Source organism: Neovison vison, chromosome 1, assembly GCF_020171115.1.
Source record: "Neovison vison isolate M4711 chromosome 1, ASM_NN_V1, whole genome shotgun sequence".
Classification (NCBI taxonomy): Eukaryota; Metazoa; Chordata; class Mammalia; order Carnivora; family Mustelidae; genus Neogale; species Neogale vison.
The window spans coordinates 43,541,177-43,685,355 of NC_058091.1; the positions used below are offsets into that span (position 1 = coordinate 43,541,177).

Here is a 144,179-nt window from a genome sequence, read left to right on the forward strand (position 1 = left end):
GATGAGAATGCGGCTGTTGAAGTAGTCTCCTCTTGCCTCTTATTTTCCTCTCTTAGATCAATTCTCCACTTTTTCCAGGGGTGTCTTCTAGATCCATGGTGCTGCCTGCCCATATACCTTCAGTGGCTCCCTACAGTTCACAATGTCAAGTGTCCAGTCTGGTGGCCACAGTACTTCTATCGAGGCCCCACCTGCCAGTGGGACCTCATTTCCCTCTCACTGCTCCTGAACTCCATGTGTTCTCAGCCTCAGTTCTCCTGCAAACCTGCTCAGCCCTACAAGGCCACTCTTACTTTGCTGCTATTGCTCCCAAAGGTGGCCTCTCTTGCACATGGGGCAGCACAGTGGACAAAGAGACTGGGCCTCACACAGGTGCAGGGTGAATCTCAAACTCATGTAATCTTGGACAAGGTATTAAAGCAATCTGTCCTTCAATGTCCTCATAAAAAATGAAGTTCACGACAGCTTCTTTGTAGCACTAGGAAGATTAAAGGAAATATACACAATGAAGTCCAGTGAAATCTTTCCAAAATAGCCCCAACTGAGTGCTATTCTTCTTCCCTATGAACTGAGTGGACTCACTTCTTCAGTCAGTAGATACTGAGTGAGCACTAGACTAGAGGTGTTCACTTCACCATGGGATGGCACCCTGTTGATCCTTCACATGGTTCCAAAAAGCTCTGATACTTTACGTTGCACAAGTGCAATTCTTAAATAAAATCTTGTGCAAGTTTAAAAAAAAAATCTCATGCTACACTGGAGATCAAGGCACATCTGTTCTTTCTTAGTCATCGCTGACCTTCAGCTCAACTCTAAGTTCTTTGAGGACAGGGGCTATGTCTTACCCATCTTTGTATTCTTCTAGAATACTGATGATAGTATCAAGAACTCCAGAACTACTGCTGAAACTTAATCTTGTTTACTTAAATTTTAATGGCTATAAACTATTAGTGGAGAATTTTTTTTAAAGTGAAATAAGTTGATCAAATTATTCCAGCCTCAAAGAACCATAACATTAGAATCAGGATTAAGAATAGTCTTTGGGGCCTGGCTGTCTGATTAAAAATCTTAGCTCCAGGGGCACCTGAGTGGCTCAGTGGGTTAAAGCCTCTGCCTTCAGCTCAGGTCATGATCCCAGCGTCCTGGGATTGAGCCCCGCATCGGACTCTCTGCTCAGCGAGGAGCCTGCTTCCCCCCTCTCTCTCTGCCTGCCTCTCTGCCTACTTGTGATCTCTATCTGTCAAATAAATAAAATCTTTTTTTTGAAATTTATTATTATTATTTTATAAACATATAATATATTTTTATCCCCAGGGGTACAGGTCTGTGAATCACCAGGTTTACATACTTCACAGCACTCACCATAGCACAGACCCTCCCCAATGTCCATATCAAATAAATAAAATCTTAAAAAAAAATCTTAGCTCCAACATTTGCTTGGCAGATAACCTAATGTAGATTGCTTGCCATCTCTGTGATTCAGCTGAGATAACAATGCCCGCGTCATAGGGTTGCCTGAGGGTTGAATGAGTTGATACATGTAAATTCACTTAAAGAAATGCCTGTCACATAACAAAAACTATGTTAGTTATGATGATTATCAACATTTGGGTTACTTCTATTTTGCTAGTTAAAACACAGAAGACTTTGTCTTGAGCTTGGCTGTGAACAATTGAAATGCTTTGAGAGTATAATTATTTCTTCAGTTTTCCCTCCTCTGCTGTTTGTTTCCATGAATCTGGATCTCTCCATAGACTTTCCATTTCTTTTTGGATAAGGCACATCCCTACAACTTGTTCTGATGAAAGGATAATTGTCTAGGCTTCTTTAGAATTGTGCTACTTATGATTAGGAAATTTGATTCCCTACTTAGGACTAGATCTTAACTTCCTCTTACTTAGTTACTGTGATCCAGATTTCGTACTGTTTGGCAGTTGTGCCCAGTACTCTGTGGTCATGTTTATCTCCTTTTGTAAGAGCGTGCACAAAAAGATCCACTTGAGTCTGGGTTTTGGCCAAGGCCCCAAGGCAAATAATAGCACAATGAAAAGTGAAGTGCCTAGCCACCAGGAGGACTTACAAAGGGGATGTGGTTCAACCCCTAGTTGGACAGCCTTTAAAAAATTATACAGGACAATAAAAAGGATTTAAGCATAGGAGAGAATTTGAGGAGAGAATCGTTAGTGTGCTGTGATCGTAAGTTTTGTCACCTCTCTCCCTAGTAAATATAAGGAAGGGGGACCTATCCCTAACTCTAAGCTTAGAGAAAGGAGATTCAGCAGGTCCTCTGAGACCCTCAGGAGCTTGATCAACGCAGGGACTGTTGTCTGACTCACACACGAAGACAACTAAAGGAAGTGGGACTCTGGCAGGCCACTTGAAGAGCAGGGCACATGAACGAGAGAATTGCACTGGAGCAGCATAAGGTACCAGAGTTTTTTGGAGCCAGAGGTGTATAAGTGCCACCATGGGCCAGACGGAGGCCCATAAATATGAGATAGGGGATGACTTTTCTTAGACCTAGTTCAAGATACCTGCCTATGGGGTGAGAGAGCCTTAGCAGGCAGGTGCTGGAAGGGTACTATAGGAGGCACAGTGCTGAGGAAGGACATTAGCAATTAAAGTAGAGATGCATATATATATATATATATATATATATATATATATTTTAACCGAGAGATCTTCAGAAATATTGTGACCTCAAACTGGATCCCTGAAAGTGCCCTCTAACATTCAGTTGGTTTTAAATAAGGCCCAGAGAACACCTGCCCCAAACAGGACTAATCTACTAATGTCTTCATTGACCAGTTTTTCTCCTCTCTCTCCTTTGTTCCGACTCCTAGAGGCAGAAAACATGGAGAGTGAGAAGAGGAGAGAAGGAGGAAAACCAAAGCAAAGGTGGAGAGAAGAATCTCTTCTTATACTTTCTGGCTGCAGAGGTCTCCCCACACCTAGCTTATGTTTGCCAGAGAGGAAAAAACTTAACTTTGGATGAAGACCAAGGTTTTCACTACACTGAACTAAAAAAATTAATTATGGAAATGAGATAGTTTCTTTTTTTGTTTCATTAAGGGTATCAGAGAACTCCTAATTATCTGAGAATGACCAAAAGACCTATGGGATCTGTCTGCATTCTCATCCGAGGGGGCAGAGAGGAACTTGGCCTTGGGAGTGAACAGCAAAGGCACCAACAGTGACGCTTTCAGATTAAATACTTGAGTTACACTTGTAAAATATTAAGATTACATTTGTTTTATTGAAGATAAATTTTTTCCTCTTTTTTAGTCTATCTTCTTTCTGATGACTGTTAAAAGTAAGGGATTAAAATTAAAATGTCTTTACAAACTTGAAGGAGAGGATTCCTAATTGGTATGTGAATGAATAAGGTGATTAAACATTTCTTTAATTATTTTCAGCAAAGGAGAAAGTATAAAAGAATTTTAATAAAGGATTTTGGTTTTTAGGTTAAGAATGAGAGAGACATAGCTATTCACTATCAGTTGAATTATATAAAGGAATACAAATTAATTTTTTAATTTTTAATTAAAATCTTTTTTAAAGATTTTTATTTATTTATTTGACACAGAGAGAGAGAGAGCAAGAGAAGGAACACAAGTAGGGGGAATGGGAGAGGATAAGCAGGCTTTCTGTTGAGCAGGGAGTGTAGGACCCTGGGATCATGACCGGAGCCAAAGGCAGAGGATTAATGACTGAGCCACCCAAAAGCCCCTAATTTGTTTTTTTTTTTTTTTTAACTTTAAAACAGATTTAGATTTAGAGAAAAGCTCCTAGTTACTGTTTTATCTAGTCTTAATATTTTATGTTGGTATGGAACATTAGCCACAATGAATGAACCACAATCAATGAACACAGTATTATTTTTTTTTTAAAGATTTTATTTATTTATTTGACAGAGAGAGATCACAAGTAGACAGAGAGGCAGGCAGAGAGAGAGGGAAGCAGGCTCCCTGCTGAGCAGAGAGCCCGATGCGGGACTCGATCCCAGGACCCCGAGATCATGACCCGAGCCGAAGGCAGCGGCTTAACCCACTGAGCCCCCCAGGCACCCCGATGAACACAGTATTATTAACTAAAGAACGTATTTTTAAAGAAGTGTTTTTTTTTTTTTAAAGATTTTTATTTTTATTTATTTATTTGACAGAGAGAAATCACAAGTAGATGGAGAGGCAGGCAGAGAGAGAGAGGGAAGCAGGCTCCCTGCTGAGTAGAGAGCCCAATGCGGGTCTCGATCCCAGGACCCTGAGATCATGACCTGAGCCAAAGGCAGCGGCTTAACCCACTGAGCCACCCAGGCGCCCCAATGAACACAGTATTATTAACTAAAGAACGTATTTTTAATATTTTGACTAAAGTCCTCTGTTTTCATCTGACATTCCTGTTTGTTCCAGGTTCCTACCCAGAATATCACATCATATTTGCATTCATATCTACTTAGGCTCCTCTTGGCTTAGACAGTTTCACAGATTCTCCTTGTTTTTGATGACCTAGTCACTTTCAAGGAATACTGGTGGAGTATTTTATACAACATCCCCCAACTGAAATTTTTCTGATTTTTTTTTTATGATTGGATGGGTATTATGAGTTTCTGGGAGGAAAACACAGAGATGTATAATGCAGTTCTCATAGTATCACAGCAAGGATGTCTCAAGGATGTATCTTATCAGTATGACTTATCACTGTTAATGTTAATTTTGATCACCCAGCGGAAGTTGTGCTTTTCAGCTTTCTCCCCTGTAAGTTATTCTTTCCCTTCTCCTTCCATATTGTATTCTTTGGAAGGAAGTCACTACATTTAGACACAGGGGGAGTTATGCTCCACCTCCTTGAGGGCATAGTGGCTACATGAATTCTGCGCTGCTGGTTTTTCAATTCTCTCCATTTATTTCCTTATTAAACCAATAATTTATTTACATTGATATGGACTCGTGGATATTGATTTTGTGTTTTAGGTTATAATCCAATACTATGTTATTTATTTTGCTGTAAATTGTTTCAGCTTTGACCATTAGGAACTTTTTTAGATGATTCCGTGTCCCTTTGAAGTATCTTCATCATTGCAGGGTTTTTATTTTTGAGAAGTTCCTTGCTTTCTGACACTACAGGATGCTCCAGGATTACATTTATATTTCCTGCTCCAATCCTAGAATTATCCATTTCTCCAAGAAGCTCTGGATCCTTTAATTGGAGAATGGTATTAGAAACCAGAATCCAGGTGCTAGGTATGCTTGTTGCGACCTAGATAATTCAGTTCTTAAAAAAATTTTTTTTTATTTATTTGAGAGAGAGCATATTAAGGGGGAGGAGAAGAGGGAGAAGCAGACTCCCCACTGAGCAGGGAGCCCTCGTGGCACTTGATCCCAGGACTCTGGGATCATGACCTGAGTGGAAGGCAGACGATTAACTGACTGAGCCACCCAGGTGCCCTACTGTGGTACTTTTTAAAAATATATATTTGACATTAATTCAAAAAATATTTTTTGAATACCTACAACAGTATTACACATTTGGGGAAGTAAACTACTGCCTACACAATTGGAGCAGAAATCAGCAAAACCTACCCATTTAACCCATTCTCATTCTCCAGGGAAATATGCGCTAAGTGAGAGGAGAGAGGTTGAAAGAGAAAAGTCAACAAATTTTTGTAAACTCTTTTCCTGTAACATATACATGTGGCTTATCATTTACTTTACAAGGAAATAATGTGCAATTACACATACAGTCTTTGTTATAAAACTTAACTATTAACTTAAAAACAACCAAGCAATTTTATTAACATATGTGGATGTTGTATATTAACATATGTATGAGCATAGCGTGTTGTGAGTTATTGTAACGGTTTGTGTCACAAGCAGCAAATCAATATACAAAGCACATGATGTGGGAGGGAAGGGCGTCACCTGAACGTTGGGCTCTACCTGCGTGGGTCTGCCGTGAATAGGAGGGCTGTACTTCAGTGACACCTGGACTTTCTAGAAGAATGCTGAACTGGAGTCTTAGGTAAACTCTGATAAGTTCCAGTTGTTTATAGGCATTGTGATAACCCTTGAAAACTTAGTACATTCATAATGTGACAACAAAAAATTCTGTTCCTCTAAACCAGGGTGCAGTTCTCCACAATACTCTGGGCTTCGGTGGAGTGATACAAGCTATGAACATTTGTTGAGCACTTTATATGCCAGGCTTTTTTTTTTTTTTCTAAGATTTTATTTATTTATTTGACAGAGAGAGAGAGATCACAAGTAGGCAGAGAGGCAGGCAGAGAGAGAGGGGGAAGCAGGCTCCCTGCTGAGCAGAGAGCCTGATGCGGGCCTCGATCCCAGGACCCTGGGATCATGACCTGAGCTGAAGGCGGAGGCTTAACCCACTGAGCCACCCAGGTGCCCCAAACCAGGCCTATTTTAAGAACTTCATATCTATTAACTTATTTAATGTCACTGTAACAGTTTTAGAGAGTAAATACTCTTATTTCTATTTTACCACTGAGGAATCCAAGTAATAATGTAGTGAAGGTCATTTGCCCAAGGTCACAGAGATGTAAGTGGCCCTGCCAGCCTCTATGACCCACCCTTGTCTGCCTCTGCTTGCAGGTAAATGAATCGACATGCATATGTGGGGAAAGTATGCAGGGAACGTGGCAGCTCTATGGGCAAAGGGGCAGACAGAAGCCATCCACACTGGCTTGTGTTAGAAAGGGAATTTGATACTATGTCTGCAGTATAAACTCTCCTCTAATTCTGATACAAAATCATCTCTCAAGTGCACATCATTCACTAAAGTTTGCATATAAAGAGCATTTTCGTGTGGGATTCAAAGATGCGTTAAGTTTCATATCTAGGTCAATGCAGCGAAGCCCAGATATATTGTATAAGGATGCAGGAGCTCAGAGGACAAGGAAGTCAGAAATGTCATCATCAACAAAATGCTCAGATTTGGGGGAGTCCTAGAAATCCTCCAGGCTCTAAACTTGGGACTTGGACACAATTCAATCTGGATCTCAAGATTCATAGTAGATCTGTTTAGCTTTTAGTCTAGGGGTGCACACACCATGTGCACACACACACCAAATAAAAGGCTTGTTAGTGCGGGTGAGTTTATGCCCTTCAAGCAGACATTTTCATAATATGGGCCTCAGACTTTATTTCATAATTCCTGATATTACCAATTTAGGGCCAAGAGGTGGTGAAGAAGACTTTGTTCCATCTTTCAAAGAACTTACAATCCAGAGATGGACCAGCAATAAGCAATGGTTCTCCAGTGTGATAAGTACTGATTGTCCTAAGCAGAAGGGTGCTGGGAATACTAAGAGAGACACCTATCTCAGTCCCGAGGAAATAAGAAAGACTTCCCAGTGGAAAAGGTGCTGAATGAGGATGAAAAGCTCAGAAGGAGCTGGGCAAAGGGAGAGTGTGTGACAAAAAAGGGGAAAGCAGCTGGGAGAAGAAGAGATGAGGGGTAACTCCCTGAAAAGAAGTAACAGCACATGCAAAGGCCCGGAGAGGAGGCAGGCCATGGGGCAGTCAAGGAACTAGCAACAGTTTGCTGTGGCTAGAATATGAAGGAGAGTGATGATCACAAAGCTGCAGAGGTCAGACCTTGTGGGACCTTACCTGACTTGAGACATTTGAAATTTGTTCCAACCCCAAAGCCGAGATATTGATTTGTTGAAAAGGACAAGGACATGATCTGAATTGCAGTCCAGAGGTCTCTCTGGCTGCAGTGCTGCGTTAAGACGAGAGGCAAGGAAGAACGTGGGGGCCTGGTACAGCAATTGCAGGTGGGCGTTAAGACGAGAGGCAAGGAAGAACGTGGGGGCCTGGTACAGCAATTGGAGCCTAGACTACAGCAACCACCATGGGAAGAGGGGAAAAGTGGTGGACTGGGGAGATATTTTGGATATACTGACAGAGCTTCATCATGGCTGGGATTCTAAGGAAGAGAAGAATCAAGGATGACCCTAAGTTTCTGACTTGTTTTACTGCTGAAATAGAAAAGACAATATTGTTTATCACTTAACATAGAATCACTGTCTATTTTTGCTTTGGAGCAGGTACATTTCTTCTGTTACTTTATCTGCTCTATTTATGTCAAAGAGTAATTGATCATGATTAAGATACTTTGTAAAAAAAAATCTTATATTCACATAATGTCTTGACTCAATGAAAACTAATTTTTTGGGGGGTGGGGGCATGGGATGAATGGGAAGAAAGACCAAAAAATAATATTCTCTATGAAAGAATAACAAAACAATCATAAACAAAGGTAATCATCATGTTAATGTTACATTTGAATATTGGGTTTTTTAAGATTTTATTTATTTATTTGACAGACAGAGATCACAAGTAGGCAGAGAAGCAGGCGGGGGTGGGGGGGAAAGCAGGCTCCCCCACTGAGCAGAAAGCCTGATTTGGGACTTGATCCCAGGACCCTGGGATCATGACCTGAGCTGAAGGCAGAGGCTTTAACCCATTGAGCCACCCAGGTTCCCCTGAATATTGTTATATTTCAAACATATATCCATAGAACGCAAAATGACTTTTAGAGAAAGCAACAGTCAAGGGAGAGAAGTATTTTCCAACATCTTTGTCCCAAAGAAAAATGATAACATTAAATGCACATAATGAACAAACTGGAGGGCAAGATGTGAGTGGACTAGCCCTCTCTACTGGCCTCTTGAAATGCTGTGGAGTCCCCAGGGATGCTGGGCCCTATTACTAGCATTTCTAGGAGGTTGTTGATTGTGCTATTAGAACCCATGCACTCTGGGAGAAAGAGTGCTCATAATAACTAAATCAATTTGTGTGAAAATGAGAGGAAAACATCTGAAGGAAATTATGATGAACATATTGATTGATCAGTGTTTCCAGGATTGTTTTCCAATTCATCCTCCTGAGAACAGAAGACAAAGAATGTCAAGGGAGACAGCCCAGAGAGAACTTGCAAGGAGATGGGGTGAGGTGGTTACTGAAGCGAGCAACAGAGAGAAGCACCGGAATGATCTGGATAGAAACTGTTCATTGGATTGAATCGTGGAATTTTAAATTGAGCTAAATTTAGTGTGTGAAAATCATTGAATTTGAAACACTGCCAAGTGTTGATTAATTCTAGTCAAAGTGTTTAAAATTTTCTCTTCGGAATTAAATGAAAAGCACTCACGTGTTCAGGTTGAGGGCTGAGCATATCCAAAACATCAAAAAGTTTTAAGTGTCTTAAAAGTTCATGGTAGACTTATTTAGGTCATCTCATTTAGTTAAGTATTTTCCCAGTTAGCAAGATGGTGTCCCAGAAAAGGTCCCTGCTTAGGACTCAGGGTCTCTGAGTTGTGTTGCTTCTACTGCCACCATCTTGATAATTCACTCACCTCCCTGGGTTTCCATGTCCTTGTCTAGTTTGGATGGGGCCATCTGTAAGGTTTCCTGAAGCTCCAAAAATCTGAGGCTACCATGAGCCTGAATAAATGACTTACTGTGTGGAGTTCACCCATGAAGGACAAGGGTATACATAGGTATGGAGTTGGGCAGACCCAAATCCCAGATTTGCCAGATACCAGCTGGTGAGCTTGAGAAAGTTATTTAACCTCTTTTAGCTTCAGTGATTACCTTTTAAAAATAGATGCAGAAGTGCCTGGGTGGCTCAGTTGGTTAAGCATCTGCCTTTGGCTCAGGTCATGATCTTGGGGTCCCGGGATCAAGCCCTGGGCTCCCTGATCATGGGGAGTCTGCTTGTCTCTCTCCCTCTGCCCCTCCTTCCACTCATGTTCTCTTTCTCTCTCAAATAAATAAAAATGTTTTAAAAATAGGCACAGTGCTTTTCATAGGGTTGTTAATAAAAACTAAATGAGGTAATGTTTATAAATTTAACATAGTGCTTCACAAATATTTGACCTTTCTAAATGGAAACGTCATTCTTACTCTTTCATGTGACAGTAACAAATGTGGTGGCATGGCAGAAAAAGACAGTCATAGGTGGGTTTAACAGATTAAATTTCCAAAGTTGGAAGCCATCACCATGTGATTCCTCAGTAATCTAAACATGTTAAAGCACCTTGAGCCATGGGGTTCTGAATTGGGCTTTGCAGGAATTCTCTTTTTTTCTCTGGATTTGATGGCTTAACTCTGAACCCCAGTATACTGCGCTAAATGGCACAGAAAAGGGGAGTCTATCTTTGCTCAGTTGAATTCATCCCTTCTAACTCAGCAACTCCGTATTTGGGACTTTTTCATTTCTCTCATTGGTAAGCTGGGGAAACAGTTAAGAGAATCATCACTAATTCTAGATCACTCTCATCTGCAAAGTTTCTTCCCTGGGTAAAGAGTGATTCATAAGACGGGAGCACTGAGGTTCTGTTCTGATTTTCAGCCTGCTCACTAGAATGGAGCCTGACTTAGTGGCTCTTTCCTGATCACAGACTGAGCCCCACTAATGGGTTTTCCTCTGCCCAATTACCTCAGGCAGGAGACTGCTGAACTGCTGAAAGGATTTTCGATAAAACTGATGTTAAAATCTCTTGACAGAGAAAACCTATTCGACATGTGTTCTGCATGTGCACATGTGCACACATTTGTGTGTGTGTGTGTGTGTCCACATGTACCCACAATGCTCAAGCTCCAGGTGATGCTCAGTATGGACAGGGCATGCGCAGCTCCCTTCTCCTTTGCTGGCTATTGTCCTCTTGCCCAGAGATCTTTCATCAGTGCTGGGAAGTGACTACCTCTGTGGTGCTTCACTGTGCGATCAAATGTAGAAGTTCCCTTAGGGGTGTTAGAGAGGAGAAGGGAGTTGGGGTAAATTGGAAGGGGAGATGAATCACGAGAGACTATGGACTCTGAAAAACAATCTGAGGGGTTTGAAGCGGTGGGGGGGGGTGTGGGAGGTTGGGGTACCAGGTGGTGGGTATTATAGAGGGCACGGATTGCATGGAGCACTGGGTGTGGTGCAAAATAATGAATACTGTTTTTCTGAAAATAAATAAATTGAAAAAATTTAAAAAAAAAGAAAAAAGAAATTAGGTGATTTACAAATTTCATATTGCTGAAAATGAATCTTTGATAAAGTTGAAAAAAAAAAAAGAAAAGAAGTTCCCTTAGTGCAGTCTTCTGTGTAATTCCCACACTTCTCTCTCCCAAAACTCTCCTCTCTTTCAGAGCCTGAGGCCTAAACTTATTACATTGTTTTCATGGCTTCACAGCTTTATGGAAGCTGTGCCTTTCATAGTATTCTGCATTTTAATAAAGAATCAACCCCACCCACACACACAAATGTAAATTCGTTAGGAAGATTGGGTCCTTGAGCATAGGACTAAGGTTAATTAATTTTTTCAATATAGAAATGATACACAGAGCCAATTATTGGACGCTGACTGCAATCAGAAGCTTTACAAGAGTAAACATTCCCTCTTGTAAAAAGAAACAGGATACAGAAAATGTCTGGTGTGGTGACCTAATTAAGGAAGATATTAGGATCCTAATAAACAGCACCGATCATATTGTCATTCAGGGAGTAGTTTTTCTTTGCATTTTGATTTGTGTGAAAAGCTCTTCTTTAGAAGGTGCTACTATAATCTGAGCCAAAAAAGTTACATGTCAGATGTAACTTAGGAGGGGAAGAGTAGAAGTAAATTGTCATGAAAGTTTTTATCATCTTTATTGCTTTTAATCTGCTTTCCAACACTCAAATATTAATTCATAAATGGCTGTTGGAAATGTGCCACATTCATTATATTTGTTAAAAATTTTTCTTTCTCATGCTCTTTGGAGGGAAAGTGGGACTTTGGAAAAGCCCACATTTGAGTGAAAACTAAAGATATTTTGTGAACTGAAGATATATATTTACATTAATACAAAATGGTACAAACTTCTAAATGGTGTACAGGCTCCCTGCTCAAAATAGCAGTTTGAGCACATGGATCTGTACTCCTCTCCCACCTCCCATCCCCACTCCAAATTCCATTGAAATGACAGGAGGATTTTGGGGTTTTTTTAACTTAAATTTTGTTAGTTAACATACAGTGCAATATTGGTTCCTGGAGTAGAATTCAGTAGAATTCGTCACCTACATACAACAACCAGTGCTCATCACAGCAAGTACCCTTTTTTTTTTTCAATTTATTTATTTTCAGAAAAACAGTATTCATTATTTTTTCACCACACCCAGTGCTCCATGCAATCCGTGCCCTCTATAATACCCACCACCTGGTACCCCAACCTCCCACACCCCGCCACTTCAAACTCACTCTTCGCAGATGATATGATACTCTATGTGGAAAACCCAAAAGACTCCACTCCAAAACTGCTAGAACTTGTACAGGAATTCAGTAAAGTGTCAGGATATAAGATCAGTGCACAGAAATCAGTTGCATTTCTCTACACCAACAACAAGACAGAAGAAAGAGAAAGCAAGTACCCTTTTTAATACCCACCACCCATCTAGCCCACCCCCCACCACCCTCCCTCCATCAACCCTCAGTTTGTTCTTTAGCATTAAGAGTCACTTATGGCTTGTTTCCCTCTCTCCTTTTTTTCTTTTCCTTCTTCTGATATGTTCATCTAGTTTTCTTTCTTAAATTTCACATACAAGTGAGATTATATGATATTTGTCTTTCTCTGACTGACTTACTGCCCTTAGCATAATACACTCTAGCTCTGTCAATGTTGTCATGATGGCTGAATAATGTTCCAGTGTATGTATAGACCACATCTTTATCCATTCATCGGTCTGTGGACATTTAGGCTCTTTCCATTGTCGATAGTGCTTCTATAAACATCAGAATGCATGTGCCCCATCAAATCAGTACTTTTTGTATCCTTTGGGTAAATACCTACTAGTACAACCGCTGGATTATAGGGTAGCCCTATCTAAACATTTTCAGAAACCTCTAATCTGTTCTCCAGAGTGGCTACACCAGTTTGCATTCCCACCAATAGCGTAAGAGGGTTCCCCTTTCTCTGCATCCTGACCAACACCTGTAAACACGTTCCTTGTGTTGTTAATTTTAACCATTCTGACTGGTGTGAGGTGGTATCTCAGTGAGGTTTTGACATTTCCCTGGTGATGAATGATGGTGATTTTTTCATGTGTCTGTTGGCCATATGTATGTCTTTTTTGGAAAACTATTCATGTCTTCTGCCCATTTCTTAACTGGATTATGGGGTTTTGGGTGTCGTGTTTCAATAAGTGCTTTATAGATTTTGGATACTAACCTGTTATCAGATAGGTCATTTGTAAATACCTTCTCCCAATCCATAGGCTGTGTTTTAGTTTTGTTGGTTGTTTCCTTCACTGTGAAAAATCTTTCCATCTTGATGAAGTCCCAATAGTTTATTTTTGCTTTTGTATGAGAATATATTTCTAAAAGTATAAATCCAAAATAACTCTGTAAAACAGAAGACGTGCCATCAATGGACTGGACATTTTGACACATTTCAGCTGGTATAAGATTGATGGAGGAATCACAGTAGAGAAAATTATAGCACAAGACATCAGAGGTTTTGTGGCAAGCAAAAAAGCATAGCAGTGCCTGAATTAAGTCCAGACTTCAAAAAGAGAGAAAAAATAAAGAAGGGGGAAAAAAGGAGGGAGGAAAGAAAGGAATAAGTAACAGCACTCAAGACCGAAATAGTAATGCACTCCACTACTAGAGTTAGGTGCAACCCCACCCCAACTTTGGCAATTGTGGAGATCCTAGCCTGCCTTTCTGTTTTCCACGATTTGCTCATTAAAATGCCCGTGCCGGGGAACCTGGGTGTCTCAGTGGGTTGAAGCCTCTGCCTTTGGCTCGGGTCGTGGTCCCAGGGTCCTGGGATCGAGCCCTGTGTTGGGCTCTCTGCTCCATGGGAAGCCTGCTTCCTCCTCTCTCTCTGCCTGCCTCTCTGACTACTTGTGATCTCTGTCTGTCAAATAAATAAATAAAATCTTAAAAAAATAAAAATAAAATAAAATGCCTGTGCCTTCACACAAAGTCTATGGTAAGCCACCTAGTCCAAAGAAGGATCCATTAAGAAAATGGATTCACCAGTATCTGAAAAAGATCCTTTCCAGCCATTCATATTAAGGAACAAAGTTTCTTTATTTAACATGATTTAATTACCAAGGATCTCCAGACTTTTAAAGAAAATTATTAGCATGAAAAAGAAGCTCCAAGGTAAACAAAAAGAACAACTGTCCTTGGAGAAAATGAAGATAATTCAGGTACCAGATGTGGACTTCTTAAAAAGTCTATTATCTGGAAAATTCAAAAGACTGTTATATTTATTTAAAAAAAAGTGCTATATAAAAAGTATATGTGGGAGGGCAATGAAGAAAAAAGAAAAGAATCTCAAAAAATATGTATATGATGATTAAATTAAGACATACTCATTGGATAGAATAAATTATTAAATGCACACACCTGATCACTTATCTGGTAAACTGTGACCTAGTAATATGGATAATAGAACAATCTAGAACTAAAATTCTGAGAAATAGGATTACTGAGTGACAATGGATAAAGGGACATAGTCAAAGAGTTAAAAGAACATGTCTCTGTCTTCAGTTTTCAGTCTCCAGTCTACCAAACACCAAATAACATTGAAAAATATTTCTTTATACGCATATGCATCCACTGATTATTTATAACTCCAAGGATAAGGAAAAAATCCTTAAAGTAGAGAGAGAAAATCAGATTACCTATAAGAGAATAGTATCAGATCAACTTGAGATTTCTTATCACTACCAGTGAATTCCAAGGAAAATTCAGCAATGTTTTTGAAGTTCTTAACATAAAGTATTTTGAATCCAAAATTTTACACCACAGATTTTCAAACATTTCCAGACAAGTAAGAATTTAGGAAGTTACTATGCATACATCTTATACATTCAAAATTAATTTGTCAAAAGGAGCACAATCAAACAAAACAAGAACCCCAGGATGAAGGTAGTGTGAGATATAAGAAATACTGATATGTGATCCAGAATAGAGAAGATGGCAGTGAATTTAAAGAATATTCATTAGGCCTTAATTCTTGGAGGATTCTCCTATGAGTGGCAAAGTTTTACTGTTACAGAATTCTCATTTAAGGTTTCTGCCATAATATCTAATTCTGCAGGGAATAATGTTTCCATGTTCATATTCAATGAGCTATTTGGGATTTCATTTTTAAAATTATCTTATTAGCAAAGCACAGAAGTCTTAGGTTTATGTAAGAGAATATAAAGATAGACAGAAAGACAAATAGGTGAAAGATATAGAGATGGCTTTCTGGGTTATTATGAACCCTAGAAATGTAAAGATAAGGTATAACTAAAAATATTTGAGTAGTTGACTGAGAAAGAGAGGTGGAATGAAAATTAATGTGATAACTTCTTCAAGTTTCATTGCAGAAAAATAGACAATGTCTAAATTTTATAAATACAGAAATAGAAGTATAGTGACAGCAATAAGAAGAGCCAAATCAAGTTGGTGCAGCCTCTTTGGAGAACAGTGTGGAGATTCCTCAAGAAATTAAAAATAGAGCTTCCCTACGACCCTGCAATTGCACTCCTGGGTATTTACCCCAAAGATACAGATGTCGTGAAAAGAAGGGCCATCTGTACCCCAATGTTTATAGCAGCAATGGCCACAGTCGCCAAACTATGGAAAGAACCAAGATGCCCTTCAACGGATGAATGGATAAGGAAGATGTGGTCCATATACACTATGGAGTATTATGCCTCCATCAGAAAGGACGAATATCCAACTTTTGTAGCAACATGGACGGGACTGGAAGAGATTATGCTGAGTGAAATCAGTCAAGCAGAGAGAGTCAATTATCATATGGTTTCACTCATTTGTGGAGCATAACCAATAGCATGGAGGACAAGGGGCGTTAGAGAGTAGTAGGGAATTTGGGTAAATTGGAAGGGGAGGTGAACCATGAGAGACTATGGACTCTGAAAAACAGTCTGAGGGGTTTGAAGTGGCGGGGGGGTGGGAGGTTGGGGTACCAGGTGGTGGGTATTATAGAGGGCACAGCTTGCATGGAGCACTGGGTGTGGTGAAAAAATAATGAATACTGTTTTTCTGAAAATAAATAAATTGGGGAAAAAAAAAAAAAAAAAAAAAAAAAAAAAAAAAAAAGAAGAGCCAAATCAGAAGAAAAGGTTAATGAAGATTCTACCTGTGGGGATGGAGCAGAGGGGCTGCCTCAGAGAATTAGTAAAAGGAAGAATCTTATATTTTATATTTCATGCCTTCTTTACTGTTTGAAATTTGTTACTGTACCCTTGGGTTACTTTTGTGATTAAAAATTTGTTTATGAAAACAGAAGAAAGCATAAAAAATTAAATTACAGTTGACACTTCTTTTAGTCATGGAGTTCAGTTGAGGAAAAAGGAAAACTCAATTGGTCACATCTGCATGTATTTTTTAGTGCATTCAAAAACACGAAAGAACATCAAAAATATTCCGGGTGTTCATAAAAGATCTAAAATCTTAGTTTTTACTTTAAATTTGATGTTGAGTTATTTAGCAATATAAGTAAGCTAATATAGTCCACTACTTGTCAAAAATATAAGAGAAAAAAGTCTAATCATTTGTGATTTAACTCTACTGAAAATAAAGCTGTTTGATTAATTTGTAAGCATTTATTGGATTCTGTGTTAGAGTTGTGCACTAACTCTTGTGTGAAGTATTTTGGGAAAACATGAAAGTACAAGACAAAGATATTTTCTTGTGAGAAGCACATGAACATGTGGAAATCTACACATCATCAACTAAAATGCTTATCATTATATCACATGTATCCCAGGGAATAAAACCAATATTGACCCTTTCCTAAATTCTTAGGTTTAATAAACAAACTATTGGTTATTGCCTATGACCTTTATGAGAAATATTTATATCCTCTACAAAAGAAACTGCTAACATCCTGAGGCACTATATTTGGAAAGAGGGACAGATAAACAGCTTTTTCAAAAAGAACTACCGTTCAAAGAGACAAAACAAATAGTCCTTTGAGAACTGTATCATGTGAAAGTGTGGCCCCTGGGATGGTACTTTACAAAATCTTCCCAGCTTCCATGGAGGTGGTTGCTCAAACCAACTGCATAAAAGACCAAAAGAATTTTTGCTTTTTGAACAAGAAACATAGAAGTATCAGGTAGAGGAGAAAGGCCTCATTGAGAAATAAGTGGTGTTAAGAAGACAATATTTATCTAAGTCAAGAATAAAGGCATATTCTTTAACATCACTCATAACCAAATTTTTCAAAATGCCTGAATGATTTACGAGCAAGTGACCAGTTGGAAACTGTGAATAGGCAAAGTCCAAGGTAAAAATGGTAAATGTATATTCATATGTGGACAGATATAGAATAAAACGATTTAGAAACCTCAACAGTGGATAACGTTGGAGTCCAGTGAGAAAAAACGTTTTTTATTAAGTTTTTCATTTAAATTCCAATATTGTTGGGGCGCCTGGGTGGCTCAGTGGTTAAGCCGCTGCCTTCGGCTCAGGTCATGATCTCAGGGTCCTGGGATCGAGCCCCGCATCAGGCTCTCTGCTCAGCAGGGAGCCTGCTTCCTCCTCTCTCTCTGCCTGCCTCTCTGCCTGCTTGTGCTCTCTCTGTCAAATAAATAAATAAAAATCTTTTTAAAAAAAATTAAAAAAAAATAAATTCCAATATTGTTAACATACAGTGTAGCATTAGTTTCAGGTGTACAATACAGTGATTCAACAATTCCATATAATACCCGGTATTCATCACAGTAAGTGTGCTCTTTATCCCCATAACCCATTTCATCCACCCCCCCACCTCCACTCTGGTAACCACCAGTTTGTTCTCTATGGCTAAGAGTCTACTTTTTGTTTTCTCTTTGTTTTACCTTTGTTCATTTGTTTTGTTTCTTAAATTCCACATATGAAGGAAGTCATATAGTATTTGTCTTTCTCTGATTGACTTATTTCATTTAGCATTATACTCTTTAGGTTGATCCACATTTTTGCAAATGGCAAGATTTCATTCTTTTTATGGCTCAATAATATTCCATTGTATATATATACCACACCTTCTTTATCCATTCATCTATCAATGGACATGGGCTGCTACCATAATTTGGTTATTGTAAATAATGCTGCTATAAACAAAAGGGTACAGGTATCCCTTTGAATTAGTTTTTTTGTATTCTTTGGGTAAATACCAGGTAGTGTGATTACAGAGTCACAAGGTAGTTCTATTTTTAACTTTTTGAGGAGCCTCCACTCTGTTTTCCATAGTAGCTGCTCCAGTTTGCATTCCCACCAACAGAGAGTGAGGGTTTCTTTTCAACAAGAGAGTATTTAAACCATGCCCTAGAGGTTGCATTTGAAATTTACTCTGTCCGTATTTTGGCATTCATTTAAAAAATATTGGGTCACCTGGGTGACTCAGGTCATGATCCCAGGATGCTAGGATTAAGCCCCACATCATGCTCCCTGATCAGTGGGGTGTCTCTTTCTCCCTCTCCATCTGCCCGCTGCTCTCCCTACCTGTGCTCTTTCGTTTTCTCTCTCTGTCAAATAACTAAATAAAATATTAAATATGTGTGTGTGTCTGTGTGTGTGTGTGTGTGTATATATATATATATATATATATATATATATATATAAAATCAGATAAAGGGCTAGTATCCAAAAATCTATGAAAAACTTATCAAACTCAACAGCACAGAACAAAAATCCAATCAAGAAATGGGCAGAAGACATGAACAGACATTTCTGCAAAGAAGTCATCCAAATGGCCAACAGACACATGAAAAATTGCTCAACATCACTCAGCATCACGGACATACAAATCAAAACCACAGTGATATACCACCTCACACCAGTCAGAATGGCTAAAATTAACAAGTCAGGAAATGACAGATGTTGATGGGGATTCAGAAAAAGGGGAACCCTCCTACACTGTTGGTGGGAATGCAAGCTGGTGCAGCCACTCAGGAAAACATTATGGAGGTTCCTCAAAAAGTTGAAAATAGAGCTACCCTACAACCCCGCAATTGCACTACTGGGTATTTACCCTGAAGATACAAATGTAGTGATCTGAAGGGGCATGTGCATGCAAATGTTTATAGCAGTAATGTCCACAATAGCCAAACTATGGAAAGAACCTAGATGTCCATCAACAGATGAATGGATACTGGAATGCTACAATGGATTGCTACGAGCCATCAAAAAACCCCGGAATCCTGCCATTTGCAACAATGCAGATGGAAGTAGAGGGTATTATGCTAAGCAAAACAAGTCATTCAGAGGAAGACAATTATTATATGATCTCACTGATATGAAGAATTTGAGAAACAAGACAGAGGATCATAGGGGAAGGTAGGGAAAATGAAACAAGATGAAACCACAGAGGGAGATAAACCATAAGAGACTCTTAATCTCAGGAAACAAACTGAGGGTTGCTGGGGGGTGGGGTGATAGGGATAGGGTGATTGGGTGATGGACATTGGGGAAGGTATATGCTATGGTGACTTCTGTGAATTACGTAAGACTGATGAATCACAGACCTGTACCCCTGAAACAAATAATAGATTGCATGTTAATAAATATAAATGAATAAATAAATAAATAAGTAAATAATATTTATTGGATGCAATCGCATATCAGGCACAGTTTTTATTTAAATCTATGATGAAGGTGCAACTAATAAGTATTTTGGCTACTAACATTACCTCTTTACTTAACAGAGACATCTACCTTTATTGAGAACAAACAACACAATTCCTTCAGTGTCAGATCCAAATGTTATCTCCTAGGGAAATTTTTCTGTAGTTGAAAATGACTGATTGTCATAACTTAATGACAGCATCCTTCACCTGTTGGCACTTACCAGAATTTCAAGCACTGTGCCTCCACTGTATCATAAACCTGCTTTATATGAAGCTTGCCTTGTAAGGCTAAACTGGCAAGTGGACATGAATATTTTTAGAAGATAATTCCTGAAGAAGCAGTATAGCATTGTTGTTAAAGGCAAAGACTTTGACACCAGACTCTGGCACTAAAGTGCTAGGTTAGAACCCTAACTTCTCGGGACGCCTGGGTGGCTCAGTTGGTTGGACGACTGCCTTCGGCTCAGGTCATGATCCTGAAGTCCCGGGATCAAGTCCCGCATCGGGTTCCCAGCTCCACGGGGAGCCTGCTTCTCTCTCTGACCTTCTCCTCGTTCATGCTCTCTCTCACTGTCTCTCTCTCAAATAAATAAATAAAATCTTTAAAAAAAAAAAAAAGAACCCTAACTTCTCTCTTCCTCAGTTTTTTCATATACAAAATGGGGTAGAGACATTTCCTACTTTGTAGGGTGACAGTAGAAATCATAATAATTAAATTATAATAGTGGGCACCTGGGTGGCTCAGTGGGTTAAAGCCTCTGCCTTCGGCTCAGGTCATTATCCCAGGGTCCTGGGATTGAGCCCTGCATCGGGCTCTCTGCTCAGCGGGGAGCCTGCTTCCTCCTCTCTCTCTCTCTCTGTCTGTCTCTGCCTACTTGTGATCTTTGTCTGTCAAATAAATAACTAAACTCTTGAAAAAATTATAATAGTGCCTGCCACATAGTACTCAATAAATGTTAGCCATTTAATGAGACAACTGGAAAGAAATAAGCTCCATAACATAAAGAGAATAAAGGACACAGAAGATCACATGGAAAACCATCAGTAATGATCAGGAAGGTCTTAAAGAATAGTTTGTTAGAGAATAGTTCTAATGGTGACAATGGAGAGAGTGTGTACTAGGCACAGTGAGGATCATGTCTGGTGATACCTCAGGGCTCGTCTGCAGTTGAAACAGAGGGTGATGGCTGCATAGGCACAGGACAAAGACAGGTGTTTTCTACTCTCAATTCATAATGGTAACAAAGTTGCCTTCTGGAGAATATCCAAAAAATTACTGGAAACTGAAAAACCATTATAAAACTTTTTAAACTCTGCCTTGTAAATTGAGAGTTAGTGCAAGTCATGTGATATAAAATAACCATCTCGGGGTGCCTGGGTGGCTCAGTGGGTTAAGGCTCTGCCTTCAGCTCAGGTCATGATGTCAGGGTCCTGGGATCAAGCCCTACATCGGGCTCTCTGCTCAGTGGAGGGCCTGCCTCCCCCTCTCTCTCTGGATGCCTCTCTGCCTACTTGTGCTCTCTCTTTCTGTCAAATAAATAAATAAAAATCTTTAAAATAAAATAAAATAACCATCTCCTTGGGTCTTCAGAAGTGTTATTAATTTCATACATGCTTTCTGGCTACTTGCTGTAACATGTCTGTAAACTGGGGGAAAAGGGAATACTGACATTTTCATCTTGGTATCTAGAACCCTCAGAATCTCCAATGCTATGTACAAATGTAGAGTCCATGAAGATAATCTACTTAGAAGACCACCAAGCTTACAATAATACAGTGAGATGACTAAGTGGAATAGAAAAAATACTATCTAGTGTTCTATATCAGTGAAGATACTAGAAAATAAACCCCAAAACTTCTGCTTGAGTTCCATTACAATCTATTTTTGTATGGTGACATTTAGGCAGACAGGACATTTTTCCATGATGGCAATCAGGTACATGTCCTGAGTTGTGTTTTCTACTGACCACACATGGAGACATCAAGGCAATGAATTGCCCATATATTTTGTACCCACTTATTCTGCAGAGTTACTGAGACATGATATATGTGTTTAACTACGTAGAGATGGAAGTCAAAGGAATGTGTCTTTCTACATATTCCGAAGAATGACAAGTTTAGGAAAAGACAAAAGATCCTACAATCTAAAAAAAAAAAAAAGTGAAGATCAAAGGAAGAAGAAGAAAATGTAGGCTGATATTAAAGGAAACATCCTTCACAAAAAATTCAGGTCTTTCTAGGGCGTGAGGTGGCAGGAGAGAAAGGAAGACGAAACCTTGAGAATTCAGATCTCAAATATGGACATGTGAACCTTTCTATGTCTCATCTGCTCAGGATCCCCCCCAGGCTGGATGCTAGGCACTATGCCAGGCCATTACCACCAGAAACACACTGTGAACAATCCTTTCTTGTTCTCAGAGGCCCATGACTAAAATTTGTAATATTTTTTACAGTATGCTATTGTATTTTTGAAATATGGATAAAGTATGAAAATTTATTCAAGCATTTTCTCAAATTGACCCAAATGGAGATGTTTGTGATTTTTAGGTCCCAAGACAAGGTATAAAACTAGTTATTTAAAATGTGACTAAGTAACAGCTGCAATTCACTCATTGTAACCCTATGTAAAACATAACCACATATTCCTTAAATCCCTCCCCTTGCCCCAAATCCCTGTTGCTATATCAGCTTAAACACAAATAAATACTCTAAGGAATTTCTCTGGAGAGAAGCTGAAAATGGCCCCCAAGGATATCAGTTAGCAGTTTGCAAGGAATATTTTGTTAGGTAATAACTCAAGTCCAAGGAACTAATTCATTTTCATAGATACATACTTCTATACCACATATGAATATCATTTATAAACAGACTACACCTATTCAGAGCTAAAATATTTGAAGTTTTTTTAAAAAGATTATTTATTCACTTATTTGACACAGAGAGACAGGCAGTGAGAGAGAGAACACAAGCAGGGGGAGTGGGAGAGGGAGAAGCAGACTTCCTGCTAAGCGGGGGGCTTGATGCAGGGCTCGATCCTGGGCTCTGGGATCATGACCTGAACCAGAGGCAGAGGCTTAAAGACTGAGCCACCCACGCACTCCAAAATTTTGAAATTTGAAAGAATTTTTGAAATGATTAGGATGAAAGAAGAATGTTATTCTTGAATAATTTGTTGAAAAATTGGAATACAATTCTCTAAATGTCTATTGATCAGTATGTTCTCACTGATGTGCTCTAAATTTTTAAGTAGTTGCATTAATGGATATTTCGGCAACATCATTGCCTTTTTATTATTTTGAATGTATCTCTGGTAGCTATTTTTTTCCCAATTTATTTATTTTCAGAAAAACATTATTCATTATTTTTTCACCACACCCAGTGCTCCATGCAAGCCGTGCCCTCTATAATACCCACCACCTGGTAGCTATTTTAATAGTGCTAAATCATTTAGTCATGAGTTTATTTTTAGTTGGATCCTTAAGTCAAGTGCAACAGATTGAAGGAGAACACAAATAAAATTTTTAAGTTATGATTTATTTAACTTAATTCAGATTTAGATTATATATAAATATAAATCATTCATCTACATGTGTTCCCTGAGCCTTAAAATGTGGGCTATATGGTCCAAAGGAAGCAATGTGCCATTTGAAATTCCTATGAAGGGAGAATTTTCTGACATTGGGAGCTCTTTTTCAAACCACAATTTTTACCTTCTACTATGTTTTAGCCACACCTACTCGCATTTTTTGATTTGTCTCCTGAGGCTACATCAGATGGGCACCAAGTTCTAGTGACTTTGAATTTTTTCTTTCCAAATTCCTTTGATTTCATAAGAGGCAAGATTTGGTTCTGAGAGGCAGGGATTCATCCCAGCTGGTATGACAATCAGTCATGTGAGGTTGACAGCTTTGGAGGTGAGTCCCTCATAGAGGGGAGAGACTGAGAGAACAGGGATGAACTGGGTTGGACTCCTCACTGGCATATGCCCTTCTTCTCTAGATGATGTCATGTTCATCGGGCTGAACTCACTCTTCTGCTATCTTATATCCTCACAAGACTGGTGCAAGGGCACACAGAATGTCCTTCAGGAGTCACCATGCACACATAAATTCAAGCACATATTCCTACCCCCACATTCAGTTTGAACATCCCAAACCTTTATACGAATATCCCTGCACAAAGCTGTATAATTGCAGCTCACCACTCTCTGAGTGTAGGCATACATTTATTCTACAATCTAACAGCTGTTCACAAAATAGAGCCCAGAAGGAAACTCAAATAAATATTAGAATTTAATATGTGATACAGGTGACATCTTGAATCAAGGAAGACAAGATAGTTTATCAATAAATGAAGCAAAAATAAGTGGTTCTTCATTTGGAAGAAAACAGGGTTATATTCAAATCTCAAATCATACAGACAAATAAATTCCAGATAGACTACTTGTCAAAACATATACATATATATATATATATACAAAACATATACATATATATATAACATATACATATAAAACATATACATATATACATATATATATATATATAATGTTTTGAGACATATATATATATGGCATGGGTAGCTCAGTTGGTTAAGTGACGGCCTTTGGCCCAGGTCAGATCCCAGGACCCTAGGATCAAGTCCCACATCGGGCTCCCCCTGCTCTGCGGGAATCCTGCTTCTCCTCTCCCTCTGCTGTTTCTCCTACTTCTGTGCGCTTTCTCTCTCTCTCTTTTTCTGTCAAATAAATAAATACATAAAAATATTTTAAAAAACATATGAAAATAGTGTAAATATTAGTACAGACAAACTTTAACAATAGACAAAATATTTTGTTAATCCTGGGTTGGGGAAGGGTACTGTAAATGATATAAAGTTCTTAAAATGATGTAAAAAATGTTTAACAGAAGTGGCTGCAAGAATATTGAAAGTATGTGGATGGCAAGAAATACTATAAATAAAATTGAAGATAAGTGACACACTGAGAGGAAATACTTGTAGTTTATAGAAAGCATAATATATTTTTTAAGGTTCTACTAAAAAAGAAAAAGGATTTATCCTAATTGAAAGAATAATCAAATATGTAAATTGTTCACTGAAGAAGAAATGCAAATAACTAATACACAAATTCCACTCTTGTTCACTAATAATTCAAATAGTCTAAAAAAACAGTAAGACATTTTGGGCCCCACATACAGGCCAGACTGTTAACATAGTGAAAGCAGCCACTGATCCTGAGAGTGTGGGGACAATGGACATTATCAGTGGATTCTCTGTCAGTGGGAACACAAACCAGCACTTTATAAAGGGAAATTTGATATCTAGGAAATTTGTTAAATGTTTATAAGTATTTTACCAACTACCTCAATATCAAGAAATTTCACCTATTGAAACATGTTCAAATATATTTGTAAAGATGTCCACTCCAACATTTTGTAATAGCATTAAGTCAGAAATAACCTAAATTTCTATGTATGAGAGCTAGGGGTTCAGGGAGAGACAGAGAGATCCATACAATTGAATACTATTCAGTCATTAAAGAAAATGGATTAGCTGTGAGAATGTATAAAGGAAAAGATGTAATTTGCTGAATCTTATTTGTACCATGATTTCATTTCATAAAAGTGTGTGTGTCTGTAATTATATAGTTTTTGAATTGTGTATATGTCTATATTAGAAATGAGATCATGGTGTTAGAAGACTCTGCAAATTACGTTTTAGAAAATTTCAGAATGTTTGCGTATCAAACTTCACTAAGGTTTACCTCTGAATAGTTGGATTGTTGAATCTCTTTAAATAACAGTTATTTGATTCAAAAAAGAAAAGAAAGGGAAAAAAGTAAACTTCTTAGAATAAAAGCTTGGAGTTGAAAAGAATATTAGGGAATAATTTAATCTGTCTCATTTGAGAGCTAAGATACCGGAATTTTAGAGTTTTCCTAAGATCATACACTGAGGTAATGGCAGGACCAGGGTTGGAAGCCGAGCTTGTTTATCAGTGCTAAGTATTGCTCGAGATCCTGGGATGGCCTGGTGAGAAGAGGAGCTATGGGGCTTTCTGTCTTTTCACATTTCATGCAACTACATCAGTCACTTTTTATCAGAATACTTTTTATCAAGTCTTTAATATGTGGTAAGCATCAGTCAAGGCACTTTTCTTTTTTTGCAGGGGGAGGTGGTAGGAGCAGAGGGAGAAGGAGAGAGAGAATCTTCTTTTTTTAAAATTTTTTATTTTTTATAAAAATAAACATATAATATATTTTTAAACCCCAGGGGTACAGGTCTGTGAATCGCCAGGTTTACACACTTCACAGCACTCACCATAGCATATACCCTCCCCAATGTCCATAACCCCAACCTCCTCTCCCAATCCCCGTCCCCCTAGCAACCCTCAGTTTGTTTTGTGAGATTAAGAGTCACTTATGGTTTGTCTCCCTTCCAATCCCATCTTGTTTCATTTATTCTTCTCCTACCCCCTTAACCCCGCATGTTGCATCTCCACTTCCTCATATCAGGGAGATCATATGATAGTTGTCTTTCTCCAATTGACTTATTCGCTAAGCATAATACCCTCTAGTTCCATCCATGTCGTCGCAAATGGCAAGATTTCATTTCTTTTGACAGCTGCATAGTATTCCATTGTGTATATATACCACATCTTCTTTATCCATTCATCTGTTGATGGGCATCTAGGTTCTTTCCATAGTTTGGCTATTGTGGACATTGCTGCTATAAACATTCTGGTGCACGTACCCCTTCGGATCACTACGTTTGTATCTTTAGGGTAAATAGCCAGTAGTTCAATTGTTGGGTCATAGGGTAGCTCTATTTTCAACATTTCAAGGAACCTCCATGCTGTTTTCCAGAGTGGTTGCACCAGCTTGCATTCCCACCAGCAGTGTAGGAGGGTTCCCCTTTCTCCGCATCCTCGCCAGCATCTGTCATTTCCTGACTTGTTAATTTTAGCCATTCTGACTGGTGTGAGGTGATATCTCATTGTGGTTCTGATTTGTATTTCCCTGATGCCGAGTGATGTGGAGCACTTTTTCATGTGTCTGTTGGCCATCTGGATGTCTTCTTTGCAGAAATGTCTGTTCATGTCTTCTGCCCATTTCTTGATTGGATTATTTGTTCTTTGGGTGTTGAGTTTGCTAAGTTTTTTATAGACTTTGGACACTAGCCCTTTATCTGATATGTCATTTGCAAATATCTTCTCCCATTCTGTCAGTTGTCTTTTGGTTTGGTTAACTGTTTCCTTTGCTGTGCAAAAGTTTTGAACTTGATGAAATCCCAATAGTTCATTTTTGCCCTTGCTTCCCTTGCCTTTGGCAATGTTCCTAGGAAGATGTTGCTGCGGCTAAGGTCGAAGTGGTTGCTGCCTGTGTTCTCCTCAAGGATATTGATGGATTCCTTTCTTACATTGAGGTCCTTCATCCATTTTGAGTCTTTTTTCGTGTGTGGTGTAAGGAAATGGTCCAATTTCATTTTTCTGCATGTGGCTGTCCAATTTTCCCAACACCATTTATTGAAGAGGCTGTCTTTTTTCCATTGGACATTCTTTCCTGCTTTGTCGAAGATTAGTTGACCATAGAGTTCAGGGTCTATTTCTGGGCTCTCTATTCTATTCCATTGATCTATTTGTCTGTTTTTGTGCCAGTCTTGATGATGACAGCTTTGTAATAGAGCTTGAAGTCCGGAATTGTGATGCCACCAACTTTGGCTTTCTTTTTCAATATTCCTTTGGCTATTCGTGGCCTTTTCTGGTTCCATATAAATTTTAGGATTATTTGTCCCATTTCTTTGAAAAAAATGGATGGTATTTTGATAAGAATTGCATTAAATGTGTAGATTGCTTTAGGTAGCATAGACATTTTCACAATATTTGTTCTTCCAATCCAGGAGCATGGAACATTTTTCCACTTCTTTGTGTCTTCCTCAATTTCTTTCATGAGTACTTTATAGTTTTCTGAGAATAGATTCTTAGCCTCTTTGGTTAGGTTTATTCCTAGGTATTTTATGGTTTTGGGTGCAATTGTAAATGGGATTGAGTCCTTAATTTCTCTTTCTTCTGTCTTGTTGTTGGTGTAGAGAAATGCAACTGATTTCTGTGCATTGATTTTATATCCTGACACTTTACTGAACTCTTGTACAAGTTCTAGCAATTTTGGAGTGGAGGCTTTTGGGTTTTCCACCTATAGTATCATATCATCTGTGAAGAGTGATAGTTTGGCTTCTTCTTTGCCAATTTGGATGCCTTTAATTTCCTTTTGTTGTCTGATTGCTGAGGCTAGGACTTCTAGTACTGTGTTGAATAGCAGTGGTGATAATGGACATCCCTGCCGTGTTCCTGACCTTAGCAGAAAAGCTTTCAGTTTTTCTCCATTGAGAATGATATTTGTGGTGGGTTTTTCATAGATGGCTTTGATATTATTGAGGTATGTGCGCTCTATCCCTACACTTTGAAGAGTTTTGATCAGGAAGGGATGCTGTACTTTGTCAAATGTTTTTTCAGCATCTATTGAGAGTATCATATGGTTTTTGTTCTTTCTTTTATTAATGTGTTGTATTACATTGATTGATTTGTGGATGTTGAACCAAACTTGCAGCCCTGGAATAAATCCCACTTGGTCGTGGTGAATGATCCTTTTAATGCACTGTTGGATCCTATTGGCTAGTATTTTGGTGAGAATTTTTGCATCTGTGTTCATCAAGGATATTGATCTGTAGTTCTCTTTTTTTGATGGGATCCTTGTCTGGTTTTGGGATCAAGGTGATGCTGGCCTCATAAAATGAGTTTGGAAGTTTTCCTTCCATTTCTATTTTTTGGAACAGTTTCAGGAGAATAGGAATTAGTTCTTCTTTAAATGTTTGGTAGAATTCCCCTGGGAAGCCGTCTGGCCCTGGGCTTTTGTTTGTTGGGAGATTTTTGATGACTGTTTCAATCTCCTTACTGGTTATGGGTCTGTTCAGGTTTTCTATTTCTTCCTGGTTCAGTTGTGGTAGTTTATATGTCTCTAGGAATGCATCCATTTCTTCCAGATTGTCAAATTTTTTGGCGAAGGGTTGCTCATAATATGTTCTTATAATTGTTTGTATTTCTTTGGTGTTAGTTGTGATCTCTCCTCTTTCATTCATGCTTTATTTATTTGGGTCCTTTCTCTTTTCTTTTTGATAAGTCTGGCCAGGGGTTTATCAATCTTATTAATTCTTTCAAAGAACCAGCTCCTAGTTTTGTTGATTTGCTCTATTGTTTTTTTTGGTTTCTATTTCATTGATTTCTGCTCTGATCTTTATGATTTCTCTTCTTCTGCTGGGTTTAGGGTTTCTTTCTTGTTTTTTTCTCCAGCTCCTTTAGGTGTAGGGTTAGGTTGTGTACCTGAGACCTTTCTTGTTTCTTGAGAAAGGCTTGTACCGCTATATATTTTCCTCTCAGGACTGCCTTTGTTGTGTCCCACAGATTTTGAACTGTTGTGTTTTCATTATCATTTGTTTCCATGAATTTTTTTCAATTCTTCTTTAATTTCCTGGTTGACCCATCCATTCTTTAAAAGGATGCTGTTTAGTATCCATGTATTTGGGTTCTTTCCAAATTTCCTCTTGTGATTAAGTTCTAGCTTCAGAGCATTGTGGTCTGAAAATATGCAGGGAATGATCCCAATCTTTTGATACTGGTTGAGACCTGATTTAGGACCCAGGATGTGATCTATTCTGGAGACTGTTCCATGTGCACTAGAGAAGAATGTGTATTCTGTTGCTTTGGGATGAAATGTTCTGAATATATCTGTGATGTCCATCTGGTCAGTATGTCATTTAAGGCCTTTATTTCCTTGTTGATCTTTTGCTTGGATGATCTGTCCATTTCAGTGAGTGTTAAAGTGAGTGTTAACATGAGTGTTAAAGTCCCCTACTATTATTTTATTATTGTTGATGTGTTTCTTTGATTTTTTTATTAATTGGTTTATATAGTTGGCTGCTCCCACCTTAGGGGCATAGATATTTAAAATTGTTAGATCTTCTTGTTGGACAGATCCTTTGAGTATGATATAGTGTTCTTCCTCATCTCTTATTATAGTATTTGGCTTAAAATCTAATTGATCTGATATAAGGATTGCCACCCCTGTTTTCTTCTGATGTCTATTAGCATGGTAAATTGTTTTCCACCCCCCACTTTAAATCTGGAGGTGTCTTCGGGTCTAAAATGAGTTTCTTATAGGCAAAATAGATGGGTTTTGTTTTTTTATCCATTCTGATACCCTGTGTCTTTTGATGGGGGCATTTAGCCCATTAACATTCAGGGTAACTATTGAGAGATACGCATTTAGTGCCATTGTATTGCCTGTAAGGTGACTGTGACTGTATATTGTCTTTGTTCCTTTCTGATCTACTACTTTTAGTCTCTCTCTTTGATTAGAGGACCCCTTTCAATATTTTCTATAAAGCTGGTTTGGTGTTTACAAATTCTTTCAGTTTTTGTTTGTTCTAGAAGATTTTTATCTCTCCTTCTATTTTCAACGATAGTCTAGCTGGATATAGTATTCTTGGCTGCATGTTTTTCTCATTTAGTGTTCTGAAAATATCCTGCCAGCTCTTTCTGGCCTGCCAGGTCTCTGTGGATAAGTCTGTTGCCAAACTAATATTTTTACCATTGTATGTTACAGACTTCTTTTCCCGGGCTGCTTTCAGGATTTTTTCTTTGTCACTAAGACTTGAAAATTTTATTATTAGGTGATGGGGTGTGGACCTATTCTTGCTGATTTTGAGGGGGGTTCTCTGCACCTCCTGAATTTTGATGCTTGTTTCCTTTGCCATATTAGGGAAAAGGAGAGAGAGAATCTTAACAGGCTATATACCCAACATGTAACCCAACAAAGAGCTCCATCTCACAACTCTGAGATCATGACCTGAACCAAAATCAAGAGTCTGATGTTTAACCAACAGGGCCACCCAGGTGCCCCCAGACAAGGCAATTTTCAAGCATTCTCTCCAGCACCTAAAGCTTGCCCTGTGGAGTAGGTTGCTTCTGTTTTATAACTAAGGAGTGCTCATTTCTTTATCTTTGAGACAGTTTAAAAGTATCTCTTACAAACTATTATGCCACTGTCCTCACTCTGAGTCTGGATTCAGTTGCAATGACCACCTCTCCATCTGCCCAAAATTCCATTCCTTGACCCTTCCCTCATGCCTTTATTTGTGCCACATCTGCCTCCACTCCAGTTTGTGAACTCCTCTGAAAAAAGGTTCTGCCTCTTGCCCTTTTCTGTTTGCCATGGTGCTGCACATGATGCTTTGCATACACTGATTTTAAAAATATCAGGATTCTTAAGAGCAGAATCAGATGACTTGAGTAGGATATTTCAAGAGTTTGTCCTTTGGACTCAGAGTAAAGGCAGATTTCTATTGGTGTTGAAAGGACAGGTGATCAGAAACAAAGAAGTGGAAATGTCCATAATTTCTGGTTTGCAAATGGAATTTCACTGTAGCTACAAGATGTCTGCAAATGAGAAAGCCAATTTCACCCCTTTGTTGGTGGTAGAAAATAAGAACTGTGGGAAAGAGAGATGAGACAACTAAGAAGAAGTCCTAGGAGAACTGAGCTGGGATGAGGACAAGTTATATGATTTGTGGGACACAATACAAGGTGAAAATGCAGGGTTCCCTGGTTCAACAATTACAGAAAATTTCAAGATGGTGACAGCAAAGTGTTAAACCAAACATGGGGTCCTTCTGAGCTGGGGCCTGTGCAACAGCACAGGGCACATGTCCGTGAAGCCAGCTCAACTGGCATACCAATTTAGTACAATTTTCTGTGATAAACCAGATGTTTACTCTTTCACATCTCTGGTCTGTGTGTTTTTCATCTTTTCCTCTCTCCTCAAAGTCTCCTCTCTCCTACCTTTCATCACTCTTTATTCTTCAGCCTGTCATACAACTCATATTTAGAAGTCTGCTTCATTCTGACATCAAATGCTTTCAATCATACAGCAAGTATATACCTCCTGATTAAGTGTCCTTTCTTTCACTCTTTTGATTGCCATCTGTGCAATCAGCTCAGATTTAAGTTTTCTTGGAGGGGTGGAGAAATATTCTTGGACAGACATGTATTTAGCTCACATAAATCAATGGCAGAATGACAAACTGTATATTATTTGAAATTCTCTTAAATCCGATGTGGCATAATGCTTAGAATTGGTTTTTCTTTTTCTTTTTCTTTTTTTTCTCTTTCTTTCTTTTTTTTTTTTTGAGAAGGAGGTCCTTCTTAGAAGAAACTTTTCTTTCAGGGAGAGCCTGAAAATGTAAAACAGGGAGACTGGGAGACTTCCTATAACAAAAGCCAGAAAAGCAAATATTGGATAAAAAGAAATAAGAATGGAGGAGGCTTGGTTTTTCTCTTATAGGTCTTCCTATGACTTGGCTTATTATGAAATGGCTTTTTATTTCAGCAAAAGAAAAAAAAAAAACTTTTTTTTTTTGAAAAAGATATTTTCAAATTTGGAGAGTAGGACAAATAAATAATATAAAGTGTTAAAGTTACTAAAATCAAAAGAATGTATAGTTGTATATCTGCTTTCAGTGTTCAGAAGAATTTTTTAATGTATTGCGTAATACAGGTGCATCTGCTATTCTCACTAGTTATTGGAAAGGACATAGAAATGCTGATTGGTTCTTTAAAGCATCTTTTAAAATGCATGGATTCAAGAAGTTATAGTGATTCTCCTCCAACAAACAGGAATCAAGATTGTTCACCAGAGATGTACCAGAAACAAATTAACTGGGTTGTCTGGGTAAGAGCTGGTGAGCATAGATAAAAATCAATAAAATAGCTTCCTTTCTTTAAAGTGGAGTATATGGTATGCTAAGACTTTATAGATGTAAAAACAAAGTCATCAAGTGAAGTAATAAATCATAAATAAGAACTTATTTTATTGTGTTTTTTTATTCTGTGTTATGTCAGAAATGATTATGTGTTTAGAAATGTATAATGTCTTCTTTTGTGAGTCCTCAACCCATTCCAAGCTATCTATAAATTCTCCACATGCAGTAAAGTGGTAGGTTGATTTAAAATGCAAAGAAGGGGAGGTGAATCATGAGAGACTATGGACTCTGAAAAACAATCTGAGAGGTTTGAAGTGGCGGGGGGGTGGGAGGTTGGGGTACCAGGTGGTGGGTATTATAGAGGGCACAGATTGCATGGAGCACTGGGTGTGGTGAAAAAATAATGAATACTGTTTTTCTGAAAATAAATTGAAAAAATTTAAAAAATAATAAAATAAAATGCAAAATATGAATGGCAGTTTTCCTCTCTCATTAGATTTTTAATTCAAGGCCGGTCATTATTAAGTACACTCTCCAAGGCTCCAAGATACCTTTAGCCATGGAAAGAGAGATGCTCTGCACTGATGTGGTAGAATAGTCATGGTCAACTTCAGAAAGCGAACCACCTAGAATTTGGGATTTGCCAGGAGCCTTGCCTGTAAGTCAGAAACCATCAGAGTGACTGAAGTATAGAATGGAATGTACTGTTGACATGCTGATGAGACAGCCCTGAGGCATTGCTGTAGCCAAGTGCCCACATAATCAATAAGATCCTTTTTTTTTCTTTCTTTCTCTTTGATCTGCTTTCCACTATGTTGTTTTCTATCTCCCGTATGCTTTCTGCATGGAGGTAAAAAGATAAAATCTAGGAGCTTTAGGATTTCATTGTCTTAGTTTATCCTCATCTCAGAAAAACAGAGAGGAAACCCTCACTCTTTAAGCGCATACATAAACCTGCTTTTGAAGGACTGTGATGGACTCTCCTTAAATAATAGATCAGACCTATATCTAGGGGATGAAGTTCTCTGATTGGCTTAACTGGTCCAGATGTACACATCTGCGTAGAGGGGGTCAGGATCTTTGACTGACAGCCTCACAAGACTCACAAGGACTGGGGAAAGGGAAGACCTCTCAAAGAAATGAGGAGAGGTAGAAACAAATATTTATCAACAGAACAACATTCAAAATAGAAAGAGAGAAAAATGAATAAATGTTAAGAGTAGAGATAGATATCTCAGAAGAGGATAGGGAGTGGGTAAAGTGTAGTAAAGAGATAGAACATGTTTTAGGGGGAATGAACACGCTCTCCTTCTGGAATTTAGAAAGTTGTTCCCTTTATACTTAATGTATCCTATAAATCTATATAAAAAAGAGATATTTTCAAAGATAAGTGGACAAATGATTCATAATAGATAATTGACAAGGAGGATTTACAAATGTTAATAAAGAGGAAAGTTTTAAACTTACTAGAAACAAATTAAAAATTATAATAAGATAATGGTTTCCACTTCTAGCCATGATGGAGTAGCAAAAATCTGATTAACCCTCCCATATCAATAAACTAGAGAACTGGACAAAATATGTAATTCTTGGAAGAAGGGAAACAAACAAACAAAGTCTTAGTATTACACCAGATCAGTGGCTAGAGAGTTTCTAGGCTACACTATAGGAAGCAGGGACCCAAACAGATCCCAGGTGTCTTCACCAGGTGAGGAAATAAAACTCAGTATGCATTCTTGATTTTTTTCTTCTTTGAAAATCATCAAACCAGAAATAAAGGGAATTTCTTCGACTTGGTTGTTTAGACCACAATAACAAAATACCATAGACTGAATGGATTAAACAAGAAATAGTTATTTCTCACAGTTCTGGAGGCAATAAATATCCAAGGGTTCATCCAGCTATAAATACATGACTGAACAAATAAATAAATGTGAGAAAAGAAACGAATCTTCTTTATGAAAGACTTTCAAATAATATACAGAGTCTTCCACCTCACTCTTCACCCCCAATACATGGAGTTTAATTTTCCTTACATCGAGAGTGAGCTGGGTTTTGTGATATGCTTCTAAAGAACATATTATTAAAAAGGATAAATTAGTTATATCACAGTGAAGAAACCTGAGAGATGCCACCTAAACTGAGGAATCAAGGTTAACATCATCACTGATAAGTCATGTTGCTCGAATGTATATGAAGAGAAGGGCACCTCACTTTTACGGTGTTTTTCCCAAAAAGTTACAACCCCAGTCTAATAACAAGAAAATACCAGACAAACCCACACGGGGGAACATATCTGATCTTACTGTACTCTTCAAAGCTGTCAAGTTTACAGAAAAATGGCCTACTTGAAAAACTGTCATAGATCAGAGGATACTAGGAAGACATGAGTGCAAACATGTGAACAGTATCTTTTAGTATTCTGGCGGAAGTTCGATTAAATCTTTATAAATAGGAAGGAACTTCCAACAAGTTATCTTCTGGCAATTTAGCGACAAAATCACATTGAACTTCTGACTAGGGAAAATAGGAATTGTCTGCTGTGCTATGTGATGAATAGGAAAAAAATAAAGGTCTATAGAGGTATTTGATGCTTTAATGAAACCAAGGTCTTACATAAGTAGAAGGAAGTTGTAAGTAATCTTTGTGTAACTAATAGATATAATTGACCCTGGTTATGTAATGGTTGGGTTACCCTGGTTGGGTAATGGGACTCCTGGTTAATTAAGTGTCTTTATTAACTGGTTATACACACTTACAAATTATGAATTGTCGACTTTTTAGGGTACTAGGAAATGTCAAATGTCAGTGCCCTGCATCTAGAGGACTCCTTGCAGACCTCCAGCACTGAAGGACAGTGTTCACTGTCGAGGAGCTGGGAGTCCTCTCAGTAAGTGGTGTTACAAAGAAGCCATTATGGGGTCAAGCTTTGGTTGGGTCATTCTAAGGAAGGTCTGAGGAAGTAGTGGCTCAGTCTGCATTGGGTACCATCAGAGAGCAGGGATAATTCTGTAACTGAGTCTCAGAACAAATCTCATCCAGGAGAAGGACAGATTAAAATGAGGATAAAGCTGTACTTAGTAAAGAAGTAGCAGTCACTCATTTAGCCGAGTACAGAGGATGTCTGATATTTTGTGGGCCTCACGGTGATTTTGTTTTGGCTCACTTGATCGTGGTGTCAGAGTGATCTTGTCTGACGTTCTGTGAGTTTATGTCCAACAGGAGAACAGCATGGCCTGGCTGTGAACATCAGCTCGGTTTCCAGGAGCTGGGGCTGCTTTCACTTTCTCAAAAGCAAATGAAGAAAAATATCTCTTCTTAATCTCTAACCTTCAGTTGTACTTGAATGTTCTAGATTTTGAAACTGCTCTCCTTTGCGATACTTTCTTTTGTTTGTTTTTGACAAAAACAAATGTTCACTGTAGTGAACCTGGTGAGCCACTTGTTCTTGAAACACTCTCTTTTGGCTTTGTTGACACTGCATTTCTCTGGTTTTCCTTTTTATCTCTGGCTTTGATTCTCACCATCCTTGTCCCTGAACACTCTCCAACTCTAAATGTTTGAATTTCTCAGGGCTTGTACCTTAACCCCCCTTTTCTGCTTTCACACTCTTCCCAGCTAATCTCGTCCACCCCCATAGCTTTAAATACTACTTCCCTGCCACTAAATTCTAAATTGATGTCCACTGTAGGCTCTCTTCTGACCTCCAGGTTCATTCATCTACCTGCTCATCCTTACTTGAAATGTCACAAAAATCTCAAACTTAAGAGGTCTAAATAGGAATTTATTGGCTTTCTGTCCTAATATCATTCCTTCTCTGGTCTTTGTTATCTCTATAAACAGCTGGACCACCTGTCTAGATTCTCAAACTTGCAGCCTGGGAGTCATACTTGATACGTATGTGTCCTCACACCCTTATGTTGTTCATCAGTAAATTCTGTTTCTTCTACTCCACAATGCATCTCCTATCTGTCCACGCTCACATCCCTCCCAGCCCAGCTCTGGTCTAAGCCACCATCATCTCCCAGAAGCAGTTTCCTTATTCATGTCTCAGCTTCCACCCTGGATCTTTTTCTGTTCTCACAACAGCAAAGTCATCTTTTTTAATTTATTTTTTTAAAAGATTTATTTATTTATTTGAGAGAGAGAGAGTGGGGGGGGGGCAAGGGAGAGGAGGAAAGAGAGTTCATCCTCAAGCTAACTCGCCGCTAAGCACAGAGCCCAAGGTGGGGCTCCATCCCAGCACCCTGAGATCATAACCTGAGTCAAGATCAGGAGTTAGCCACTTAATGGACACTGAGCCACCTTGGTGCCCCATCTTTTAAAAGCATAAATATAATTAGATCACTTTTCTCTCACCTTAATATCTCTCCCAATGCACTTTAAAATAAAATCCAAACTTTTCCCCATTGTCTATGGCCTGTATGACCTATACTCTTTACCTTTATCAGCTCATCTTATCGTAGGCTCCCTTCTCCCTCACACTTTATTCTCCAGGCACTTGAAGTTTTTAAATAATTATCCAAGTTATCAAGCTCTTTCCATCTCAGGGCCTTGGAGTTTGGCCTGCCCATAAAAGGATCCTCCACCCACCCTTACGTAGACAGACCTTTCTCTACCCACACTCCTCCTTCTACAAGGATGGCTTCTGCTCATCTGTCAGTCTGTGCTTCAGTGTTCCCTTCAGAGAAAGTCCTTCCTTAACCTCCCTGTCTAATTGGCTTCCCTAATTATAATCTGTCATCAAACACATTTCATTTCTTTCTTACCACTTACTAGAATGCATAATTATCTACATGTTAGATCGTTTAATATCTATCTTTTCCACCAGACAAAAAGTTCCGACAAGGCAAAGGCAGCACCCGTTTTGTTTTCCACTCTGGTTTTGCATTTAGCACAAAAGCAGTGCTCAGTCAATAGCTGTTGCATGGATGGACACATTAACCAGTTGTTGGTTACTGTTACTTTGAATAAATTAGGTTTGTTTTCACCAGTTTTAAAATACAACTTGAATGAAGGAGGGTAGCTAAAGCTGTAGGAAACATCAAAGTACATCAAAATGGACTCCAATTTCTTTAGCAGGTGGAGAACAGAGGCTGAGGGGATTTAGCTATGGTAAAGGAGAAAGATTAGCACATTTGGATTCAGAAGACTGAAGGTCTGGACAAGATATGGGAAGTTGAACAATTCACTCAAGTCTCTATAGTAGACTGAATAATGACTGTCCAACGATCTCCCTGTCCTAATCCCTGGAGCCTATGAATATGTTATTTGGTAGATGTGATTCATTAAAGGATTTTGAAATAATCCTGTGTTATCCAGGTGGGTCTGTTGAATTCACCAGGGTCTTTGTAAATAGGAAAGCAGGAAGGTCAGAGTCAGAGACAAAGACGTGATGGCAGAAACACAAAATCAGCACCATGAGCTACAGAATGCAGGTGGCCTCTAGAAGCTGGAAAAGACAACAAAAAAGACTTTCCCTTAGAGCTTTCAGAAGGAACACACTCTTGCTAAACCATTTTACATTTCTGAGGTCCACAACTACAACTATAGGTGAATAAATTTGTATTGCTTTTAGTCACTAAATTTGTGGTAATTTATTATAACAGCAATAGGAAATTAATATAAGCTCTGAGATTCATGTCTAAAACTTGTCTTATTTACTTAGCTTCTTAGGCATTTATTGCTGTTGTTGTCTCCCCATACTAAAATAGAAGTTATATAAGAGAAGAGGCTATATCTCTGTTGTCCAGTTTTATTCCCAGGACCTAGAATAAGGCCTGGCACAGAGTAGATTTTAAACAAATATTCTTGATCAGTGAGCAAAGGAACACAGATTCCTACCCAATAGGGTTGTTGAGAAAACTAAATATGCAGCTGTGAATTACAGACTATTTGAAAGAGTTGAGAGGTCATTCTTCCCATTCTCCTCTGCTATGCTTTTCTTTTAACTCCTTCCTTCCCATCTGGTTTCCTTTATTTCTCTCCTCATTTCTCCCTCCTTTATTTGATGCTCTTTTATTCCCCTCTTTCCTTAGGCTTTCACTTTTAATCTATATATTACATTATATTATATTATCTATAATATAATATATCATATTATAGTACACACACAAATCCTTCTTGGGGATACAGGATGACTGGATTTTGCATGTTTGGCCTTCACAACAACCCTGTTGGGTAGGAATTTGCATTCATCTGCTCATTGATCAGGATGGCCACCTCTGATTTAAATATATATCACACATGCAAACTTGTGCTTTTGATTACATTTAATATGTATTCATGATGCATTTATTTAACTTAATTTGATTAGACCATTGTGTGTGACAGAAATCCTTCGTTCTGAAATTGCTCACATTGATCACGAAAATGGACCACAATGTAGTGACTTGGAGCACATTTTCTTTTCAAGGGACAGTCATGTCACATGTGGTTTTAATCAAGTTAGGCAAAGTAACTGCTCTAGGACAAGACTGTTGAAAAGTGAGTTTGTGGCCATTTTTCTTTCCCTCATAGGCCTGCTGGATAACACTGTCATATACTCAGGTTTAGTAGGCACTGTCTGTGGGTATTTCTGGGTTGTTGATTTTAACCAAAATTATGCAAACAGTTTGCAGGCATAGATGTACTATATGAAAGGATCTGACAGCAATCTGGAAGATTCTACCTTTTAAAACTTGCAATTGATAGTTTCAAATATGCAGTATTTGTTAGGTAAGAACATGCAAACTTCTCATGGAAGATATTGATTGAGAAGAGTAGATGGTGTGCCTCTGCAATGTTGGTCCCTCACTTTTTTTTAACCTTGAAATGAAGATGTGGGTGTGGGGGGTTAGGTGAGGGATGCTAAGAGAAGAGGAGGTTGATCATGGTAGCCTTCTACAGGCAAGGGTTCAGGAGGCCTCCTCTGTGTGCTACTGCACATTTCAAACAGACATTTATTTGGGTGAACTAACTACTATATTGATTTCTTGATACTTAAATTTGTGAACATCTCTCATTCTTGAAGGTGACACCCTCACTAATGCATTAGTCCAAACAGGTTTGCTTAGTGTACATGTGTGTGCTTGTGTGTGTACATATATATGTACATAGGTATACATAAATACTTATATATACACATATATATAGCTTATATGTATTAGATATATTATCTACACTAACTTATACACACACACACAAACACATATGTATATATACACATAAACACGTACATACCAAAGAAATCCTATCCTCTGCTGGACAGAGAGAAAACTACATAGTGTAAGAATAAGGGTATTTTTTTTTCCTTTTTTAAAGATTTTATTTATTTATTTTTCAGGAAAAGAGAGTGAGAATGTGTATGCATAAGCAGGGGGAGCAGCAGGCAGAGGGAGAAGCAGGCTCCCCATTGAGCAGGGAGCCCAATCTGGGACTTGATCTCAAGATCCTGAAATCATGACCTGAGCTAAAGGCAAACAATTAACTCACTGAGTCACCCAGGCATCCCAGGATGAGGAGGTTCTCTAAACAACTAAAAGATAAATACCTCTGTCTCCTTACATATAGTCTCCCACATCAGCATTCTGCAAGCTTGCCTGAAAAACTGGGATTGATTTGGGAGTCTCCTCAAGTTAACAGAGCAGAAGTACCAGACCCTGAACAGGAACAGGGACTCCTTTGGCCTCTACATCATCAGTATGCTGATGATTGGCCCTCTACCTTGCGCTGGTGCACAGTTCTACTTTTCTACCTCCACACTGTGAGGATGACCTCAGCTTGGTAACCTAAATTTGATTCCACTCCTGTGACTGCTACGTAACATTTTGAATGGGAATAACAATCCCTGGCCATTAGTTTGTTTGTTTTTAGACTGAGGGGTGAAGGTTCATGTTCTTGCCACTGATATTCAAGAAGTGTCTATATGCACAAAACTACTACATATTTCATCACCATGAGATGATGAAGCCTGCTATTGTTGTACTAAATAAATCTAAATAAATAAATCAACATACAGAAATCAGTTGCTTTCTTATACACTAACAATGAAAATACAGAAAGGGAAATTAGAAAATCGATTCCATTTACTATAGCACCAAGAACCATAAGATACCTGGAAATAAACCTAACCAAAGAGGTAAAGGATCTGTACTCAAGGAACTACAGAACATTCATGAAAGAAACTGAGGAAGACACAAAAAGATGGAAGACCATTCCATGCTCATGGATTGGAAGAATAAACATTGTTAAAATGTCTATACTGCCTAGAGTCATCCATGCTTTCAAAGCCATCATGATCAAAATTCCCAGAATTTTTCAAAGAGCTGGAACAAATAATCCTAAAATTTGTATGAAACTAAAAAAGACCCCAAATTGGTCAGGAAATGTTGAAAAAGAAAAACAAAATGGGGGGGCCTCATGTTGCCTGATTTCAAGTCTTACTACAAAGCTGTGATCACCAAGACACCATGGTACAGGCACAAAAACAGACACATAGATCAGTGGAACAGGGTAGAGTGTCCAGGTATGGATCCTCAACACTATGGTCAACTAATCTTCAACAAAGCAGGAAAAAATATACAGTGGAAAAGAAGTCTCTTCAATAAATGGTGCTGGGAAAATTGGACAGCTCTGTATAGAAGAATTAAACTCAACCATTCTCTTACACCATACACAAAGATAAACTCAAAATGGATAAAAGACCTCAACATGAGGCAGGAATCTACCAAAATCCTAGAGGAGAACATAGGCAAAACCTCTTTGACATTGGCCACAGCAACTTCTTTCAAGACATGTCTCCAAAGGCAAAGGAGACAAAAGCAAAAATGAACTTTTGGGACTTCAAGATCAAAAGCCTCCACACAGCAAAGAAAACAGTCAACAAAACAAAGAGGCAACCCACAGAATGGGAGAAGATATTCGCAAATGACACTACAGACAAAGGGCTATATCCAAGATCCATAAGGAACTCCTCAAACTCATCACACACAAAACAGATAATCATGTCAGAAAATGGGCAGAAGACATGAACAGACACTTCTCCAAAGAAGACATACAAATGGCTATCAGACACATGAAAAAACGTTCATTGTCACTAGCCATCAGGGAGATTCAAATCAAAACCACACTGAGATACCACTTTACACCAGTTAGAACGGCAAAAATTAGCAAGAGAGTAAACAACAAGTGTTGGAGAGGATTTGGAGACAGGGGAGCCCTCTTACACTGTTGGTGGGAATGCAAGTTGGTGCAGCCACTTTGGAGAACAGTGTGGAGATTCATCAAGAAATTAAAAATAGAGCTTCCCTATGACCCTGCAATTGCACTACTGGGTATTAATCCCAAAGATACAGATGTCGTGAACAGAAGGATCATCTGTACCCCAATGTTCATAGCAGCAATGGCTACAGTTGCCAAACTGTGGAAAGAACCAAGATGCCCTTCAATGGATGAATGGATAAAAAAGATATGGTTCATATATATGATGGAGTATTATGCCTCATCAGAAAGGATGAATACCCAACTTTTGTATCAACATGGATGCGACTGGAAGAGATTATGCTGAGTGAAATAAGTCAAGCAGAGAGAGTCAATAATCATATGGTTTCACTTACTTGTAGAGCATAAGGAATAACACGGAAGACATTAGAAAATGGAGAGAAGTGATTTGGGGGAAATTGGAGGGGGAGATGAACCATGAGACACTGAAGACTCTGAGAAACAAACTGGGTTTTAGAGGGTAGGGGTGGGGAGTTAGGTGAGCCCGGTGGTGGGTATTAAGGAGGCATGTATTGCATGGAGCACTGGGTAAGCAATGAGTCTTGGAACACTGCAAAAATAAAATAAAATTTAAAAAATAAATAATGCTTGTATCCCTTCTATCATTAGATTTTAATAATCATTCATTATACAATTAAATTTATCTTCATTTTCTAAGAGAATGGTTCATTGATCTAGAAATTAAGCTATGTAATTACCTTAATGGGTAATTTTTGTTACTAACTTATTTGTGCAGGGATACTTTATCATTTGTAGACATGAGAAGCTATATCTTCCTCCTGGATTACATTTGTATCAATTGTTAAAAATGGAATCAACTGATTATACACACAGGGCCATGGGCTGATTCGATTTTACACATGTTTTGAATTAGGCTAGGACTGTGGACTGAATATGTTTCCCCCACTAAAAGTCATATGTTGAAATCCTAACCTCCAAAGTAAGGGGCCTAGGAAGTGGGGCCTCTGGGAGATGATCAGTCTGTGAGGATGGAGCTCTCACAAAAGAGACCCCGGAGAGATCCTTCCTTCTTCTGTCATGTGAAGTTACAGTGAAAAGAGGGCCATCTATAAACCAGAAAGTAGGCTCTGACTAGATAACAGTTCTACTAGTGCCACGGTTTGAACTTCCAGAACTATGAGAAATAATGTTTAGAAGCCACCCAGTCTATGATATTTTGTTATAACAATCCACACAGACTAAGACAGGTGTCTATTACCAGATTTCATTGCTCTAGAATGTCCTAAGAGAAGAATCATAATGCAGATTCTTGCGACAATAGAGTAGATCTATGCCCTTTTGGCAAATGTGTATTTTCTCTTTTGAGAGAGAATAGACAGATTCTGGCTTGCTGCTGAGTGTCTGATTTCTGAGACAGCAAACAAACCTGAACCTGAACTGCCTTATCACAAGTATGTTATTTCTGATCCACCATTCATAAGGGTTGAGCATGTTCAGAAACACCCCCTCATAAAAAGAAGTAATATATATATGACAGGTCTTATCAGTCCCAAACGTATCGCAAACTTAAGTGATACAAACTTAAAAAAAAGGTGGGGTGGACAAAAGAGGAGGAGGAGGAGAAGGGGAGGAGGAAGAAGAAAACCTTACCACTCTTGAAGGTAAGGTTTCTGTAATGGTTTTGGTTTTGCCAAGCATGGACATCTCTACCTAGACTCAGAAAGAGAAAGCCGCCAATGTGAAGAGGTGTCTATACACAACGCTAGTGGGTCTTTTTGTGTGCAGGGTAGCCAGGGAATTTGGGGCTTGAAGGCAGCAATGGTGGAGGTTTCAATGCCCTGGCTCTATGTCATATATGTTAGGCTATGAGAGAAGACAGCAATGGGGTTTCTACCAGAACTGTTCTGATTTATGTTTCACCATTTCTCTTACCTATTCTTTTTTCCTAATCATATAGCTATGAAATCACTCTTCTGGCCCTTAAGAAAATTCTTTAAGCTGCCTACACTTTTGAATAAGTCCTTTCCCATTTAAACTAGCTGGATCCTATTATCTGCAGGTAGGAGTCCTGACCGAATGCACTATTCTGAGACACTATCTCTACCAGCAATCCAATGACTCACATATTATTTCCCTTATAGGAAAGTCCAAGTACAACAGAATCGATGGTGTACTTCTTGGATTCTGGTTAAGGAAAATTCCACCAACATCCATTATAATCCATTATAATAACCCATTATAATCCATTATATGATTGGAAGACAAGGTAGTGCCACGCTGTTCGGCACAACTCAGAGAGTCAACTACTTGAGAAAAGAGACCAAGCTTTATTCGTCCATTTCAGTGCAGACTCACAACACCAAATACTGCCCTGGGCTGAACCTGAAAGCAGAACTGTTCTGTGGAAGAAGATAGGACAGTTCAGTGCTTATTTCAAAAGCAAGAGAATACAGGGAATTCACATACTGCCTTTAGAAATTATATCCACCCCCATTCATAATACATCAAATAGTCTCTTTTGTTCAAGTGTTTCACCTGTAGAAGTGAAATAACAATACCTGATTATCTCTTTATGGTGCCATAAATAAGTATAATGATCATGAATAAAAATTCCAGGAGTTTAACTCTGTGACAGGTAGTCTTCTAGATGCTTTACTTTCATTAGCCTTTTTTTTCCATTAGCTTTTTAAATTTTTATTTAACTTTTACAACTACCTTAGAACTTATATACATTTGTGCTCATTTTACAGATGAGGAAACTTAGATGAGTCAAAGTCATATGTAAAAGATTCTAAAATTTGAATCCAGACAATATGCCCCTGGATCTCCACTTTTCATCATTCTGCTTTACTGTAAGTAAAATAAATCATTATACAGCGTGCTGAAGATCAAAGGAACAGAGAAATGCATTGAGAGTAACATGGAAAATACAGTTTCTGATGTCCAGAAGCTATGAAAATGGCACCAGGTACTTTTGAGATTTTATAATGGGTACTGTTTTTCCTTTAGACTTTATGTACAATTAGGAAATCTAAGATTTACTGATTACAGCAATATATATGTTTCATCTCTATAGTAAAGTTAGGTTGGATGTAGGGGTCATATTAATAGAATGGACTTAATATTAATATTAGATGTGAATGTGAGCTCTGTGATCCTGTGATCCCAGGACCCTGGGATCATGACCCGAGCCAAAGGCAGAGGCTTTAACCCACTGAGCCACCCAGGTGCCCCCAAGAGTTTACATTTAGATAGGAGAACAAAATATGTATGTTGAGGACAATAGCAAGCTCATAAATAATAACAGTCACACTTTTTTTTTTCTTAAAATCTCCTTATTTCTAACCCACAATGTCTGGAACTTAATAGATAAACATAATAGATAACAATGTTTGTCAACTGGATAAGTATCAGTCATGTTGTAATAATATGCTATAGAGATTTGTAAGTGTAGAATTTAATAGTACTTAGAATAACCAAGATTTCAGGAAGAAGGGGGAACTTGGACCTTAAAGGCTGGCTGAGATTTGGATAAGGAGGAGAGCGAAGGTGGGGGTGTCTCAAGTGAGGAAACAAAAGAAGTGAGCCTGCGGAGGTGGAATGAGAAACATAACCCCATACAGCAGCTACTGGGTGTCCTGTGGGCAGCCATTCATTTGTTCAAAGGCAAGGTGGGCAGCTGGATATTTGGAAGACAATATATTAGGCCATTTTATGGGCACATTGTTTTTTAAATGTTCATTGGAAAAAATCGAGCCAGTTTGAAGCAGTAATTTTCAAGCTTCATTAACTTTTAATGGTCAGTTTTAGATGTATTCTGTGGAAGTGTGAGGATTGTGTGAAGAATTACTTTTAATGCACTGTCAGGAGAAGCACTATTTGCCGCATTATTTTTATTTTATGAAGAGAGAGAGAATATCTGGAATATGCTAATAAAACCCATAATTGCCCTGTAGTTATTTCCCTCCCCCAAAGCAATGATGCTGCCAGGGAAATAAATTCTTCAGGAATCTTGATGATTAAACAGAAAGAAAGTGTCCGTGGTAGACTGATTTTGATGCCTGACTACACAAATATGGGTCAGTTGCATCAGGCACTTCTAAAACAGTGGACTAATTTCAGAAATAATTATGACTTGTCTTCTTAAAATGTCCTCTTCAAATAATCTTGTTAATTGACCTTACTATTTCATTGGTATGTCAGTTTAATCCACTAACAAATACTTGTGATTCCTTTGCAGGACAGAAAATCTAGTCTTAAAGTAAATTTTGGGGGTGAGGGACACCTGGGTGGTGCAGGCCACTAAATGGCTGACTCTTGGTTTCGTCTCAGGTCATGATCTCAGGGTCCTCAGATTGAGCCCCACTTCAGATTCCCCTCTCAGCAGGAACTCTGTTTCAGGATTCTCTCTCCCTTTGCCCCTCCCCATGCTTGCTTGAGCACTCTCTCTCTCTCAAACTAATTAATTAACTAATTTGGGGGTCATTGGGGCTTAGTGTAAAATGAAAATTATGGAGAGACAGAAATCCTACCCCTGGCCCTCCCTGATGCAGCCACTGGTCTTGCAGAAGATGCTTTCCCTTCTCAGGGGAGCCACTTGCATCCATGTCTCTGCAAGCTGCCCTTTGTGCTGTCCTTTCTCCCCTTTCTCTCTGCTCTCCACGATGCAATGTTGGATGAGGTTGTTAAAATATCTGTGATATTGGGATGCAACAAAGAAGAATAATTCTATTACTACAGTACTTTTATTCTAAGGATGCTTCCAGCCTTAGGTTATTTCCATTTCTCCAAATTTTAAAATCAGTAAGCTGTTTTCTGGGAATCTACTCATACCCACCTTACCAAATTTTAAACAGTTCCCTTGATGTTGAACAAAGGCATACTTTTTTAAATGAATTGACATGGTGGAGGTGTTGCCTGCAGCCAAAAGCAGGATATTGTCCAAATTTGGGACAATAATAGCTTTTGGTAAAATAAGGCATTTTCAGAATATGCAATTCTGTCTCTTTATATGTGGAAGCAGACTGTTACTCTTTTAATAATTGCTTTATCTCTGTAATAACACTTGGGTATTGATTCACAGGTAAATAGGGTACATTGAAAGTTCTACCTATTACAAAGGAACTCAATGAAATTAAAAATTCATAAAATAAAAAATGTATTCATCACATTGAGTGTGACATGAAGAAAACTGATCGGTTACTCAACATCTCTATTAATGATAAGTCAAGTGAGAGTGATGGTAAATTAAAGCAAGTTGATCTTAGATTATATATCAAAAATAATTTTCAACAGTGCATATTGTTATGCTTGAGATTACCTGTGGAATATCTTTAGAAGAAACACTTACACATATTTTTATAGTTCAATTACAGTTTTCCATGAAGATTGATGGATTAATATATACCTTGTCTTATTACACACACATACCCCCCCACACACAAAATCGAGGCAGTTTTTAAGAAAAAGTATAATAAAACAAGATATAAAAAGTAAAAACTCAAAATCAAGGAAAGAATATATTATTGCTCCTACACAGACCAAGAATGCTTTTACTAAATTGAAATTTGGTGCAAAGCAGTCTGTTTATACAGAGGGTCATTATTAAAAAAAATTGCTCTATAAAACTCATTATTTGATCAAATTTAAGAATACCATAGAGATGGTTGTTTCTTAAAAGTTCCTCAGAGGATTTTTTTAAAAAGATATTATTTATTAATTTGACAGAGAGAGAGATCACAAGTAGGCAGAGAGGCAGGCAGAGAGAGAAGGGAGCAGGCTCCCTGCTGAGTAGAAAGCCCGATGTGGGACTCGATCCCAGGACCCTGGGACCATCACCTGAGCCAAAGGCAGAGGCTTAAACCACTGAGCCACCCCGGCATCCCAAGATGGTTGTTTCTTATAAATGTAGTTACCTGGTAAGGATGGGAGATCGGACAGGAAGGGATTATTATGTTTGGTATTCTCATAAAATGATATATTTAAGTTAAACATGTTATGTCTATAACAAACATGTCTATAACAAAGTAACAAACCCCAGGTAGTTTATGTTAGTTGCGTTGCTATGGTAGAAGATGCCAGAGACCACCAGCTGACTACAAACTACTGCATAGTGTATTCACCCATCCTGTCAGTCAGGCTGCCACTGCAACTGAGCCTAGCTAGATGGCATTCATTGGAAAGTGACTGAAGACTACAAAGGGCTGACACAATGAATGAAAATCTGGAGAACCAGGGCCTGGATAATGGGTTAGATCATAGGAGCCCTCTGGGAGTTGGGCATCAGAAAGAACTGTAGTGGTCAGCAGCAATTTGATCTGGCTCTGCAAATCCCATTGTGATGAATACAGTATCCCCTTCATCTCTGTCACTTGCTGAGGATTTAGAGTTTTAGGGGTCCCTGGGTGGCTCAGTTGGTTAAGTGTCTGCCTTCAGCTCAGGTCAGGATGATCAAGTAACACATGGGGCTCTCTACTCAGCAGGGAGTGTTCTTGTCTCTTTTCCTCTCCCTCTGCTCTTCCCCCTACTCATGCTCTCTCTCTCTAATACATGAGGAAAGTCTTAACAAAAAAAAAAAAAAAAAAAGATTTAGAGTCCTAGATAGAACCAACTGACTGTCTAGATTAGACCATGAGCTCACAGCAGATTTGCTCTTTCTCTTGAAGTAAATGACACCTTGTTTGGGTCAGGTGAAAACCTTAAAGTCATTCTTGACACTTCCTCTCCCTCACTTCACCAAAGCACCAGCAGATCCTATAGCTCTATTTTCAATATCTATCTTATATACAACCACTGCTCAATAGTTAGGACAGTCAAGGTTCTACCCATGAACTTACTGATCATCTACTCCATTTATAATAGGAGTCCTCCCATCTTGGCCAGTTAGATCATGAGCCCATTAAAAAAGCACTGAGTGGGCACCTGGGTGGTTCAGTGGGTTAAAGCTTCTGTCTTCGACTCAGGTCATGATCTCAGGATCCTGGGATCAAGCCACGCATTGGGCTCTCTGCTCAGTAGGGAGCCTGCTTCCTCCTCTCTCTCTCTGCCTGCCTCTTTGACTACTTGTGATATCTGTCTGTCAAACAAATAAATAAAATCTTTAAAAAAAAAAAAAGCACTGAGGCAAATGAAGAAACTGATTGAGTTTCTTCAGGGTGAGTTATATCCATTGCAGTGAGAGCTTTTGGTCTCAGGATTCACATAGGACTTAACTATTCTTCTGGGGCCATTTTGAAAAAGTTGTCTTCTGTCCTTTGCCAAATCTTGATATAACTAATTCTCCAATCTTATTTCTTTGACCACAGAGCCAAATTATTAGCCATGACAATGAGATGACCTTAATGAGACCATCTCTTCATACAGAAAAAGTATGTAATGGACATGTTCTCCTCAAAATTCTCCTTCCACTGTCTCTGGGTATTATTCCTGAGACAAATTTAACAGCACAATAGGGTCACCATGTTATACAGATCACTCAAATATCTGACTTGAAGTTTTTCCATTTCAATCAACTTCTAGAACATTATCTGTGAGGCTAAAAGAGTGGCAGGAGTTTGTCAAAAGTAGGTGATTTGGGAGATGATGTAAGCCTTCAATGCTAATGTTGGAATGCTTCAGCGCCTATCCAATTCTACAGCTAAATGGACCTGGTAGTGTCCAGTTTATGTTGGGTAACTCAAGTCACATGATCAGATGCTCTTGTTGCCAGCATCCAGTGACAATTGAGAAGCTATGTCTTAAAAGGAGAATAATTTGCTGAAAATCGGATGGCTTTACTCTAAAACTCTATAGAGTTCTCTACTGTGATTTTCTTTTTCAGCTTGTCACATGATCCATGCCACATTCCTAAGTGCCAGACACTGAAATATGAGTTGATCTGCTAGGTCATCTTGTCCAAGCAGAAGGACTGTTGAGAACAACCTGCACTGCTGTTTAGGCCATTTGAGAAATGCCAGAATTTGCTTAAAAAAATTAAAGATTTGGAAATAATGCAGGGTATGGTGGTGTTGACTAAGAGGAAATGGCTTCTTTTGAAAAGCCATCCTCTCTTAGGTAAGGAAATTATAAATCTTCAATCAAAACAGAAACAGCCTCATTGGACAAATAAGTGGGAGTTACTTGGGAAGGAAGTGAAAATTGGTATAGTAAGCTCAGGGTATTCAGAGTTTTATCAGAAGACACTATCTCCTGAAATCTATCCAGAGCCACTCATGAAGTCTTATATTTAAATGTGAAAGAGTAAGACAATTTTGATGTAATATTAGAATTTTTATCACCATGAAATTAGAAGTTGATTTCACTAGTTGTCTTGCCAAGCTTTTGAAGATATTTTACTTTCAAAGTTCTATACCTTAGGTGTGGTAGTGGAACACACAAACCTATACATATAATAAAATTGCAAAGAGTGAAATACCTACACACATACATAAATAAATACAAGTAAAACTGAGCAAATTTGAACAAGACTGGCAGATTATATCAATGCCAATATCCTGATTGTGACACTATACTATAGTTTTATAAGATGTTATTATTGAAGGAAAGTGGATAAATGGCACATGGGATCTCTCTGTATTATTTCTTACCAGTGCATGTGAATCTATATTCACCTCAATAACAGTTTCAGTGAAAAATGCTGTCACAGTAAAATCTTCCATTTCCATTCAAAACCACCTCTTGACACAATATATACATCATCAGTTCTTAAACTTAGGTTTAATCTGGGTTTTTCTTCTGATGTCTAGACTCATTTACCCACTTGCCTATTTTCATTTTATGTGTATGCTTCATAATGATCTCAAAGTTAACATACTTGAAATTGAACACCGATGTTTCCCTCTGAGTCTGTACATTCTCTGAACTTCTCCATTTTAACAATAGCAACACTATCCCATAAATGGCCAAGACAGGAAAAGAATGTACACTAATAAAATTCACTGCACATTCAACTTTTCTAACTTTTTTTAACATCTGAATTTATGATATTTTTAAAAAATACTTTTGAGAATCAAAGATGATTATTGATTAAACTAATATATGATTTTGTTGCACCCAAAAACTCCACTAAAACTATAGTACAGAAAATATTTTTTTTAAAGACACGAGCTCACAAGATTAGAAATAACGAAGAGGAAAAAAGAGCAACACAATCTCTTGAAGCTAAGGTGAGACTCTACCTATGATTGATATAAAAATCATTGCTGTAAATATGAGTTAATATGTTTTTTTACAATGAGTGAAAGAGGACAAAGGGATAAAGGGGGCCCAATGGAAATAGCAGTGATTCTTGCAGGTACCACCCAAGACCCCAACTGAAAGTACAATTACATGCCAAAGTTGAAATTATTATTTGAGGCAAGTGCAAGATTTCAGAAAGAAGTTTTATGACATTAAATCAAGGAAGTCTACAAAGAGAGTTCTTCCCAAATTACCACTTGGGAAGTTCCATTTTAATACAACATTTAATGGACTCAATTGCTTATGAATTTGGAGCCATTTCTGTATGGGGTCAGAGAATAGTGATGGATATGGGGACCAGCTCAACTGTGTATCTTTTCTCAGCCAGGGCACTTGATTCTGGCACTACTGATGTTCTAGAACTGGCAATACTCAGGCATAGTGATCAATTGTCTGACTACTTTCTCCCAGGACCTAGAGATCCATTGAGGCGTAAAAGGACTCTGAGTAATGCTTAGAACATTCTTCAGAGATACTGTAGGGATGGCAAGGTCCAAGGTGGTGATGGAAACCCATGGCAACCAAGGGTTGTTTAGGGATTCGGGTCAGCTGTCTCACTGCTCTAGAATCTGTCAAAGAACAGGAACTGGGGATAGATAACCATGCACCAGAAAGTAGTGAACCTGCAACTTCATATGCTGAGCAAAAAAAATCATTTTATGGCATTTCTTAGGAACACTGGAATGGGACTTGCAAGCTTAGAAGCATAGCTGAACCATATTTGGCAAGGGGAAAAATAGAATTAGAAATTAATAAACAAGAACAGATGCCCTTGTCTCTCTGAGGAGTCACCTAAATATTCTCCTTTGATCATTTCAACAAAACTAGAAAGAATAGGAAACAAAACTTTCAGCCAGAAGGAAGACATGTGAAGATCTTCAGGGCTGAGATGCTGGGTAGAGGTGTGTAGGTAGTTTCACACCTTCAAGATGACTTCAACTGACCACCCAGGCAGTCTCAATTGCTCTTCCTTTCCAGGTGAGGGGACCAGGCTGGGGCCCAGATTGGAGACTCTATCAAGTTTTCAGTGTGCCAGAGGCAGGAAATAAGCAGGACCACAGGAATAATTTAGCTGCTTCCCACAATTTCTTTAGATCCTTCCAATCTGTATGTGGCATAAATCCCAAAGGGTGGAAGCTGTAACTGGTCCTCCCCTGTTTTGAGTTGATTAAAAGCATCTGAGGCTTGTCCACCATTTTTTCTTCCTCATTTGGAAGATGAAGACATGTCCTTCAGGAATTTTCCTAGCCTCCCCCTTTCAATATTTTCTAGAAGAAGCTATTATAAACTTCCCAAGGCTTCATCTGGATGCACCTGCATAGGTACCTGAGAGTTCTCACACTTCAAAAATTGGGTATCTGAAAGCCTTAGTACCAGGGATATTTAGCAGTTTTTGTTTTTGTTTTTGTTTTTTCCCCACCCTGGGAATCACTCGTCTTTCAATTCCCAGTTAGGCACAGATTTCCACAACTGTTTATATGATAAAATATTTCTAATAAAGAAGAAGAAGGCCCAAGAAGAATTATTAGAGGTAATGGCATCTAAACCAGGTCCCTAGATACAAAACACTGGTGAATGTTTGTCTCAAATATACACTAGGACCAGGAGAGTCCTTTTTAAACTGTTCACCTTCTGCAATATTTATAGTCAGGAGCTACCAGACCTCTGTTTCAAAATGAGGGAGGAAATGTAAAGAGATCAACATGAGACAATTGCCAAATAATATATAAATACATATAGTGTTTGTATTTTCACTGTTTAGAAATTTAAAATATATCTTTTTAAGATTATTTATTTATTTATCTACTAAAGAGAGAGAGCACACACAAGTATGGGGAGGGCCATAGGGAGAGGGAGAGAATCTCAAGTAGTCACCGCACTGAGTGTGGAACCCATTTGTGGGTTCAATCTCAGGACCCTGAGATCACAACCTGAGCCAAAACCAAGAGTTGGACACTTAACCCCACTGAGTCACACAGGCACCCCTAGAAATTTCAATTTGTGACTGTAATTCAGATAACAAAAAGATTATAAGTCTCATGCTGAATCATTTCTTCCTTTTCCATTACCTTATGCAAAAGAAATGAACATAGTCTTGATTTTGAACACATACTATGTGCCAAAAACTGTTTTAAAGGCTTTACAAATATTAATTAAGAACTTATGTTTCTGGAGAACAATAAATAACTCTCCGATATAGCATTCACAGCACGGGTTACTGCAACTTTGGATAGAGTTAATTATAGTTTGTGTAAGAATTTCCCTCAGGTGAAGCAACAGGTAGAAAACAACCAAAAAATATCTGTTATCTGAATAAAAAGAATCATTAATAACTTAATGAAAAGGTGTGATTTTTTTCTATTAATAGGATAAATCTATTGGTCCCATTACTCATTTACCCTTTACTAAGTAGCCAAATATGGCTCAGTCATGAAAAAACATTACAAGAACATACCAACGAAAAGTTCTCATTTCAGAGCATGATTATATATTGGCCCATTTCAGAGCACAGTTAAGGATCTTCCAGTAGGAATCAAAATCATGAGGAAATTATTATCAACAATCAAAAATGTGTTGTTTTCATAACTCTTTGACTCAGTGGATAATAATAATATTCATAATAATAATATTCATAATACACTGTAATGTGTTTTCAAAAGCTTGATAGAAAGGGTTAAGCCTACAATTGTTTACTTCTCCTAGACTATAATTGAAGTAGCTGCTATTCATTTTCTTAAAGTATATAATTTCTACTAATTGTTAGATTACCATGTTTGTAGATTATAGCATCATGATGCCAATGGACTTCAGGCAAAATTTCAATGTCAATTGTGGTAAAAAGACATGATTGTCACATTTAAAATGCAAACAGTAAGAAATAAATTAAGATAGCCAAATTTTGTTTGGCCAAGCAAAAGGTTTAGCTAGATCAATAGTTAAAATTTATATTTTGCCTCATTACAAAGTTATACAGGTTTTTTATACAAAATTTGGATAATACAGTTAATCAACAAAAAGGAAAAAAAATACCTTTGGTCTTAGCTTGAAGATAGCCATTATCATGTTTTTAAATTTCCTTCTGGCTTTTTGAAAATAAATATACATACACACATACATAACTTACTTTTACAAAGAAAGGAATATATTATATACTCTTTTTCAAAATCACCTATCTACATATTGTGACTGTCATCTCCTGTCATATTATATGATGTATAATTATATGTTTATCATAAATTATTAACAAATTCCTGATTGTTGGACATTAATTTTGTTTCCTTTATTTTCCTTTGCAAAGATAACCAGAGCAGTGATGAAGGCTATCTAATAATATAATTTCTTGGAATAAATTCTCATAATTTATAAAATTTCATAAATTTAATTTGATGTAAGCTCATGGTATAAGCAAACATTCATGAAATAATAAAAAATTCAAAGTCATACTGCCTTTCATAAAAAGTTGATTTAACAAAAGCTTCTGCACAGCAAAGGAAACAGTCAAAAAAACAAAGAGGCAACCCACGGAATGGGAGAAGATATTTGCAAATGACAGTACAGACAAAAGGTTGATATCCAGGATCTATAATGAACTCCTCAAACTCAACACACATGAAACAGGCAAACATATCAAAAAATGGGCAGAAGATATGAACAGACACTTCTTCAATCAAGACATACAAATGGCTATCAGACACATGAAAAAATGTTCATCATCATTAGTCCTCAGGGAGATTCAAATTAAAACCACACTGAGATATCACCTTACTCCAATTAGAATGGCCAAAATTAACAAGACAGGAAACAACATGTGTTGGAGAGGATGTGGAGAAAGGGGAACCCTCTTACACTGTTGGTGGGAATGCAAGTTGGGTGCAGCCTCTTTGGAGAACAGTATGGAGATTCCTCAAGAAATTAAAAATAGAGCTTCCCTATGACCCTGCAATTGCACTCCTGGGTATTTACCCTAAGGATACAGATGTCGTGAAAAGAAGGGTCATTTGTACCCCAATGTTTATAGCAGCAATGGCCACGGTCGCCAAACTATGGAAAGAACCAAGATGCCCTTCAACGGATGAATGGATAAGGAAGATGTGGTCCATATACACTATGGAGTATTATGCCTCCATCAGAAAGGATGAATACCCAACTTTTGTAGCAACATAGACGGGACTGGAAGAGATGATGCTGAGTGAAATAAGTCAAGCAGAGAGAGTCAATTATCATATGGTTTCACTTATTTGTGGAGCATAACAAATAGCATGGAGGACAAGGGGTGTTAGAGAGGAGAAGGGAGTTGGGGTAAATTGGATAGGGAGGTGAACCACGAGAGACTATGGACTCTGAAAAACAATCTGAGGGGTTTGAAGTGGCGGGGGGGTGGGAGGTTGGGGTACCAGGTGGTGGGTATTATAGAGGGCACGGCTTGCATGGAGCACTGGGTGTGGTGAAAAAATAATGAATACTGTTTTTCTGAAAATAAATAAATTGAAAAAAAAGTTGATTTAAATTCCAAACCACAATTTAAATAACCAATAGACATTTCACAAAAGACTATAAAAATGTCCAAGAAACATTGAAAAAATGCTTAAACTCATTAAATACCCTAAAAATACACAATAAGGCAACTAAAGATATCACTTTACACATTTTAGAATAAAAATTCTAGATAAACATATGTTTATTTTAGATAAATATTTAGAGAGACAAAAATTTAGGGAGAGAAAAATTTTTTAAGTCTGATGATATTAAGTGACGAAGAGGTAAACTGTTTTATTCACCTCTTATGAAAGTGTAAGTCAATATACCCATTTTGGAAGGCAGATATACCCTAAATTGAAAATATGCACATTTTAGAACTCAGTGTTTTTATTTCTGAGCATTTAGGTTGGGAAAATACTGACACATGTACCAGGAATCGGTCTGCATCACATGTCCACCTCTACTGCGAGGCAGACAGACTACCAGCACCACTGGAATGGGTCAATAGCACTTCTCCAGTGGAAGGGAATATAGGCATACCATCAACATTGTGCACTCCAAGAGCCAGATAAATCATTATGCTCTTTTTAATTCCAAAACCAATTATAAATGACCCAATTTTTGTCAATTAACATAAAATTGCAAGTTTTTAAGAGAGACATTTGTTAATGTCGAGTTGACACATCCAGCGCCAAAGTGTCAGCAAGTATAGTCAGGGGCCCTTTGAACAATTCTGGAGTAGAAATACATCTTTAGTACTTTTTAGCACCAGTTCTAACTACATTTCTCCTATTAGCAAACTTCTCTTCCAGAGGAAAATACTCATCAGATATAATCCTGAGTTATCTTGGTCTTGTATTAATTAGTATCTATTAAAGAAGCAATTTGTTGGAAACAAAGATGTTAGCACATTGGTTCTCAACTTCTCTGCACATTAGAATTATTTGAGGAACTTTTAAAAATACTGATACTTGGGGCACCTGGGTGGCTCATTTGTTAAGCGTCTGCCCTCGGCTCAGGTTACGATCCTAGGGTCCTGGGATTGAGCCCTATATGGGGCTTCCTGCTCAGTGGGAAGCCTGCTTCTCCCTCTCCCACTTCCCTGCTTGTGTTCCCTCTCTTGCTATGTCTCTTTCTGTCATATATATATATGTATATATATATATATTCACAATTGCCCCCAACCCTCCACAGACTAATCCAAACTAAATCTCTGATGGTGATGTCTTTGTACTTTTTAATAAGCTCCCCAGGTCTACCTGGAGAATGCTTTCTGTTTAGAAGGTAACCATCATAATCCTCCCATCCAAGTATTAACCAGGCCCAACCCAGCTTAGCTTCCGAGATTAGATGAGATTGGGCATGTTCAGGGTGGTATGGCTGTAGACTGGAAACCATCATAATCCTAAGGAATGATACTATAGGTGCTGTTTTGGAATATGAAGTTCTCTCCAGTGTCTCTACCTTGAGTCACACCTCTTAGGGATCTTTTCTCACTGGGATGGCTTTCCCTGGCCATTAGGGTCATATTATTTCATGGCATGCATAGAAAACTGAGCAAAAATATTACATTTTCTTGGACCCCAAGTGCTAGCAATTATAAGTTATATGACAGATTGGGGGAAGAAAATTCACACTACCATATCAAATCCAGATATCCATTATAAAATACTTCAAAAAATCTGAAATGCTATAAAATTCTGTCTTAAATTTGAGAATATAAAAACTTTTATTATTATTAAGGTATTGAGTTGAATGCAGAACTCAGGTGATTGATAGAAAGTCTTTTTTCAAGGTTGTATTTATTTATTTATTTAGAGATCACACATCTGAACAGAGTGGGGGGAGAGTCAGAAGGAGAGGGAGAGAGAGAATCTCTAGTAGACATCTCACTGAGCACAGAGCCTGAGGAGGGCTTAATCTCACAACTCTGAGATCATGACCTGAGCCAAAATCGGAGTCAGACGCTTAACAAAGTGAGCCACTTAGGCACTCCAGACAGGAAGTAGTTTTATAACTTACTCTTGGGAAAGAAAAAAAGAAGAGACAAGTATGAATGCTTTGAGTAGTCATTCCTTAGGTATGGCTGAGAGTGCCAAGCCACATGGACTTCATGTATCCCACATGTGCTGCGGAGAATTATGTAAAGTGGAATTGAGTTTTATGACTCTGGTGGTTACAGAGTTATCCCCCCAAGTTAGGTTGAGCTAAGAGTATTAATATAATGTTACCCAACGTTCTTCCTAGAGAAGCGTCTAAGAGAGGCCCTAACTTTCTAAAGGTCAATGTTCTTGTTCAAAAACTCAGACAAATCAGCAATAATATTTGTAGCCACAGCTACCCTGGGAAGTAAGAACTTAGAACAGAATCCACTGGCTTCCAATGTACCACTGTCCAGGGGGCATCACACTTCTTCACCACAGGAAACAATACAGAAAGCTCAGGGAATTCCTTGTTTTGCAGGTAAGTTTGAATAATTCTCTCAATTTCTTAGTCTTTTCGGCTCCCTTTTAATGAGCAAGAGGTTAGAAAGAAGGAACTGGGAATAGACGAGAGAAATTTGTGACCTGAAGTCAGAGTACACTCAGTCTAAGAGAAAAAAAGGACAATCTTAACCATCCTTTAAGAATAATGCAATAGGAGATCCCTGTAGAAAGAAAGTTCCACTCTGAAACTTTGTAGAGCAATGACATATGTAAGAAAAGAGAGAGGTCTCTACAGATCCAAGAACAGTAATCTCCCAGTTTGTGACAAATAGAAATAGCCAAAATCAGGCAGTAAAGATACAAGAAGGTTGCTGTTGAAGGAGGGGTGTGAAATAAGGTGGTGGGGTGGCTGGGTGCTGGGGATGGTATTCAAAAAATTAAAATAAAAAAACAAAAAACAAAACCCACCAGAGCTTAGCTCCACATTTAGGACTGTTGAACATTCTTTTGGAAACAGAAAATTAGGAAATATTACAGAATATATCCCACATTCAGGAATCCTGCAACCCATTTGGGAAAGTTATGGTAACTAGACATAAGAATATTCTTGGACCCAGACATAAGTAGATTTTACTTTATCATGCTAAATGATTTTACTCCTTAATTTGTTGAGGATTCTGCTTTCATTTCATTACTCAAGATACAACCTATGAGGGATTTTTTTATCAACCCAGCAATATGTGTCTAATCTCAGTCCACCATGTTACTCTGTTGGGCATTTTCATTTAATGTGACTTGCTGAAGGCCTGTAGCCTACACTACAGATTATTTACCCAGTATCTAGTCTTCTTTTGGAGAAGACCAATTCCTTCCCCATACTAGGGATGGTAGCAGAAAGAGGGGAATCTCTTGATTAGTTGAAGACTACAACGAGGTAACTCCATTCCTTTTGCCAGTTATGGGATTTGGAATGGACTGGTCGTGCAATTCTAGCTCACAAAATAGGAAGGGAAGTCAGCTGAAGGCTAAGGAGAAAATGCCTCTGGAAATTGAAATTGGAGAAGTTAGTAGGGAACCTTCTAAAGCCATTCTGCAATCAAAAGTTGTCACTGCCATTCTAAGATGGCAAGCAAAAGCAACGAACTCAGGTCCTTATGACATCTTTGAACTGACATCATAAACATACTTAATATTTCATTCAGCCTTTGCTACTCAAAGTGTGGTATGTGTGCAAGAATCATCATCATCACTTGAGATATTGTTGGCAATACAGAATTTTAGGCCCCACTCCAGACCTACTGAAGCAGAATCTGCATTTTTTGTTGTTGTTGTTTTTTTCCAATTTATTTATTTTCAGAAAAACAGCATTCATTATTTTTTTCACCACACCCAGTGCTCCATGCAAGCCGTGCCCTCTATAATACCCACCACCTGGTACCCCAACCTCCCACCCCCCCGCCACTTCAAACCCCTCAGATTGTTTTTCAGAGTCCATAGTCTCTCGTGATTCACCTCCCCTTCCAATTTACCCCAACTCGCTTCTCCTCTCTAACACCCCTTGTCCTCCATGATATTTGTTATGCTCCACAAATAAGTGAAACCATATGATAATTGACTCTCTCTGCTTGACTTATTTCACTCAGCATAATCTCTTCCAGTCCCGTCCATGTTGCTACAAAAGTTGGGTATTCATCCTTTCTGATGGAGGCATAATACTCCATAGTGTATATGGACCACATCTTCCTTATCCATTCATCTGTTGAAGGGCATCTTGGTTCTTTCCATAGTTTGGCGACCGTGGCCATTGCTGCTATAAACATTGGGGTACAAATGGCCCTTCTTTTCACGACATCTGTGTCTTTGGGGTAAATAGAGCTTCCCTATGACTCTGCAATTGCACTCCTGGGTATTTACCCCAAAGACAGAATCTGCATTTTAACAAGTCTCTAGGTGATCCATAAGCACACTAATGTTTGAGATGCAATGGTTTAGCACACTATTATTATTTTTTATATTAATTTGTAACTGGAAGCATCCTGGGACAAAGTCACACAATCTAGCAAGTGTTTAAAGTTGGAGTTTTAAAATCTATTTTTCATAAGGTCGCACTGTTTCACAATTTATGCAATTACCATAGATGAAATATAGATAACATTTGTACAGAATACAGACTGTTTTTAAAAGATTTTTTTTGGGGGGGTGAAGGGCGCCTGGATGACTCAGTGGGTTAAAGCCTCTGCCTTCAGCTCAGATCATCGTGTCAGGGTCCTGGGATCAGGTCCTGCATCAGACTCTCTGTTCAGCAGGGAGCCTGCTTCCCCTGCTCTCTCTCTCTCCGCCTACCTCTCTGCCTACTTGTGATCTCTGTCTGTCAAATAAATTAATAAAATCTTTAAAAAAAATTTTTTTAAGATTTTGTTTATTTATTTATTGACTGACTGACTTACTTAATTTGAGAGCAAGAGAGCATGTGAAAGAGAGAGCAAGCGAGGGAGCTCACAGGAACTGGGAGAGGGACAGAGGGAGAAGCAGGTTCCCCAATGAGCAAGGAGCCCAATGTGGGACTCAATCCCAGGACCCTGGGATCATGAACTGAGCTGAAGATAGATGTCCAAACAACTGAGCCACCCAGGTTCCCCTTACTCAGAGTGGTGGAATGACCTTCGTTGCCTAGATAAGTATCATAATCTCTCACTCCACTTTGCCTCTGCAGACAGTACAATCAGTGAAGGTTACATATTTACTTTTAGTTCTCTCTGGTTAAATGACAGAATGTTTATGAACCTGTGGTTCTACACTCTAACCAGTTAGTGGAACAGAGAATAGAGATCATTTCTATTCTTTTCTGTCTTTTAACAAACTTCATTTTCCTGTTGGACAGCACTTCTTTTTCACTTTAACTAAGACATTTCTTTTCTTTTCTTTTCTTTTTAATTTTTTAAAAATTTTTTCCAGTGTTCCAAAATTCTTTGGCCCAGGTCCACATATTGGGTGACTTCAGCCAAAGATTACTGTTGCTTTCTGGGGATGCATTCTTGGCAAGAGGACCAAGATCCCAGCTCTGCAAGGACCCACTGAGACTCAAGGGCTCTGATAGCTGCATAGCTCCTGCTTCACTCTGCACTCTTTTTCGTCTCGGCTAATGGTGTATAAAGCTTCACAAACAGCTGGAAGGAGTGGGTGCACCTTATGTGCCACCTGAGAACTCTTTTCTTTCTTATCACGTACATCAGAGGGCCGATGCCAAACGTCCTCTAAGTTACCTTCTCAGACGCTTTATAATATGGGATATCTATTAAACCACATTGAACCAGAGAACAGGTGGGGCCTCTAGGGAGTACTTAGGTAATGAGGGTGGAGCCTTTATGAACAGTATTAGTGCCTTTGTAAGAAGAGACACAAGAGAGATGGCTTCTTGCCCTGCCATATGAGAATATAGTAGCAGGCCACCATATTCAAACCAGCAGGAAGATTCTCATTAGGAATTAAACTAGCCAACACCCTCATCTCAGAATTGCAGCCTCCAGAACTGTAAGAAATAATATCTATTGTTTAAGCCACCTCATCTTTGGAATTTTTGTTATAGCAGCCCCAAGCAGACTAAGATATATGTTTCTAAAGAATAAAAATACAATACAATACAATACAATATCCATCTACCACCAACCGACTTAAACAAAAACAGAATATATTGGGTCTCCTCGGTGGTTGAGTCAGTTGACTATGCCACTCTCGGTTTTGGCTCAGGTAATGATCTTAGAGCTGTGAGGGTGGAGTTGGGCTCTGCACTCAGTGTGGAGTCCGCTTGAGAGTTTCTCTCTCTCTCAAATAAATAAATAAATAAATAAATAAATTGAATATATCCAGTATCTTTGAAGCCTCATGTGTGTGCTCCCTTCTGATAATGCAATATATATACAATGTATGCTATGTTCTTTTCCCTTTTCTACAGTGCCTGGAATTATCCCACATAGCAGCTGGTTGGTCTGCATGAGTTCCCAAGTAAGGGTGACAATGACATAGAGTCAGGTCTCCATTTAGCCCACAATGACCATGTATCATCAGTGAGACAGGGATCTTTGTTATTTTAAGTCATCTGGGTTTGTTATGCAAAGCATTACCTAGCTTATCCTGATAGACATTGGTAGTAGGAATAGATTTGTTTGGTATGCATCTATTCAATTTCAACAAATTATGCCAAACTGTTTTCTAAAGAGGTTGAGCCAATTTTTATACAACTTATGAAAAGTATAGGGCACCTGGGTGGCTCAGTGGGTTAAAGCCTCTGCTTTCAGCTCAGGTCATGATCCCTGGGTGCTGGGATCGAGCCCCACATCCAGCTCTCTGCTCAGCAGGGAGCCTGCTTCCTCCTCTCTCTCTGCCTGCCTTTCTGCCTACTTGTGATCTCTGTCAAATAAATAAATAAAATCTTTTTTAAAAAAAAGTAGGTAAGAGTTCCTGCTATACCACAGCTTTGCCAAATTTGGTATTCTCAGACTATAATTTGATCTAATGGAATCTTAGGGAATGGTGTCTCATTATTTTGATTTTTATTTTCCTATTAACTATTCATATATATATATATATATATATATATTTTTTTTTAAGAGAGAGATCACAAGTAGGCAGAGAAGCAGGCAGAGAGAGAGGAAGAAGTAGGCTCCCCACTGACAGCCCGATGCGGGGCTCGATCCCAAGCCCCTGAGATCATGACCTGAGCCGAAGGCAGAGGCTTTAACCCACTGAGCCACCCAGGTGCCCCTCATACATTTTTGTATGTTCATTAAGCACTCTTCTTTTTTGGTGAAATGCCTGTTTATAATTTGTGCCTCTATTTCTACTGATACATTTTTTGTATTTATGTAATGTTAAGCTTTTTCTTATTGATTCAATCCACTGTCATTCTCTAAGATCTGTCTGTCTTCTTTACAGGACAAATAGGAAAGTTGAATGGGGATGCGTGGGAATTGCCATCTCCATGTCTTTCAAAGCCTTGATTGTGACATTAATCTCTGAAATCCCTCCAGGAACATGGTACTGCTTTTCATTTGCTATTTTCCCAGGTAAAGTTGGTTCTAATGCCTTCCAATTGGCCATTCCCACTATAATAGCCTTCACTTCTCAGGTTAGAGAACCAATATGGGGATTCTGACTGCTGTATGTCTATTCCAATTATGTATTCTGGAACTGGGGAAATAACCACAGGGTAGATTTGGAGACTCACTGAACCCATTGTGAGAGAGACCTGAACTAAAACCCCATTGATCACCTAACCTCCATAAGCCCTTACTCTGATACTGGAGGGACGCAGTGACATTTAGGTTCTCTTGGAATCGGTATCAGTTTAGAACCAGTATCCAATAGTTCCTGAAAGGTCTGATAATCTCTTTTTCCACAATATTGAGTTGCTCTGATAAAGGCTATACGTCCCTTTGGAGGGGAAGTTCCTTTTGGGAACTTGCTATAGTTTCCTTTGGGAAAATTGGGAGAAAGATGAAAAGTGTACATCTTTCTCAAATGGACTCAGCTTTTTCTTCATTTTTTCTTCATTCTGAGTCTGTAAACTGGATCAAGTTTGAGAATTATTGAGGGAATATGCCTCTGTTTTAATAATTTGAGTTAGATTTTTTTTTCATTTGACCTAGAAATTTTCTGCTCATACAAATTATGTAAGAATTTAGTACACTTAGTATATATTTCACTTCTAGGAATACCTTGAATAGCCAGTATCATGGGTCTTCATGAATTAGGCTATTCTGATTGATTTGACTTTACTATCCATTATGGAAACCAATCCACCTTGCCTTTGGCCATTGAGTGCCACCACTGGCCTCTGCCACCTCAGGATCCAATTACTGCACTGAATCTAGGTTTTCCAATTGAATCACTATGGTTCTCATTGTGAGGTCTGGCCTAGAGAGGAAAGCAAGCACAGAGCACTTCAAGGATTCTGGGGATCCCCTTGTAAATTCATTTGAAGTATGGGTGAAAGATAGGTCTTCTGGACCCTCCCAGGATGGGTGGGCAAGTCTTAAATGAGAAGTCCACTCTAACATTTCAATCTCCCTAAGCTTCTGAATCTCTTCCTTTACATTAAACCAACAGAGGTCAGGCATTTCCAAATTTCTCACAGTGGGCCATCTCTTGGTCCATGTTGCAGCCAACCAACTAAACAATCTGTTACAGCCCTTTATAACTTCTCAAGCTCCAATGTTAAATGCAGAATCTCTGCTTATTGAGCTCATATCAATAAATTCAGCCTGATGCAACTTCATTTTCCTTTCATCATTACTTCACACTCTTGGTATCCATTCCCACATATGTTTCCTAGATTTCTGCTTATATAAGGTAGAAAACTCAGGTAGTTATTTTGGAGTGTACCACAACTTCTCATAGACCACACTCGGCAGTTTACCTTTAGGGTCTGCTAGGACTTCAGTCTAGTTATAGGTATAGATGCAAAGAAGGATGATGGGTGTCCTGAGGGAAATCTGCCTTGTCTTGCATGACAACTGCCTCAGGGGAGGCCATTACTATTTCTTCAGGCAGTACAGGGTTAATTTCCTCAGATGGAGGTAGAAAGGCCAATACCACTCAATACAGGCAGAGATCCCACTGGGTGGAGAAGCCATTATTAATGGAGACAGGGAAACCATTTCCTCTGAGGGTCAGATCTCTTCTACTGACAAAGAAGATTCATCAAAATTTAGGGGCTCAGTGACCCCAGCTTCTCAGGGTCTTCTCATATATTCCCCTCTCAACCTACAGGAGTCCATTCTTGCTTAATCAATGGCCTAAATATTATCACAGAAAGAAAGTCCATCTATGCAGTTGCATATTACTAGAGCCATTCAGGAAACATTATATACCATGATCTAATTCTTAAGTTCACACAGAATCAGCACTTTGGTTTTTTCCAGTTAAAGAATAAAATGAATACAAAAATCTCCTGCTATCATTTCTTTTAGCAAACCATCCACATGACAGGCACGTTTACAGGAGTTTTTTCTTTTCTTTAGCTAATTTCTTACCCAAAGATTAGTAATGGAACCTACAGATTTATTTCTCCCTCAGACTCTGTCCTGCTAATTTAGCTACTATAATAATAGCCGACATTTAGTGAAATTCTCCTAAAGGAGTTAGGTTCAGCAATATAAGGTTTTAAGCCTAGAGTTGCTTAAGAAATTAGTTGCGATCCCAATTACATCCTCTCAGCACAGCCTTTCTGGCATAGGGTACACATTCTGGTAACTATGGCTGAGCATGTGCTTATAAGAGCCATAACCATAAAAGATCAAATGGGGCACAACCTTTAATTCCTAAAGCTAGGAACAGAAGGGAAGGGATCCTCAGGAAGGAGGGTCCCAGGAGCAGACCCTGCTCTCGGTCCCCACAGACGCACCCCAATCTGAAAGCCATGCGTGTCCGTGTATATAGGAACTATGTACAGAGCCCGGAGAAGCCCCCTTCATCCCCTGGGGGGAAAAAAAGAAAACTAGACAGAAACTCATCTATGTATTCTGTATCTGGAGTTCCGTTTTGAATATTTACTGTGTTATTTGTATACACTTTTAAGCCTTAACTTGCCATTGATTTACCACTTTAAAGTTTCCTTCAAATAACCGCTGGAGTCTATAAAGGGATTCAGACCAATAAGGCACTTCAGTGACTCTAAGAGATTCCTCATATAGATGGCCCTCATCTTTTTTATCCTGACCCCAGCCTTAGTTTCTTCACATACTTGGTGAAGGTCCATGATGGGTAGATGGAGGTTGCTCTGTGGCTACAGCTTCTAATCCATAACATGAACCCACATACAAGTTTGTCTGGTTTCTCCTTTGCCTTCTATTGCTGCTATGCTAGGAAAGAAAACATTCATAGGCCTCTTTTTCCCCAGAAAGAGCTTATATCTTGTAAAATTTAGGTCATTCAGGTTTCTCTGAGTCCTTAAATCATTGGAGGAGTTTTTTGTTTTGTTTTGTTTTGTTTAATATTCACTTATTCATTCATTCAGCAATTTTATTGAATGCTACCAATAATATCATCATCATCACCATCATCATCAGAAGTAATAGTAGCTGATCTAGTAGTAGCAGTACTGATTACTCTGTACTGAACATTGTTTTAAATTCTCTAGATATGCTGTCTTTCTTTTCTTTTTAAAAATTTTTAATAGCATATAATGTATTACTTGCTTCAGGGGTACAGGTCTGTGAATCATCAGTCTTACACATTTCACAGCACTCACCATTGCACATATCCTCCCCAATGTCCATAACCAAGCCACCCCATCCCTCCCACCTTCCATCAACCCTCAGGTTGTTTCCTGAGATTAAGAGTCTCTTATGGTTTGTCTCCCTCCCAATCCCATCTTGTTTCATTTTTTCCCTCCCTACCCTCCACGACCTCTGGCTCTGCCTCTCAAATTCCTCATATCAGAGAGATCATATAATAATTGTCTTTCCTGATTGATTTATTTAACTCAGCATAATACCCTTTAGTTCCATCCACGTCATTGCAAATGGCAAGATTTTGGTTTTTTGATGGCTGCAAAGTATTCCACTGTATATAGATACCACATCTTCTATATCCATTCATCTGCTGATGGACTACTAGGTTCTTTCCATAGTTTGGCTGTTGTGGACATTGCTGCCATAAACATTCGGGTGCATGTTTTTTGCAACCATAATTATGTAGTTTAAATTGGTTGTTCTCATTGTTACAGTGGGATGTCCCATCTCCAGTAACTAACTGGAAGCAGAGAGTCTGCAATAAATATATGGACAAACATTGCTTATAAATATTCCATGAAAATGTTATTCCTTCCCTATAAGTATTTTTAAGTGAGAAAAATTAAGCACCAAGCTTTTCTAAGCACTTAGTCAAAGAATAAAAGATGAGAATCAACATCTTTTCAGGTCTCAACTGTTAGATTTGCTCTCTGAAAAGTTCTAATTAACTTCCAAATAAGATAATATATTCATTAATTTCATTTTTAATTTAAAAAATGAAAATAGTCCTTTCAAATACAGTGAAATTTTAATTCTTTACAAAAATGTATGATAGAAATAATGTGCATAATTTTTATTCAATTTATGCAATTAGAAATTTCCTATATGCTGTTATGACATGACATGACAGTAATTTAAAATTTCTTTGATTACAGAAAGAGAGGTAATATTTTTTAATGATATTTTTATAATTGTACTAGAGTAGTTTCTTTAGTTTTTCTAGTAGATTCCAGGTTATTTTGAGCTCTTGCATATTTTCCTCTCTCAGTCATTTCTATATTATGTAATATGAGCAAGGGCAAATAAAAACACCTAAAATTCATTGTCTAATTTTGGTTTATGATACTCTTATTATTCCAACAAAAATCAAATGGAAAATTTTATGTATATAATATAATGTAATATATAATAAAATACATGTGTAATTATAACATAATACAATGAATAATATAAATTGAGATAGACCAATGGAAACTGAAGAGATCTTATAAAACATTGGGGCGCCTGGGTGGCTCAGTGGGTTAAGCCGCTGCCTTCGGCTCAGGTCATGATCTCAGGGTCCTGGGATCGAGTCCCGCGTCAGGCTCTCTGCTCAGCGGGGAGCCTGCATCCCTCTCTCTCTCTCTGCCTGCCTCTCCATCTACTTGTGATTTCTCTCTGTCAAATAAATAAATAAAATCTTAAAAAAAAAAAGAAAACATCTGGTACAAAACATTAATTTACAGAAGGAACTGAGACTCAAAGAGGAAAAGAGACATGTCTGAAATCATACAACTTGTTGGTCGCAAAGCTAAGACTAGAAATCAAGTATTGTGGGTTCTTCTACAAATTTCTGCCCTCTGCAACTGGCTGTCTTTTACAGTGGTAACAAGTAGATTCTTTGATTATTAAAACTTGGTGCCAAAGAATGTTTGACACTCCATAGCTTTAAGCAGGAAGGACCTAAAAAGTGAGTGATCGCCTATTAGAATTATTTTAGGGTTGTCAGCACAACCACAGCCCCTTTTCTCTGAGAAGCTTATTCCACACACTTCAGCAGTCATCACACTATGTGGGTAAATTGGACCTGGATAGACATCTGATACAAGCTTGGGCAAGTGCTGAATTGCCTGTATTGGCAGGGTCCTGAAAGGATATGGCATATTTGAATGGAGCAATTCAGGAAAGTTTAGTGAAGGGACTACTGACACACATGGCCAGAGTGCACACCCCCAAGTTCACAAATGACACAGAGATGAGCACCAATTGGTGTGAAAAGACTAAGAAAAGGGGCAGTTTCCAGGACTCAGAGAAAAATTTGTGGATATAATAAGAGGGCTCCTTACAAGGGCTATGAATTTCAGTATAGAAACACACACATAAGTCAAGCAGAGAGAGTCAATTATCATATGGTTTCACTTATTTGTGGAGCATAACAAATAGCATGGAGGACAAGGGGCGCTAGAGAGGAGTAGGGAATTTGGGTAAATTGGAAGGGGAGGTGAACCATGAGAGACTATGGACTCTGAAAAACAATCTGAGGGGTTTGAAGTGGCAGGGGGGTGGGAGGTTGGGGTACCAGGTGGTGGGTATTATAGAGGGCACGGCTTGCATGGAGCACTGGGTGTGGTGAAAAAATAATGAATAATGTTTTTCTGAAAATAAATAAATTGAGAAAAAAGATTACTTACAGATAAAAAAAAAGAAAAAAAGAAACACACACACACACAATGCCAATTCATGTTCCACCAGGTAGAGAGGGGGGAAATATCTCTCTTTCTCTCTTTCTCTTCAGGTCTCTTCCATCTTTTGCTAGTATTTTCTACGAGCCAAATTCAAGCAGACCAAGAAAACAGGGAGCTTATGTAGCCAGACTACCAAAGGGAGCCTTTGAGGGCATGGAGCAGTGTGGATAAGGGTTGATAATAGATGTGGAAGTGCAAACAGAGAACAACCTTCTTCACATCCTGGTTTTAAAAGGGGAAAACAGAGCTAGGAGTATAGGTCTACATAATTTAGTCACACTCTGCACAATGTTAACTGACCAATATCAAGATTAAATTCATAATACGGGTCTTTTTAACAGTAGTTCTCATTGTTCTTACAGCCATGAAATTTAGTAACAGCTCTAGATAATTTCATATGTAGAGCAAAGAAAGAAGATTACAATGATCTGAAAATGAACTCTGAATATGTCCAGAAATACCAATTGATTGAAACTATCAGCTAATTTATTTACTCAAGAGTCTTTAAAGTAAATCTTATTTTTAAAAAAAATTCACATTATCCTAATAAACACCTTCAGTATTAGCATACAAAGTTTAAATCTATGAATAAATATATTATGAATGAAAACAAATCCTTATATCTGCTCAACTCACTGAAATATGGGTGTGTGAAATATACATGAATGATGGATTTAGATTATTTTCCCTTATTTCTACTAAGTAATAGTGGCTTTCTCAGAATTTCAAGGCCTTTAAAGGCTGAAAACATATATCTACTCTTAAAATGGAGGGAAAGATTCTTGTACTATTCATAGGATTTCCCTAACATCATTTTTTCTAAGTAACATCAAAAATGGCTTTGGAAAAAAAGGTTCATTGCAGGTGAACCATGAGAGACTATGGACTCTGAAAAACAATCTGAGGGGTTTGAAGTGGCGGGGGGGTGGGAGGTTGGGGTACCAGGAGGTGGGTATTATAGAGGGCATGGCTTGCATGGAGCACTGGGTGTGGTGAAAAAATAATGAATACTGTTTTTCTGAAAATAAATAAATTGGGAAAAAAAAAAAGGTTCATTGCAATATGTGTGCTGTGATTTGAGAACAATTTCATGTACCTGGGAACGAAATCTAATAAATTTTTCTACAAAACCTCAAATGGAAGTCTGTATTAACAAACAAACCAAAAAAAAAAAAAAAAGCACTAAAAACTACATGAGAGACTATGGACTCTGAAAAACAATCTGGGGGGGGTTGAAGTGGCGGGGGTGGGTGGGAGGTTGGGGTACCAGGTGGTGGGTATTATAGAGGGCACGGCTTGCATGGAGCACTGGGTATGGTGAAAAAATAATGAATAATGTTTTTCTGAAAATAAATAAATTGAAAAAAAAAAAACCTCTCCCAATTTAAAGTAATGAAACATAGCAAATAGAGAAGACAGGGACGATTTCCTAGAAATTTTCCTTGCTCATTAAAATGGGCTGGCTAGCAACTGAAAGTGGCCTTCATCTTTCTTCAGTCTCCCCTGCCCTCTGAGTACAGGAGCCAGTTTCAGATGAAAATAGGAAAGTTCCAGAGAGGGTTAAGAACCAACACATGGCTGACTTCTTCCTAACTTATTCTAGAACTTATTTTATTTTTAGTTTCCACTAAGGAACTAAAGGTCGATGATCCACTTCAAATTAACTTTTGTATATGGTTTTTTTTTTTTTTAAAGATTTTATTTATATATCAGAGAGAGAGAGGAAGAGAGAGAGCGCACAGGCAGACAGAATGGCTGGCAGAGGCAGAGGGAGAAGCAGGCTCCCCGCTGAGCAAGGAGCCCGATGTGGGACTCGATCCCAGGACGCTGGGATCATGACCTGAGCCGAAGGCAGCTGCTTAACCAACTGAGCCACCCAGGGGTCCCTAACTTTTGTATATGGTTTTATACAGAATCCTAGATTCTGTTTTTTCCCCATGTTTCTAATTGTTCTAGTATTATTCAGTGAAAAGAACTTTTTTTATCTTCATTGAATAGGAGTGGTACCTTTTAGTAAACTAAATAATGATATATGTATGTGTCTATTTCTGGCATCTCGATACCAGTGTTCTATTTTTCTAGCTTTGTACCAATGCCAAGATACCTTAACTACTATAATATTATAGCTTTATAGTAATTAAAAATCTGGCAAAGGAAAACCTCCAGATTTGTTCTTTTTCAAGACTGCCCTTTGCATTCTCATAGACAATTTAGAGTGAAGCCTACCAATTTCCACAAAAAGAAAAAAGTTACTGTGGAGGGAGACAAACCATAAGTGACTCTTAATCTCACTAAACAAACTGTGGGTTGCTGGGGGGAGGGGGGTTGGGAGAAGGGGGGTAGGGTTATGGACATTGGGGAGGGTATGTGCTTTTGGGTAAATTGGAAGTGGAGGTGAACCATGAGAGACTATGGACTCTGAAAAACAATCTGGGGGGTTTGAAGTGGCGGGGGGGGTGGGAGGTTGGGGTACCAGGTGGTGGGTATTATAGAGGGCACGGCTTGCATGGAGCACTGGGTGTGGTGAAAAAATAATGAATACTGTTTTTCTGAAAATAAATAAATTGGAGGGAAAAAAAAGAGATTTGCAAAATTGTAAAAAAAAAAAGTTACTGTGATTTTGATTGAGGCTACATTGAGCTCACAAATCAATTTGAAGAGACTTGACTATTGAATTTTCCAATGCAAATAATATCTTTCCATATATAGTAAAACATATGATTTTTCCATGTATACTTCTTCATTTAGGTCTTCCTTAATTTCTCCCTTCTTCTTTTTAATAATATAGAAGTTTGGGGCACCTGGGTGGCTTAGTTAAGCGACTGCCTTCAGCTCAGGTCATGATCCCAGAGACCTGGGATCGAACCCTGCATCTAGCTCTCTGCTTCTCCCTCTCCCTCTTCCACTCCCCCTGCTTATGCTCTTGCTCTCTCTCTCCCTTTCAAATAAATAAATAAAATCTTTTAAAAAAATAATGTAGAAGCTTACACATATTCCATTAGATTTATTACTATTTGATGTTTTTTGATGTCATTATAAATGCTATTGATTTTATTAACTAATTATTTGCTCTAACTATATAAAAATATGATTGATTTCTATATGTTGATCTTAGGTTCAGTAATATTCCTAAATTCATTTATTATTTACAATAGTTTACATATTCTTTTGGATTCTTCATGAAACTATGATGCTATCTAAAAATAAAAAGTTTGGGGTGCCTGGGTGGTTCAGTGGGTTAAAGCATCTGCTTTCAGCTCAGGTCATGATCTCAGGGTCCTGGGATCGAGCCCCACATTGGGCTCTCTGCTGGGCAGGAAGCCTGCTTCCTCCTCTCTCTCTCTCTCTCTCTCTGCCTGCCTCTCTGCCTATTTGTGATCTCTGTCTGTCCAGTAAATAAATAAATAAATAAATCTTTAAGAATAAAAAGGTTTTTTTCTTCCTTTTTGACCTTTATGCCTTCTCTTTCTTTCTCTTGCCTTATTGCCCTGGTAGTTCTTCCAGTGCCATGTTGAGTAGAAGTACTGATAATAAACAAATCTTTGTCTTGGTGTCACTCTCGGGGCAAAGCTTCGAGTGTTTCACCACTGATGAGTATGGTATGACAGCTGCTCCTCTGAAGTTCCCCTCAGTGTAAGCCACAACCCTCAATGGAAGAGGAAATGAGAAAAATTCTTTTCACCAGCACAAAGAAATGGAAGACCTGCACCCAGCCAGGGTTCTAAGAAATCATAGTAACCACATACCTGTATTCATAGAAAGTGTAGTTTGTGCTTATACTACTGACATGGTGTAGAAATCCCCTAAATAGAAATTACATTAAAAGTCGGTCCCTGGAGTTGGTTTGATTTGTTGTTGATTCTCCAGTTCTTTAAGGTGTAGAGACAGCTGGTGTGTTCTAGATTTTTCAATTTTTTTGAGGGAGGCTTGGATGGCTATGTATTTTCCCCTTAGGACCGCCTTCGCTGTATCCCATAGGTTTTGGACCGAAGTGTCTTCATTCTCATTGGTTTCCATAAATTGTTTCAGTTTTTCTTTGATCTCCTGGTTGATCCAAGCATTCTTAAGCAAGGTGGTCTTTAGCTTCCAGGTGTTTGAGTTCCTTCGGAACTTTTCCTTGTGATTGAGCTCCAGTTTCAAAGCATTGTGATCTGAGAATATGCAGGGAATCATTTCAGTCTTTTGGTATCAGTTGAGTCCTGATTTGTGACCCAGTATGTGGTCTATTCTGGAGAAGGTTCTGTGTGCACTTGAGAAGAATGAGTATTCTGTTGTTTTAGGGTGGAATGTTCTGTATATATATCTATGAGGTCCATCTGGTCCAGTGTGTCATTCAATGCTCTTGTTTCTTTATTGATTTTCTGCTTCAATGATCTAATTCTGAAAGAGGCGTGTTAAGATCTCCTACGATTAGTGTATTCATATCAATATGACTCTTTATCTTGATTAACAGTTTTCTTAAGTAATTGGCTGCTCCCATATTGGGAGCATAGATATTTACAATTGTTAGATCATCTTGGTGGATAGTCCCTTTAAGGATTATGTAGTGTCCTTCTCTATCTCTGACTACAGTCTTCAGTTTGAAGTCCAATTTATCTGATATGAGAATCGCTACCCTGGCCTTCTTTTGAGACCCATTGGCATGAAAGATGCTCAACAAATCAAACCAACTCCACACATAAGAAGGGAAATCATCAAGATTAGAGCTGAGATCAATGAGGGAGAAACCAGAGATACAGTAGAACGTATCAATGAAACTAGAAGCTGGTTTTTTGAAAGAATCAATAAGATCAATAAGCCACTGGCCACACTAATCCAAAAGAAAAGAGAGAAAGCCCAAATTCATAAAATTATGAATGAAAAGGGAGAGATCACAACTAACGCCAAGGAAGTAGAAACAATCATCAGAAGTTATTACGAACAGTTATATGCCAATAAGCTTAGCAACCTAGATGAAATGGATGCATTCCTGGAAAAATATAAACTACCAACATTGAACCAGGAAGAAATCGACAACCTGAATAGACCGATATCTAATAACGAGATTGAGGCAGTGATCAAAAACCTCCCAAAAAACAAGAGCCCAGGACCTGACGGATTCCCTGGGGATTCTACCAAACCTTCAAAGAAGAAATAACACCTATTCTCCTGAAGCTGTTTCAAAAAATTGAAGCAGAAGGAAAACTTTCAGACTCTTTCTATGAAGCCAGCATTACCCTGATCCCCAAACCAGGCAAGGACCCTACCAAAAAGGAGAATTTTAGACCAATATCACTGATGAATATGGATGCTAAGATTCTCAACAAGATCCTAGCCAACAGGATCCAACAGCACATCAAAAAGATTATCCACCATGATCAGATGGGATTCATCCCTGGGCTACAAGGATGGTTCAACATTCGCAAATCAATCAATGTGATACAAGTTAATATGAGAAGAGAGAAGAACCACATGGTCCTCTCAATTGATGCAGAAAAAGCATTTGACAAAATCCAACATCCGTTCCTGATTAAAACGCTTCAAAGTATAGGGATAGAGGGAACATTCCTGAACCTCATCAAATCTATCTATGAAAGAACCACAGCAAATATCATCCTCAATGGGAAAAAGCTTGCAGCCTTCCCATTGAGATCAGGAACAAGACAAGGATGCCCACTTTCACCACTCTTGTTCAACATAGTATTAGAAGTCCTAGCAACAGCAATCAGACAACAAAGAGAAATAAAAGGTATCCAAATTGGTAATGAAGAAGTCAAACTCTCTCTCTTCGCAGATGACATGATTCTTTATATGGAAAACCCAAAAGACTCCACCCCCAAACTACTAGAACTCATACAGCAATTCAGCAACGTGGCAGGATACAAAGTCAATGTGCAGAAATCAGTGGCTTTCTTATACACTAACAATGAAAATACAGAAAGGGAAATTAGAGAATTGATTCCATTTACTATAGCACCAAGAACCATAAGATACCTGGGAATAAACCTAACCAAAGAGGTAAAGAATCTGTACTCGAGAAACTACAGAACACTCATGAAAGAAATTGAAGAAGACACAAAAAGATGGAAGACCATTCCATGCTCTTGGATCGGAAGAATAAACATTGTTAAAATGTCTATACTGCCTAGAGCATTCTATACTTTTAATGCCATTCCGATCAAAATTCCACCGGCATTCTTCAAAGAGCTGGAGCAAATAATCCTAAAATTTGTATGGAATCAGAAGAGACCCCAAATCGCTAAGGAAATGTTGAAAAACAAAAATAAAGCTGGCGGCATCACCTTACCTGATTTCAAGCTTTATTACAAAGCTGTGATCACCAAGACAGCATGGTACTGGCATAAAAACAGACACATAGACCAGTGGAACAGAGTAGAGAGCCCAGATATGGACCCTCAACTCTATGGTCAATTAATCTTCGACAAAACAGGAAAAAATATACAGTGGAAAAAAGACAGTCTCTTCAATAAATGGTGCTGGGAAAACTGGACAGCTATATGTAGAAGAATGAAACTCGACCATTTTCTTACACCGTACACAAAGATCAACTCAAAATGGATAAAAGACCTCAACAAGAGACAGGAATCCATCAGAATCCTAGAGGAGAACACAGGCAGTAATCTCTTTGATATCAGCCACAGCAACATTTTTCAAGATACGTCTCCAAAGGCAAAGGAAACAAAAGTGAAAATGAACTTTTGGGACTTCATCAAAATCAAAAGCTTCTGCACAGCAAAGGAAACAGTCAAAAAAACAAAGAGGCAACCCACGGAATGGGAGAAGATATTTGCAAATGACAGTACAGACAAAAGGTTGATATCCAGGATCTATAATGAACTCCTCAAACTCAACACACACGAAACAGGCAAACACATCAAAAAATGGGCAGAAGATATGAACAGACACTTCTCCAATCAAGAAATACAAATGGCTATCAGACACATGAAAAAATGTTCATCATCATTAGCCCTCAGGGAGATTCAAATTAAAACCACATTGAGATATCACCTTACACCAGTTAGAATGGCCAAAATTAACAAGACAGGAAACAACATGTGTTGGAGAGGATGTGGAGAAAGGGGAACCCTCTTACACTGTTGGTGGGAATGCAAGTTGGTGCAGCCTCTTTGGAGAACAGTGTGGAGATTCCTCAAGAAATTAAAAATAGAGTTTCCCTATGACCCTGCCATTGCACTCCTGGGTATTTACCCCAAAGACACAGATGTCGTGAAAAGAAGGGCCATCTGTACCCCACTGTTTATAGCAGCAATGGCCACGGTCGCCAAACTATGGAAAGAACCAAGATGCCCTTCAACGGATGAATGGATAAGGAAGATGTGGTCCATATATACTATGGAGTATTATGCCTCCATCAGAAAGGATGAATACCCAACTTTTGTATCAACATGGACAGGACTGGAAGAGATTATGCTGAGTGCAATAAGTCAAGGAGAGAGAGTCAATTATCATATGGTTTCACTTATTTGTGGAGCATAACAAATAACATGGAGGACAAGGGGCATTAGAGAGGAGAAGGGAATTTGGGTAAATTGGAAGGGGAGGTGAACCATGAGAGACTATGGACTCTGAAAAACAATCTGAGGGGTTTGAAGTGGCGGGGGGGTGGGAGGTTGGGGTACCAGGTGGTGGGTATTATAGAGGGCACGGCTTGCATGGAGCACTGGGTGTGGTGAAAAAATAATGAATAATGTTTTTCTGAAAATAAATAAATTGGAAAAAAAAATTATTTCAGCCAGGTTAAAAAAAAAAAAAAGTCGGGCCCTGGAACATGTAATATAATTAAAAGCAAAGCCTTTTGGAGGGATGGGTTTCTGGCCCACAAGGCACAATATTTCTATAGATAAAGGCCCATGAAGGATGAGCTCACAATTTGAAACAACAAAGCATAGAAGGAAAGCCAATGATCAAGAGATTTTAGACAGAAAGAAATAAAATCTTTAGATAATCAAGAACTAAGGATAATATAATCTGATAAACACTAAAAAGATTTAGCGTGTTAAAAATAAATTTGATTAAATGCATTCAATATATGGGAGGAACAAGAGGATAGAAGAGAGAAAAACACTAAAACATTAAATTTTTCATATTTACACAGCTGAGTCCATAAATACTTTTTTTCCTTTCCTTTATTTAATAGTTTGATAATTTTCACTTAAGCCCACAGCTCCAGCTTTTCCTAGCATCCCATGTGGCCTTGCTATATAATCATGGACCTGTCCTTTTGAGGACTGCTGTCATCCAGAAAGGGAGCTGAAATCGTATCAGCTTGGATACCATATTCTCTTAGTAGTCCGTTTTTAAAAGAACTAATGCATGCGTCTTAAATATTTTACTGCGCTTTATTTAGATGGCTATATATTCATGTCCATATGATATTCATATCCATACAGAGCAATGAAAAGCATTCACTACCATGGAATTATTTCAACAACATGATGTTGCATATAAAAAGCAGATGGCATAGCAGCATGTATAATATAAACTCGCCTATGTAAAATTATCTTTCCTAAGATCCAGAAAGCCATATGGTGGTACTCACAGAGAGAAGTCCATAAAGAATGTTCAGCAAAACATTGATAGTGATTATTTCTGGGTGGTAGGATTTCTAGAGATTTTTGTTTTTACTTTAATGCCTCTTTAATTTATTTGAACATTTATAGACAAAAACTTAAATAAAGAACTAATTGAAGGCTTGAGTCAAAATTTGTCTTTATTATATTTGGATTCAGATCTGGCTTTTTCTTTAAAAAGAGTAACTGGTGTAGGAGATCAGAAGAGCTGCTTTGGCACTTAATGTTTCATGAGCAGATTTACGCCATTGGTTGAAATTGGGAACAACAGCTCTAAGGCTTCAAAAATCTTCTGAAGTCCCATAGCTTAAGCTTCTATTTCTACTTAGCTCTGGGAAAGAGAAGATGTTGAAACCACCAACACGAAATATTGACAGACGTATAGAGAGGAAAATAGGACTAGAATGTCCAGTGTAACCCTGTGGATTCAGGTGTGGTGGGGTCTGGATTCAGGTGTGGTGGGATCTCACCTCCAGGCCAACAGAGAACACAGTTCTCCACAACCCAGCTCCCCTAAGCAGTACGTCTGGTAAATGGTCACTCAGCCTTTGTTTGGATAGGATAAAGAATTTACCTACCCAAAGGTAGATCTATGTGATTTTCAGGTGGCACAGCTTATGGAGATGATCATCCTTCATGTAATCTGATTTCTGCTCCCTGTGCCTATGACCTTCTGCCCCCAGAGCTGGAAGAAAGTCCTATCACTGTTTATAGGGGAGTCCTTCAGACATCTGGAAACTCACCCTAGAATCTGCTCCCCTACTTCCTTTCCTGACCAGAGTCTCATTCTCCAGGTTAAATATTTACTACTCTGGTCCTAATTCTCCTGCACATAACTCATTTGATCATTACGGTCCATTCAGCATAGAATAGAGTAAGAATTTCATCCCTCTTTCTGGACACTTTGATTCTAATTCAGACTAAAATCACATTAGCTTTTTGGTGATAGTCTTTTCACATGACTGATTTTTTACATATCAGTTGATTACATTTCTTGTCAATTAAAAAATCTTAATGATAAGCGATATCACTTAGTCATTTCTCTCCCACAATTATAGGGACATTTGATGTTATTAACTCAAATACTGGCCTTTCATTTATATTTATTAAATATTTCATATTGGATTAAGAACATCATTCTTTTCACTGCTGAGTCTGTCATCTGATATTTCCTATATTCCCTAGCTTTGTGACTTCTTTAAATTTGTTACATGTATCTACTCTGTCTTCAAATTGCTGGTGAAATCTTGAGTGATGCAAAGCCATAAAAGGATTCCTAAACCACTAACCAATTTTTTCACATTCTCTCCCATCCTTCAACCCATCAAGGATCTACTTAGGTTTATCACTAATATTTTCCATGTGCATTTGTGGATCTACTTTCTGGAAGGCTGACCAGCATGGGCAGGCTCCCTGGCCTCTCATTTTTGTCAGACACCAGGTGAAATCCAGAAGTGAAAAGTGAGTAACCCCTTTTGTAGTTGAAGTAACCCCTTTTGCCAGGTTGCTATAGTTTGACTCTGTTTCTTTATTAAACCCACAGCTTCTGTCAGACCTCCATACACGATAACTCTCTGCCTCCTGGTATCTTCTCCTTCCCCTCACACTTGCAGACCCCTGGCAGTAACAATTTTCCATTATTTCTAATCCCATACCATGTCAGTTTCCCCACACATGCTCCAACTTTGCAACTGTCCCTTTATTAAATGCTCTTCAATTAACCTATTTGAATATTTCATTCCTACTGGGATTTTGACTGATCATTACCAATTATAATATCATTCAAGACACAGCTCTGGATATTTTAAATATTTCAATCAAAATGACACGAAATGTATTTCTGGGGGAGGGGATCAAGATAGATAAGATTTAAAACATCCTCTTTCTTTACCATTCTGTTGACTTGGCTATAAAAGGAAATAGTGTTAATCCTACATTACTTTTGTGTTACTTATGCCAGCCTCCAACAGTCACCTCCTCTCGTTCTCTAACAATGAAATTTTTTTTCCTGGAATTTTCCTCAAGATGGACAAGAAGTTCATCACAATATGCTCTGAGATATTGGGTCTCTTGCTCTTTTAAAACAGTGGGTTAAGCCGCTGCCTTCGGCTCAGGTCATGATCTCAGGGTCCTGGGATCGAGTCCCGCATCGGGCTCTCTGCTCAGCGGAGAGCCTGCTTCCCTCTCTCTCTGCCTGCCTCTCCGTCTACTTGTGATTTCTCTCTGTTAAATAAATAAAATCTTTAAAAAAAAAAATCACTTCAAACCCCTCAGGTTTGAAGTGGCGGGGGGGTGGGAGGTTGGGGTACCAGGTGGTGGGTATTATAGAGGGCACAGCTTGCATGGAGCACTGGGTGTGGTGAAAAAATAATGAATACTGTTTTTCTGAAAATAAATAAATTGGGAAAAAAAAAAATCAGGTTTTTTGCCTAGCAATGGAAAAGCCTAGATAATAAATATGTTGAAGTAACATCTGTGGATATACTTTAACATTAAACTGAAAATTTTTCCTGTAGGAACTAAGAAGAATAAAAGATAATGAGAAATTTAGACATTTTCATAGGATCTTTCTCTTGTTTAAATTATCTCCTTTTTCTGATTATACTATTATAGAAAACTAGTAAGATACAAATAATAGAGAGCCCAGATATGGACCCTCAACTCTATGGTCAAATAATCTTTGACAAAGCAGGAAAAAATATACAGTGTAAAAAAGACAGTCTCTCCAATAAATGGTGCTGGGAAAATTGGACAGCTATATTAAAAGAATGAAACTCAACCCTTCTCTTACACCGTACACAAAAATAAACTCGAAATGGATAAAAGACCTCAACAAGAGACAGGAATCCATCAGAATCCTAGAGGAGAACATAGGCAGTAACCTCTTCGATATCAGCCATAGCAACTTCTTTCAAGATACGTCTCCAAAGGCAAAGGAAACAAAAGCAAAAATGAACTTTTGGGACTTCATCAAGATCAAAAGCTTCTACACAGCAAAGGAAACAGTCAAAAAAACAAAGAGGCAACCCACGGAATGGGAGAAGATATTTGCAAATGACAGTACAGACAAAAGGTTGATATCCAGGATCTATAAAGAACTTCTCAAACTCAACACACACAAAACAGATAATCATGTCAAAAAATGGGCAAAAGACATGAACAGACACTTCTCCAATGAAGACATGCAAATGGCTATCAGACACATGAAAAAATGTTCATCATCACTAGCCATCAGGGAGATTCTAATTAAAACCACATTGAGATAGCACCTTACACCAATTAAAATGGCAAAGATTAGCAAGACAGGAAACAACATGTGTTGGAGAGGATGTGGAGAAAGGGGAATCCTCTTACACTGTTGGTGGGAATGCAAGTTGGTGCAGCCACTTTGGATAACAGTGTGGAGATTCCTTAAGAAATTAAAAATACAGTTTCCCTATGACCCTGCAATTGCACTCCTGGGTATTTACCCCAAAGATACAGATGTAGTGAAAAGAAGGGCCAGCTCTTCCCCAATGTTTATAGCAGCAATGGCCACGGTCGCCAAACTATGGAAAGAACCAAGATGTCCTTCAACGGACGAATGGATAAAGAAGATGTGTCCATATACACTATGGAGTATTATGCCTCCATCAGAAAGGATGAATACCCAACTTTTGTAGCAACATGGACGGGACTGGAAGAGATTATGCTGAGTGAAATAAGTCAAGCAGAGAGAGTCAATTATCATATGGTTTCACTTATTTGTGGAGCATAACAAATATCATGGAGGACAAGGGGAGATGGAGAGAAGGGAGTTGAAGGAAATTGGAAGGGGAGATGAACCATGATAGACTATAGACTCTGAAAAACAACCTGAGGGTTTTGAAGAGGTGGGGGGTGGGGGCTTTTGAAGAGGTGGGGGGTGGGAGGTTGGGGGAGCCAGGTGGTGGGTATTATGGAGGGCACATATGGCATGGAGCACTGGATGTGGTGCATAAACAATGAATTCCATTACTCTGAAAAGAAATTAATTTAAAAAGTACAAATAATATAAAAAAGTCACCCACATTTTTATAATTCAGAGATAATATATATTTCCTTTATTTTTGTTTGCATTTGTATAACTGGAATCATTCTCCTTTTCAAAAAGAAGAGATTTTATATATTTATTCTTGAGAGACAGAGAAAGAGGCAGAGGAGAAGGGAGAAACAAGCTTTCCACTGAGCAGGAAGCGCAGTACAGGACTTGATCCCAGGACCCTGGTATCATGACTCCAGCTGAAAGCAGATGATTAACCAACTAAGCCACCCAAGCGCTCCTGGAATCATTCTTTATATACAGTTTTTTAACCTCACTTTTTTGAAAATTCATATTATATGAATTTTATAATAATATGGAAATATGGAATATACTAATATAGCAATATGGAAAAAGCCTTTGATGATCTTTGACTCAGGAAGTCCAGTTGTTAGGATTCCCATGCCATGACTCAGGCACAACATCTATTTGGTGACAGCATATCTAAATCACGGTCTATAAAAGGAAAGACTCTTCGGAGCACTGCTTCTCAAGCTTTAGTGTATATATGACACATCTGGGATCCTGATAAAGTACAGATTCTGACTCAGTAGGTCTAGGGTGGGACCTGAGATCTTACATTTCTAATATGCTGAGTGATGATGTCGATGGGGCAGGTCTACAGATCACAATTTCAGGAATAAGAATTCCAGTGCACGTTAAAATGTGAGGAGCATGTGTCCAGAGCAATGATTCTCACCTTTGCCTTACATTTGAACTGCCCTGTAAGTATTTGAAAAATAACACCCAGAAATCTATGTTCTATAAAAGCTTACCAGGTAATTCTGATACATGATGGAAGTTAACAACTACTTCTCTAGCCCTAAAGGCACAGCACAATGTCGCATGTGGCAACTATAAATAACTCACATAGCCTTTGTTTCAAATTTTAATTAGAAAGAAAAAAATAACAGCACCAGCTACTACAAAACAAATCAAAACAAAATAAAACAAAACAAAAAACCTGACTATTGTGTGGGAAGGCTGATGCCACAGCTGAGAAACCACAAATCAAGATTCTGCTTTGGAGCACACAGGGATTTAAACTAAATTAGGCCACCTGAACCCAAAATTGGTTTGGAAATCTCATCAGCATGATTTACCCTGTATGATTTTCAAGGGTTCAGTTTAAGTTCTTTAATAATCAACTTAGGCAAATTTCAGAGGTGATACACATCTCAAAAAGAATTGCCTGAGTATTTGGTCATGACAGAGATCCAGAGACCATCAGTCAGAAAAACTTGTGCATCCCATCTTTGGAGGCATAGGCATTGATAAAGTAATCACCAATTTTTCTCAGCATTAGCTCCATTACTTCAGACCAGGACAGGTCAGTTTGCATCCAATTTTGGCTGGAAGACTTTGTAAACAATCAAAGGCTGGAAAGTGTCAGTGCTTATGAAGTCCTGACTTTAAAATACCAATGACTTCAATCATATCTTTTCTTGCGCCATCTGGACAGGACAGTAAATTGGAGAGGAATGGCTGCTGCCTTCATTTCATAGAACCACCAAAAATGCACCGAAGCTTGTGAAAGTGTAATGGTCGGTGTTATGATGAGATGGCACGAGGCCCATGAAGGGGCAGTTTGGTGACCTTGCCATGGATCTCTGAGTCTGCTTGCACTGCCTCTTGTGCAAAACTGCCTCATACTATGGTGCAGGAACAGGAGAGGTCTGGGGAGGAACTTTCTGCTGGGCATCTCTGTGTTATGCCTTCCTCTGTCTGGGCAGCAGGGCCAATGGGCAGGTCTAGTTCTGTGTAAGTAGCTAAAATCTGAACATTATAACACAGAAAGGATAGAAAACAACTAAGAATCTAGAGAACTGGACCTAGATCTAGGTGTATTGTCTGACTTGGGAATGTCAGTATTTGTTGATGAACCTCAGGTTCCTCATCTGTAAAATGAGCTAATTAAACAAAATTGTCTCGATGGCCATTTTTGGAACTAGCAGGATATAAGTTCTAATAATAATGGTAATAGTAATAGTAGCTAAGATTTACTGGGTACTTACCATGTACCAAAAACTATTCTAAATACATTACACGTGTTGAGTCATTTCACAATTTTTCTTTAGTAAATACCATTTTGTCTCCAATTTTATGAATAATAAAATGGGTTCAAGAGACAGGATTTTAACCCAATTATCCAACCTCAAATCTTGAGCTCTTAACCACTGTATTTAGTTCTCTCACATTGATATTTACATTTACCATTCTCTGAACATCTTATGGCAAGGTGAAAAACATTCCATTTATAATTGTAGGAGATTGCTAACCATAACTATTAAATAGCTTCAGCCAAATTGAGCAAGGTAAAAGGCAGAATTCAGCAAGGTCATCAGTAAGGCTCCTCGATAAAACTGCTGTGTTTCCATAACTACCTACCTGTTCAGCTTTTCCACTCAGATACTCCCTCCCATTCCAGCTGCTATCTGACTTCACCAAGACTCTTCTTTGACTTCCCCTCTCATTGTTTTCCTTTTCAATCATCAGCCTTCTATCTTTACTCTCTTTCCTTTCCATCATGGACTTCGGGCTCTATCATATCAGCTATTGTCTTACCTACTTCCTTTACTCCATTTTCTTTCCAAAGACTTGCCTACAAGAAAACCCTCAACCCTCAATGAATCCATGTGCCCAGGTCTCTGAGCCCACACCAGGATGCTGGAGAGAAACCACATAGTCCCCTGCACTGCAAGTAAAGACAGGCTCCACTTGAAAATCATAAGCTCCTACTTGATCAGAGATCATAGTGCCACAGGCAAAATTTCTGCCCTTCCCTCACTAAGCCCTCTTTCATTCATTGCAGGGATGCTTTATGACCATCACTTCTCACAACTGCCGTCATGCTAACTTATGCCTTTGTACACAGCAGGTGGTTTCTTCTCCTTCTCAGAGAAAACAATTTATCAATTCCTAGACTAGACCTGCACACTTACGTGCATCCACCCCCCTATCTTTCCCTCCCATTCAGAAAAAAATTAATCTCTTCCCCTAATATCATCTGCTATGCTTCCCACTTCCCCCAGGACTTGGATCTTTCAGGTATCTTCTCACCCCTGTATCTTCAATCTCTCGCTCTACTGTCTCCTTCCCTTTGCAATTAACCTGCCCCAGTGTTCCCATCACACACACACACACAAAAATAATAATAAATAAATAAATAAATAAAAATCTCTCTACTCCATCAAATGCCCTAGTCACCCATTTATATAACAAAGCATCTTAAAAGAATTATCCGCCCTTGGTATCTCCACATTCTCTTTCCTACCCATTCCTACTCACTGCTTCTTTCCTCTTTTACTTTTATGTGATTTCTCAGTAGTCATGCGGGCATTAGAGACCACTTCACCTTCCCTAAAATGTTCCCTGCAGGAACCCCATCTTCTCATGGTTTTCCTCTTACTTCCTTGCTGTCATACTTCCACAATCTTTTCCAGTGTTCTCTCTCTCTCTATCATGTAAATGTTAAAGACTATAACCCTGTTCCTCAAGGTTATGATCTCCTCAAATTCTTCTTGTGTCATCACAGCTACTCCCATGGCTTTAACTGTCATGTTTGTCCTGAGGATTCAAAAATATATATTAACTGCTCAGACTTTTCTCCTGAGCTTCCAAGGGGCATCTGGGTGGTATAGTTGGTTAAGCTCCCAACTCTTGGTATAGGCTGGGGTATGATCTCAGCATCATGAGATCAAGCGCCACATGGGGCTCTGTGCTCAGCAAGGAGTCCGCTTGGGTTTCTCTCTCCCTCTTCCCCTGCCCCTGACCTTGCTTTCTCTTAAATAAATAAATAAATAAATAAATAAGTTCTCCTGTTTATTCTAACAGTTGGCCAGGACAGAGAATGATAGCCTTATGTCATGAGTCTAGGGGAACTTGTCTAGACCAATAAGACCTGAATGATTGTGGGTAAGGTGGTTATCAACTATGACTCTGCCTTTTCATTGTACCCATCCTTCTGCAATTAATCTAGATTTCAAATCGCCCCCTGAATTCTCCTGAGCTTCTAACTCACACATCCAGCTACTTGTACGTCTCCACATAGAGATACAACCCATCCTACCAGCTTGTCCAAAATGGGACTGAACCCATTATATCCTACCTGAGACAAACTGTTCCTTTGTGTTCCTTAGTGGTGGTGCCACTGTCTTAGCAAGACACATGGTAATTGTCATCACCTTCTCTCTTCATTAATCACTGATATCTAATCCATCACCATGTCCTATTGAATCTGTATCCAGATTCACTTTCTCCACTGTCACTCCCATTCCTCTTTTCCAGGCAACTGTTTTCACTAACTGGGACAACTGAACATCAGTTTCTTAACTTCTCTCCTCCATGCTCCATCCTGCATCTTAACCTGCCACTTATTTTCCATATTGTTGCCCAGATATATTTTCCTAAATACAGACTAATTATTTCTCTCCTTTTCTTAATACCCATCACTGTCTTCCCTTTGCTTTCGAATAAGGTCCAAAATACTTACTATGGCTTGCACAACCCTTTGAGACCTGAACTGACTCATGTTTCCAGCTCATTTCTGAATATTCTCCAAATGCAGCGTGCTATGTGATAGCATACTGAATGCCTTTCATCTTTTTTAATTTGCCTTGTTTACATCAACCTCAGGTTTAAGTGTATGTTGTTACTTCTGCCCAGAATGGGTTTCCCTTTCATTCTCACCTATCCGACTTCTCTTCAGCTTTTAAGCCTCAATTTGGAAATCAGTTCTTCTAGGAAGCTTTCCCTAATTCCCCACAATATCCTGAAGTACACTGAGTCTTTTATTTTAAGGAATAAGAGAAGTCCAGTTCTGAAATCCATACATTTATAAATCAGTCTTAAATAAGAAGACCCTCTAAATCAGCATAGTATATGAATGGCCAATAAAAATTTCACATATGGAAATGCCTGGGTGGCTTAGTTAGTTAAGCATCTGCCTTTGGCTCAGGTCATGATCCCAGGGTCCTGGGATCAAGTCCCCCACTGGGCTCTTTGCTCATGGAGGAACCTACTTCTCCTTTTACCTGCCGCTCCCCCTGCTTGTGCTTTCTCTCTTTCTGACAAATAAATAAATAAAACCTTTAAAAAAATCACATATGGGAGGGTTCCCTGCAATGTACCTAGTTATAATTCAGATTAAAGTCCTATGTAACCGTAGTAATAAGAACTACAATTTTTCAAGTACCTACTATACACAGGCACTGTATTAAGTATTATAGGTCATAATTCTGTTGATCTTCTCAACAAACCCTATTTTACTGACAAGGACTCAAGACTCAGTGATGATAAATAACTTCCACAAGGACACACCAGGACATAACACACCTGGAATTTGAGTGCCAGCACTCTTAACCACTATAACACGCCCCTTAACCCCTGGAATATTCTGTGCCCAGAAAAGTGATATGTAATTTGTTTAGCTCATAAAATTGGTGCTGATCAGTTATTTTACCTGACAGCTGCAAAATAAACAAGATCCATTGTTTCATAGAAAATAAATGTTAATGAAATCTTAAAACTTAATTGTGGGATGAGAAAGGGGAAAGGCTGGGCAGGTGGGAAATATCAATATAAAGAAAGACAGGAGGAAGCAGGCTCCCCGCTGAGCAGACAGCCTGATGCGGGGGCTCGATCCCAGGACCCTGGGCAGAGAGAGTCAATTATCATATGGTTTCACTTATTTGTGGAACATAACAAATAGCATGGAGGACAAGGAGCGTTAGAGAGGAGTAGGGAATTTGGGTAAATTGGAAGGGGAGGTGAACCATGAGAGACTATGGACTCTGAAAAACAATCTGAGGGGTTTGAAGTGGCGGGGGGGTGGGAGGTTGGGGTACCAGGTGGTGGGTATTATAGAGGGCACGGCTTGCATGGAGCACTGGGTGTGGTGAAAAAATAATGAATACTGTTTTTCTGAAAATAAATAAATTGGAAAAAAAAAAAAGAAAGACAGGAAGGTTTTCTGTTTGGTCTTACCCTTTTTAACTCTATCCCACTAATTTTTTAGCACAGCTTTTTGATAAGAAAGTCTTCCACATATATCCTCAACCTAGGAATAGAACTAAAGGCCATATACATTTGCATACTAAATAAATACATATACAGAAGTTCATTATGTCACCCATTTTTTGTCTTTAAACCAAATGGCTTGTCATGATGACAACTGGGAGGAGTTTGGAGTGTTACAGGATTAAAGTGCTCACAGCTGAAGCTATACTCTTTCCATGGACAATAACTAACATGGGTTATAAGTCAACTGCCCTGGAATAGACCTGTCCCTATTGCATCAGGAAGTTATATCACAAGTCATAACTAGCAACTTGCCCTGGTTTTGCCCATGTTAAAGCCTGCTAATTTGTAAGGCCAAATAATTAGACTATTTGTTAGATAGTGTTTGGATACCCTTGTCAAACACGGTGATAAGCACCTCAATATAGTTTCTTACATAGAGTAGGTAAAAAATATTTGTTAGGTAAATTATAATCTTAAAGAAACCATTCAAGGAAAGCAATATCATACCACTTTTCAACAGATGTATTTAAAAATTTAACTTACTCACTCAAGACTAAATAACTATTGTCTGGGAGAAGAGGGACTTAAAACCAATTCAGGCTAATGTCAAAGTTCCCTTATTTCAACTATAGAGAGAAAGAAGGGCAAGAAAAGAGAGATGGAGGTAAGGAGAAAAATCTAAAAACTGTGAAACTGCATAACTTCAGGATTCCACCTCTGACATATATTAGGACAAAAATTGTAAAACAAAGAAATTATATTTTGTGACATTTCACGAAATTATATTTTGTGACTTTTATATTTTGTGACTAATCAAATGGTCTGTATCACATGCAAAACATTGATCAGACACACTCAAAATAAGTGGAAAGAAACACTGTAGAGAGATGTTTTCAAATGGCAAATAACGATAAGCAGGGTTTGAAGATATTAATTTTCATGACTGGTGACTTCGTTATTTTATATCATTTCCCTTCACCCTACTTGGTCTAAAAATACAAAGAGAGAGAGAGAGAGAATTAGCTTTCAAGACTAGTTATTTTTTGAAAAATTATCAGGAATAAATGAGAATGGAGGATAGAATTTCCAAAAAGTTCTCTTCTCCCCCTCCCTTTTTGCATTCACCTCACAGTATGTATCTATGTGCTCTATCTTGACTTGTCCCACTGACAGACCACAAGCTTTGAAACTCAAAGACCAAGAGATTAAACTCCTGAGAAGATAGCCTAGGAAAAAAACAACTTGATTTTTTGTGTATTCCAAAGTGGTTTTTTGCTTATAAAATTGTTTCTGCATGTTTCCTTTCTTCAATGGACAGTAAGTAGCTTTTAGGGAAATAAATGTGAGTCGATTCGGTTAAGTGACTGGGATGAAGAGAGGTTTTGCCATCTGTGACAAGTGCATTAGAATAGACTTGCTCAGGGAAAAGGTTAGCTATGTTGCCTGTTTTTATGAGATGGCATTTAAATAAAAGTACTCGTTCACATGTATTGATCACGATACATTAAAAGGTATCCCAGGACACCTGGGTGGCTCAGTTGGTTAAGCAGGGAGTCTTGATTTTGGCTCAGGTGATGATATCAGGGTCATGAGATCAAGCCCCAAGTAGGGCTCTCTGCTGGGTATGGAACCTGCTTAAGATTCTCTCTCTCCCTCGCTCTGCCCCTCCTGCACCTGCTCACACTTCCAATCTCTCTCTCTCTCTCAAAAAAAAAAAAAAAAAAAAAAGACATCTCAAAGAGAAGTTGGTGTAAATAACTGAATTATGGGCTGCTTGTACAGATGGAGAACCTCATGGGATCTGTGTGCACAGATGAGTGCTCATCATAATGTATCTAAGAAAATATGTATCCTGAGCCTTCTCATCACACTATCTGTCTGATGAAAAGTCAACATACTGATGTGTAGACATTTTCATACTCTCTCAAAAATAAGTTGCTGAGATGGTTTCATATGTTTTGCATATATGTCAATTACCTATAGCCTGAACTTAATTAAGAGGATAGGTATGGTTGTGGTGTGCATTGGGTATTAGGAGGGAGAAAGAGGAGAGGGAATTTAGGGAACTTAAAGCTTAGTGCAACTTTTTTAAATCTTAAGCCATCTAATGTTCCAACAGGATTTTCTCTGCCTGGTGATGATACTAGTCTTGGTTACCCTGCTTGATTACACATGGTCATGTTGAGAATATAACATGGGTTCTGCATAATGAAAACTAGAATTCACCCACTAGCTGAGAGATATTTCTGAGAAATTATGTCACCTGGACCTGCACAAACTCCAGAGTTTTAAAGTCTCCTGAGGAGAGTTTCCCACTTCACTCCAGTGATATTTTCAGATTTTAAATCTGATTTTATTTACTTGAAAATTTCTCTACCTCTTGGCTTTCCTACCTTACTCAGACAATATTCAAACTTCCTTATCTCTTGCTGTACTCTTCCTTTAAGGTCATAGTTCACCCACACCAGGATATTCTCCTTAACACCTTCTAAAACAGAAGTAGACATTTGCAATGGGGATCCCGTTTTGCAAATATTAAACTGATGCCTTTTAATTTTCTTCTTATATCATCTTGTCTTGTAGCCTTCTGCCCTCTGAGGACAAAACTTGAGACTTAAGTTCCAGGGCATAACAATAAGCTTAAATAACAGGCTAGACAGAAGATTTTCCAAATTCCCTTAACTTACCAAGAATTAAGCCCTGAGATCTTAAACACTTTAGTCGTCTCCCCTAAGGATTTAGTCCCTTCCTCTTATACAGGCTGGGCCCCAAGTTCTCTGCCCTCTGGAAAGATGAGAAGATCAAGTAAGGAAGACAAAAGAGAGGCTGTTTCAGTCAGTCCCAGAGTGTTATAGGAAGAAGAGAGACAAAAAAGGGAATAGAGGAATGGAGTTAGAATCAGCATGGATGTTCCATTTACCTCTTCAGATGTATGCTTAGGACAAAGAAGGAATGTTAGATGCATTGAAAAAGATCCTGAAAGCAAAGGATTTTGTTCCAGTTCATGTTTTGACTCATGGAGACCTTATCTCACATACTGTCTGTGCCCACCCCACCACTATCTTCCCTACTTGGTTGGGGATGGAAGGATCACCCATGGTTGAGAGACATTGCTCTAGACATTTACCAAGCCAAGAAAAAGACTGGAAAATAAGGCATACCTGTTGCACACTTCAGCCATAAGAGCAAATGGGATGGTCAACAGCCAGGCAGGCAGATGAGAGACATCACCATGGAGACAGAGAAAGTACAAGTGAGAACGACATCTTCCTGGTCACCAAGATACTACACAAGCCACATACCTTCCCATACCCCCAAATGCCATGTTGGAGAGGAAAAGCTGGTGCCCAAGACGGACCTCAGCCTGATCTTCCTTTCCTTAGAGCATTTACTTAAGAAAATTTATCATCATAAATTTTTTCTTTGCCTCTTAGAAATATATGTAAATCTTTTAAAAAGCTTCTTGCTAGTTTTACAGCCCAGAAATGTCTTGTTCCTGTGAGCCTAACTTCAGCACTTATAAAACTACCTCCTATCCCAAAAACAGGAGAATGTTTCCTTTGAGAATGCTTAAAAATCCTCACACTCTTTGTTTCACAGAACTGAGTTCAAACTGAGTTCTGATATCTCACCCCTATTGCAAATAGCCTTAAATAAAATCTTCCTCACCCATTGAACTTTGTCCAGTGCAATTTTTGCTTCAATCATGGAGGGAGAAAAAGAAAACAAATATATCTAAGACACTATTGTGTTTTTCCTTAAAAACACTGAACATAGCCCAAAGGAACTATTAAAAGTTTATCAGATCAAATTAAGATCACCATAGTAGAATACAAGTTTTTAAACTTAAATTCAATTAGCCAACATATAGTACATCAGTAGTTTCAGATGCAGTGTTCAATAATTCCTCAGTTGTATATAACACCCAGGCCTCATCACATCACGTGCCTCCTTAATGCCCATTACCCAGTTACCCCATTGTTCTACCTACCTCCCTTTTAGCAACCCTCAGTTTGTTTCCCAGAGCTAAGAGTCTCATGGGAGTACAAGTTTTTATTTGTGTTTTTGTTTCATTTTGCTTTCACTTGGCAACCAACAAATGAAAACTGTGAGGATGAACAGAGCAGTTTTACATGAAAGAGTCAACATTTTTTCTGCATAACTAGCCCTTAAATTCCCTTTTTACATTTACTATATCCATGCTAATGAATTTTCAACATTCTGTCCTGTACTGTCAGTGTTTACCTGAACGTTGGAAGTTCCTAAAGGGCAAGAATCATATCTTAGTATCCCTCCTCTCACCCTGATCTATCACACAGCTGGGCTTAAAGAAAACACTCAGGTATTAGAAGAATCCACCATCAACTAATATTTATTAAGTGAATTCTGTGGGTCTAGCAATGTGCTAAATACTGAGACAGAAAAAAATATGAATCATGGTCCTGATTTCAAGTATTTACAAATTAGTTGAGAATAAAAGCCATACACAGCACAGTGAATAAATCACAAAATCAAGGCACCATTTGATTGAGTTATTTTTTAAAAATAAGGTATTTTAGAACTCCAGAGAAACAACCAGAACTAGAAAGGGAAATACAGAACTTGAACTGGAACTTTTTAAAAATTTTGTTTTAAAAATGACCCAACTTACACAAATGTAGAAGATACAGCAATCTCTCTGGTAATCCATGTACCCATCTTCTAGCTTCAAAAACTATTGATATTTTCCCTGTTGTTTCAACTATCCCTCTCTGAAATGGGCTTTGAAAGAAGCCCAGCTCTATAAGGCCCATATGATATGAATTCTTGCAGCTTATGATTCTGACTGGTCTGCTGGTCAACTTGCTGCAGCCCTCCTGGCCTTCTTCCTTCAGATACAACAAAAGCACACTTTTGCCTCAAAGTGTTTGCATTTCCTGGGGCTTCCTTCTTCCAACTCCCACTCCATTCATACACTCACTGAACAACACACCCCCTAATTTTCTGTGAGTCTCTGTTCTGACAGAATCTACTCATAGAGATCTTTGCTAGTGATATTTAGGATAGTACCCTTCACCCTCCTCTGTATCTTTAGCCTAATTTCTGTTTTCCATAAAACTTATCATTACCTAAATTATGTCACTTATTTCTTTTTTCAGTCATTGTTTATCTCCTCACTAGAATGTAAGTTTTATAAAGGCTGGTACTATGTCACAGAATTTAGGATATAGTAGGTACTCAGCAGATAGATATTAAATGGATGAATAAAAGAATAAATGTCATCCCCCTGTTGCTCAGAAAAACCTCCATTATTCCTCCTCAGATGGCAGAGGTGAGTACTCATAGCTGATGGCCTAAATTCAAGTCACAGTGATGAGGTCTGTGATCAAAGGAGCAAGACTGATACAAAGCAAAGGTCAAGCAAAACTTTTCGCGCCAGCACTGAGAATCAAACTGAATGGCCAAGGCCATCTCTTACGGAGAGAGCAACCACCCTGAGCTTCACAGACTAGCTTTTATAGAGCAAAGGCCATGTGGTTGGGCCTGGCCAGTGAGATTGTCTCCACCTGACCTGACTCGTCCTTGCATTCTGGGTTCTGTTATCTCCACCTGACCTGACCGGTCCTTGTATTCGGGCTCTCTTATCTCCACCTAACCTGACCCATCCTTGTATTTGGGCTCTGTTATCAGGGACTGGTTGACCATATTTTACTGGTTTCCCAGACTTTCTTTTAAGTAAGTTCCTCATGGGGGGTGGGGAGAGGAAGCAGGGTCAGTTTAAGTTTTACTACACAAACAACAAAATGGCTGTTTAACCGAGATGGAGTCGCTCTCGCTAAGTAGGCCCCTACAATAGAAATCTTGTCTAATTTGCACAAAGTTTTTAAAATTTAAATTAGTTGAATTGAGAGATTTGGAATCAGGGGATTGCACATGAAACCCTTTTTAAATAACTTATTTAAAATATTGCAAGATCTTGGACTACTGGGATCATAACCCATAGAAAGTAAGATGGAGTCACTCACAACAAGCAGTGACTTAACAGTTAGTGACATAAGCAGCCAAGGGCATGCAACTAAGACCAGATATCGCCAAAACCAGAACAGGCTGACAATACCCAGAACTGATAACCAGCAGTTGGCAAAGGCCCAGGACTGATTAAACTCCTTTAAAAAGGGAGGATTTTTGCAGCAAACTGTCAGACTTCCCAGATGCTGACCCTTTCACGTTTGACCATATCTAAAAGGCAACTGCTGCCAAAGGCTCTGCCCGATTGATCTTTGAACATAAAAGAGCTTCTCCACTGCTTAAGCATAATAAGACCTTGTGCTGAGAGTTGACCCAGACCAGACAGACGTCTCATCTTAACTGCACACTCTTGGACTGACTTCGCGTTTGGTTGGTTAACTTCCTTCCCCTTGTTGTACCCTTTGCTGTGACTTCGTATTGTGTTTTGCTTTGTGTGATTGTAGGAAGCTGAGTTAAAAGTGTAGTGAAATGTCTTTGAGTTGGAAATCTGAAACTGCTTTGCAATTATGTTAACCTTGCTTTACCACTGAATAAACCTGACATTGTGGAAAGACACAACCTATGTGTGTGCCCTCCAAGCCTGCTCACTACCTAACCTCACATAGCAACACTGGAGACTGAACAGGAATATGTCCTCACACAGGGCACAAGCTCCCTGATGGCCTTCACCTTTCCTGATATCTTTTGCTGTTTACCAGGGTTTTGTCTGTCTCATTCCTTTACAATCTCTGCCTGAATACTGTGGGCATTCTAGTTCACAAATCCAACCTGAGTATCTATAGATGAATTGCTTCTGAGAATGGTCTGCACATTTCAGTTCTGCAACTTTTACCTTGCCTCCAGTTGCCCAAGTGTGCAAAGAACCATCCAAAAAAAAAAAAAAAAAAAACGATTTCCTATTTCTGACTCCACAATGATCCATGAATTTGTGTCGACCTCATAGAGTGAGCTCAGGTGCTTCCTATTGATCCTCAATTCACTCTCTCTTCCCCAGTTTATATATTTCTAATTCCAAAAGGTCAGGTCCCAATTATTTCACACCTACTGATTTTCTTTTTGTAATTGAATAGTGGAAATAAAAGTATGGCCATTAGATAAGGAAATAGCATACTGTTTACATGCTAATCATAAGTCTTGCCTTCATGCACAGCACAGATCAGCTTCTATTAATCTTCTCAATCTCCTGTAACCTCCCTTCCCCTTCCAGATTCAGATAGAAAATAAATCAGTGAATTGAGATTGGTTGGATAGGAATTAACCACCTACCCAATGGCCTCTCAGGAATGGTGCTTCCCCAGTTCACCCATAATTTTGAAATTGACACTTTAGATGAATCTTTTCTATTGTCTTGTTTTCACATGCAGAGAAAGAAAGCTTATCCCTGGGATTTATAACAGAGTATAACAAATTGGCAGTGGAAGGATTTGTTTTAAAAAATTTTTATTTGGAAAAAGATTTCCTCACTCCAGATGCGGAAATTTTTCTAATAATTTAAATAGGAGTCATCATTCTTTTAAGAAATTAAAGACAAAAGCAATTAGAATGACAAATGAAATCTTTTCACTGGTTAAAGAAAAGTGAATAAATAAACCCAGCACATGGAAAAAACAAGGCCCTTTGCTCTGATTACAATGTCATAAACACATCTGTGATTGAAATAGGATGATTCTGCCGAGCAAAGGCACGGTGCTGCAGGTGCCAGAGAGGCTGGGGGTAGGGTAGGGGGAACTCTGATTGTCTTACGCTAAACAGAGAAAGTAACTAGAGACAGTGGGTATTGTAGTTCATAACTGATATAAATGTAGATATTTACAAGGTGAGCAAAGAGACACAGACACAGAGATAGAGAAACAGTGAGAAAAGAAAAAATAAACTCTAAGAATATGATATTTGAGCCTCTTTCCAAGGTGTACTTACTTTTTCCCTGACTTCTGTGTAGGCATTGTACATACCTCTTAGGACCTTCCAAGTGAGAATTAGGACCATCTGTCCACTGACAAACAGAAAAACAAATAATAACAATGATGACAGTAAGTTAGGTATAAGAGTAATCCTCCTCTCTTCCTTGAATTCCTGCTTGGGTCCTTGAAATAGGAGCTTCCAACACTTGTACTCTCTGAAGGAAGTACTGGAAACATACCCAGTGGGCTACTTCCTGACAGACTCCCCTAGGAAACCAGAAAAAGGTTAACACTGCTGTGCTGGCATTTCTCCTCTGGGCAGGCATGCATTTGAAATCACTACTCATGTGTAGCTCTCTTATGAGCCATATCATGCATCTTGTCTTCTGTCTCTTCAGTGCCTCCCATTTTCCATCCAATAACCAGAAGGTCAGCAAAACCAGTTTCTAAGTTCTCTAAGTAAAAAGGAATAACAAACAGGGCCATCCAAATGGGAGGTGGGAAAAAGATGAATACTAACTCTTCCTCATTTCTGTCTTTAAATAATTCTGTCTGCCACCGATGGCAATAAAAATCACCTGTGTACTAGACCTGGGTGAAGGACTTTACATACATTATTTTCAATTCCTATGACAACCATGCAAAATAGTAATTATTGTCCCCACTTTACTGATGAGGAAACTGAGATGGAGAGTTTTTTATTTTGGTTGGTCTTAACTATCCCAGTAATAACATCTAGAAAGTGGTGAAGCTGGGGTTTAAACAGTTGGTCTGATTCCAAAGCCCATTCCCATTCTAATACACTATGCTGTCTCTCAATAGCATTTCCATATACTGATTGAGCACCACTGGAATATAAAATGAATGAAAGCAAGATTTTGCCCAAGTCTGCTTTGGTCACAACTAGTGCCCAGAACAGTGCCTGGCACAAGGTAGGCACTTAATAAATAAGGTGCTTGAATGACTGGTTTTTACTTCTCTGTGGTGAACTGAGCTCCAAGTAGAGAGCATGGTGGGTGCTCAGCCAATCCCTGGTCCTGATCTAGCATCCTCTTCCACCTTTTGCTGTCTTTCCTGAAGATATTCTTTACCATGCTGCCCAAGAAACAGACTTCTAGCTGTTCCTACCCAAGACTGCAGACATAAGGTATCCCTGGATTCAATAGTCTATTATTATCATCATTTTTATTCAAGTTTTTTCTTTATTATATCTGGATTTTTTTTTAAAGATTCTATTTACTTATTTGAGAAAGAGAGCACCGAAGCAGGAAGAGGAACAGTGAGGGAGGGAAGAGGAGAGGGAAAAAAATCTCAAGAAGACTCCGTGCTGAGAGTAGAGCCCACTAGGGCTCAATCTCACAGCTCCGAGATCAGGAACTGAGCTGAAACCAAGAGTTGGAAGACTAACCAACTGAGCCACCCAGGCACCCACCCTGTATTGTGTCTGGATTAGAAATTGTTGTCCCTAAAATACACAAAATCCCGACTAGGTCAGGATCTGCCAAAAATTATACATGATATTATAGAGTAGTCCTCCCGATAATCTCAAACAGCTGTGTCCACTGCCAAAAAGCAAAGAAAGTGCTGCCTCCTGGTTTGGAACCCTCAATCTGGAAGTGAACCAATCACCAAATGGCATCAGGAGAGAAGTAGATCCATGATATTTGGGGCTGTGTCAGTTTGGCACCCGTGGACATTATTGGGCATGCTTCCCACTGACCAGATGGCTCCTGTCATAGCTGGTGACTATGGAAATGCAATCATAAATACACCTGTACCAGTCATCCAAAGACAGAATCAATATACAGAAAAAGATTTTATTAGAAAGAGATTTCTAGCATAAAGAGATTTATTATAAGGAATTGGTGCAAGCAATTACAGAGACTGAGAAGACCTACAGTCTGCTGTCTGAAAGCTGAAGACCCAGAAAATCCAGGGCTACAGTCCCAAGACATGAGGACCAGAAGCACTTATGGGAAAGCCACAGTAGGAAAGCAGAAGACCAACGTTTAGCTCAGTTAGAGAGAGTGAATTCTGGCTTCCTTCACCTTTAGGCTCTATTTAGGTCTTCAATGGATTGGATGATTCCCTATGGGAGAGCAAGGGGCTTTGCTCAGTGTACCAATTCAAATGCTAATCTTACCAAGAAAAACCTTCACAGACACATCCAGAAATAATGTTTAACCAAACATCCTCACACCCTGTGACATAACCAAACTGACAGCTAAAATTAACTGTCACAGCATCTCTTCAGTGGGAAAGCTCCATATTTCCAGGGACAGTTCATCTGTGCCCAAGTATCCTGAGATAAGCATGGGCCTTGGCTGTGTTTTATTCACTTTAGGGCTGACTCCAGGGTTTAAACTCCAGGTTTAAAGTTCTGACTCCAAGGTTTAAACAAGACCAGTAATAATTCTATTTCTAATCCAAGGGTTACATGCTCGTTAGTTGGGGTGATAAAGAACAGTTCAGTTTGCACCCCAGAGGAACAGATTGGGAGCACTATCCTGAATATGACAGTGATGTCGCACCTCTTTTGTGCAGAGACTTAACTAATGTGCCAAGCATCAGTGCCTGTGCAGACCAAGTAGGACTTGGAGGAGGAGAGGGAGGCCAGCCTCTGGAGGGCAGTGTCCTTTCATGAGTCATGAAACTGTGACCAGTGACCTGACTCTTTGAGGCCAAATTGTACTTGTTCTAAACGTGCACATACACACACACAAGAATCTTTAGCTTTCAGAAAGGATGTACTACAACTTATAAAGGAAAAATGAGATTTAATTAATTTGTCAGTGTGTATATACACAGACATATACTTACGACTCTACTGTTAACATAGTTATCTAAACATGCACTTGCTGAGTCTTTAGTCCTTCCTAAATCAACAGAATGGGGCTTGGTTTTGTGAAGAGAAATAGTGTCTAAATCACCCGTATCTCATTAGTGATTCCAATTAATTTCAGAGCTCTGTTGCTGCCAACTTCTTATTCCTTTACTGACCATAGCACCATGCCGTACTTCTTATAAAAGGAACATATTAGCATATTAGCATAATCTGTTAATTTTAAGGATTGGGAGTCACCAGTCAACCCGCATAGAGACTTCTGGATTTGTGCAAAGAATCATGTTTCTGGCTTTGTATCCAGATTACCTCCTCTCTTTAGAACCATCAGCTTGACATTTTCAGTTCATTAGAATTGTGGTTTATGAGTTTTCAGTGATATAAAACACACACACACACACACACACGCACACACACTGTATACTGTGTACTGTGTCTGGGAGCTAACGTTTTGACCTGGACCCCAGGAGATGAGAGTCTGAGGTATAATTCAGAACACCAGAGAATGCACGCATTAGTAAAAAATGTAGAGGTCCTATAGCACAACCTTCTCATTAAAAATTCAGGGTCTAAGAGGCTAATCAGTTCACACAGCTGGTCAGTAGCTATCTTGAACTCTAAAGTCACTCCCAGACTAAGCTAAGTATTAAAATATTTAACAACTGGCAAGGAACTGGCAATGACCAAGAGTCTGGAAGCCCCCAGATGATTGGCATTAATGCATGCCATCTGTGTATCACCCGACCCAGAGAGCTGCCCTTTTTGCATCTCAGAACCACCCTTGCACAACCCCCTCCCCACCCTTATAAGGAGGCTCTCTAGAGCTACAGCAGCAGATCTGAATTTTTCACCATCATTCAGCTACTCTGATCCTAGAGAACTTTAAGTCTTGACCACTTTTCCTTGCATGCTAGAAGGACAACTAAAGAGACTGCGGATTTAACCTAGATTGCCTGAGTCAATCACTTCGTGGCATTTCTTTTCTGTAGTTAGACTCTCTTTTGTTCAGTCTCACTCCCCTGGGGTTGAACTAAGACTTCCTATATTTGGTCCAATTCTTCCTCATTATCACCTCACGCCACTTTACAAATTAAGAATCGATGGCATTAAAATCCTAGTGGGCTAATGGCACCTTTGTAACAGAACTCAGATAGCAGCATCCCCTAACTTCCTCTTTTCAGTGCCCACATTGTTCTTAGGCTATTTAATAAAATATTATTTGATATAATACAAAGAATAAAAACAGCTTGTGACTCTCCTCTCTTTTCAATGTTCCCTTTCTATTTTTGTACACTCTCCCGCAAAGAAATGTTTCTTTGGAAAAGATAAAGTTAATGCCCATGTCAAGTGCCCATTTAAAAGAACTTTGCTCCACCAGCTCTGCCGGGCTAATGAAGGGTAATTGCTGTCACCCGCAGACCTGTGGCTTTAGTGCCTGCGAGTCATCAGGCTGATGATTCCTCCAGCGTGACAACTTCCTTCTCTCAAGGGCTTTCCCAGGGAAACTATAGTGGCACTTGAAAAGCAAATAATTAAGAGCAATAAATAGCAAAATCCCCTAGAGAAATGTAAATTATTCATGATAATAACTGTGCAGGCTGGCTGGAGGAGGAGTGTTTTTATCATGTGTGAGATTTTTCTGAATCTGCTCAAATATGTTTCAAATCTTGGTCCAAAACACTGTTAGTTCCTCAAACCAAATAGTTACTCTTCAAGGATTTCTTAAACACCAAAGTATCAAATGTGATCACTTGCTCTCTTTCATAGTATTAGTGCAAAATATTTTTATTTCACAACATTATCCAGGTCCTACAGTACCATTGCTCATTCCAACACATCCTAGAGCTGAGAAGAATAGGGTGGTTCAGGGGAATGAAATAAATGGCATCACTCAGAGATCTGGATTGTAACTCGACTACTAGTTGAATGTCCTTTAGCAAGTAACAACCTGCTGAGCTTCAGGTCCATCATAGATACTTCTGGAAGTAATCAACCTTGTATCACAGGGCACTGTGAGACTCCAAGGAAATGAGGTGCATAAAAGTATTTTTTTTAAAGATTTTATTTATTTATTTGACAGAGAGAGATTACAAGTAGGCAGAGAGGCAGGTAGAGAGAGAAGGAGGAGTAAGCAGGCTCCCTGCTGAGCAGAGAGCCCGATGCGGGACTCGATCCCAGGACCCTGAGATCATGACCTGAGCCGAAGGCAGCGGCTTAACCCACTGAGCCACTCAGGCGCCCAGCATAAAAGTATTTTTAAACAACAAAATATTATGCAACTAGTTAAATAAATTATATCATTATTTCTCCTGCTTTTACCCATCGTGTATTATGAATGCTACCACATCACTTTAGGAATTTAATATTTCTCATCTTTGAGATTCGTTAGAGAAGTCTCCTTGACAATTCCTCATAGTTGAAGAGTCTTTGTTTAAAGAGTTTTTATAGGCCCACCTGGGTGTCTGTTTGAAGAGTTCTTATAGGGACAGCTGGGTGGCTCAGTCAGTTAAGCATCTGCCTTTGACTCAGGTCATGATCTCAAGGTCCTGGAATGGAGTCCCACATTGGGCTCCCTGCTCAACAGAGAGCATCCTCCCTCTGCCTCTCCCAACTCATGCATGCTTTCTCTCTTTCTCTCTCAAATAAGTAAAATCTTTTTTTTAAGAGGTTTTATTTAAATAGATATTATCCTCTCTTCTTGATGGGATAGTGACCTGAATTTGGGATGCAGGCAATATGTTACCTTGGAAGATGAGAGGACAGTCAGTGAAAAAGAGTAAATGTGGTCTCCCACCCATTCCTGGCTTAGACTCTACACATGAAACTTAGAGAACTGATGGTTACCAGAGGCAAAGGGATGGGTAAAATAGGTCACGGGGATTAAGGGGGGTACCTCTTGTGATGAGCACCGGGTATTGTATGGAAGTGTTGAATCACTATGTTGTACACCTGAAACTAACATTACACTGTATGTTAACTAACTTGAATTTAAATAGAAACTTAAAAGAAAACCCCAAACATCTTTCTTGCTATGTCCTGAGGACTGGCTCTGTCAGGAAATCATTCTAGTCAGTGCTTGAAATGTTACTCTTCTTCTTCTGCTATACTGTTTGGGGTTTATATTAGTTTTTCTGATCTAGTTACTATGCAAAACAAGTCCTCTTCTTCAAATAGTCCCTTTAACAGTAGGTAAGCTTGGGTATATCTTATCTTCTCCTTTACATAGGTCAAGGCTGACCTTAAGCTCTTGGGGTCTCATTTTCCCCTTCATACCTGTTCCGCTTATCTGCCAATATCTGTGTTTCACTTACAGTGCTCTTTCTCTTTTTGTCCATCAGCTTTAAAGTTTTTATTTTGTTTTATTTCTTCTATCACTTTTATTAGTTGGACTGAATAGGACCTCTCGATTTGAAGAACTATTTTCAGATTACTCCAGCTCCTTATTGACTTTCTAGGCAAATCTGATCCTTATAAACAGAAAATTCCTGGAAAACATCTATTTCATTATCTTACTAGGTTTTGAGTCTGCAATAATTTTATAATTCATTGAAAAATTTTGCATGTTTTTATCATAATAAGGGTTTCAAACCCTTTTATTGTTTCATTAGTAAAATCTACTACACTTCTTCAATTGGACCCTGAGTTTGGCTCTCTGAAAACTAAGGTCAAAGACAGAGATTCTTTCATTAAGAAATCCAGAGCCAGTACTTGCTTCAGAAGCACATATACTAAAAAATAGGAATCATATAGAGAAGATTAGAATGGATCTTGCACAAGGATGACATGCAAATTTGTGAAGCATTCCATATTAAGAAAGGAAGAAAAGAAGGAAGGAAGGAAGGAAAGGAAGGAAGGAAGGAAGGGAGGAAGGAAGGAAGGAAGGAAGGGAGGAAGGGAGGAAGGAGGAAGGAAAGAGAAATGCCTGGGTGGCTCAGTCTGTTGGGCATCTGCCTTCAGCTCAGGTGGTGATCCCAGGGTCCTGGGATCAAGTCCAGCGTTGGGCTCCTTGTTCAGCAGGGAGCCTGCTTCTCCCTCTGCCTGAAGCTCTCCCTGTTTCCCTGTTTGTGCTCTCCCTCTCTCTCTCTGGCAAATAAATAAATAAAATCTTTGGAAAAAAAAGATTTTGACTTCCTAGGAACAATGAATCAGAGAGAGGTTAGTTTTAGCCTCTAGATTATGAGATCTATGTGATACAAAATTAAATACAGGCCAAAGATTGTATTACCATAATCATCAATATGAAGGTGAACCTCAAGTGTGACTTAACAATAGCAATATTGGTTGAAATTTGGGATGCTATTAAATCAACAGTAATTAATGATTATTTTCACTGTTATGGATTATAGCATTTGAAATAAAATAAATTTAATGATGCAATAATGTGATAAAACAAGAACTTAAAGTTGATGACTCATATTTAATTTGGATATTATTTTGTATTAAGTCATTAAGGAAGTAGATTGGAGCATTTGTGGTCTGCATTTATGGAAGAGTGTATGACAGAAAATTACTGCCAACAAATTTAAACAGAATTGTGATTACAACGAAAATTTCTTCACAGAAGGGCTTTTGTAGGTTACCAAATAGCCTAAGAACTACAAAACAAAAGAACACCCTTTGACAACCTCAAGAGATTCTATCGAGGTTGAGATGACCTAACAACAACATCAACACGAACCTTCAAGAAAGCCACTCTTGAGTTCTACATAAATGGAGCCCCACACAGGCATTCCCATCAAAACCATAAGTGTCTTTCATTCCCTTACTAGGTGTGGTCCCTCGGGTAAGGTCTCTAACCAGTGGTAACTCTGGCAACTCACAACTACACCATGGACCTGTGATGCAACTTTGTGACAATGCTATTAAAAATGGGAATTTCATGCCATACTGCAAAAATATTCAATTGTTTAATTTGACAGTGTCTTCTCAACAGGCAACTGCCACTAATTTCTGAGCTTTATTTCTGGAGGACTTATCAGAGCAGTAAGAGAAAGGAAGAAACACTTCTTAGCTTGTGTCACATTTTCACAAGTGGAGGCCTTCTTACTAAAATAAAATAAAAATATTCTTGTAACTAAGAAGCTTTGAGAAATTAAAATGTACATTGGCCATAAGAAAGGGACGTTATGTACAAAAGGGACATGAGGACACAGAGTTTGCAATAAGTTCTGCAGCTGTGTGCTGCCTTGGGTTAAGTGTATGTTGGAGTTAACCCAATCTAGTTTTTCCAACAAAAATAACTTTTCCCAAGACCACTGTATCCTTACTTGTTCCTTTGTTATTTAATCGTACAGATCCCTAGTAAGAATGCACTCTGAAGAGTAAAGGAAGAAAATTTAAACATTCCTGTTGGTATTTGCCTAAAAGTGTGTGTGTGTATGTGTGTATGTGTGTGTGTGTGTGTGTGTGTATATGCATGTATTTTCTCAGCTTAAGCTCTATGAAGTTACTCAGTATTCTTTTTTCAGCAAAGACAAGCAGCAAATTCCCAATGCCTTGCAATGCATTCTTTTCTAACAAGTCCATCCAGGCAAATAGTTACCTTTCTTCAAGTAAGAACAAAAATAAGAACTTAAAAATTTGAGGAGCTTGGGGAATCGATGAAAATGGAAACTACGTGTAGGGAGAAAATGTTATCTTTTGATCTCAGCCTTCCTTTCTATTCATTTAATATAGTCCAAATTTGCATATCAGAACACGCTCCTTTTCCAGCACAGGGGTAGAAAGTCTGTTTAAAAATAATGTCAAATTGAGACAGGTACATTCTAAAACAAGAGAAAAAAGAGAAGAAGAAGAAACACTGCTTCACTGCTTTCCATACTCTAGAATATCACCCACCCATCTCTTTCTATTTTTGAGCAAATCAAGCATCGCTTTATTGGGTCTGCACCAGCAGTAAGTTGACAACTGACAAGTTTCAGGCAGTCTTCAGTCTTCAAGGCTCACCATGGGGTGAGCCTGTTTCTTCCCATACCGTCTCCTACCTCTGGGAATGAGTCTCTCCTTTCCTCCTCCTACCACTACAAGATCCCCCAGATTTGGCTGCCAGGCTCTCCGGGGAACATACAGCCCAGAGGCTCGAGGGTTCTTGGGGAGTTGAGGCTTAATGTCCAAATGATCTCCAGTCCCACCAGGTCTCTCAGAGTAGCTACAAAATGGATTAAATAGAATTTAGAGGCCTTATCTGGAAGGCTATCTACTAGTGATAGCCTTTGATTGCTAATAACACTTAGAGCCTTTTTCATATATTATAGGCAATCATTGGTGCCTACATTAGTGTGGGACCTTACTAATGTGGAAGAGGCCTGTAAATGAACCAGATGAATCAAGTAAAATATGTGCATTAAAACTGCTACATATTAATATTAAAATATAATAGGGTAAGCTACAAATGAGCAAAAATATTTTGGAATGCCCACTCCCCATTTACCAGCAGATATTTGATACTAGTCTGGGTACTATAATAGCTTGAATGCCAAGATACCTGCATTTAGATTTTTCCCTTTTTTTCTTAAAAAAATTTTTTTAGTCTATTTTTTACTATCCTTGTTCCTCCCCACTAGGCCTTCAATGGTCTTGAAAGAAAGACATCCTCCCTCTAGTATATAAACATTAAGCAACTCTGGGTCGAGCAAAGTGTGATGCCAATCTTAATTTTACAAATTATTTATCATCAATAAAAAAGATATTAGGTCTTGAGGAAATGCATATCCCCAGCCCCAATCCCATTGTACGGAATTTATTTTGTGTGAGCCTGGATCAAACACATAAATGTGATGTTTTAAGGTATCACATTGCTTTTCCCATGGAGCTCCTTAATGGCCCCAGCACAACTCTTTGCCTTTTTGAGGTTAACCTAGAATGCAACACAAGCCATATAGGTTGCTGGGATAAAAATTCTGGCCTCCCATCACTGGGACCCTCATGAATTTTTTCATCACTTTTTGTGATGATTTTGGAATCCCAGAAATTTGTCTCTGTCTCTAGTCATATCAATACTTTCATCAATCTTATCATGATTGTGTTGACCTATATGTACATGATGCTACTGACTACCACCACCTCTTTCTTGAATTCCTACTGACTTGGTGTTCCAAGGTCCTGCCCCTGGAGTAGCCAGGCCAACTCCTTGCTCTCAGTTTCCTTGACCTAAGTAAATTAAATGACAATTAATGCAGTATGACTCCAGGTTCACCAGAAAATCTCCCTGTGAGCCACCGTCTTAGATCCCTCTTCCTAGATTCATTGTCTTGGCTTAGCCAAGCCTCTAGAGGAGTTGTTTGTTTAGACTTAAAAGATATAGAGCAGCACAGATGTGAAATCTATGAAACATGCACCAAGAAGCAAAGACTTGGTATCATTAACACAAGACCCTCCCCCATTATTAGTTCATCCTTCCTCTAAACATACAGAAACCTCTTGTGAGCATCACTGACTGCTGCTTTCCTTCCTCCTCCAATGTGAGACATAGTTCTTCCTCTTCAGTCTCTGCCCAATAGAGGCAAACAAATACTGTTTTGAAAGTATTTAACCCCTAATTTATGATCCACTTTCATATTTTTTTAAGATTTTATTTATTTATTTGACAGACAGAGGTCACAAGTAGTCAGAGAGGCAGAAAGAGAGAGAGGAGGAAGCAGGCTCCCCACTGAGCAGAGAGCCCGATGTGGGGCTCAATCCCAGGACCCTGTGATTATGACCTGAGCCGAAGGCAGAGGCTTTAACCCACTGAGTCACCCAGGTGCCCCATCCACTTTCACATTCTATGAGTTTCTTTCTCACTCCAAAATGAAAACCTAATGTCATTAAGGAAAGAATCTCTCTCTTTTCAGATTATTTATTTATTTATTTATTTGAGAGATAGGGAGAGAGAGCATGAGCAGGTTGCAGTCAGGGAAAGAGGGAGAAGCAGACTTACCACACAGCAGGGAACCCCATGTGGGGCTCCATCCCTGGACCCTGGGATCATGACCTGAGCTGAAGGCAGATGCTTAACTGACTGAACCACCCAGGTGCCCTGAGTGAGACTATCTTAATAAAAGTCCATAAGATAATAAGCATGTACTATGTTAAATCAACATCATGAGACATCATGTATGTATGTTTCAGTCCTTTTCCTTAATAAACCAATCCCTGCCTCCCATTTTGATTGGAAAGGCATGAGTAGACATTTGCTCAAAGAAAGTGTATTTCATTCAATAATATTATTACTTTATGTCAATAACAGGACAGGAAATTCCATCCCTGAGGACAAAGAGTGAGGGAGAGAGAGTGATGCAGGGAAGGACAAGAAACAATACAAGCTGAGGTTAATCATGATGCCCAGGACTTAGAGATGGGCTGTGAAAAGACAAAGCATTTCTAGTCAGCCATGCAAGATGAACCTGCACAAGCTGTGCAAAGAAGTGGTAAGTTCTAGTAGTTTGTCAGTGAGAAGAAGAAAACAAAAGCATTTTCTTCATTTCTCACAGAGACTACCCCCCCCCACTCTCTAGATGCATGTACTTACAAGCTATAGAGCACTCCTTCTGGGATCTGCTATTTATCTGCCTGGATTTCTCCTATCAAATATCTCCCATGGTCAAAGTTGACACCACGCGTAATTAACTCCCCGTGACTTACATTGCAACACCCAGCCCTTTCCCTTTGGCCTCCTCTCACAAAGTTAGATCCCACTCTCTGAAGTATGCTGCACTGTTAAATATGAGTTTGGAGATAGCCAGATTTGTAGTCACAAAACAGGTGTCAAAGAATTTGTTTATTTATGCCAGTAAAGAAATTCCATCTAGAGGAGAAACTGTATTTCAAGCCATCCGCTAATTAAACTTGGATTAATTCATTGCTAACCCTACATCTTATGCATAGGTCAAACAAGTGGGTTGAAAGAGAATGTGATGAAAATCACCACCCCTTCATTCTAGCTTCCCACGTCTTTGCAATTTGGGTTGGGAGGGAGAGGAGAGGGAAATTTAGGAACTTGCGCAAGCTGATGACAAATTATTTATTATATACCTAGGAACCAGAGAAATTACCACCAGATGGTTTGATGGACCCATTAAGTCTACTTTAGGATGCTTCCCATTTTACAGATGAGAATCCTGAGTGAAATAACTTGTCAAAGTCCCAACATCTAGTGGCAGTCAGGATGCGCCCATGTTAGTTCCTCCCAGGCCAGTGGTGTTAAAAACCACCCCCAAGTGATTTCTGTAATGTAAAATAGCCATTCCTGCAGAGTGTGTTGTGTTTCTGACTGCTTCAAAATCTGTCCTGCTCCTAAGGAATAAATGCTTTTCACAGCTGTGGCTCACAGAAAACGAGAATAGTTTGGAACAGAATATCCCTCTCATTTATTATGTACTTGAAAAACAACTCGACAATGTCACGAAATTATCTGTGATTCATTTAGACCACACCACTTTAGCACTTGTGAAGTTAATGTATTCTTCTTTGTCATGTCTTTGCTTGAACACGTAGTCATTCCAGTCATCACAGGGGCAAGTGAATGTGACCTACCTTCTATTATGCTCTTGGTACAACTAATACATCGTCAGATTTCAGAAGTTTTGAGTTTGACGGCACACGTCAAAGCTTAAATTAAACCTGTTTCTGGAGATAAATGCCTTTTTCGGCTTGTGAAAGGCAACATACACTGTTCTTTCTCCTGGTGTGTTTCAGGCATTTGCAGAGGCTTTTTCTTTTCAGTCATGGGCCTGAATTGCCTTTATAACTTCAATCAAATACTATTTATTATTTGTCCATAGATTTCTAGATCCATATCAGGTTTTCCTTCATATAAACCCATGCTACAGAAATGGATTAGAGGCTGAAAAAGTAAGAGCCACCACCACTAAGGTCATGTCTGGAGCAAAGGGCAGCTGATGAGGCATTGCAGGAGATGTCGCACTGACATGGTCGGGCTCAGCACACACCATGCCTGGCTCTCAGCCAAGCCCCAGAGCCATGGACCCTAAACCTGATCCCTGTAAGTCTCTTCTTGGAGCTAGGAGTTGCAGAATTTGACATAGTCTCTATTTAAGCCATAGTCACCTGCTTTTTAACCCAAGAATAATGAGTTCATGAAGATGTCAGGGAGATAAGAACAAACTGGTTATTTTCTCTTTATTTTTTGTTATCTTAGTTGCCCCCCAAATAGCTTTACTAATCTTATGATCTTCTACAGATCTTTAAGTGCTATGTGTACACAAAGGATAACAGTAGAAATATGAAGTGGAAGAAAAGATCAGAGAGCCCAGATAAGGTATACACCATTCTGATCAGGTACAAACTTCAGGGCAAAGAGAAGTATCGATCGCCACAGTCTTGAGATGAACAATTTGAACCTTCAGCACTTTTATTTATGCTTTATGCAATTTCTCTCTTGTTACTCTCTCTACAATCCCCCTGATCATGTAAGAAGTTCCAAGAGTTGCCCTAAGCCTATGCTTCTCAAACTTTAAAGTGCATACAACTGACCTTGGTATCCTGTTAGAAAGTAGAATCTGATTTAGTAATCCAGAGTGGGACCTGAGAGGCTGCCCAAGCTACCAGATGACGCTGATGCTGCTGGTCCACAGACCTCAGACCACTCCTTGAACAATGAGACAGAGGACAAGATCCTGGGAAAAGGGAAGATGCTTTACCCACTGCTGTATCCACTTTCCTGCTCACCGCCCCGCCACCAAGCCCCAATACCAACAAATAGCTCAGTTAGTATTTGTTATCTCATTAGCCAAAGGCAGACATTGCTCACCACCCTCTCCTACCATGACCACTTTTCATGACCATACTGCTTATTGCATCTGTCCAGCTGGCTGTCAAGTCTCAACAGTTCTGCTGCTTACATCTCTCTCATGTGTCCCTCCTTTGCCTTTATAGTACATAAAAGTTTCCTGGCTGGCCTTCCTCCTTCTATCCTCCCTTCCTCCTAATCCATGTTTTCCATTTCTGCCAGGATGATAATCTGGAAACAGGATTCTCATTGCCTTGAAGAAAAAAGTCTAATACCCCTCCAAAGTATACAAGCCCCCTTCCCTTCTGACTAATGTTCAAACTTCCAAATTAATAATATATCACTATAACATATCACTTCCTCACACAAATCTCAGGCTCCTGCCAAAGCGGCCATAGCTCTCAGAAGAGACTATAATCTTTCACCCTCCTGCCTTATACATGATTTATTTTCTCTCTGGAAGGCTCTTTATCTCCCCATCCCTTCTTTTCATGTACAACATCTTCAAACCCAGCCCAAATGTCATCTGCTCTTTGAGGCTTTTCTGAATCTCCTTCTGTTCTCAGGCATGGTTGTCTAGTCTCTCCAATGACATGTCTATGCCAAGCCCTTTCTGCCCTTTGAGTGCACATACTATGTTTCATTAGATTCCATTACCCAGCTGTCTAGCCACACTAAAACTGGGATTCCTCGAGATAGAAACTGTGCCTGATTCATCTTTTCCCCACTAATGTTTAGAACAGTGCCTGATGTGTAGTAGGTGTTCAATAAATTTTTGCTGCTTGAATAAATGGGGAGTAAAACAACGGTAGAAGCACGCACTGATAATTTGCACAGCTAGGTGCTGGTGGAATAGCAGCTAGGTGCTGCTTTCCCTACCACTCTTCCCTATGAGATTTCCTCTCATGGCACTTCACCTGGCCTCCAGTGTGGGAAAACTCCACTAGTAGGGAGCAGAAGAAATACATAAAAGAATTAGTTGAGGGGACCCAATAAGCCTTAGTTTTTGCCTGAATATTTGGGTTTCACTTGGAAATATCAGGGAGGAATAGTTTTAAACATGCCATGCCAAAATCTTTTCAGGAGATGAAATCTAATAATAAAAACATATTAAAAACTAAAAGGTAAGTATTTCTTTTTTCTTTGTTTCTTTCTTTTTTCTTTTTCTTTCTTTCTTTTTTTTTTTTATGTTTGCTGGGCACGATGTCTGAATATTCACATAGGATGTGGGAGGCATTTCACAGGACTTACTTATGACTAATGAGTATGTTCTCCTCTTGGAAAGGCATGGTGTTTGTGGAGTGGGTTCAGGCTCCTCCAAAATCCTCATTTATCAGTTGGATATCAACTCCCACCTTCCTGATGGAACTTCCCCCTATCTTTGGGCTCAACAGACCTGAGAGCATGCCTAGTACATAAGCACAGCTCATTCCCCTGTGGATCTGTTATGGATTCCTGCAGGAGAGGTCTCTGTACTCAGTGTCCGGCAGAATTTATATTCCTATAGGTTGTGTGCTGAATGAAAGATTGCCTTGACTAATCCTTGCCCTTATTCGGGTATTCCTACTTGCCCCCTCCCTTTCTGTAATCCAAACAAAAAACACATTTTCTAAAAGAGCATTGAAGTATAATTTCTTTTCAGTTCTATTCAATTGCATTTTTTTCTTTATACCAATCAAGTGATTCTTTATACCAATCAAGATGACTTAGGAATGGTCTTTCTAGTGTCATTTTGTTGATGAAGAAACTGAAAAACCAAGAGAAAGGGAGGACCTGAGGTAACTTTAGATGATGACAGGAGTTAAGACTACATTTCCTGAGTGGTGGGCCAGTTTGATCTCTAACACGGAGTACCTGACTGTTGATTGTACTTAATAATCTTCATGGGCTTTTGAGTCAAAGGACCCAGACCTATCAATGTCTAGTTCTTCCTGATAAGCTAAGGAGCCCAGTATTGACACCTATAAAACTGGTAGAACAATAATTAGTACTCCCACATGATTATTGTGAAAAATGGATTCTTCTTTTTTTTTTAAGAATTTATTTATTTATTTGACAGAGAGAAATCACAAGTAGGCAGAGAGGCAGGCAGAGAGAGGAGGGAAGCAGGTTCCCCACTGAGCAGAGACCCCGATGTGGGGCTCGATCCCAGGACCTTGAGATCATGACCTTGAGCTGAAGGCAGAGGTTTTAACTCACTGAGCCACCAAGGTGCCCCAGAAATGGATTCTTAAAAAAAAAAAAAAAAAAGGAAGTATTCTATAAAGACTGAGACATCATACAAAATGTGAGATAATATATATTGGTCTCTGCCCCCAATTCCTGGCACAAAGTTCCCAAAACGCTTATAATTTTCTAAGTGATAAGAACATTAGGGTCATCTCTTATTCTAATATTTGTCTTTGACCTGGTCTCTAACACAGGATCCCTGAAACTCTTGTAAGTTCCTAAGTGATAAGAACACTAAGAGCATCTTTTGTTCTAATGAGGTGATTCTGGGAGGGCTCTTAGATAGCTCCTAGATGCAGGCTTGGACCCGGAAAGATGAAGCCATGATTAGAAGTTTGGAATTTTCAGTCCCATCCCCAACCATTCTCCAGAGAGTGAGGAGCTGGAAATGGAGCCAATGATCTACATAATTAGCCTTCATAAAAATCTCAAAACTATGGGGTACAGAGAGCTTTCAGGTTGGTGAACACATCCACACTGTGAGGGTGACATACCCAACTCCATTGGGACAGAAGTTCCTGTGATCAGGACTCTCTTGATTTTACCCCTATGTATATACTCTGTGACTATATATCCATATCCTCTAGCATATCCTTTAATAAATGGGTAAGTGTAAGCAAGTGTTTCTCTGAGATCTGTGAGTCAGTCTAGCAAATTAAGTGAACCCAAGTTAGAGGATGATGGAACCCACATTCTATAGCTGGTTGCTCAGAAGCACAAGTGACGACCTGAACTTGTGACTAGCATCTCAAGTGAAAACCAGGAGGCAGCCCTGTGGGATGAGCCCTTCTTGTGAGATCTGATATTATCTCCAGGTAGAGAGTGTCCAAACTGAATTAAATTGTAAGACACCAGATGGTGTCACAGAGAATTTCTTGGCATGAGCAAAAGCCTCACATTTGGTGACCAGAAACGTTAGACGTGTTCTATATGACTAGTAAAGGAGATATAGAAGGAACACACACTAGGGAAGAATTAGATTTTCCCTTATATAGGAAGAAAACGGCAGTTTCTTCCTTTACAAACATTAATTATTGCTACTTCTTTCTAACAATGAGTTTGCCAATTACTTTTGCATACAGAATTTAATAGAATTGTATGCCACAAAGTTAAGACAAACTGATTTTAGAAGTACTACAAACTTTAGAAGTACAGATGTAAACTATACAAGATGAAGCAATTTCTTTGAGCTGTAAATTCATCTTTAGTATTTCACTTTTGCAGCTGGCCATGTCCCAACAGACCTCTTCATCAGTCTTGAGTACATTGAATCCGTTTTGAGAATTAGCCAGGATGTTCCAATCACTAGGCCCTGCCATTTTACACTCAGCCCCTCTTTCCCTTTGGGACATCCAATGCCAAGCAGAGATCTAAGACTATATTAGACTAATGTCTCATGGGACTTCACCAGCAGGTTCCCCCAAAGATCCAGCCATCCAACAGAAGTTTAAGGACTGACTATAATAATGATAACTAACACTTGTACAGACTCAGCTAACAAAGCTGTTACCTGTACAGTCTGCAGAGGCAGGGAACTTTTTTTTTTCCATTTAGAAGTAGAGGCTCACTGATGTAAAGTGATTTTTTTTCAGGTAACCTAGTGGCAAATTCTGATACTAAATACAGGGCTTTTCCTGCTTCTGCACACTGTTGTCTCTATAAATTCCTAATGTTGAAAGGAGTCTTTATATCTTCTAGAAGCAATATACAACATACGGATACAAATAAGGGCGGGAGAACGTCCGCCGCTCAGATTTCTGGAGTCCATACATTTGGTGACTATCTTTACATGATATGTAGGCTGTTAGCATCAATGGTGAATCACAAGAGTAACATGAAAGACGTTAAGGACAGTTTGCCATAACATTTGTTTTTACCTGAATATGCGTTAGCATGAAGGAAGGAGGAAAGGTATGCCTTGGTATTTCTATCAGTCTCCATGGGGACAGGCTCAAAGTCAGAAGCTGATGGTGGGAAGCAAAGAGTATTCTGTCTGTGAATGCCTATGAATCTCACTCTATTCACCAGATGTGGGCAGAGACAGCTATGGGGTTTAGACACATTTACTGATAAGGTTTTTCAGCTGCTGCCCAGCTGGGGCTCAGATTCAATCTCCAATAACATCTTTGCTTCCCTCTCATTGCACCCATGTACCCCAGGGTTGGCATAGACAAGCATTCATGATCTTTTATCATTTAGACATCTGGTGCAAAAAGAATTTTTCCCTGGGCTACTTGAAAACTCACAAACATGATTTGGCTGACCTCAAGCAGTTAGAGCTCAAGGCACAAAAGTGTGAGAAGTTGACAGGAGGTCAGAAGCACCCTGGCTTGCACACTGCATCTCACAGCCACCTGATTCTTTCAGCTACTGGTGTTTGCCATTTCCTCTTCCAGGGCCCTTACCCTTTGAGATACTCGCAGAAACTACCTGAAGGCCAGAAAACAGAGTAGGAAGCCTCACTGGGGATCACAACCCCCTGAGGCCTGTGCATCTATATCCACATGACCTTGACTGTCCCTCTACACACCCAGGCTCCAGAAACATGTCTGGACTTTTCCTTGATAAACTTCCTCTAGCTTGTCTGCCCAAATGCAAAATCACTCTGTCCGTGTTCTTCCTGATCTTTTCAGACACACCCTGTGTTTGAAGATTTCTCTTCCCTACCTAGGAGCAGAAGGCCTTGCCCAGTGCAAAATAAAAATGCAGGAACCCCTATTCTAAAAGCAGGAGGACGTGTCATTCAAAGTATTTAAATACAGAACATTTTCTTTCTTGCATGGCCTTGCTTTGTTATTGTGTTTTCTATTTGATATGTAATGTCATTCTAAGTAAAGAAAAATTAAAAATTTAAATTACTAACTTAGATTTTTACCATTTGTCTTTATATTGTGCAACACCAGCTTTAAATGCAAATGCAAGCACATTTAACTCATATGTGGAGTCACCAACATTAAGCTATTTGTATATCATGAAAGCATATGTATTTCGCTCTCACCAGAGGAGTGGGAAAACTGCATAAAATAAAATCCACTGTTTTTCTTTCACTTGTTTATATATGCACATACTACTACCTAAACTCTGTACCACTGGTTTATTGATAAGAAAGGAAGGCTGACACAATACGAGACTGCGAGTTGTCCTCTCCCTCCCTCTCCTTCTGTGTGAGCTCTTTCAGCATAAGTGGGTGGCTAGTGCCAGGAGGTCCAGGAATAAGAAAGAATATGACAAAGATCCTTTGTTGTTTGTGTCCTAAGAACGCAAACCTGCCTTCTTTCTATGTTCACAGCAAATTCTGGTTAGAATGAAAGCATGACTTACCAGGATTGTCAGTCCTTCCACTTACTCAATCATAGATGTTAACATGCGTACTTGATACTTGCTTTTGAGCCTCACTTATCTCCCATGCACTCTGTGGTCACGAGTCCCTATGCTCATGGGCTATCCTGCGCTCATGGAATCTTATGTTCATGGGTACCCTGTGGTCATTGTGTCCCGTGCTCGTGCGGCACGTAGTGCTCAATGGTGTCTTGTGCTCATGGACACCCTTTACTCATGAAACACACCCTATTCTCATGGGCATCCTGTGTTTAAGGGCACCCTGTGCATCTTGTGCTCATGGGACGTGGTGAGCGTTATATGCAGATGAGGGAAGTAATTGAGGACATGCATATTGCACATAGCGCCTCCTTTAGGTGCGTTTCCATTGCTCCATTGTTCTTCACTTACAAAACAAATGCATCTTCACATTTTGATACATTCTTTTACTGTTGCACAGTTTTAACTGTGTGATGTCTTATAACTCTGACCTGTGCAGATATCCCAGGGCCCTATCTCCATGACTCTCCAGATATTTTGTTATTTTTCCTTATGCAGACCTCTAGCCACCCATCACTGGTGTTGACAAGGGAATCAAAAACAAGCAGTTTTTAGGAAGCCACTTGGCAAATTTATTCCTGAGTTTGAACATTCTAGTATGCAACCTGTGGTGTCATTTCTAAAAATGGCTACTCTAGAATCTAATCACTGCCTCTGTGACTGTCCCTCCTTCCATTATTTACTAAAACAAACAACAAACGATGGTTTTTCACATTTCCTAGTATAACAGATGGCACCACTGGGACAAAGACAGGATAAAATCTAGTAAGTGGCAATAACCATTATGAATCAAGCAGAAGAGTTTAAGATTTAGCTTTGCCACTAATGATGCAAGTAGCTTAGCCTCCAGAAGCCTTGTTTTTCTCCTCCATAAAATGAATCACTTACCTCACAGTATTATTTTAAGTCTCCAATGAAATAATGATTATGAAAGTATTTCGCAAACTCTAAAACATCATACAGTTTGTGAGATAATATTATTATAATAATTGTGACCTTAGTTTAGAAATAAAAAATAAATCTTCAACATTAAATGGAGAAGTGAAGTCTCTACTCCCAAAAGTATATTGTTCAAAGGATACAAGAAGAGTCACCTCCTCTGATCCTAGCCTCCCCCCTCACTCCTAGTTTCCCTACTCCCAGACAAAGAGAGGGAAGAAGATAGGACATTGGAGGTGAATGACAGCTAGATGGAGTAGGCACACCTAGACACTCGGCTAAGTTGGTTAATTAAGAGCATGTCTTCTCTGCTTAATACTAAGCTCCACAAATGGACACTTTGTTTTGCTCTTTGCTATCTCCTTAGAGACCAGCACCATGCCAGGCATGTAGTAAGTGTTCAGCAAAGATTTTTGATATGAAAGCATAAATGAAGGAGTAAGTGAAAGAATGACAGCATGAATGCATGGCTGAGAGACAGATGAGGAGAGCAAAATGTTTAGATACAGACAGGGTGAAGCTAAACTCATCTTCTAACTTCTAATTTTCATCCCAACTGCTTATTTATCCAGATGACAAGGCAAGCCTTTTTCAGCCTCCTTTAGCCTTCTCCTTAACCTTCTGTTAAAGATTAATAATAGCACAGTTCCCTTCTCCCACAACAAGGAAAGAATAAGATTTCTGAAGAACACGGTCAAAAGATAGGTCTGGGGAATACTTTAGGATCAGTCCTTAGTATTCTGTGTTTTTAAAGAATAGCTTTATGCTTAAGCATGATGGTTTGGTCAATTTCTTACCACGTGTGGCATTTTCTACATAAGAATGATCCCATAAGTATAAACAGCCAGAACCTTTAACTGAATGTGACACATGTGCTATATGATTTTTTTTCCCCCTGCAATGCAATGAAAGCTCTTTTATAAGATGCAGGTGTGCTAAAAATATTACATCCATTCTGTTTATTGTTTTTTTTTCTAATGAAGCTGAAGGAATTTGCCTTGCAGAATTTGATAAAATAAGTCAACTCTTTTATTCTGCACAGATAAAATGTATTTAAAAAGCACAGATTATGAGATAAATCTTTTTTTCTGTGATTCTCTCCTTTTTTTCTTGAAAGAGTCTTTCTAAAATCTTTTTGTACTTTTTCTGTGAATACTGGGGTGCCTAGGTGGCACAGTCAGTTAAGCACCTTGACTCTTAGTTTCAACTCAGGTCATGATCTCAGGGTCATTAGATGGAGCCCCACATGGTCTCTATGCTCAGAATGGAGTCTGCTTAAGACTCTTTCTCCCTCTCCTTCAGCCCCTACATTTTCTTTCTCCTCTCTTTCATATAAATAAATCATAAATTCCTGTGGACACTATACTAAAAGTTTAAATTTTATTTCTTTGTGTAAAAGTGAGCCTACCTAGATATTCTGTCACTGCCTTAAAAATAATAAATAAGTGATTTGATTTATAAACACTAACTCAAAATTCTACAACAAAAGAGGACCTAGTATGCATTTAGGTCTCCATGTAGTGAGTTGGATACAGGTCTCTATTGGAGTGGAGTCTTGGTTCATCATATCTGACAAGCAATAAATAAAAATAAATACAAAATTGTAAATAAAAGCAGAAAAAGCAAATAATTATTTTTTAAAAAACAAATTATCAACTAAGTAATGTATAGGATTGTTCAATCACTATATTGCGCACCTGAAACTAAGATAACACTGTATGTTAACTACACTGGAATTAAAATGAGAAGAAAGGAAGGAAGGGAGGGAGAAAGGAAGGAGAGAGGAAAGGAAAGGAAAGGAAATGAAAGGGAAGGGGAGGGAAGGAAGGGAATAGGAAGGAAGGAAGAAAGAAGCATCCAGATTGAAGAGGAAAAAGTAAAACTGTTACTATTTACAGATGGTATGATACTATATACAGGAAGTCCTAACTCCACCAAAAAAAAAAAAAAAAAAAAAAAAAAAACCACCACCACCACCACCACCAAAAAAACCAAAACCAAAACCAACAACAAAAAAAACCCCCAAACTATTAGAACTAACAAGTGAATTCAGTAATGCACACAAAATTAAGACGTATGTTAACTGTGTTTCTATATACTAATAATGAGTTATCAGAAAAAGAAATTAACAGGGGACCCTGGGTAGCTCAGTGGGTTAAGCATCTGTCTTCAGATCAGGTCATGATCTCAATGTCCTAGGCTTGAGCCCTATGTTGGGCTCTCTGCTTGGTGGGGAATCTGCTTCTCCCTCTGTTCTTTCTCTGTCTCTCTCAAATAAATAAATAAAATTTTAGAGAGTAAAAAGAAAAAGAAATTAACAATCCCATTTATAATTGCAACAAAAAGTATAAAATATCTAGGAATAAATTTAACCAAGAAAATAAAAGTTCTGTACTCTTAAAACTGTAAGAAATTGATGAAACAAATCAAACCACAAAAATAAATGGAAAGACATATTGTGCTCATGTGATGGAAGAATTAGTATTGTTAAAATGTCCATATTACCCAAAGCAATCAAGATTCAGTGCAATCTCCAACAAAAATAGCAACGCACTTTTTATAGAACTGTAACAAAGAATCCTAAAATTTGTATGGAATCATAAATGACTCCAAATAGCCAAAGCAATTTTGACAAAGAAGAACAAAGCTGGAGGTATCATACAACCTGATTTCAAACTATAATACAAAGCTATAACAATCAAAAGAGTATGGTACTGGCATAAAAACAGACCTATAGATCAATGGAATAGAATAGAGAGGACAGAAATAAACATATATGGTCAATTAATCCACGACAAGGGAGGCAAGAATATATAATGAGGAAAAGATAGTTTCTTCAATAAATGGTGTTGGGAAAACTGGACACCTACATACAAAAGAATGAAACTAGACCACTTTCTTATATTATATACAAAAATAATTTCGAAATAGATTAAAAACTTGGATATAAGACCTGAAATGACAAAACTCCTAGAAGAAAACAGGCAATAAGCTCTTTGACACCAGTCTTAGCAATACCCATTTTTGGATCAGTCTCAGGCAAGGACAACAAAAGCTAAAATAAACAAATGGGATTATATCAAAATAAAAAACTTTTGCACAAATCAACAGAATTAAAAGGCAACCTACTGAATGGGAGAAATATTTGCAAATCATGTATCTGATAAAAGGTTAATATCCTGTTAGCTTTAAATAACTTACACACAACATTTTTAAAAACCTTTATTTAAAAAAAGACAAAGGACTTGAATAAACATCTTTCCAAAGAAGACATGCAGATGGCCAACAGGCACATGAAAAGATGCTCAGCAAACTAATTATCAGGGAAATGCAAATTAAAACCACAATGAGATATCACCTCACACCTGTCAGAATGGCTAATATCAAAAATTTAAAAAATAACAAGTGTAGGCATGAAGGTGGAGAAAAGGGAACTCTCATTACTGTTGGTAGGAAAGTAAATTGGTTCAGCCACTCTGGAAAACAGTAAAGAATTCCTCAAAAAATTAAAAATAGAACTACCATACAATCCAGCAATTTCACTTCTGGTTATTGTCCCACAGAAAATAAAAATACAAATTCAAAGTGATATATGTGCCCCCTGTTCACTGCAGCATTTTTTATAATAGCCAAGATACGGAAGCAGCCTGTGTCTGTCAGTAGATGAATGGATAAAGAAGATGTGGCATACACACACACACACACACACGCACGCGTGCGCGCGCGAATAGTACTCAGCCATAAAAAACAAGATCTTGCCAGTGTGACAACATGGACGGACCTAGAGGGTATTATGCTAAGTGAACTTAGTCAGAAAAGACAGCTTCTGTATAATTTTATTTATATATGAAATCTAAAAACAAAACAAAAGCTAACAAACAAAACAAAACAGGAACAGACCGATAGATACAGGAAACAAACTGTTAAGTCACCAGAGTGGGGAGGGGTTGGGAGGATGGGTGAAATAGGTGAGGGGTTTGAGAGGTGCTAACTTCTAGTTATAATTTAAATAAGTCACAGGGATATTAAGTACAGCAGAGAGAATATGGTCAATAATACCATAATAATTTTGTGTGGTGACAGATGGTAATGAGACTTATCGTGGGGATCATTTTGTAATGTACAAAAATATTAAATCACTATGATATACACCCAAAACTCATAGGATACTGTATATCAATTATACTTCAATTAAAAAAACCCTCATGTATTAGTCATTGTGACTTCTAAGTTCAATTAGGTGAATTCTCTTTTTTGTTATCCAGATTCTTATATCAATAAAAAGGTCATCATAATTGCCAGTTAGTATTATATTACATTGCAAGGGAGTAGCAGCAAGATTAAGTAGTATCATCACTGAGAGAACAGAAATTGGGTTTCCTTTTGTTAGTGCTCTTGGCCTATAATATGTGTACTTGGCTCTGCATCCCTCAGCTGCCCCTAGTTCCAACAAACATTCTTGAGGAAAGCTTAGAGGTATTAATGCTTCCAGGAGGATTCACTTTTTCTTCTGACTTTCTTTGGGAAGCACTTCCAGATTGATGATCTCACTCTTTTCCTGTGAGTGTTCATAAGGACTTAATAATGAGCACTAGAGGGAACTTCATAAAGGTAGACAAATAACTACTGGGTAGTTGTGACTTGAACAATGAAGAGCTCACACTGGCCCTGGAGAGTTCAAGCCCCAACCAGGCAGAGTAGAGATCTTGATGATGACCAGATAATTCAGTGGAAACTGTAGGTGGGTAACACCTAAGTAGTGACACTGAACTAACACAGCACTGAGGAGGACTCTGGGAGGAAGGGAAAGAGGAAGGGGGAGGGGAGTAGAATGCAGATAAGAAAGAAAGAAAAATTAAAAGGCAAAATTTTAGCAGACAACTAACCCAGCTGGCATTAGTCATTTTGCTATTCTCCCTTCCAATCTCTTCCTTCTTAACATTCACATATGATTGGTGGAGCTATAGCAGCTATGTTGCCACCTGAAGCACTTGGGGCTGAAAGCTGGCACTAAGCTGGCACTAAGGTCAAAGCAGAACAGTGGAAAGAATCTGGAATAATCATGACACTGCAGCACCACTGCTATGATGCTCTTTACCCCAGCCTTTGTGGTACATACGTTGTTTAAACAACTATAATTTTGGTTTTCTTTTATATGCAGCCAAATTTTTAAAAAGATTTTATTATTTATTTATTTGATAGAGAGAGAAAAAGCACAAGCAGGGGGAGCAGCAGCCAGAGTCAGAGGGAGAAGCAGGCTCCCCTCTGAGTAGGTAACCCAACACAGGCCTTATCCCAGGACCCTGGGATCATGACTGGAACCGACTGAGCCACCCAGGTGCCCCATATGCCACCAAATTAAACCTTAACTGAATCACAAATTAGTAGAACAGACAGGAAAATCTAAAAAAATAGATGAAAATATGTACAATATTTGATTAAAAAGATGAACATGATAATAGTAACACTTCAAATAAGTAAAGATAGACATTTCAATAAATGTCACTGGAAATGGGATAATCATCTGAAAAAGTGAAATGGGAACCCTGCCTCATATGTTCAAACTAAATTTCACTTCGATCCAAGATTTAAATGTTAGAAATAAAACCATAAAAGTGATGAGGGAGCAGAAGGCTAGCTGAAGACAAAGTACAAGCTGACACCCTGCAAACCAACCTCCCACCCCCCATCCCCCATACACACCTCTAGGGTGGGATATGCTTGACATTCCTCCAGGAAGCTCCCAACTGGCTTAATGTTAATGCCTTACTAGGAGGAAAAAAACACCTTAACTTGACAATGGCAAAGGCCTCCAGTATCTTGTAGGTCCTCCTTAGCATATAAAAGTTCTTCTAAAAACCTCCTTTTTTCCCTACCCCCTACTCCCAAGTATATAATCAGCCACCCCTCACAACCCTGGTGCAAAAACTCTTTCTGTCCATGGGTCCTGTCTCCATGATTTAATAAAACCACCTTTTTGTATTTTTTTTTTCATTTATTTATTTTCAGCATAACAGTATCATTATTTTTTCATCACACCCAGTGCTCCATGCAATCCGTGCCCTCTATAATACCCACCACCGGGTACCCCGACCTCCCACCCCCCCACCACTTCAAACCCCTCAGATTGTTTTTCAGAGTCCATAGTCTCTCATGATTCACCTCATCTTCCAATTTACCCCAACCCCCTTCTCTCTAACTCCCCATGTCCTCCATGCTTTTTGTTATGCTCCACAAATAAGTGAAACCATATGATAATTGGTTTATCATATCTCTCTGCTTGACTGATTTCACTCAGCATAATCTCTTCCAGTCCCGTCCATGTTGCTACAGAAGTTGGGTATTCATCCTTTCTGATGGAGGCATAATACTCTATAGTGTATATGGACCACATCTTCCTTATCCATTCATCCATTGAAGGGCATCTTGGTTCTTTCCATAGTTTGGCGACTGTGGCCATTGCTGCTATAAACATTGGGGTACAGATGGCCCTTCTTTTCACGACATCTGTATCTTTGGGGTAAATACCCAGGAGTGCAATGGCAGGGTCATAGGGAAGCTCTATTTTTAATTTCTTGAGGAATCTCCATACTGTTCTCCAAAGAGGCTGCACCAACTTGCATTCCCACCAGCAGTATAAGAGGGTTCCTCTTTCTCCACATCCCCTCCAACACATGTTGTTTCCTGCTTTGTTAATTTTGGCCATTCTAACTGGTGTAAGGTGATATCTCAATGTAGTTTTAATTTGAATCTCCCTGATGGCTAGTATGATGAACATTTTTTCATGTGTCTGATAGCCATTTGTATGTCTTGATTGGAGAAGTGTCTGTCCATATCTTCTGCCCATTTTTTGATGTGTTTGCCTGTTTCGTGTGTGTTGAGTTTTAAGAGTTCATTATAGATCCTGGATATCAACCTTTTGTCTGTACTGTCATTTGCAAATTTCTTCTCGCTTCCCGTGGGTTGCCTCTTTGTTTTCTTGACTGTTTCCTTTGCTGTGCAGAAGCTTTTGATTTTGATGAAGTCCCAAAAGTTTATTTTCGCTTTTGTTTCCTTTGCCTTTGGAGACATATCTTGAAAGAAGTTGCTGTGGCTGATATCAAAGAGATTACTGCCTGTGTTCTCCTCTAGGATTCTGATGGATTCCTGTCTCACATTGAGGTCTTTTATCCATTTTGAGTTGATCTTTGTGTACGGTGTAAGAGAATGGTCGAGTTTCATTCTTCTGCATATAGCTGTCCAGTTTTCCCAGCACCATTTATTGAAGAGGTTGTCTTTTTTCCACCTTTTTGCACCAAAGATGTCTCAAGAATTCTTTCTCGATCATCAGCTCCAACCCTTACCCCATCACACCTCACCTATATTCCAAAACTACATCAAAAGTGAAGAAGAAAATCGACCTTCAACTCTATGTTCAACTGATCTCTGTCAAACCAGGAAAAATATCCAGTGGAAAAAAAGACAGTCTCTTCAATAAGTGGTACTGGGAAAACTGGACAGCTTACATATAGAAGAATGAAACTGGGCCATTCTCTTACAGTGGGCTAACAATCTGTTAGCCATACAAATGGCTAACAGATACATGCTTAACATCACTAGCCATCAGGGAAATAGAAATCAAAACCACAATGAGATAACAACGTACACCAGTTAGAAGGGCAAAAATTAGCAAAACAGGAAACAACAAATGTTGGCAAGGATGTGGAGAAAGGGAAACCCTCTTACACCATTGTGGGACTGTAAGCTGGTACAGCCACTCTGGAAAACAGTAAGTAGTTTCCTTAAGATGTTAAAAATAAAGTTACCCTACAACCTGGCAATTGCACTACTAGGTATTTACCTCAAAGATACAGATATAGTGGAAAGAAGGGGCATATGCACCCCAATGTTCATAGCAGCAATGTCCACAATAGCCAAACTGTAGAAAAAGCTAAGATGCCCTTCAATAGATGAATGGATAAAGAAGATGGGGTTTATATACACAATGGAATATTACTCAGCCATCAGAAAGGATGAATATCCACCCTTTGCATCAACATGAATGGAACTGGAGGGGATTATGCTAAATGAAGTAAGTCAAGCAGAGAAAGACAATTATCACATGGTTTCACTCATATATGGAACATAAGCAATAACACGGAGGACCACAGGGGAGAAATCAGAGAGGGAGATGAACCATGAGAGACTATGGACCCTAGCAAAAAAACTGAGGGTTACAGAAGAGGTGGGCTGGGAAGATGGAGTAACAGGGTGATGGGTACTAAGGAGAGAACCTTTTGTGATGAGCAGTAAGTGTTACACACAGCTAATGAATCACTGAACACTACATCAAAAACTAATGATGTACTATACAGTGGCTAACTGAACATAATAAAAAAGAAGTGCAAGAAGAAATGATAACATTTTCAAAAAGAACCCCAGAGGAGAAAAGATCGTTTTAAATATGACACAAAATGTAAAAGCCATAAAAGACTGATAAATTCAATTATGCAAAAATAAAAATAATGTGTACAACATGGCAAAAATGTATAATGAGTCAAAAGAAAACTAACAAACTGAGAAAAATATTTTCATGTCATATCATAGGTAAAGGATATCTTCCTTGATATATAATGAGTTCTACAGCCAATTAAAAAAAAAAAAAAAGACCTGACACAACAGAAGAGTTAGAAGGTGTGAACAGAAGGGTCACAGAAAACAAAACAAAACAAAACAAAACAAAACAAAACAAACCACACATGGCTCCTAAGCATATGAAAAGAGTGCTTAATTTCACTTGTGACAAGGACAATACAAATTAAATTTGAATGATATAGCATTTTAAGTCATCAAATTGAGATATCATGGTGGTGAGAAGTAGGACTTTACTCTCACATATTGTTAGTAAGAATATAATTATTTCAAATACGAGTTAAGAAAATCTCACAATAAAGGGACACCTGGGTGGCTCAGTTGGTTAACTGTCTGCCTTCAGCTCAGGTCACGGTCCCAGGGTCCTAGGATCAAGTCCTGAGTCCGACTCCTTAGTCAGTGGGGGGCCTGCTTCTCCTTCTGCCTGCCACTCCCCCTGATTGAGTGCTCACTGCTCTCTCTCTCTGACAAATCTTAAAAAAAAAAAAAAGAAAGAAAGACAATTTGGCAATATCTTTTAAAATTAAAAATGCATATAGTTTTTGAGTCCTTGATTCTACCTCTAGTTATTTATCCCAAAATATATTTCCACATTTGTGAAAGGATTTATCCATTTATCAATAAATGAGCACCTACTCTATTTAAAGCATTTTTTCCAGGCACTATTTATACAAAGATATACTCTGGATATCACATATTTTGAGATAGAAGAAAGTTAGAAATAGTCTAGGTATCCATGAATAAAAAGGCCAGACAAAATAAATTATGGTGCATCCATACAATGATTGATCATGAATCTATTACAAAGAAGCAGGAACAAATCATGCAATATGGAAAGATTTTTCAAAATACAAGCTTCCTGAAGGTGTGGATTTTTGTTTTGCTTACTACTGTATCCGTAGCACATAGAAGAATGTATATAGCACCTATAGACTTGCAATAAATCTTCGAGGAACTAACAAAGTGGAAAAGGCAAAGCACATTTCTAAATGTATAGACAACCTTTGGGCACATAAGAACTGATAACTCAGATTCTTTCCTAGGACAGTATTAGGGAATGGGGCACCAGGGAGTGAATCAGGCTTCTTTCGCACCATACAACTCCTTGTACCTTTTGAACGCTCTCCCATGTGAATTAATTCCTGCTTCAGAGAAGTACATGTTCACATCTGCATCTCTTCAGATCCTTTTTTGCCTCCCTACAGGTGATGGCTTGAATAGGAATTAGCATTCCTTGGTGGCTTCTGAGATACTTCTAGCAAAATGCTAGGCATTTTTCATAACTGTATTCATCTTGCTAACATTTAGTAGGGGCATGTCGCTTAACCCTCACCCACTCACAAGCAATTCAGTTGAGATTTCAAGGAGTGAAGTGACTCATCCCTACACACAAAGTTGTGTGTGGGCCCTCCAGGGCCCTGTGAGAAAACAATAACCTGCATGGTCACTCAACAGTTTCATCAGGTGTTATTTGCCGGTCGGCTCTGCTCAGAAGCTTTTCTAACACCCCACCCCACTCCCACCTGTGACACACACACCTTCTTAGTCTGGGCCAATATTCCACAGCTGTGTTTCTGAAGGGCCCTATGATTATGTCTCCCAAAACTCTAACTCAGCACAATACCCTTTCCTGCATCATTAACGGTCTCCCGCACTAGAGAATCAATGCCTTTAACGAGGGAGCCAAAGGCTAGCTTAGGACAAAGCACTCTGTAACCTGCCCCCAACACACACACACACTCCTGGGTGGGACATGTATGACGTTCTTCCAGGAAGCTCCCAACTGTCTTAATGCCTTGCTAGAGGGAGAAACAACCTTAACTTGACAATGGCAAGTCCTCCAGTATCCTATGAGTCTTTAATATATAAAAATCCTTTAAAAACCTCCTTTTTTCTTACCTCCCCTCAAAACTCTGGTTCAGCAAGTCTTTCTGCCCCTGGTTCCAGTAACAGGCTTTAATAAAACTACCTTCTTGCAACAAAGACATGTCAAGAATTCCTTCATGGCATCAGCTCCAGAGTCCACTCCACCGAACATCACCTGTCCAAAACCCCATCACCTTGAGGCAGGAAGGTGATGTCTCAGGACGTATCAATGCTTCTGTAGTTCTGACATCTAGCGCAGTACCCAGAGTAATTCCTCAACCAGTGTTTGAAAAATGCATATATGAAGGATTGAACTAATAGTTCAGATGTCTTTTGCAAAGAAATCCCAACCCCATGGGTAAGTATTTTGGTAACATGTTAGAGGCTTGACTGTTCCCTCAAATGGAGAGAACTCATTCAATGAATGAAAGTACAATGCACCTGTTGACGAGATAGATCACCATCAGAATCAGGGCAATAGTACTGAGATTCCAGTAGAAGGCCAAGCCAGAGATCCCATCAGGAGAAGAGATGAAAGGCCAAAGCTCCACAGGAACAAGCTAGTTGCAGAGTGTAAGACAGAGCAAGTTCAGACTCAAGGCTGACCTTGAGTATAGCAAGAGCTTGGGCCTTGGTTATGAGGGGTGGGAGTGCAGAAGTTCAGGGGAAGGTAGGGTGGCTAAAATATACAAAGTTGGGCTAAAGAAAATGTTAGGTCTGAGTTTACATCAGGGATCTTACCTGTTATGCCAAAAATTGTTCCCAGATGATGTCATCCTACCTGTGCAAGAAACCGCTGACATTTCCCCATTTTGCTTATTGATCAGATCCAGCTAAAGTTGTGACTGTACTAAAGTGGGTAGGGGAGGACCGAACATCCAGATTTCCTCTGCTGAAGTTTGAGTCAAAACCATTCTATGTTGTATTTAATTACCTCTAAATATTTTGTGGTGTTAGTTGTGCCTCTCAACCATATTAAAAATCTCCCCGTGGGTGGGAAACTTTCTTGGCATCCTTCACCAGGCTTTGTACAGCACTGGACGCATACAGTGCTTGATGATCTTTTGCCGATTGACTAATTGAAATGTACATCCTGCCCACAGGCAAGACCTGAAATAGTGCACTATGTTCTTGTTCAGACAATAAACCTGTCTGAACTCTTGCCATTTGCAAATTCTTTTTGCTTAGCTGTGGAATGTACCTTTCTAGGTTAAAGTACCCATGTATCTGAAGTAAGTTAGCTCTCCTTGGCAGATTCTGGTTTTTAGTAATACTTTCATTATTTTCAGATTCTATTTGTACAAGCCTCTCACAGGGTAGAATTTACTCTGGATGTAGGTACAAATGCATCAGTTATGAGTATTCTGATGAAGCCTAAAGAGAGACACTCAGGCCCCAGCCTCCACTCTCCTGCCAGGTAGTCATCTCAGATTTGTCCAGCCTTTCCACCAGACTTGGCCCCAGCTTCCTTAACCTTGAGTGAGTCTCCAGCTGGATGGCAGCTAAAACGCCTTCTAGTACTGTCCTTCTGTGAGATTTTGTGATAATGGCTTTAACTGTGGCTTTCCTCTGCAGTTAATTGTACATCCTGCCACCAAAGACCTAGAGGAAGATGGGGCAGACCACATTTAGCCTTCTATTTACAATCTCAGGAGTAACTCAATTTTTAATGCTGGGGCAGCAAGCTAAGGAGACTTCTTCCACTCTATTTTCCCCAGAAATTATATTAACATGCAGGTGGCCCACCCATCTCACTGCTAATCATTTCTTTGACATAAAGATATCCAATATTCCTGTTAAATATGCACACGTTGGATGTGAGGGGGGGATAACACATTATCCTATCAACTGGATGTTTCAGATTGACCTTGAGGGATCAAGTAAAGGTTGCAGCATGGGAGGGGGAAAAAAAAGAAAGAAGGAAAGAAACAAACAGCAATGGATTTAAAATTTACACAGTTGTGTAGCATGTGTCATTTTGTTTTTTCATCTGCAAGGTAGAATAATAAAATATCTTATATTACCTGATGGGTAAAGAATGGATGATATGCTCAGGAAATCAAGTACACAGAAAATAGGTGAGAGGTCATTCAGTGAGGTAGTACGGATATGAGTCCTAGAGCTCAGCCTTACAGGGCCCAGGGTTCTTCTGTGGGAAAGAATGCCAAATGATAAAGGAAGGGAGCAAAAATGGGACACACCTCACCTAAGACCACGCAGCTCAGAGAATTTTCAGATTTCAGCTATAGATCATCTGCCTCCCTAAACAGATAGATAACCCAGAATGTTAAAGAGAACAAAAATAAATTTTTTGAAGAAAAAAAGAAAATTAAATTTTTCTCAAATTGATTCTATAGGTATTTATTAATGTACAATTGCTAATCCCATCTTTCAACCAGGTTGGGGTTTTCCTCTCTCTGATTTATCAATACTAAATTTGCTGGAAGTTTTCAAAACCAGCACGTATGGCTCCCCTTACAAGACTACCTAAAAGGCTGCCTTATCTAGCCTCCTGAATTTCTACAGTGCCCATAATTGAGCAGACATGTGTATATTCTCAGAGTTTCCAAAGGGGCGTGAAATGATATATTCAGTTAGTTTAGTCTAGCAGTATTTGTAGACATGCACTTGACTAGTGTTTCATTGCTGCAGCCTGTGGTCACCCGTGTTAAATCTAATTTGGATTGCTGGCTCCAAGACTTCCAAGACAAATCTGGAGGTTTAAGTTACATCTGTATTCCTGTGTTTCGGGTGGAAATTATGGTGATAACAAAAGTGTCTTAGAGAATAAATGAAGAAATTTGGGGACTGTCTTCAAGTTGTTTAAACACATGTGTTTAGTTCTGCCAGAAAAATCCAAAAGCCTCCAGAATGCAGCCCTCCTTCCTATGCTGCAGAAGAGTTTGCCAATTCTCCTCATTTACAAGAATTCGTGTCCTAACAAAGCCACCCCGGAGTAGGGTCAAGTTCTCATTAGGGACCACTTTTTTAAAGAGCTATACCACACTTGGCTTGCCACTGGAGAGCTCTGTGAGTACTCCCCAACTTGAAATTAAGTATCTAATTGCAAACAAGCCTGTCTTGAGACAGGAGAGGGTTTGAACCCTACTGAACAACCATCTCTCCAGCATAAGCCACTATTTACAAATAAAAGAGCAAGCTTCTGCAGGCCAATTAAAGTTGGGTTAAAGTTTGTCGTGAATAAGCAAAGTGACTGCCAGTAGCCAACAACATTTCAAGCCAATTATCAAACCCAAACCAGAACAGATTCTCAGAGAGTCCTGTTCCAAACTGTGTAGCCTCAGGAAGAAGAGAATTAAAATACAGTGAAGTACTTTGCACTTGCCACTTTTAATCCCACCAGTTTGAAAGATTTACATCTTGTATCCAATTATTGGCAACAACATATGACATTTGAAAAGTTAATGAAGTAGAAGGATTGTAAGAAAGAATAGATGTTTGTATTTCCTATGGGCTTATACCCCAAAGTAAACTTGAATAAAGAACATGAGCACATTTTCTAGTCTCTTGTCACCCCCCCCGACCATTATTATGGTGACTGATATTTTTAAGATGTATTTAATTAACATGTTGGTAGTTTACGATTGAAAGAACACTAAATAAAGATGTCTTTACTAAATAATAAAAGAATCCACCAGCCATGAGTATCTTCCTAATGAAATAATTTATGAAAACTCAATTTATTAGCATAAACTAAATTAGATCCTTCTTCTCTTCTTTAATGGCCAAAATTGTGTCCCCTACCACCAACATTCATATGTTGAAGTCTTAACTCCCCATAACTCAGAATGTGGCTATATTTAGAATCAGGGCCTTATAATTTTTTCTTGATGGCCTGGCACGATGTGCTGGATAAAAGGAAGTACTGCAATTAGGCTTTTAGCAATGCAGTGGTAGGTGTGGGGAGAGGGGATGAGTCTTATTGATGTGGGAAACAAAGACAAAAGAAAAATTAAATTCCCTTACTACTTATAGTCCATTCACGAGTCTTTGAAACAGGCAGACTGACATTCCTGGAGGAGCTCAGCTGCCTCAATGTTAATACTTTGTAAGGGCAAAAGGCAATCTTAGCCTGACCCCCCACCCCCGCCCCTGGGAACATGTAAACCTTCTTTAACATATAATAACTCCTGGGCACCTGGGTGGCTCAGTGGGTTAAGCCTCTGCCTTCGGATTGGGTCATGATCTCAGGGTCCAGGGATCGAGTCCCGCATTGGGCTCTCTGCTCAGCAGGGAGCCTGCTTCCCCCTCTTTCTTGCCTGCTGCTCCGCCTACTTGTGTTCTCTCTTTCTGTCAAATAAATAAATAAAATCTTTTAAAATTTCCTTTGGAAACTTCCTTTATCTCTACCCTCCAAGATACATGTTGGCAGTCCCCCCCACGAATATGGTCCACTGATATACTTCTGAAGGGTTTCATGACTAAGATTTTATTAGGCAGTAATAAATAAACTTTTCCTAACAGCTAAGCCCCCTCAAGGTCCTGAAAACCTTGTTTCCAAAATTTCTTAGAGACTTATGCTATCCTTAACCCTCTCCCAACTTGAAACTATATAATCACCACTCCTCATGATCCCAGTGCCGATCTTTCTGCTCATGGGTCCTGTTTCCATGCTTTAATAAAACCACTTTTTTTGCCCCAAAGACATCTCAGATTTCTTTCTAGGCCATCAGGTTTGAACCCTAATGTGTTTCCTACGTCACTGTGATTAGGTCTCTTTCATGAACAAGTGCCTCTCGATTTCAATTTCACCCATGTTTCTCATACCCTCTCTCCTTAAGTGGGTAGCTAGAGTGGGCTAGAGTTGGGTATTTCTTCTCTCCCACATGGAAGGTTAGAGCCAGCTGTTGGACATTTTCCTTTCCCCACATCAGTTAGGCTCTGAAAAACCCCCCAGAGCTTAGGCTCTGGTTAAATAGCTTTCCCTGAAGGTAGACCTTCTTAAGGGGAACAGAGTGCTGTGGTGTATTTCCGAATAGTTCATTTTCCTCTTTGCCTTTTAGTATTTATCTAATTATCTCTAGTATTCAGCATGAAAACTGGAAAAGCTCTGGAAAGTAAAGCTCATAAAAGTGTGTGTGTGAGAGGCATGGTGGGGGGACACAATGTCTGGGTCCTCCTAGAGTTTTTATCTCTCAGACTTGTCCACACTGAGCTTCCAACAATTTGTCCATCACAATTCAGGTTTCTCTGTCTCAGCACTGCTTCCCACAGATATTTCAGCTCTGATAAATTGTGATTCTCCATATTTGCCCGTCCTTCAATTTTAGTGGCAGTGGCTTACCCTGTCACTTCACTTCCCTTACAAATCTAAGAGCTGTTCATTTTTTAGTTCATTCAGCTTTTTATCTGTTGCTAGAATGGAATGGAAACATCTAAGCTTCTTACATGCCAAACTGGACTCTGGAAATGAAATACAGCTTTAAAGAGATAATTAAGGTAAAATGAGATTATATGGGTGGGCCCAATCCAATATAACTGCTGTCCTTATAAGAAAAGATTAGGACAAAAAACACATAGACTGAGGAATGACCATGTGAAGACACAGAGAATGCAACCATCTGCGAGCCAAGGAGAGAGACCTCAAAAGAATTCAAATCTGCTGACACCTTGATCTTGGACTTTAGCTTCCAGAACTGTGGGGAGATTAACTTCCATTATTTAAATCATCCTGTCTGTGATATTTTGACATGGTAGCCCCAGAAACTAATACACCTTCTTTATCTCTTTTCAAGAGGCTCACCTTCACTTAAATTATTCATCATAATAAACCCATATTGGGTGATATATACAGATATGCCGGTGTGTATGTATGTGTGTGTGTGTGTGTGTGTGTGTGTGTATAAATATATATAGCAAGATGTGTGTGTGTGTGTGTGTGTGTGTGTGTATAGAGGGAGAGAGAGAAAAAAAAACAGAGAGAGAGAAACATATATATACATTATATTTAACATATATAACTTGATCTAACTGAGGATTTTCTCTTCAAAATGTGCCACATGTCAACTTGCTGATAGCTAAAAAGGTTTAAGTAAATTTGCCAGATTTGAAACTCACTCACCTGTAATAATTGTGAAGGAGTTGAGATTTTATTCCTCTCACAAGCTAAAAAGTTAGCTAGCTAGTTTCATAGATGCTGGCAGAAGACATGAGACTGTTGGATCAGAGACAAAGAGTTTTGTTACTCACAGCACAGCAGGTAGGTTGGGCTTTGTGCTCACAATGATTTCCTCTGCCCCCAAAGTCTTAAGGGAGTAACACAAATGTGAGGCCAAGTGGATGCTCTTTACACAATGGATTCACATCATAGCTTGAGGAACTCATACTTCAAAACCTCCATATCTTACTATTAACTGCTAGTTTTTCAGAAGGAAACATTATCTTTATTACTTCAGACTATAAACAAAGCTGCTCTCTCTCCTGGAGGCAGACACCACTTAAATATTCCAAGGCTGTTTTTATATAGGTCCTTGAAAAAATAGTCTGGAATAAACAGCCATCCATCCCCTTGGCAAACTCCTTCGCCTGTTTGCTTCCCTCTGGTTGTTCAACAATGGCGCCTCCATAAGGATTACTTTGGACATCTCGTTTAGACTACCACCGCTGCTCTTCCACCATCACTGAATCTCCTTTATCCTACTCTATTTCCTTCCATAGCATCTATCCCCTTAACACACTAAAAAAATTACTTTTTATTATAACCATATATCATACTGTATAATTTACTTTATTTATTATGATTCTCATTTATTTGTCTACCTGCCCCAGATAAAATGTACGTCCTACTAGGGCAGGGAATTTTTTCCCTTTGTTTACTGTAGCACCAGCACCTGGAACACTTCCTGCAATGTATAGGTGAACACAGAGATACTAAAAAATAATTTGTTGAATTAGTGAATATATTTCTTAAACTTCAGGTCTGAGGGATTAAAGGAGTTATTATTTTAAATGTTAAAATGCCTTTTTCTTTTTTTTTCTTTCTTTCCACAGAATGTGAATGCAACCTCAGAATGTTATATTTTTTAAAATAATTTTATGACTTAATAATTTTTGCATGTAAGCATATTCCTAAAAGATATCTTTTAAAATGTAGGTAACACATCCCTTGCATTAAATGTTTATGGTATTTTTTACCCTTGTTTATGAAGATGTCCTAGTTTTGATTGTTAAAGGCACTGTTATCATACATGAGGGGTGCACTTTTTAAAAAGGATTTTATTTATTTATTTGAGAGAGGGAGAAAAAATGAGAGTGAGAGAGAGCAGGAAAGGAGAGAGGTCAGTGGGAGAAACAGACTCACTAATGAGCAAGAAGCCCAATGCGGGACTTGATACCGGGACTCCAGGATCATGAGCTGAGCCAAAGGCACACTTAACCAACTGAGCCACCCAGGTGCCCCAAGGGGTGCACTTTTATGACAGAAGACTATTTTGATTTTTGTCTGCAATGTTTCCTTTGGAATTAAGGAAAATTAAGGAGTCAAGGAAAATTAAGACAAAATTATTCTATAATTTTGGCATATATTCAGATTTTAGTATCTGTGCTTTTCTAGAGATAATATACAATGAAAAACTTTATCTATACTCTGATGAGTCATATTAAAACATAATGCTCTGGAGCACCTGAGTGGCTCAGTTGGTTAAAGGTCCACCTCTTGGTTTTGGCTCAGGTCATGATCTCAGGATTGTGAGATTGAGCCCCACATTGGGCTCAACACTCAGCAGGTGTCTGTTTGAGATTCTCTCTCCTCCTCTCCCTCGGCTCCACCCCCAGCTGGCATCGTCTCTCTCTCTCTCTCTTTCAAATAAATAAATAAAATCTTTTAAAAAACAAATAAAAAAATCATAATGCACTGAAAGATGAAGAGAGGTATAATGACATAAAAATATATCTTTTTTTTGTATCAACAAAAACTTGAAATATAAATTTTTAACATTAGACAAATTGTTAACTAATTCATGATGTATCTCTTTGATGTTGGAATTAAAACTACTTACAAAGATTAAAATATAATAAACTATAAAGACTGGAATAAAATATAATTTCTAATTTCTATTTGTCCCAAATTAAAAAACAAAAATTAGAAAATATTCAGTGGAACTTATTACATAAAATTGGTACATTTTCTATGTCAAAAATATCTTTGAAATTTTTTTTTTAGAACAAACGACCTGGAAAAAAAAATGTTACCCTAATATCACAAAGAACTAGAGCCCTAAAATATAATTTCAGTCCTCATCTCTCTCTCTCAGCAGCATTTAGTAGAGATGACCACTTCCTTTTCGAAGCATTATTCACAGTCTAGGAGGACATTGTTCTCTTGGTTTTCTTCCTATATCACTGGTTATTTGTTCTCAATCTCCTTTGCTGGTTTCTCCTCACTTCCACTACTTCCAAATGTTGGAGACCCCCAGGGCTCAGTCCTCAAGCTTTTTCTCTTCTCTACTGACACTCCCTGGATAACATATCTAGTCTCGCTGCTTCAAACACCACGTAATTGCTGACACCTTCCAAATTTAATCCACTGCCTGCTGTCTTCCCTGAACTCAGGCTCCTCTCCTCATCTGTCTACTCATTAGCTTCATTGTGATGTCTAATAGGCATCTCATGCTCAACATGACCAAACCCAGAAGCCTGCTTATGCTTTCTCCATCTGTCACTCCTCCAATATCCCTTAGTGTATTCATTGTGAACTCACTCCTCCAGCTGTTCAGAGCACAAATCTTGGAGCTATTATTCCCATTTCTCTTTCTCCTCTACCCCTCAATCCATTATCAAATCCTAGTGGCTTTATCTTCAAAACAGACCCAGAAACTGAGCTTGTCTCACTGCCTCCACTGCTACTACAAGAAATCATAAAACGTCTCTCGCCTGGATGACTGTAATAGCCTCCAAACTGGTCTGCTTTCACCTACCCCTCTTCTGTCGGCAACCAATTCAGCATCCAGACCTACCCCTTTAAAACTCGTGATAGTAAAGCCCTCTGGTGGTTTCCCACCATTGTTAAACTAAGACCCCAAATCCTACAGCAGCTAACAAAGCATTTCATGAGACTGAGGTAAATAGAATTCATGCCTAGAAATGGTCATTCATGCCTCTCCTTCAGGGAGTCCATTAGTGTGTGTGGTTGAGTCAATCTCATCAGGAGTTGAACTTGGTATATTGCTGTTACTAAAGCTGCTTCTGCTGCACTGCTTCAAATTTCTCTTGTGTGACTTGATGCTCGGTTGGAGATGCAGAGAATTTTTTAAATGTTTCTCTTCCACCCTCAGCTTTAGTCTTTGCTGTACATCTACACTCCTGAGAGGGTCTTTCTCCATATTCTTGTCCTTTCTCTAAAGATAGGACAGTTGCTTGTTACTTCTTGGGGCTTGTTGGCCTGGTGGGGTAAGAGGTGGAAGGTGGGGAAAGCTCTGCTGTCCTGAGTCAACCTCAAATACAGACTCTGTGACCCTGATCTTGGGGAGGGAGGGCTTTCTCAGCAAACCTATCCTCCAGGTCTGAGCCCAGGAATATTCCCTGCTTTTCACCATAGGCAGAAGGCTTTCTTCCTTTTTCTTCACTAGGGTGGGTCTTCACCTGTGCCTTGAGGGTAACAGCACTTGCCATCCTTACCCCAGCAACATAGGTTTATATTTCTTAAGGAGAAGAAAATTATAATCTGCAAGTTATTTTCATTTTTATGGTAAGACTGTATCTTTATTTAAGTAGCTAAACATAATCAAAAGATAAGACTTTATCTTCATTTAAGTAGTTAAACATGATCCAAACACTTGTGCTCCTAAAAATGAAATTCTGATAACCAGAGATCACTTTCCTATGTATTTTGTATATTTATTATATGTATATTTGCATATATACATATATGTATATACATACTCTTTAATTATTATTAAAGGTGACCTTAGTAAAAAGATGAAATGTTTCCATTAATCCATCTGGATAATTAATATTTGATTCAAGTAAATGAAAATGCATAGAATCAAGAATCAAGTAGATAAATATATCCCTGCTCTTTGCTTTTTATATTGAATTGGGCTCTAAGTCACCTGCCCTCTAACTTCCCAATATGTAGAGGAGCAATTCTTAGCACTCCTTTCCACCCCAACAGATTGTATTTCTCTCTACCAATAGCCCTCTGCTCTGTCACCTCCTACCCAGCCTTCCATTCACAAAAAGCTTGTGGATGATCTTTCCAGAATACTAGCCTGTTCCTGAGTAGGAGGAGACATGCTGAGAAATTGAGAGACTCCAATGCATGCAAGGCACCTGGGTATAAACTCTGGGGTTGTTTGAGCACCTGGCCAGAGAGACTGGAAAACCTGGCCTCAGGATGCTACAGGGAAGTTGTTTGCAGGGTAGAAGAGGGCCCCTGCTGGGGTTCTGAAAGATGAGGGAAGACAAGAAAGGCAAGCCACAACTTTGAGGGCACTGGCTAGAAGTTTTCATTTGATATCTAGAGTAAAGCTGAGAAGCTGCTCAAGGATTCTGGGTGACATGGTGACAAGAATAGGAAATTAGATCTATTTTCTCTCCCCAATTTTCCTAATATGACAATGAGAGCTATTGTGCATTTATAGACAATTGGGATAAAAGCAGGCATCTAATTTTCCCCTAGGCTGTCAGCTCACTTCATTTAATATTTAGCCAAATGAGTGGTGTCTTGTCTAAGAAGTGTGTATAATGCTGCATTTATTTTTAAAGATTTTATTTATTTATTTGACAGAGGGAGATCACAAGTAGGCAGAGAGGCAGACAGAGAGAGGAGGAAGCAGGCTCCCTGCTGAGCAGAGAGTCCGATGTGGGGCTTGATCCCAGGACTCTGAGATCATGACCTGAGCCGAAGGCAGAGGCTTAACCCACTGAGCCACCCAGGCGCCCCATAATGCTGCATTTTAATTACTGTTTTTAAATTATTTAAATAAACTACACTATTCAAATAAATTCACCTCTTACAACCAAATGAATTAAGGCTGCTTTGAGGCTAAACAGTCTGGCCATCACCATCACTTCTGTTTTCCACCCTCTGTGGCAGCAAGAAAGGAGCTATTTCTCCTGCTGCCTGGATCTCCAGGGCCACACCCACAGGAATGCTCTTTATCCTTCTCCCTCTTGCTATGCTTCTGATACACATAGAAGGTATCTAGGACTCAAAAAGGGGTACCACAAAAGAAATCACCTAGGAAAAAACCACAAAGATTCAAGTACAATTTCTCCTTTTGCATGTAATAGAAATTTAAATATGTGTGTGTGTGTGTGTGTGTGTGTGTGTATAACATAAATAAATAGCAATGACATTTCTCCAGTTAGCATAACTTTATAAATGTAAGAATTTAGGGATGCCTGGGTGGCTCAGCCAGTTAAGCGTCTGCCTTCCGCTCGGGTCATGATCCCAGCATCCTGGGATTGAATCCCACATCGGGCTCCTTTCTCAGCAGGAAACCAGCTTCTCCCTCTCCCTCTGCCTGCCACTCTGCCTGCCTGTGCGCTTGCGCTCTCTCTCTCTCTGACAAATAAATAAATAAAATATTTTTTAAAAAAAGTAAGAATTCATAGTCAGGAAATAGAATGACAAGAAGGCGGAGGGTTGTGATATGATAAGAGAAAAGAAGCAAGCGTACCTCTCTGTTCCTGAACACCTGTCTTTTGCCTTCTCCCCATTACAAGCATGAAAATCTTCACAGACTGTACCACATATTCTGTACATCCTATTTGTCTGCCTATTTAATTACCTTGATATGAAACAATTCTTTAAAGGAAGATATTTTAGAATGGAAACAATATGCCTAAAATATACAACTGAGAGGGAAGGTCTGCAAATGAACACTAGAAGAAAATTTTGGGTGTTTTTTGTTGTTGTTTATTTGTTTTGCTCATTTGTTTGTTTGCTTGTTTTGAACATCCTGATTTTTAATGGTACTCACACTATAAGCCCTTCCCCTGATCCTTGACCTCATTTTCAGGACTTTGTTTAGGCTTGGGGCCAGAGGGGGCAAGATTAAGTTGCTTCACTTGCACTCAAAAGTTCATGGATGACTATTTGAATTCATACAGATTGGCAAAGAATGGTCTTTATGAGGATGAGAAAAAAACCGAGCTGTAGAAGTGGCAGCCTTTGCTGAAAAGGCCTAAACAGAATTAAGTTCTGATGTTCTGTATGTACCTGTGGGTGACTTGTTTAAAACCAGGGTCTATTTCTTCTTCCTTTTCAGAGTTAAAGACGGCTCTTTTCCAGGGTTTCCTTCACACCAGACTTTTAGCAGAATTGTTGCTAAACAATAGCAGAAAACTACCAGCAATGTCCTTCTGGAGGCCCCCTGGTCTCTGGGAAGAGGTTTCACTAACAGTTAACTTAAGCCAGGGGAAGAGGCAGCTAGCCACCTATCATTATTTGAGGGTTCTGAAAGCATCATCCTGGACCAAACACACAAAGACATACATGTTGCCTGCCAAAGGCCTGAAATGCTGTCCCCAACACCATATGACCTTACTGTCACCATCTTGCCTTAAAATGTTGAATCTTCTGGGGCCTTTAGCCAGAGCACAAAGCTCCATGAAGTAGATAGGGCAGGAGAAGATGACCAAGAAATGTATTTGCTATGTACCTTCTGAGCTTTGAGAACTAAGGCAAACCCTCCTGAGCCTCCGATTCCTCAGGTGCGGAGGAAGAGAGTAGTACAGGTGATGTGTAAGGCTCTTTGCATTCTCGTGTTTCATTATTCCACATGATCTCATCAGGTGTGCCCCTGGCAGATAGAGAGGCTGCCAGGTGTCGTGGGCATTGCACTGGTGGAGAAGTTGAGAGCCCACCCAGGACCTGATCCTGGCTCTGCTACGTAACAATTTAAGCATCTGAGTCAAGTCGCTTAACTTGTCTTCACCATAGGGTGATCATGAGGATCAAGTGAGATAACATGTATCTATCCACTATTGGTACATAACAGACCACACCAAAGCTTATTGGCTTAAAGAACAATTGTAATTCTTTCCATGATTTTGCAGGTGGGTGGATGCTTCTTCCAATCTGGGCTCATATAGTTGGTCTTTAAAAACTGCTGGTGTCTGTTGGTCTCTAAAAACTGGCTGGGGCTAGGTGATCCAGGATGACTTTACTCACATGTCTGGCAGATGGCAAGGATACTTACCTAGGGGCTCAGCTGAGGCTCTTCACCTCTGCTCCACATGTCCCTCATTCTCCTGGAGGCCAACCTGGGCTTCTTCACTGGGTGATCTCAGGGTTCCGAAAAGTGCTGGGGTCCCAGTTCACATGTGCTTTTTGCCTCTTTTTGCATCATGTTCATAAATGTCCCATTGACTAATGCAAGTTACACAGTTAAGAACAAACTCAAGGAAAGACTTTGATAAGAAGAGCATCAAAGAATTTATATCTATTTTTGCAGTCAACCAAAATGCACAGAAAACAACTTTGAAAGTTATAAGATATATCACAATTGCAAAGGAATACCGTTAACAGTTGTTACACTTGCAAACATTTGGTTTGGGTCATTCTTTCCAACTTTAAAAATACTTCTGTTGCTGCATTAGCCACTGGGACTCCTTCATAACCTGCCAAATGCCTTGGATCTGAATGGTTTATCTGACTAATCCATTGTCACTAAAGTCACCAGCTGGGCCCTAAAATATGAGGCAGAAGTAAGAAAAGAGTTGAGAGAGTGAAGGTACCTGGGAAATGTGAGAACATCAGGATTCAGGGCAAGGTAAGCTTCTAAACTGGCCAAGGAAGCATCAAAGACCACTGTTTTCCCAGGCTCCCTGGGCTGGTCCTGGTAGTGGAGGTGATGATGCTTGAGGAGCTGCACAGAACTCAACAGCTATGCCCCAGAGATCTGCAGCAGGGGAATTAGATCCCCACCCCAAGCAGGCCAGGGCATGAGGCATGTTGTGAGGGAAGTGGGTAAGAAAGAGGGAAACTGTCATAAGAAGTAAGTGGATTGGAAACTCTAACCTCAGTTATAGGAGGAGCTCCTATGATGGCATTCATCTGTTAGGTATTGTCAGAGCAAGTTAAATGATCAATCCATACAGCCAGATGGAGGTGGTGTTGTGAAAGCAAACATTGGTGCCCAAGTTCTAAGGTACTCGTAGCAGAATCCTAGTCAATGGCAGAGAGCATTGAAAGGAAGATCTGGCTTACTCTCCTTCTCACCTGAGATGCCTTGCAAAAGCCAGGACAAAGCCAGAGCTGCAGAGAAGCTGGTAGGAATTTAGAGAAGTCCCAGTTTCAGGGGTATAAAATGTGAGTCAGAGAATGAGTTGAATGAAGCCTCATTTAATAGCCAGGGCCAGCAGAGCAAAGATTGGGGAAAGCTAAGATTTCAACTGATGGCAGGGGACACTCAGGACTCTCTCTAGGCACATTGGGTCTGTGATAGCACAAATAATTCTAGATCCACCTTCTGCAGCTGAATTACTATTGGACTTCTTGCCCTCCTCAGGATTAACTCAGTAACCACATGGGTATGAGTCTGCAAAGGGGTCATTACTTACCCCAGCTAGTGGTAGCTGAAAGACCTTCTGCCTTGCTGCAGATCTGCTTACTGTTACAAATGAGGACCGAGGGGTGGTTCTGAGCACTGTCTATGGAGTCAGGCCTCCATGAAAAGTCTAGTTTTGCCATTTACCATCTATGTGACATGGACGTGCTTCTTCACTTCTGCATTAATCAACTCCTATAAAATATAGATCATTATTGTAGCTACCTTGAAGGATGTTGAGAGGGCTAATGAATTGAATTAATGTATATAGAAGATATAGAAATCCTAGCACCTGGCAAAGGATAAGCACTAGATAGTTACAATTATAAGTGTTTCTTTCCTCTGCTAAAATAGTCCATCTACCATTGTGTTTATGAAAGAGTAAAATCAGATTTCCTACATTCAGAGCTCTTAACTACTTTGTCTTTTAAAATTGTATGACCTTCCAATCTTAATTAATATTAAGCATATTTGCTCAGAGACTCTAAGAGGGGATTATTCCATTCTTGCTAAAGATTTTTCTCTGTATCTGGCACTTCTAGTTTAGTCTATCACTGCAAAAGGAAAAAGAAAAAACCTATAAACATGAAATAATAAACATATTTAGAGGCACCTTCTGGTGCCTCGTTCTGGAAGGTGATTAGTCAAGGGCAAAGTATCTCTAAACCACAGGAACATAACAGCCATTAAAATATAGTGTACAACTGTTGGTAAGAATTCAAAATGGTGCAGTCTCTATGAAAAACAGCATGGAAGTTTCTTAAAATATTAAAAATAGAAATACCATATGATTGAGCAATGCCACTTCTGTATAGTTATCCAAAAGAATTGAAATCGAGATTTTGAAGAGTTATTTGCAGTTCTGTGTTCATTGTAGCATTACTCACAATATCCAAGATGTGAAAACAACCTAAGTATCTACTGATGGACAAATGGATGAAGAAAATGTGGTATACACTACAATGGAATAGTATTCTGCTTTTAAAAAGAAGGAAATTCTGCAAATGTGACAACATGGATGAAGCCAGAGGACATTATGCTAAGTGAAATAAGCCAGACACAGAAAGACAAATACTGTATGGTGTCATTTACAATAGGTTTCCAAAATAGTTCAACTCATAAAATCAAAGAATAGAATGGTGGTTTCCAGGGACTGAGCTGAGGGATGGGAAATGAGGAGTTACCAATCAACAGGCATAAAATTTCAGTTAAGCAAAAAGAATAAGCTCTAGAGATACACTGTATGACATTGAACTTACAGTCAATAATGTGTTGTACACTTAAAAATGTAAGAGGGTTAAAAAATAATTTTACAAACATGGCAAATTATATAATGTAATTCAATTTTTAAGGGGCAAAGAGTGACATAATCTCATAAGGTTTTGCCACCCAGCTGTTTTCTGAAGACTGTACATCCTTCAGCTGTGTTTGCCCCTGGAGAAAAAATATATCCTGAGCAGCTATATACAAGTGACCAAATAAAATATCTAAGCTTCCCATCAAAAGAGCATATCTGCTGTGAATCTGCCCTAAATTCCACACCAGGAAGTCAGTCTTTTCTGAGTTTACTTACAGCCTATGAGACCTACCTTCAAAGAATTTCTAATTAGCCAAGTGCTCTCAAAATCAGTTTTTCCAGTGGTCAGTTTGGGCAAATGGCTGAAGTAAACAAGTATGAAATGAAAAGAGGAAGGGACACACAACTTAGATTTTAGATACCAATCTGGATGTGCTTGACAGTTTAGCTGTTTGTTTCTGCTCTCTGCCCCACAGCATCTGGAGAATGACAAAGGTGTCAGGGAGGACAAGAATGAGAAGATATGGTCTCTTCCCTGGAGAAATACATGAGCTCAGAGAATAATACAAGATGGGATAACACCTCAGAGAAATGTACTACTTTAAAGTATATAAAGAACTTGCCTGTACATTGTATCATTTAACCCTCAAGATCTGTGGCCTTTTGACTTAATATCTACATTTAACAAATGAGGAACTTGAGACTTATGAGAAATAATTGACTTGCTCAAGATCATAATGCCAGTTAATAGTTGATATTTGGGCTCCTGACAGGTTTGTGAGATTTCTTTCTGATTCTTTGTCTCATGGCTCTCTCACGAAACCATCTTTGCATTCACTGTGTCATCTAGGTTTAGAGAAACCAAGGGTCTACTCAGAAGTCCAGTTGGGCTGGAATGGATGCTTCATGGTTTGGATCCCAAGGAAAGAAATTTTTGGAAATAAAGTGCTACCACATGGAGGCCAGTCACGTATGGTCCCTGAACCCCAGATCCCCAGATATAGTTAGTAGCCTGAAGATGAGCCAAAAAGATTTGAGGACAACTTTAAATTAGAGACTTAAAGAGTAGCCATTTATATTCCCCAGACTGGTGGGTAATATTTCAGGATGAACCACAAAATGTCCTTTTGATTCTGAATTTCTCTGTGCTCCCTTCCTTCATCAAAATCTATGTGGTATCTCAGAACAGCTCTATGAGACTTACTTGAAATATGCATTACAGAAAACTTCACCAATTCACATTCTCTTGTGTGCTTTTCTTTAACTTCAAAAAGCACTACAGAGATGAGTGAAGTCTACTTACTCCCTGTTTATAAGATATAAACTCCCTTTTTATAAGACATATAAAAGATAACTATTCAAAATTATAATACAACAAATCACATGCTTTTAAAATTATATGGTGGCCAACTGCATCCTTGTTGTCTTTCTCAACTAGACACCAAAGTAGGCTGCTTTTCCTCAGATGCTTGTTAGGGCATCCATGCCTATTAGTGCCATCTGCTACTACCTCCATAGGACTACCAACTGCCTGAATAGTTTCCTGTGTTCTTCAGCATGGACCAACAAGTCAAAGACACAGGTGCTTGTGTATCTGTTCTCTTATTCTTCAATGACCCATGCCTTTTCAAAGAAAAGTACATCAGATTATGTGTCCCAATTTTCTCAATCAAGATGACAACCACATACTTTTAAGAGTCCCAAACTACCTCCTTCTGAAAAATTATAAAATGAACTAGAACCATATGTGGATATGAATGCAGAATGGGAGTTCTATAGATTATTTTGCTCACTTTCCCAGTTTTATAACTGAAGGAAGTAAGGCCAATAAGTATTTAGAGCAGTGTAAATGATAAGAGACAGGTGATGAAGAGTCATTCTTTGTGCAGAAAAGTATTATGATTACAATTGTGCTTTAGAAAAACCAATCTTGCCATTTGTAATGACATGGATGGAAATAGAAAGTGTTATGCTAAGTGAAATAAGTCAGTCAGAGAAAGACAAATCCTGTATGATTTCACTCATATGCAGGATTTAAGGAACAAAACAAATGAACATGGGGGGGTGCTAGTGGGAAAGAGAGAGAGGCAAACCACAAAACAGACTCTTTTTTTATTATTAATTTTTTAATATTTTTATAAACATATAATGTATTTTTAGCCCCAGGGGTACAGGTTTGTAGATCACCAGGTTTACACATTTCACAGCACTCACCATAGTACATACCCTCCCCAATGTCCATAACCCCACCACCCTCTCCTGACACCCCTACCCCAAGAAACCCTCAGTTTCTTTTGTGAGGTTAAGAGTCTCTTATGGTTTGTCTCCCTCCCGATTTCATCTTCTTTCATTTATTATTTACCTACCCCCCAAGCCCCCCCCATTGCATCTCCACTTCCTCATATCAGGGAGATCATATGATAGTTGTCTTTCTCTGATTGACTTATTTCGCTAAGCATAATACCCTCTAGTTCTATCCACATCGTTGCAAATGACAAGATTTCATTTCTTTTGATGGCTCTATAGTATTCCATTGTGTATATATATATATATATATATATGTATATATTTTTGGTGTATATATATATATATATATACCAATTCTTCTTTATCCATTCATCTGTTGATGGACATCC

At 38.9% G+C, this 144,179-nt stretch overlaps 1 non-coding gene across 1 annotated transcript; it reads left to right on the plus strand.

Annotated features, from left to right (window-relative positions):
• The first annotated feature begins 101,662 nt into the window (after positions 1-101,662).
• LOC122898149 lies at positions 101,663-101,771 on the plus strand. The gene has a single exon (XR_006382877.1). It is a non-coding gene; the product is annotated as a U6 spliceosomal RNA (small nuclear RNA).
• Positions 101,772-144,179: the final 42,408 nt, after the last annotated feature.